This window comes from Ruditapes philippinarum, unplaced genomic scaffold, assembly GCF_026571515.1.
Source record: "Ruditapes philippinarum isolate M1 unplaced genomic scaffold, ASM2657151v2 ctg1573_1_1_1_1, whole genome shotgun sequence".
Classification (NCBI taxonomy): Eukaryota; Metazoa; Mollusca; class Bivalvia; order Venerida; family Veneridae; genus Ruditapes; species Ruditapes philippinarum.
Genome location: NW_026862214.1, coordinates 132,820 through 258,615, shown reverse-complemented (window position 1 = coordinate 258,615; position 125,796 = coordinate 132,820). Strand labels below are relative to the sequence as shown.

Genomic DNA, 125,796 nt, shown 5'->3' with positions numbered 1-125,796 from the left:
AGGGGCATGGTAATACTTAAAGAATGAAAGTCTGTTAGTATTTCAAGTAAGAAAGCCTGTTAGTACTTCAAGTAAGAAAGCCTGTTAATACTTAAGTTTGAAAGCCTGTTAGTACTTAAAGTAAGAAAGCCTGTTAGTACTTAAAGTAAGAAAGCCTGTTAGTACTACTCAAAGAAAAAGCCTGTTAGTTCTTAAAGAAAGCCTGTTAGTACCTAAAGGAAGCCTGTTTGTTCTTAAGTAAAAAGGCCTGTTAATACTTAAAGTAAGAAGTTTGTCAGTACATAAAGTGAGGAGCCTGTTAGTACATAAAGTAAGAAAGCTTGTTAGTACTTAAAGTAAAAAAAGCCTGTTAGTACTCGGGCAGGTGAGTCCATGACAAAATGTCCAGTTTATCTGACTAATTCATTAAAAGATGATTATTTCATAAGCAATCTCTAATATTTTCTTTTTTTATTTCATTGAACACATCCACAATTTTTTTTTAAAGAATTTTACAAGGAAAGAGCCTGTTAGTACTAAAAGTCAGGAATTTACTAGTACGTAAAGTAAGAAAGGAGTCTGTAAGTACATAAGTAAGGAGTATTTTAGTACATAAAGTAAGGAGCCTGTTAGTACTTAAAGTAAAGAAGTTTGTTAGTACTTAAAGTAAGAAGCCTGTTAGTACTTAAAGTAAGAAGCTTGTTAGTACTTAAAGAAAGAAAGCCTGTTAGTACTTAAAGAAAGAAAGCCTGTTAGTACTTAAAGAAAGAAAGCCTATTAGCACTTAAAGAAAGAAAGCCTGTTAGTACTTAAAGAAAGGAGCCTGTTAGTACTTAAAGTAAGGGGCAAGTTAATACTTTAAGTAAGAAGTTTGTCAGTACATAAAGTATGGAGTCAGTTAGTCCTTAAAGTAAGAAAGCCTGTTAGTACTTAAAGAAAGAAGTCTGTTAGTACTTAAAGTAAGGAAACATGTTAGTACTTAAAGTAAGGAAGCATGTTAGTACTTAAAGTAAGAAAGTATGTTAATACTTAAAGTAAGGGGCCTGTTAATACTTAAAGTAAGGAAGCATGTTAGTACTTAAAAGTAAGAAAGCCTGTTAGTATTTTAAAGTAAGAAAGTCTGTTAATACTTAAAGTTAGGAAGCATATTAGTAATTAAAGTAAGGAAGCATGTTAGTACTTTAAATAAAGAAGCCTGTTAGTACTTAAAGTAAGGAGCCTGTTATTACTTACTTACATATTAAAAGTAAAAAGCATGTTAGTACTTAAAATAAGCAGCCTATTAATACCTAAAGTAAGGAGCCTGTTTTGTAAGTACTTAAAGTAAGGAGACTGTAAGTACTTACAATTATGGAGTCTGTATTCAGTACTAAGAGTAAATAGCAAGTTTTATACTTAAGTAAGAAGCCTGTTTATTAGTACTTAAAAAAGAAGCCAATTTTTTAGCCTGCTTAGACCTGTTGAGCATGTTAATACTTAAAGTTATGGGTCTCTTGGAACTTCAAGTAAGAAGCCTGAAAATACTTAAAGAAAAGGAGCCTGTTAGAACTTAAAGCAAGGAGCCTGTTTAGAACTTAAAGCAAGGAGCCTGTTTGTACTTAAAGTAAGAAGCCTGTTCATACTAAAAGTAAGAAGTTTGATAATACTTAGAACTTCGTCTTTACAAGGTGTCTGTTAGTGCTAGGCAATGTCTTGCTATCGCAACTAGCGCAAGTTTCAAGTTTTATTTAATATATGCATTATAAAAAACCCATGAATATTGCACTGTGACAAACACAAATGTAAATATAGAAACAGTTACAAACAACTGCGACTTTCAAGCTTTACTGGTGGAGGAAGATCTCAAGAGCCACTTCATACATTATTTCAGGCTTGAACGGAAACTAGTAGAACCACCAAAGTTTCGTAAGCTAGCTCTGTTCAAAGCTTCCTCAGTTAAAGAAAGAATTCAAACTCCATATTCCCAGGATGGATTCTAACTTACAGCGAAGACGGGCAAATGGTTTGAAGTCAACAACCTTAACCACTTGGCCACAGAAGCCCCAATTTATGTGGAAAATTTTGTAAGTCATATATATATACGTGTATGTGTACATTTATTAAAAAAATCACTATCAAATAGTCTTGTACATCTGTGAGTAAGCTTCTTCCTCTGCAATTGGTGATTTTTCTGCTCGCAACATTCTCAGCGGCTTTTCAGGAATGGTTGAACAGTGCGATTGACGTTGAAAAGGAAGTAACAATCACGTGCACAAAGTCAAATTATCAAGTATGAAAGTAAGAGGTCTCACCCTTGTTTTGAAAAATAAATTTCTGTCTTGCTAAACCAATGGAAAAAAGTAAATGTGTTTCCAGTGTGCTTCACACCTTTCATCCATATTTTTGTATGTAAAACATATAATCTTGACTCCTTTCAAGTATTTTAAAAGGAAGTCTATCAGAAGGGCCACATAATTATGACGGAAAGAGCCCAGATGTTGGTCTTATCATCAAAGGGAAGTAACTATCACATAGTCAGATTTTAGATTATGAATGTTAGATTTGTCTCCCTCTTTTTGAAATGAATTTCTGTATATTGCTAGGCCAATGAAAAAAGTCAATGTGTTTCCTGTGTGCCCTTCAGCTTCAATCCATATTTTTGTATCTTGAACATAGTCTTTACCCTTTCTTAGTATTTTAAAAAGAATATTAAGTTACATCAAGTATTATTTTCACACTTTAGTGTATCTACAAGAAATTTCTGAGGGCAGTACATTTGGACCTGGTTTTATTTTAAAAATGAAGCTTTAATAAAATAACTTCAGAACGATATTTTATTATCGGCGTTTTTAATACTTTTATTCTTGAAACAAAATAATTACAAAAATTCATTTAGTAATCCTTATTCAAGAGCTAAATGATTTTTTTGTTTTAAAATGATGCAGATACATTGAGTTTTTTCAAATCCAAAAACAAATTTGCATTGAATTATTAATAAGCCATTTATATACAATCTCCCTTAAGACCCATGGTAAACTGCTGTTTTTTATATCATTTAAAGTCTGTTTTTAAATTAAGTGAAGGGTTTAGCTGGCAGGAGATACATGAGTCTTCTACCAATGATCAAGATGTGCTTACTTAATATTTAGCTATTACATTACCCATCCAGAAAAAGCATGGACGGTATACTTTTATGTATTCCAACTGTTTAAATTGAAATTTAGAGGAAGGGGGTGTTCAGCTCGCAGTGTTGAGCATTAAGCAAAGATTTACACCATTGACCAATGCATTACTTATGATTTTATTTTTAAAATGCATATGCTACTCATGTATGGGGGCCAATCTGTTTTGATATAATACTTTTCTTCCATATTTTTGTACGTAAGTTTTGACTTCCTTTCAAATGTTTTACAAGGAAGTCTACCAGAAGGGCCACACAAATAATTACGATGGAAGGGGCCAAGCAGTTGGTCTTATGATCAAAGGGAAGTAACTATCTCAAAGTCAATTTTTTATTATGAATGTGAGATTTGTCTCCCTCTTTTTGAAATGAATTTCTGTATATTGCAAGGCCAATGAAAAAAGTCGATGTGTTTCCCGTGTGCCCTTCAGCTTCAATCCTTATTTTTGTATCTAGAACATAGTCTTTACCCCTTACAAATATTTTAAAAGAAATATTAAGTTATATCAAGTATTATTTTCACATTTTAGCGAATCTACTTGAAATTTCTGAAGGCAGCATGACAAAGATTGTTTTTTCAATGAAAGTGTGTATATTGGAAGATTTTATTCATTGTTTCAAAAATATTTTGAACTAAAATGATACCAACTTCAAAAATATATGCTTTAAAATTGGTAATTCAACATTTTAAGAGCACACATACATTCGTTTGTTAATACAGAGACAGGAACCACATTGATTTTTCTAACATAGCCTTTGGAAAACAAAATTTCATTTGAATTCAAGGGAAACTAATCTTACCAGAAAATCTACATTGTCAGTAATCTCCCTTAGGTTCCTCATGAGTAAAATGACTTGTTTTTTTGTTTTTTTATTTTTAAAAAGTCTGTTGTAAATTAAGTGAGAATTTCATTTGAAATCAAGGGAAACTAATCTCACTTGAAAATCTACAAAGTAAATTATCTCCTTCAGTTAGGTTCCCCATGAGTAAAATGACTTTATCTTTAGATTTTAAAAAAGTTTGTGTTTCTCATTTACAAGATCATTGTCCTCCATGTGTTTTGCTGAAATGTTTCTTTTATAATAACTAAGTAAAAAAAGATGTTTTCATTCTATATATCTGAAAGCTGTAGCAAATATCCTACATCCCATTGAGAGATATGTTCAAGATCCATAAGTTTGTTTTTGTTTGTCACTAACCTTTTAATCTTGATCATGCACCTTGATGAGGACCATTTATAAGTCATGGTCACCAAATAGCCAATATTAACAGTGGCAGGGTCTTTCAAATAGAATTTGAAAGACCCTGATGGTGGTCATATAATAAAAGTGCTACCATCCAAAGCATTTGAAATTCAGGTGGGTATGTACAATTATTGTATCCTTATAAGCTTTGCCCGCCAGACAGGTCAAGGTCATTGTGACCTTCAAATATTAACAATGACCCCACGAAACAGAAATCCTTCCATCCACAGCCTTCAAATTTCACAGATGTATTCAACTTGATGCCCTTTACCCACAAGACCAACTGGCAGGTCCCAGGGTTAAAGGTCATGGTCACGTTACAAACAGCAAATATTTACTTTGGTCTTCTTCTACCCAAAGCAATGGATTTAACTTTAAACCATATGCATCTTCATTGGCTTTGCACGCTACACAGGGTCAAAGGTCAAGCTGGGTTTCTATTTCTTGTTTTGCATATTGACTAGGGCCATTAAAATAGGGACTGTGTAATAAAGGACACCGTTTCTTGACTAGGACAGTAAAATAAAAGATTTCATAACACGGACAGTTTAACAATGTGGACTGTATAATAAATGGGACTGTACAAAATGTACAATAACAACTGGGACTGTATTGCCACATGTTTTGTATATTTATAACATGGACTGTATAATAATAACTGGGACATATAATCATAACTAAGACCAACTGGGGCTGTATAATAACAATGACTGTGTGATAATAACATGGACTGTATAATAACAATGACTGTGTGATAATAACATGGACTGTATAATAACAATGACTTTGTGATAATAACATGGACTGTATAATAACAATGACTGTGTGATAATAACATGGACTGTATAATAACAATGACTGTGTGATAATAACATGGACTGTATATTAATAACTGGGACATATAATCATAACTAAGACCAACTGGGGCTGTATAATAACAATGACTGTGTGATAATAACATGGACTGTATAATAACAATGACTGTGTGATAATAACATGGACTGTATAATAACAATGACTGTGTGATAATAACATGGACTGTATAATAACAATGACTTTGTGATAATAACATGGACTGTATAATAACAATGACTGTGTGATAATAACATGGACTGTATAATAACAATGACTTTGTGATAATAACATGGACTGTATAATAACAATGACTGTGTGATAATAACATGGACTGTATAATAACAATGACTGTGTGATAATAACATGGACTGTATAATAACAATGACTGTGTGATAATAACATGGACTGTATACTAATAACTGGGACATATAATCATAACACAGACCAACTGGGACTGTATAATAACATGACTGTGTGATAATAAGATGGACTATATAATAACAAGTTTTGTATATTACTAACATGAGACTGTATAATAATAACTAGACCTATCACTGAAGGTGATTAATACCCCCACCAGCAACTCTGACTTTTTGAAAAAAAAGTAGTCTAAAGAAAAATTTGAAGACAAACTATCAACTGTGTACAAAGAAATATTTCAATTAATTGTAATCGCAACTGGGGTTGCTATACACCAAGTTTGATTACAATATCTCATTCCTAACTCTAGTTATTGTCCGGAAACAATTTTTCTATTTTTAGTAACACTTTAACGGTGACCTTGACCCCAGGGGGTCCAAATGCAATACCAACCCAGGTCTTCATGTAAGCTTCCTATACACCAAATTAGATAACAATATCTCATTCCTAACTCCAGTTATTGTCCAAAAACCATTTTTCTGTTTTTTGTAATGGTGACCTTGACCTTGACCCCAGGGGGCCCAAATGCAATACCAACCAAGGTCTTCATATAAGCTTGTTATACGCCAAGTTTCATAACAATATCTTATTCCTAACTCTAGTTATTGTCCGGAAACCATATTTCTATTTTTAGTAACACTGTAACGGTGACCTTGACCCTAGGAGGTCCAAATGCAAAACCAACCTAGGTCTTCATATAAGCTTCCTTTACACCAAATTAGATTACAGTATCTCATTCCTAACTCTAGTTATAGTCAGAAAACCATTTTTCTATTTTTCCTAACGGTGACCTTGACCTTGACCCCAGTAGGCCCAAATGCAATACCAACCCAGGTCTTCATAAAAGCTTGCTATACGCCAAGTTTGATAACAATATCTCATTCCTAAGTAAAGTTATTGTTTGGAAACCATTTTTCTATTTTTCGTAACGGTGACCTTGACCTTCACCCCAGGGGGTCCAAATGCAATACCAACCCAGGTCTTCATATAAGCTTGCTATACACCAAGTTTGATAACAGTATCTCATTCCTAAGTCAAGTTATTGTCTGGAAACCATTTTTCTATTTTTTAGTAACGGTGACCTTAACCTTGACCCCAGGGGGTCCAAATGCAATACCAACCCAGGTCTTCATATAAGCTTGCTATTCACCAAGTTTGATTACAGTATCTCATTCCTAAGTCAAGTTATTGTCCGGAAACCATTTTTCTATTTTTAGTAATGGTGACCTTGACCTTGGCCCCCGGGGGCCCAAATGCAATACCAACCCAGGTCTTCATATAAGCTTGCTATAGGCCAAGTTTGATAACAATATCTCATTCCTAACTCTAGTTATTGTCCGGAAACCATTTTTCTATTTTTAGTAATGATGACCTTGACCTTGACCCCAGGGGGTCCAAATGCAATACCAACCCAGGTCTTCATATAAGCTTGCTATACACCAAGTTTGATAACAGTATCTCATTCCTAAGTCAAGTTATTGTCTGGAAACCATTTTTCTATTTTTAGTAACGGTGACCTTAATCTTGACCCCAGGGGGTCCAAATGCAATACCAACCCAGGTCTTCATATAAGCTTGCTATTCACCAAGTTTGATTACAGTATCTCATTCCTAAGTCAAGTTATTGTCCGGAAACCATTTTTCTATTTTTAGTAACGGTGACCTTGACCTTGGCCCCAGGGGGCCCAAATGCAATACCAACCCAGGTCTTCATATAAGCTTGCTATAGGCCAAGTTTGATAACAATATCTCATTCCTAACTCTAGTTATTGTCCGGAAACCATTTTTCTATTTTTAGTAACGGTGACCTTGACCTTGACCCCAGGGGGTCCAAATGCAATACCAACCGGAGTTTCCACATAAGGTTGCTATATACCAAGTTTGATTACAATACCTCATTCCAAACTCTAGTTATCGTCCGGAAACCATGATGTGGACCGACCGACGGACCGACCGACCGACCGACCAACCGACAAGCTGACTCCTATATACCCCCCCTTAACTTCGTTTGTGGGGGTATAATAATTCTGGAAAGCAATATAATTACTGGAACTGTGGAGTGTATAATAATAACAAAGAACAAATATTACTGGTTAGGAGATAAAAAACTTTTAATATGTACATATTCCAACACAAGTATAATATAATTGTCTCTGATTTAAGGATAAGAAAGGCTAGGGATTTAACAATCCCAAAACGATATTAAGTGAAGACTCACAACAGTAATGTACAAGCAAATTGTCTGAACACATGCATGCTCTTGGAAAAACCGTCATCAAATCACAATGAAAAAATTGTCGGAACATGAATCATTAGTGTAAGAAATCGTTAGAAACAAAATGTTGCAACAGTGTTTACAAATGTGTTTGATAATATACTTTGAATAACTGACTTCTTTTTTGTTTTTTGTAAGAAAACAATTATTTTAATACTAGGTAACCTGGGTGACCTAAAAATAATTTTTTCTTCAAGCCAGACATTTTTTTTTTAATTCTACATTATTTTCATTGTTTCCCAAAATCATGCATAATTCAGCAGCTGAAAATTGTCTCATCCAATCAAACAATTGTATACATATATATGTGTGACATTTTTATTAGCCAATCAGAAAGAGTCTTATATAGTATGAGAAATATTTTAGCCAATCAAACAGAGACTAACAATTAAAATAACCAATCAAATATGATCTTACAAACTAAAGCACACAAAAGATTTGAAAAAATCTATAAACTATATATATCTCAAATTTGAAGCTGACTTTTAGGGTTAAAATAGTAATACAAAATCTGTAACCGATTTTAAATTCTGCAATTTGACAACAATTGTAATAATCATAAATTATATTTATCAAAACGATTGTGCTCTTTTGTGAAACAAGTTTATCTTACAGTGAAAATAGATGGGAAAAAAAAGTGAGAAGCCGCAACATTAAATTAACATATTGACTGTCACTTTACGCTTTAGTGCAGTAATGTGATAACTCCTTATATATTCATATAGGAGTTAATCCATTACTGCGCTAAGGTGACAACATTTAATTGACATTTCTGACCAGAGCAGTCATCGTAATGTAAAAAGTGCTGCAAGGAAAGTGCGTCACGTGTTTGAAACTCTTGTTACAGAAACATTGCGTCTGGATTATCTATCGACCTCTCAGTCAACCCTTAATCCTACTGAGACCAAAAGTGGATTTGCTTTCAATACCAGTGTACAGCCAGATCATCCTGCAAATCTGTGCAGGTCTTACCAGGCTCTATACTGTTGTTTGTAGCTCAGTTTGCTTTTTTTTGTATTTTAATATAAAAATCTATAAAAATTCAAATAGACTGCTAAAAATTCAAGCAGGGCAAATCCATTACGCTAAGAAATAACTTTTTTCATAAATTACAGAACAAACAAATCTTTAAAACAACAATTCGTTAAGTCTTTTCTTCACTTTTTTCCCCCCTAAAATTGCTTTGATAACATAATATTATAGTACCTCATCTTTTAATAATGTTTTACTATTAATCTCCAGATAGGAATTCTATTTCATACATGTAGGTTATCTGGTAACAGAACAGAATTTAGTACACTTTACAAAAATTTTAACATGTCTTAAAAATGTTCACATTTTTAAAAGAATGCACACAAAAATATTGTTTACTTTTCAGTTAATACAAATAAATTAGAAACCTAACAACATATTTATTTGAATCATACTTATAATTCATAAAATAATAGTACTGCATTTCTATTTCATTTTTTTTCCAAGTAATTTCTTCATTTACATTTTAACAATTTATATAACCACAATAATTTTGTTTAATATAAACTAAGTACAGCAAGTAAAAACTTTCAAAAAATCTACAACTTGACTACAATACACGGTTTAAATATAAATTAATAACTTATAAATACTGACAGAGTGAAGGGGGGTAGGGTAAAACAAATGGCAAAAACCTTGGCCAGCAAGGATCACCAAGAATAATAGGGGTGTACATATATAAATTCAGGACAAGATGACTCTTACAAAAAAAAAGGATAAAAAAAAGAATTATGTCCTTAAGTCTACTCACAGGCAGATAAATCCAGCTTCTCATTTCAAAAGATATTCTTACATGTTATGAAACAGAATCTGTTATACATGTATATCAATTTGTGTTTAAAGACCACCTCTGAATAAAGACCACCCTGTCAATAAAGGCCACTCTTCCCCAACCCTTCATTGATTAAATAGAAGAAAGTAACCTCTAAATGAGCCGTGTCATGACAAAACCAACATAGTGCGTTTGCGACCAGCATGGATCCAGACCAGCCTGCGCATCCGCGCAGTCTGATCAGGATCCATGCTGTTTGCTATCAGTTTCTCTACTTGTAATAGGGTTTGTAAGCGAACAGCATGGATCCTGATCAGACTGCGCGGATGCTCAGGCTGGTCTGGATCCATGCTGGTCGCAAACCCATTATGTAGGTTTTGTCATGACGCGGCTCAAATAAAGACCACTTGTCTATAAAGGTCATATGCAGTATGTCCTTTGGTCACAGGTTTGACTGTATATATGGTATGGTGATAACGATTTCTTTCTTTCTTTTTTCAACTTAAATATATGATAATATAGTAAGTGGTCTGTCAAGAACTACATACTGTCACTAGAGCGGCTGTCAAGATCTTGTAGCTATGACCTGCTGTCAAAAACTGATTGCAAAAGCCTGACAATCCCTATATGTACATAATACATGTACCTTAGCCTTTACGATGAAGAATTTCGTGAACAAATTTGTTCAACTTCCATTTATAAACAGTCTAAATAAGGAATGCTGGCTAGCAATCATTTAAATATTGTCAATTTAATACAAATAGAAAACTGGAATCCCTAAAAACCGCTCAAAACGACAAAATTGAAAATGTTGCTGGCTCGGTTTGATTGAGCCTGTTTATGGACAGTACTGGAAAGTGCAAGTTTCCTACGCAGTTGTGTTCAACACATAACTGGTAATATGAATTTGTAGTTTTATAATAAACACACTTCAATCACATTTCACTAGTACTTAATGCGTTCTTTTCATAATTAGAATAATGACTAAATTTATCTGCCCATGATAAGTGTAAGGAATACGAAGATTGGCAAAATAATTTGTCGAACTTATTACATTAATAAAGAAACAGAACCGGAAACAGTTTTAGCAACTGTTTAGTAACATCTGAAATATTACTTTGACAAAAGTGAATTCACAACTCCAATGGTAGAGGCCCAGAGAGGGTGTGAACATACCAAATATCCCAGACATCAGTCTATAAATAAACGTCCTTGGCTATGAAAAAAAACAACAGGAAATCTGTGATTTTGAAATACATAAGGATAAACAAGCAACTATGTTTTTCACAGAAATATTTTTTTAGGTTAATGGGTGATTGTAGCTTCAAGTTGATTCTTTTTATATAAACTAATATCAACAGTTTTTGATTATAGGAAAGAGAACAAATAGACTGGCATGCGAAAAATTAGAAATCACAAAAAACTTGGTAACAAAAACTAACAACAAGAAAAATAACAACCAAAAAGTCAATATCTAATGGTAATTTTTAAAACTTAATGATTATGTTTTGAATAATTTAATAATTTCATTCTAACAAAAATTTGTACACTAATATTATTGTGGGATTGTAATAAAAGTTTTCAATTTCAAGGTCAGAAAAACTAAATCACTTTCACAAGATTACAATGTACATGTATATTCATCCAAATTCTTCATTAAAATTAAAACAATTCCTGTTGTATGCAAAAAATTATGTTAATATTTGTTATTTCATAACAATGTACTCATTTATTATTTCAAAACAATGTAACTGGTTGTTATTTCACAACAATGTACTCGATTGTTATTTCACAACAATGTACTCGATTGTTATTTCACAACAATGTAACTAGTTGTTATTTCACAACAATGTAACTGGTTGTTATTTCACAACAATGTACTCGGTTGTTATTTCACAACAATGTACTTGATTGTTATTTCACAACAATGTACTCAGTTGTTATTTCACAACAATGTACTAGATTGTTATTTCTTAACAATGTACTTGGTTGTTATTTCAAAACAAATCTTAAAAATGTTTTATACACTAAAATATTGCAACAACGTGAAAAGGAACATTTTCCATTAGTAATAAAAGTTTTTACCGTCTATATTTATTTTGTTTTGATAAAACTTTAAGCGACAGCAGTAATTTATAGTTGACTTCGTGAACACAATTTAACTATTTTACGTGATCTTACACTTAAGTATTAAAGTACTTGCAGCATTAGAAAATATTAAGTAAAAGAAGGTACACACTTTATAAAAGTATAACATAACAGGCTAGCAGAACTGTGGTCAAAAAATATTGCACGTTTTAATACATTCTTGTTAATATTGTTAATATCGAAATATGTCAAATAAACTTGAAAAATAAATGCATTTATGAAATATGCATTTGCTAAATTCAAGCATAAAAAATTTGAAAGACAGAATATTTTTCTTCAAGTTTCACAACTCGTTTTCTAAGTACTGTTTAAACCACTGTGTGTAACAGGTAATGACAACTAGCTGATGAAATGGGTGTCTCATTTATGTACATTTTTCTTCCTGCATATCTTTACATTTTTTTGAAGACCAAACTAGATAACCATGTTTTTTTACCTTGAAATATGTATAATAAGGTCTTAGTTATCCCCCATAAGTGTCATATCTTACATCAATTGTTTACCTCATAATAATAATAATAATCATAATAATCATAAATTTACAATTTTTTTCTCATATGTTTACAATAGTAAGAAACATTTTTATCAACAAATTTCAATACATTTTGAAATAAGATTTTTGAATAACTTGTATTGAGGTATTTTCCAGACATTAATCGGAGTATGTGATTATGTCCCTCATATAAAATAAAATGTTTTATGTTGGTTTTTTTTTTCCATGAAATTTTATCTTTGTGATCATTAAACTAGAGAAAATAAATTTTATGTTTTTCATCATTGAAAGAGCACCGTCTGTTCAAAAGTAAATAATAACCATCTTTATAACTATCTGCAAGTTGTTATGACCAGTTAGACTCAGTGAGTACACAAACAACACAATTTCTAATACACAAAAAAACAATAGCATACTCAATTTTTAAGTCATATAAAAATCTTGTGGTCGTGTCATATTAACCCTTAACCTGCTGGGAACCAAAAGTGTTAAGCCACTGCCACCAGTATAGAGCCGAGCCAGCCTGCGTTACCACGCTGTCTGACCGGGACTCGATACCATTTGTAGCTAAATTTTTGTATTTTGATACTTAAAACTTAATTTACTTAATTTTCAAATGGACTGATCCAAATTCAAAAATTCAAAGCCGGGGGAATCCATTATACAAATTTGCCAGGTCAAAGGTTAATACAAAGAGGTCAGAAAGGTGAATCAGTATATCAAATATAACACATACACACTTTAACAAGAATAAATATAGAGATAAAAGGTGTCAAAGAAATAGACGCAAAGTTTTTTTGAGCAAATACGGTGTAATTGCTAGTGTGTAACAATAAGTCATAAAAACTTAAGGTATTTGGATACCAGTTTGTACAAAAAAATCTCATGATAATTGGTTTTTTTTCATTAATGCAAAAATTACTTTCATCTTTACTTATCTATTGTATTGGCATCTTTATCATTTTGCCTTGCCTGGTCTACAAATATTGAACTTTGAAATCTAATGGTCTATAACTCCATTGAATTTGACTGAAATTTTTCTTAAAGGGGTATCCAAACTCCTTAAAAAGTGTAATTTTTTTTTAATTAAAAAAATGTGGAAACTGCTAAACACAGTGTCTTACTGTTCATGTACACTATAGTATCACAAATATTGCTATATACATACGTTACTATATGTAAACAAGAAATACCTAGTGCCTGAAATCATCTTTTCACACATCATAATATATCTACATCAAAAAAATATTTCAATTTCACAACTTAAGTTTTCAAATACATGTACACCAATCTTATACAATTGTAACAATTTTAATGGTCTCGGATGATTTAAATATTAACATTTAATTGCACATGTATACAACTGTTCTTCAATGTTGATTTTGTAAAAAAAAAAAAATTATGAAAAAAATTCAAACATACTGGAGTGAAGCTCAGGGACCATAAAAAGTTATTAACACATTTCCAGTATCCATATAACTAATCTTTCATCTCATATATCATCACCTTAAAAATGCAGAGACTGTTTACTCGTACTGGTTCAAAATAGGAGTTATCCAGTTACTGCACTATCAGTTCAAAATAGGAGTTAACCAGTTACCGCAATGAGGTGACGATATATGCTTACATAAACAATATCAAACACGTTTCTAGGGTCCACTAAACTAGACTTTCTGTTCATGATTTTTTTTCTTATCACTTATGAATTTTTTTTAAAGCTTTATTTATGTTTGAATCGACAAGGTACGTGTTTCAAATAAGGTAATCTCTGTTTGAATTGGTATGAAATGCTGACTGTATGTGTAATTATTACACACGTCTACTAGCAGTTTACCAAATATAACGATTACATATGTCACACTCTCTTAATATATATATATAACATAATCATGTAACAAAAACTTTCGCACATACTAACAATTTTACCAAACATACAGAAAAACCTGGATTTACAAATATTTAAAAATCCAGATTAACAAATATCTTCGAACATGCATTCAAAAAAAAATTATTCCGAGAATATTTGCTTTTTTTGATTTTGTTTGCATTTGTACCATGTGACAATGTAGTGTTTTATTTTGCGTTGGACATGTGTTTAATATAAGTTATTCAATTATTAATTTGAGCTTAATTCTGATGAGAGCCTGGGTCTCATCTTTTAACAATTCCCAAGTCTGAATCCTGAAACTAACCAGCACTGATGCCATACGAGGATAAATGGTTCTTCCCAAGCATATAGAACCTTTAAAAAATATATTTTTTCTTGGTTTGGTTTTATGTCACACCAACACAGTATATATCATATGGTGACTTTCCAGCTTTACTCGTGGAAGGAAAACCTCAGGTGCCCCTTCCATGCATTATTTCAGGCACAAACAACCATCAGAGTAGAACCACTGACGTATTGTATATTAGCTGGATAGCTTCACATGAATAAATCCCAGTCAGGATTTGAACCAAGAGCTATGACGGGCAAGTTGTTGAAGTCAACGACCTTAACCACTTTGCAATGGACGCCCCTAGAACCTATGATATCTTTGATGCAATAATACCTGGGGGTTGCCATGATACCTGGGGGTTGCCATGATACCTAGAATTTTCAGTAGACATCTCAAAATACTTAATAAACTATCGTGTACAAAACACAGTATGTTGAAAATCTTGTATATATTTTACACAAAACATGTTTTGTATAACCTACATTACACATATGAGTAACATATATTACACATGGGTATAACATATGCAACATATGTAAATTTTATTATGTGTATAACTTGCACATGCAAACAAAATCAATTTTCATAAGCCATGTTTGTTATAGACTTTTCAGACAAGAAAAAAAGTTCTTTTTATTTTTTCAGCTATTAAATATGTAAAAAAAAACTTTTACATGAAATATAACGACTACAGTAAACTCCACTTATAACAAAATACTGCTTATAAAGATACAGCACTTATAAAGATATACCACTTAAAACAATATTGACTATAACGTTATACCACTTATATATATTGATAAACTGCTTATAAAGATATACCACTTATAAAGATATTCCACTTATAATGATATTCTGCTTATAATGATATACCACTTATATCGATATCACTTATAACAATATCACTTATATCAATATACCGCTTACAATGATATACCGCTTTTAACAATGCTGTTGCTACAGTCCTGACTCTAGTTCTCAAATTGGTTGTCTGTCTGATAAAACAATATCCGAACATAACAATATAAATTTGCGGTCACCTGGATATCGCTATAAGCCGAGTTTACTGTATGTGTATTTATATTCTCTACATCTTTCAAAACGAAAAAAAAAAAAACTTCAAAAAACATACATACATGCAAACAGTTTCAAAAAGATAATCTTGATCGAGTCGGCGTGCATACATATATACAACTCGTAGACAATATATACAAAAACAGTAAAAAGGTGCTCTATTAGATTGAAAAAACCAAAAAAAACCAATGTGATCTGTGGCCATATCAAACCCTTAATTTCCTTCACAAAATATTCAATTAAATACGTCTTTGAAATCTGACGGGAAAAAAAAATTTATCTACAAAGTTAAATTTGTGATTTTTTAAGTGAAATAAATTATGTATCCTTGTAAAAAATTTTAAACTTCCTCTTTTCCCTTTTTTTTTAAAATCTTAATATTTTCCAAAGGTCAGGTATTGGTCATTTAGAATTATTTCACTTGAAACGAGCTACTGTCTTGAACATTTCAAGTCATCATCTGAGAATAAAATAACCTATATTCTGAATTCTTGCTTCACGTTCTATCATAGGTTTTAATTTTATCTTTATTATCATTTCTTTTTATAAACAGTTTTTCTTTTAGCTGTTTTTCACTTATCTATACATAAAGAAAGAAACCAACATCAAAAACAAACTTTTGTCATACATAAATCCTACAACAATGGTTTTTATAACATAACAGAAGAACTTGGATTAGAAAAGGTCTTTTTTGTTTGTAGTCTTTCCATGAAAAAGGGCAATACTGCCTCTAGATCATACATATCCTTGAACCACTTCGTTCCTGGCTGTTTTCACGACCATTCGTAACACTTTTTCTTAAATCAAAGTCTTTTTTTGCCACACGTAAAGCACAGAGAAAACTGGGGAAAAATCTTTGTATTTTATCTACAGTGCTTTCTTCACAACAAAGTTGTCCTCCATACACAACCCTCATTCCAACTCCAAAATAAATGACCTTGAACTTGAGTGACCTTTCACTTTTAATCATTTGACCTTTAATTTCATTCAAAAGGTCATGGCCATAATCAAATAAGGTCAAAATTAAAATTTTGCGAAACTTAGTGCATCCTTTTTTTATCTCTCCAACCTCGACTCCAATGACCCCTCCTGGTCAGAATACAGTCACAAAATGAAAGATAAAATTGGCATTTACTTAGTAAAAAACTTTATTAACTGATGTTTTCGAACATCTTTCACTTTTGTTCACTAAATATCTATAGTTCCTTCTCTCGAGACGTGTCGTCCACCACGTGGAGAATTGCCAAACTGTCGGTCATGTGACCCACCTGGGCCACTGTAATTTCTATGCGAGTCCCTATCTCGAACATTATCAAATTCTATATTAGATTCAAATTCATGTTGCTTTTGATCTGTACGCGAACGATCCGGGACACTCGTGTGTGGCCCGTGAGTAGTATGTGGTCTATCGTGAGTATCCCCGATACCGTGGTGACGATCACGATGAAATTCACTATGTCCCCTTCTCGGAACATTTGGGGATTCTGGTCTAGTGTCTGAAGAATGAGAACGGGGATTTAAATGGGGATTAGTCACATGTGGTGCTCGAGTAGAAAGGTGGGTAGGTGAGTGAATGTCTCTACGTGGGGATTGAGGTACTCCCGTTGCAGGGTGCGTCGCACGCCAATAAGCCTCTAGAAATTCCGCTAAATGCTCGCAAGCATCTTCCAATTGATTTTCATCGAGTATAACGTCAAACATATCCTGAAAGATACAAACAATTTTCATCGAATGTTCAATTTTTCCATATATGCTAAAGTAAATACAATAAAATTTCAGTCATGGATACTTTCAGAAATAAAGTTAATTAATGATCATCAAGTTCTTTATCAAGATCAAATATGGACATTTTTATACTTCTGTTGTACCCTTTCATGTAATAATGTAAATAAAATAGAAACAATTCAATACTACTGACACTTTTTTTCCTAAAATGAAATTAAATCCCAGTTTCAATCAAAGACTTTTCTACCAGTTCTGTTCTTTTTATAAGGTGGCTTTGAATAAAATTGAAACTCTTTAGCACCAAAATGTTTTTTAACATTTGTGGTATTTGAAAAAATTGATGTAATTTAACTATGGACTTTCAAATCTAAATTTTTTGCGGGAAAAGCAGTTTATTGTTTATGTAGCAAAACTAATCTAGCTGTCAAGGACATTAATTTTAGGGGGCCCCCTTTAGGGAAAAATTAGAATAAAAAATTTTGTAGCCCCCAATCAAAAAAGTCTTTTATTTAAATTTAAATTCAATTATTTAAAATTTAAATTATGATTCTCACTTTTTAAATAAAAAAGGGGAAAGTATGTTAAAAGAAATAATACAAAATCCATGACAATACCTGGGTGACATCGTCCTAGAATTTCAAACAAATGTAACTAACACATGTAACAGCACTATGCAATAATTATTTAAACTAAAATATATTCAATTTTTCAATTTTCAAACCCATGAACCCTGGGTCAAGAGGAAGAAATACCCATATTTAACATTAAACACCCAGAATTCAAAGCCAGACATGTTCATTACATAAATTTAGTAAAATAAGATTTAAATAAGCAAATACAAGTAAACTGAGTTTTTAATTCTTAATGTTGGACTCATTCACTAGCTTACTTCATTGTTTGTTTGTTTGTTATTCATGTCACATTTATGGTCATATATCAGCAGTCGGTCCATCTGGTAAACTACTAAGTTATTGCCAATTTCTGCGCAAGTGACGCACATCCCACATACAGGAAAAAAGCCTCATCGCTCATTTCCCAAAAAAAGAATCATTTACATGATCCTTTATTTTTCTTCACTACTAAAACCCTCTTTGCTAATTCAAATCTTTATCAAAGTACAAGGACTATATTTTTTTTAACCAAAGTACATACCGGACTACATTGTGCTAATTTATCAGCAGCAACTAACTGTACATTCATATTCCTACTCTGTGACTTTCCACGAGATTTGATTAAACGCTGTAAAACCTGGAAAAAACAACAAAACAAATCAAATATGTAAAGTATGTAAAGAATTATATTGTGAATTACGGAAAAAAAGTTTACTTATTTGAAGAATTTGAGAAGCACGACTCTGTACAGTTTAATCTAAATAAACTAGCTAGCTTTAAAGAATGTTTGTACATCTGGTGGAAATCCTGAATGTTCACAAGTTACGATTAAGAAACAACATCCTAAAGTAGCCAGGCATTTCGTTTGTAAACAAGACAAAGAAATGTGAGGTACAAAGTGAAAACAGACCAACAAAAGTAAATAAGAAAGTTTAAAGACTGTAAATTACTGGTGTAAAAATAACATTGAACACTATTTTGTATATATTTCAACCAAATAAATATTCAAAAACTTGTAGTACGTTGTCTGACAAAAGTTTAATATGAACTTGATATCTTTGTGAGTTGGTATTTTCATCATTTTTTTTTTTATGTTGTTGTTTTTTTGTTGTTTTTTTTTGGTTTAGTTTCAGGTCACACCAACAGAGTATAGGTGATATGTAGACTTTCCAGCTTAACTGGTGGAGGAAGACCTCTGGTGCCCTTCAGTGCATTACTTCAGGCACAAATGGGCACCTGAGAAGAAGAAACACTGACATTCTGTTAGCTAACTGGATAGCTTCCTCACATGAAAGAATCCAAAGTCCCTGTCCCACAGTGTTGAAGGGCAGGTGTTTCGAAGTCAATGACCTCAACCACTTGGCCACAGACGCCCCTTTAATTCTTTGTGCCATTTCACAGGTTTTAATTTAATTTTAATGCAATTGTAAAATCATGTTTTTTAAAGTATCACAAGTTGGTAAACTTTTTGCTATTTCAAACAAATTTTGAACAAGGACAGTAACTTTTTGAGGATAAGAATTATAAGACAGGAGATTGTCAGTCATATTACCCAAAAATTGAACAGGGGCAGTAACTCTTTGGTCAAGAGTATCACAAGTCAGGACATTGTCAGTTATATCATATAATCAATTCAGGGGCAGTTACTCTTTTATGAGTAACAGATCAATAAAAACCATTAAGTAAAATATAAAAGTTTAGTCAGTCCTGGTTTGAGATAGCAAATGATTCCTCAAATGTCAAACAAGTTTAGTTTTCTCCTCAGTTTTATAAATCACGAACCGTTAGTAAGTACGACAATTTAATCTAATCGTGCAAGGAAGAGTTGCGTACCTTTGGTGATGCAATCTTCAGGTAGACTATAATTGGTGCCAGAGAAGTTTTAGCGAGTTGTGACGGGTGATTAATGGTATCGCAATCTAACACTACAACCTGCATCGAACGCGCCAACTCAAATATACGCTCTATCTCTTTCTGCACCTCACCTGAAAATACATCACAAACACTTCTGTTATTTTTCTGTTTTAAACATTTCAAATATTTTACAAACATGGCCTGCCCCTTATGGGGTTTGAACCCACACAAGAAGCAATCCTTAGACTACTAGTCTGTTGAGGTCATACAGCACTTTTGAGAATTTACTTGTGAAATTCGCTGTCTATTATTTCAATTGTAAAGGTATGGAGCCTATAAACATTTACTCTATTTTTGTCACATGTACTTTGTATCAAATAAATATTCATTCAAACCAACAAAACATTAGCTAATATGCTTAAACAAAATCTTATTTCAAAACTTAGTGTGTATGTCACTTTTGAGATTCTGTAAAATTGTGGAATTAATTTTTTTACCTAAACCTGAGCCTCGACTATTAGCCCGCTCCATCAGTCCTCGTTTGTTAGGATTGTTAAGTAACGACCTCTTGGCCAACGAGATATCTGCTGTTACATGAGTTATGATTATTCTGAAATAAAAACGAGCAAAATCTTTATACCATATTCCTCAGTCTTCATGATTTTGTGTAATTTACAGGTACAACCTATTAAGTGACAGAGCAATGGCACAAAACAAGGTTTTGCAAGTAAGCAAAAAGAAAACAAAACAACATTCGAATCTTTGTCATTAGCACACCAAAATGACCACCTACATTAGAGCACCACAAAACACTTTTTGTTGTATGAGATAAAACGAAAAAGTGAAGTAATTTTGTCTTTTACCTGTATAATGGACATTTACACTTAGATGGGTGAAATGTGGCTGTATTCAATATCTTTCAATATGTTATTATTTAAAACAAATGCTTAGCTATCAACATAAATCGTACACAATTTAAATCCAGAATGTACCCTCAACCTGCCGAAAATTGCCAGAAGCATAAAGCCAGGTCATTTTGCATGCTCACCAGTCTCTATACTGTTTGTAGCCCATTTTTTAGTGTATTTTCATATTGAAATATCTCACACTTCTACGGACTGTTCCAAATTCAAAGCTGGCCAAGTCCATTACATAACTTCAGCAGGTTAAAAGGTAAAGCACTAATTTACATTATCTTTTCTGTACTAACCTGCCATCAAATCTGTGCTTGAGGTAATCAAACAGTGCTTTCTGCATCATGTCTGTTACTTCATACCCCTTTAATGACGGGCCAATCAACACCAGGGGGCGCATCGAAGGCACTACCTCGTACGGAGAAATATTGTCCGACTATAAAGATATAACATATATATCCATATAAATATATACTAGTATATTAAACATGCTTTAATTGAACTTCATTTTTTTCACCCAAAAAAGTTTTAGTATACAAATATGATCATATAACACTTTATCAGGATTAAAGTAATGTTTTCCACAAGTTATTACTCATTTAAGGATATCCGGCACTGATTAGCATGTATGCAAACCACCATATTTCTTTTTTTTCAAATAATGACATTGCAGTAAAAAATTACCCTAATATGCAAAACAAATCTGCTAGAAATAGGTCACACGATAAAGGTGGCAAGAGCAGCTTTGATGTTTTTACAATATGACCTTATATTAATTTTATATTTATCAATTCATTTGGGTTATCCAATGAAAATTGATGTTACAAACAGATAATATTATAAATGAAATAATGGAAATCAGCTCTATAATCTTATTGGTTAATAAATGGGTTCTGTATTTTTAAATATACTTATGTATAAGAATAACAGGTTAACAACATTCTCTATATATGCCACTATTTAATTTTAATATTCTTCATTTAAGCCATTACGTTATAATTTATACACGCCTTTTAGCGCCCTTATCCCCCCCCCCTCTTTTGTTGTCTCAAATGGTAAAAAAAATGCCTTATTTAGGCCCCCAACACTTGTTTTATGTTTGAGAAATGTTGTTAAAAAAAGTGACCTCTTTTTCGGCGCGGCCCCCCAACCAAAAGATACATCAGGGGGTTGCCAGAAGGGGGATGTGCCCCTTTCTGTTTGGGGGGTTTGAAGGGGGGCGGAGTCCCCCTCATCGCCAAGAAAATTTTGGACTTGTGAGAGGCTATAAATGACCCCAGATTGATCATAAGGTAACGTGTAGGCAACGCTGAAAAGCATTTGACTCTATCTCAATCCATTGAGAAGTTGCAGCACTTTGAAATCAATTTTGATGGAAAAGATCAACGCAGTGATTTTTGGCAATTTTGAGATGTCCCCTCGTTGCCATGGTAACAGAAAATTTAAGCCTGAACATGTTGTTGCAAGGGCAATGGTCCAGTCAACATTTGTGCCAAGTTTGATTAGTGTTCAAGCAGTTTTTATAGTATTATAGCAATTTGAACTTGTAACGGGAGACTTTTCAATGAAAACAGCCATTTTTTACAAAATGCTCATGTAATGGGTTAAAGCGCCCTTTAGCTTTTCTAAAGGTTAAATATCTTGATTTTAGAAATGAACGTCACTGACGCGTTATAAATAGCTATCAGGACGCTGTTTTAAAGAAGGCTTAACAGTAATATGATGCACTTTTCAAAGATAAAATTACTGAAATACTTAGTTTGAAACAACAGAGAATTGGTTTTCCAACAGAAAATATAAGCTAAAGGCCCCTTTAAGCTCTAGGAAAAAGAAAAACTTGTAGCTCTTATATGGACAAGTTTCGATACCTTTTTGAAGAACGGTCTTTTCTTGTCTTTTTGGCCAGCAGAACTTGGCGCAGCACTGGTAGGTGTAAGATTACTCTTCTTTGAGCCAGAATTCCCCAGACTATCACTATCATCTACACTGTCAGCTCCATTCTCCTGATCTACACCTACAATATTGTCAACATATATCTCATTACATATATTTTTCACAATTAAAATTTGTGGACATGACATGAAAGAACAAAGAATATTTTCGGTGGTTCTTAAATTCCCGTGCTGTTTATTTTTCCAAAAGGTTAAATGTAAGTAATGTGAAGCAAAATAATCTTACAGGACAAAAAATGAAATTTTGTTGGATCTTAAATTCATGGATTGATTTACATGTATCAACTAAAAGCATGAAAATAAGTGCTCCCACAAATAATGATTTTGCAGTACCTGCATGGCTTTCCGACTCCATAAAATGGTACTGCATAGCCGTGTATATATTTTGACAAGGCATCATATGAGTTACACAAAAATAGCGTAAAGATGTGCTTAATGTTAGCTAACTACATTGCAGGCACGTCAATCAATAAATAATTTTATTACATGTATTACAGACCACCTCTGAATAAAGATCACCCTGTGAATAAAGACCATTTTTCAACAACCATACCTCATTGAATAGAACAGAGTAACCCTTAAATAAAGACCACTTGTCTACAAAGGCCATATTTGATCTTTCCTTTAGCTGGCCTTGGCTCGCAGGTTTGACTGTTTATGCGTATATCTAGAGCTGTTGTTGCAAGATCGGCAAAACTGGATCCCTCGTGAAAATTGCCGATTTTGCAGTCTTAAGCAAAAACCTCTAAAATTGGAAAAATATTTCCAGTTCCACCTTCACTCAGGTGTTTTAACATTTGTACTAGATGATTAAAATAAGTTGATCAAATGACAAAATGCCACTTTCGTGTTTTTTGTTATTATTTCTCTGTTTAACCACCTGCAGATTTCCAATAGTTTCACAATAAATATTTCAGTTTTGTTAAAATATTGGCAAACGTTTTCAGGAATGCATTGATGGGTGGGTGGCATACTATTAGGTTGTATGGAAATTCTATTTTTAGAAACAAATTCAAGGTCTCATTATTCTTTTATGCAATACGTGAGTCTGGCTTGCTTTTTGAGCAGACACACCAGGTTTTTTTTTGGTTCAAAACTGAAACAATTGAATTAAAATCCCAGAATAACATTTGATTATAAGGTTTAAGTTAACTAACTTATCAGCAGGAACGAAAAGTGATCAATTGCTTTCACCACTAGTATAGAACTAGGCCAGTCTGCCCAATTGTGCAGTCTGACCAAGCTCTATACTGTTGCCTGAATTACTAAATTTTTATCCTGATATCTCTAGAACTGATAATGGAATGTTCCATGATAATGTAAGCTGGACAAGTCCATTTAAGAAATTTGGCAGGTTAAGGACTCAAGAAAACTTACCTGGAGTGGGTGGGGTAGTAGATTCCCTTGAGTTAGTTCTCAGCAAAGATTCTACAGGTATATTTTGTGATGATGCAGATCCCTTCCTGAAAATATATATAAATAAAAATTTAAAGTTTTTGAACACAGTTTTTTCTTTTATGTATATAAAACTTTGTTGGTTTGTTGGGTTTAAGCTCACACACAAACACTGTAAAGTTTATATTCTGACGTCCCAGCTCTTCTGGATGAGGAAGATCTCTGGTCCTTTGATGTATTAAATGTTTCAGGAACAAGTCGGCACCTTGCATAAAGCCACAGATCTGCTATAACCTAGCTTGATTTCATATATGTAGCTTCTTCACATGAAAGAACCTAAAGTCCCTGATGACACAGACTTTGTAGGAGTTTCCTCAACATATAAATAATCAAGTCCTGTAGATTTCATATGATGAAGACAAAAACAAACTGCAAAATTAAAAGCTTTGATAAATGCAGGAGGTCACAAAAAGTTAAGTAAACCTTCATGAAAATGACACACCTGTGCTAAATGAAAATCATGTTTCAAATCATACATGTTTGATAGAAATACAGGATAGCTATACACTTGTACCAAAGGACCACCTGTAAACCAGTCAATAAGTAAATCATGTTTTCAAAATGTGGTCTTACCAGACAGGTTTTAGTGTAAAATACAATACGATGCAATTATAATTATCTGTTTCATTCTGATGCTATAAAATTTCACATCGTTTAAATTTTATGCGCCATGCAATGTAATTTCAAGTCATTTGAATTTATCGGAGGATTTTATTGTAATTTGCTACGTTCAAATAATGTAAATGAAATAATACAATTTTTTTTTCAAAATCTTTTTTTCTATTTTATCGAAGTTTTCAAAATTTAAGTAGAATAATTAAGAACAGCAATATTTGTACAAGTCATGGGATGTCATTAAATGCAATATTTGAACGGCCAATTACCAATTGATTAAAAAGACCCACAGGTGTATTCTGTTTTATGAACCCTACTTCTTCATCAATAACTGGAACGCATAAGAGCATCTTTTAAAAATTTTGAAGCATAAATATGTGACTGTTTATCATGTGACACATGTCACATAACATTTACGTTGTCTTATAACAGCACATTAATACATCTGGTATAGACTGCATCCGAAACTAGACTTTTTCTGAATAAGATAAATACTCCCACCAAAGTGCTTCACTGAGACTGAAGTCATCATTGACATGTGAAATAGAGTAACTTTTGATGCATAAAAAGACAACAAATGAATGTGTTTCTCACCTAAAGAAAAATAGGTTACAAAACTATTAAAAAAGCATGAAAATGGAAGAATACTGCTTTTAGCAATAAAGCTATAATCTTTATAAAATCTACAACAATGAATACAGACTTTATATAGGACACTTTGTCCATATTTATTCAATTTTATTAATTGTGATTAAATCACAAGTTTCTAGCATGTAAACCATTGCATTATCCAAAATTTCCGTTTCGATACAACATATTTTGACCGTTTTTTCTCAGGGTAAGTTCAAGGTTACAATATTAGGTCATGTGACTTTTGCACACGTAAACTTTTTATCCCCTTCTACAGCCAGACATTGTAAAGAGTAGTTTCGCGCTAGGTGACCTAATTGCGCAATAGCAATCTCCGAGAGATTGAGATCTTGTGAAATCAATACCATATCCATTGCAGCGAAACCACCTACAACTCTTGAAGAAAAAGTGATCAATATTGTTATTATTTTCAGACTGTAATTACATCGGCTAGAAAAGCTAGAATTCTGGCTACAATCTTGCCTACAGGACAATCACACAGAACATTGTCAATTTTCACTACAGACTCCTCATTGCTTCACAAAATAACTCCCAGTAGTTTTACCTCTCAGACAGCTTGCAGCCATGTTAACATCCTAGCAATTTACTGTGCATTCATTTAATTTTGCAGGCATGAAATTTCGTGGTTTTGTCAAAAAGGATTATTTTCATGGGCTTCTCAAATCCACCGATTGTCTTTATTTTGTGTTTTTTATTTTTAAAGTAAAATGCAGAAACTGTTTCACAAAAATAATTCTACAGACCATGCAATGAAATTTTGTTGGATCTAATTCATGGATTGACCTGTCCACTAAAATCATGAAAGTTTGTGCCCCACAATTATAATGATTTTGCTGTATTAAATTTGTACACTATCTGATACTGGAAATAATGTTGTCAACATGCCATTCATTGTTCCTCCAGTTATTATGATTCCATAAACTATACATAGGTGCCTGCATGGCTAAGTTAAGCAAGCTGATTTCAATCTCATGCCACTCCCAGCCTTGCCAGGTACATTTTCTTTCACATGTGAAGAAGCCATCTTATGAGATTATGTAACTTTTTCCAGTATATATTTCTAGGCTAGGATTGCACAAGCCAAAAAGACACAAATGTGATGAAGCTTTTGCTCCAGTAGATATTTCTAGGCTAGGATTGCACAAGCCAAAAAGACACAAATGTGATGAAGCTTTTACTCCAGTAGATTTTCTAAGCCAGGATTAAAGCCAAAAGACATAGATTGTGACCAGATGTAACTTTTGCTTGAACTTTTTGCACCAGGTACAAAGTCGATATAAATAATAGGTTATTTATACACAATCCGTTCAGAACAGCCTATTATTCTATTATTGAAAATTGATCTCTTGTACCAGGGCATTGTTTATGACAGAAGTTCAAGGTCTTTGTCTATTACTGGAATAATATGTTACGTAAATATTGATGTTATCTTGTAATGCTCGTAACTTTGTAAAGTGGTCTCAGATGGGAGAAATGGATTCTCTATATAAAGTAAGAAGTACTTTCAGAGTTGAAGAAATTCCAAGAATGGAAAAATATCCTTTGCTTTTAACTTGACTTTGATTTTTATGCTGTCAAATAAGTGTATGAAATTTCAACCTATTCCTGTCCATAGTTTTAAAGATAGCAAGAAGCAAAAACTAAACCAAAGTGTAATGGCAATGGAGACACCAACCCCAGTATAAAAGTTCTCCCTATTCTTTAGACAAGTTGAAAATTCATCTACTCGTATGCCTTGCTTAAGGAGGCCATAAAAACACACAGACAAACATACATAAACTGTCAGCATAATAAACCCGGCACCATAAAAGATAATTAAATGGATGATAATCCAACAAATATGGTAATTTGTTTTTCTGTGTCTGCTGTAGACCATGGAATGTTATTCGTCAACGATGAACAGCACGGCTGCAAATAGGACGGAATGGGACCGATGACAATGTATCTGTCTACTTATAGAATCAGACAAGAATCAAGCAAATGATGGCATAAAAAACAGCAAACAATGGTGAAAAAACAACAACAGACAGGTGCCTGTTTTAGATACAGTTGATGCATGGATACATTCAATTTATATTACACAATTTATCTGTCTTTCAAATCAGGCAGGCTATTTCAGGCCAATCTAATTATTCTTTTCTCTTGTAACCATGGCAACTAGTACCTTTATTACTGGTACGTAATGTTAATGTCAACCTAATAATTTAAATGCAAATGCTAAATTTCAGATATTTTGAAAGTTTCTTTCAAAATTGTAGAAAATAATTCAGATATAGGCAAGCCCTAAAAACATCTTTGTTCCCCTTCCAGTAACCATGCCAAACTAGGTAAGTAAGTAAGTAAGTAAGTAAGTAGATACACAATGCAAAATTAATTTTTTTATTGATTTTTTTTTATTTGAACAATTATTGATTTTTTTTCATTTGAACAAAGACCTGAATTGTATGGATTTCAAATTAAGAAATTGTAAATGCTTAGCATTTGTTCAAAGTTTTATTCACTATCCACGTTTGAACAATGCATAAACAGAAGACAATAATATAAATAAGTGACTCTCATTTTATGACTGCTTTCATGTTTAATTTGGCATTAAAATTGTTTGGGTAGCCGTGTTTTTTTATGGGTATGTAGCGAAGGAAGTAAACCAAACAATATTTTATTTTTGGCCCGAAACAATGCTGTACAAGTTAATTGTAATGCAGTATAATCCTTCCAGAAAAGCCAGCTCCTTGTATCAGCAGTCAATTATCCCTAATTTACATAAATTAACCAGAATTTCAGAAAGTCTGCTTTTTTCGTGTGTTTTGTCAAATAATTCCTCTCTACGTTTAACAATGTAAAGAACAGCAAAAGTTCAGTGTCTTCAAAATGTATGCAAAGAATGTTGCAACTAGCAGTGCAGCTAACAGTGCATCATATGCAGAGTGCAGTTTTCTAATCTTAAAGATTTCTTTTTTTCTTTCGTAAACCTGGAATTTTGTTAGTTCGGAAAGGGGAAAAAATTCAGTGAATAAAAGTTAAGAGTTATTCCTCATAGCCAAAGACCTTCCATACTAATGAATTAGACATCATATCTAGACTTTGGTTTCTGTAATCTACTGGGCAACTGGTGTCACAAGTTAAAAATTGCAATATTTTTACAAACTCAAGGGCTATAACTCTACAAATACTGAATATACAAGCAAAGCCTCAGGTGCATAAGAACACATGCTGACCAACATTCCTGTAAAGTTTCATGGCTTAGTGATATAATATATTATCTTTTGAGCTATGCGCGACACAAATTGAAAATTTAAGTTTTTTATTATGCATGACACAAATTGAAAATTTCTACTACTAAGTCAAGGGCAATAACTGACAAAACTGAATTAATCCACTGAATTAAGTTCACAACATCTCATGCTCATCAACATTCCTGTAAAGTCCAAGCACTTTAAGAGGTAATGTGACACAATATGAGAACGCACTCACAGACGGATGGACAAAGGCAAATCTAAATCCCTCAACACACTTAAAGTAGAGACCATAAAAATGGACAACTCCATTAAAGATATTTAGATTGATACAGGTTAAAGAATGGCAAAAAGGAAGGAGCTTTATCAACTGTTTGCTGAAACTGTTCTAGGCATACATGTATATGAAGATGTTTTAATATGCATGATAATATATTATATTGTGACTTTCTGATGAAACAATTACTCAAATTTCATTAACATTTCCTATTACCTAAAAACAAAAAACTCGTCTCAAATTTCTTGGTAATTTAGCCATCCTCACTGAAAGACTTAATAGAACTATGGTATGTAGAGGGATACAAGGAAAATATGCAAGAGTTTAATCAATACTGCAGTGGATGTCTGCCAGTGGCGAAACACAACAGAACTCCGAGCATATCAAATATACACTTCTCATTCTCTAGAGACATTTATACCATAATCAGAACTCTCAAATATCACTATTACTACAGTTAATGACTGAAACTTCATTACAACCCCACACCCCTCCCTATTAAACATCTTTCAATGCACTTGTCCATATTTCATTCTGGGACCACACTATTCATTAACTTTAGGGAAAATTAAAAAAAATACGTATTGACTGAGCAGCAATTTAGCCATGCAATAATAGAAGAACTGTGTTATTGACTGAATAGCAAGCCGGTCAAGAATAGAAGAACTATGTCAGTTTAGTTGTTGGGTGTAATTTATACACAAGGTTTTGAATTTCATGACTGTTCAGGTCATATGTTAACTTTTGAGCTGTATACAAATGGTGCAAGACCGCAAATTTAACTGTCCTGTGCATAGAGGGGGATACCTAAGAAGGAGCATTCTGAACTTCAGCCATCCTTAAAATCCTAAGTGTAATACTGACCCAAATACATTTTCAGTCCAGCCATTCTGAACACTATACACAGTTTTTGTACCATTATCTTTAATTTCATTCCCACACAGCCTAAATTAAAGCAATAGCTGCCTATCTAAAATGGTAACATTGGCTTTTAATGTCTTAAAAGTCAATGCTGATGAATGTGTATATCACATGTGAAGCAACTATCTTCTTGGTGGTCTTAGCAAATACACCTATACCTGTACATGTATATACTTGTACATTGTATATAAAATCAGAAAGTAAACAACATCTTAACATTTTAAACAAGAGGGCCATGATGGCCCTGAGGTCGCTCACCTGTATATAGCCCCCCCCCCCCACACACCCATAAGAAGATGTTTCATGCTAAACATCTAAGCTCTAGCTCATTGGGCTTTTTAAAAGAAGATTTTTTTAAGTTTTTACTATACACATATAGTTAAAAACAATGACACCCCTGGGGCGGGGCCAGTTTTGACCCCAGGGCTTTTATTTGAACAAACTTTGTAGACACTTACTAGAACATGTTTCATGCTTAATATCTAAACTCTAGCTATTTGGGTTTTTTCAAAGAAGATTTTAAGTTTTTGCTATACACATATAAGGAAAATCAATGACCCCCGGGGCGGGGCCAATTTTGACCCCAGGGCTTTTATTTGAACAAACTTTGTAGACATTCACTAGAAGATGTTTCATGCTAAATATCTAAGCTCTAGCTCTTTGAGTTCTTTAAAAGAAGATTTTTTAAGTTTTTACTATATGCATATAGGGTCAAAATCAATGACCCCCTGGGGCGGGACCAATTTTGACCCCAGGGCTTTTATTTGAACAAACTTGGTAGACACTCATTAGTAGATGTTTCATGCCAAATATCTTAGCTCTAGCTCTTTGGGTTCTTTAAAAGAAGATTTTCAAAGTTTTTACTATATGCATATAGGGAAAATCAATGACCCCCTGGGGCGGGGCAAATTTTGACCCCAGGGCTTTTATTTGAACAAACTTGGTAGACACTCACTAGAAGATGTTTCATGCCAAATATCTAAGCTCTAGCTCTTAGGGTTTTTTAAAAGAAGATATTTAAAGTTTTTTCTTTCGGTTGCCATGGCAACCAGAGTTCTGCATGGAATTAAATTCTTTGAACAATTTTTTTAAAGGTGACCACCAAAGGAACATTCCTGTGAAGTTTGGATGAAATTGGCTTAGTGGTTTATGAGGAGATGTCATTTAAAGTAAAAGTTTACGGACGGACGCCGGACGGACGGACGGACGCCGGACGAAAAGCGATCACAAAAGCTCACCCTGTCACTTTGTGACAGGTGAGCTAAAAATAATTGACTGTAAAGTCTGTGCATATTTTTATGACTTTTGACCTCTAACCATGACCTTGACCTTTGAGCTTATATGAAGTGGTTATAATTCTATTTAAGCACAGTGTCACAGAAACACAAATCATATGTGCTATTAAAGTGATTTATAAAGTTTAAGTCCTGGCATTAAGTAAATTATAGCAGCAAATTAGTTAAGACAATTGACACCTTAATATAACCTTGACCTTTGAACAATCAATATGGTTCTTGCATATAAGACATTTATATCTTAATTAATAAGGCAAGCATTTACTTATCAAGTGCAAATAAACTTATTTAGAATCTCTCTTTCCATGGATGGAATGGACAGACAGACAGACCAAGACATCCACTAAGTTATCAACACTGGGCTACCTTCATTGTAAAAGTCGTTACCATCAAATGTGAAGTGGAAATTCTTACAGAATTATATTTTCCCCCAAAAAACACATCTGACAATGACATATATTTCTTTTCAAGTTTCCGCCTTGGTGTTACTTTTTTGCTAATGAAATAACTTAATTTGTAAAGAAGCAATACTCTCATAAACATAAAATCTCCTACGTAAAGTTGGGACGCCTGTATTGAATGGGTAATGAATTGTTGTTTGATACTAAACTACAATAGCAACTACAAATAACTTCTAGTCCTCATGCAGTGTACTAAATGATCAGATTAGAAACGGAAGGGAGGAAAAAACCAGGAATTAATCCTAAGACACAGCGCAAATATTTAATCACTGATAAAAGAAAAGGTTACACAGTAGAAACCAATTAAGACTTCGATATTGAGAGAGAGATATTTCACTTCCGCCTCAATGCAGTTGCAATGTAGCTGATAATAAAGCTCTAATTCTGCATCTCACTCCACTTAATTGGAATATTTGAAATGTCCTGCTTTGGAATCTGGTTCATTCAATTGTTGTTGTTGTTTTTTTAACCTTTACCCTGCATGGAACCAAAAATTATAAGCCTTTGCCACCAGTATAGAGCCATGTTAACCTTCAAGGTCCTGCAGTCTGACAATGCTCTATACGTGTTGGCTGAATATCTTTTTTTCGTTTTTATATCTCCAAATTTGATAATGAACAGTTCCAAAATGGAAGCTGAACAAGAAGATTTAAGAAATTAAAGCAGGTTAAAGGTTATATGAGTTTGATATCAAAACACTTTGGACGAGAAGCACCAAGTCTAGTTCAGCTGACCTGGCTCTATTCCTGTGGCACAGGTGTCTTTTTGTCCCCGTCAGATGTCACAGGGTTAGACTTTGCTGTTGTTTGAAGAAAATCGTGAGCTCATGATGCGTGTAAGACATTGTATATGGGCATAAAACATCTGTAAGCCTGTTCTTCAAACTGGATTTTCTAGTGTTTTCACTTGTAAGAAATATGCTTTGGCCCGGGTCGTGACAACAAAGGTGGCCGAGCCTTGACAACAAATGAATTAAGTTTCAAATGGTCATGCCAGGACATCCAATGAAAAACATGTTGCTTTTGGAACGTACACTACAATAACTGATGAAATATTTTTACTGTTTTTTCCCCCTTCAAACTTATCAATGTTTGGTGACAAACCAGATGATTTAAATAATGCAGCAGACCAAAATCATATCAAGAGTTCATATTTTGCTAAAAACAAGTCTCCAACATGAAAGATTGGCAAAAGAAAAACAAAACAAAGTTTTCCCACGTAAAGTTTGGCAACCCCCAACCCAAAAACCCTATTTTGCAGCAATTTACAAGTTAGTGGAAATCAATTCCAAAGTGTCTTCAGTGTAAGTTTTGCACTCTTTAAAAGATATAGCAATTTACCACAAGTCAGAAAAATTCTCACCAAGTTAAGTTCAATGACTGTGAAAAAAGTACATTCAGACGAGAAAGCAATCAGTCAAAACGTAGATGCTGGAATATTAACGTGAACAATAGCCTCGAACTGATTCCATCTTAAAATGGAATATTCTTGAATATTAAATCAGGATTTGCACCAGTGTTTGCAACAGTGCCAGAAAATGTTATCGTACACCCTCTAGCCGACATCACTTTGCTGTTGTTTGAAGAGAGTCATGAGCTCATGATGTGCGTAAGACAATATATATGTGCAAATAACATCTCTAAGGATATTCTTGAATATCAAACTGAAATTTCACAAAGTTGTACTGGGGAAAATTGTGCTTTGGCCCGGGCCATGACAACAATAATGGCTCAGCCTTGACAACAAATGAATTAAGTCTCAGGTGGCAAGGACAACCAATGAAAAACATGTTGCTTTTAAAAACCTGCTCAAGGATCATAGGGCTTTTTAAATGATGAATCATCCAATGCAAAAATTTGTTGCGTCCTATTATAAATGAGGGTGACACTCTAAAAGAAAATAGTGCTGCATAGCAATATAACTTATAAATAACTCAGAACTTTCTCTCAAGCTGGACATTCCTATCTGTAACAGTAACCAGTGTAAGATTGTAAAAATAGTCTCGAATTTCAAAGTTTATTAAAACAGTACATTTACTCACGTTGGGTTATTTTTGGACCTGCTGGAACCACTCAAGTGCTGTTTAATACTCTCTAGTTTGGCAGGACTGGGTATAAACCCCACATCACAACCTTCTTTTACCAGCCGACCTATCCACCAATCATTATTGAATTTCTGAAATGAAACAAATTTATTAGTCAATAAGTGATATCTTCATAATCACATTATGACACTTGTAAACTTACTTTTTTTATATGAAGGAAAATATTATTAAAGCACCAATACCTTAAAGATTTTTATAATCTTAGATGCTAAAATTGAGAGAAATTTTTATCTTATCTAAAGCATATAATGTATTGGAAAATGAAAGCCGTCCGGATAGATCAATAGGTAGAGCGTTGGACTGTAAATTGGGCGACCCAGGTTTGATTCCCAGATGGCCAAAGTCACTTTCGTTGTGACTGATCATGAAATAATTTCTACGGTCATTCGCACTGTACCTCTGCTCTGGTATGTACAGAAGTTTCAGTTCCTTGTGGAAGTAAAGGCAACTAGTACTGGTAAACTGCTTGACAGCCTACCCAGGAATGATGCGGTGGCTGCACTGTGCTCTGGTAAATTCAATGTAGCTTACTGCCATGATCCGGAGTGTAAACTACCAATACCACCACACTCATAATGATGGCCAGGGGAGGTAAAACATACCATGTGAAAAGCATCATTGGCTAAACAAAAATGATTTATTAATACATAGCAGTGAAAAATCTTACCTCTTTTATATGTAAGAAATCTTTTACTTGGAAAGACACCGTTTGACCCGGAGCACGAGAATTTTCATCCCCACCCGTGCCATCATATGATACATTTGTTCTAACAGCAAACGCTACTGGCTTTAACTGAAACAAGATAAAACGTGTAAATTATGAAACATTATTTCAAGAAATATAAGTATCAATAGATGCTCATACAATATGTTTTATCCCACAAAAATTAAAGCCATTTTTTTCATATTTGGTCAGCACATAATTATAATAGTGCTATTTTCAGTCACATGATAGCTCCTATGAAATTTAATTGGTGGAGGAAAACTACTCAAATATTTCCATGAGTATTTTAAGGTAGAGGTTTTTCAGTGACTTAAAAAACCTTTTCAATCATTAAGAACTCTGACATGTACAATTTTTTTTTGCACTTGTAAAATTTCGTAGAACAAGAAATTTCAAAGTGCTAAAAGTACACTGAACTTGAATTCCCTAATCTGTATCATAGTATTTTTCATTCTTTAAACTAAAATTATGCCAATTTTCTACAAACTAAATTTTACCAATTTGCTTCTACTAATTTTGCTGATTTGCTATAAAGTGTTTAAATGTGAGCCCTGTGGAGTTTAGCTATAGAAATTTGAGTCCTGAAGAAGTTTCACTATAGAAATTTGAGCCCTGAAAAGTTTCGCTATAGAAATGTGAGCCCTGAAAAGTTTCACTATAGAAAAAACAAAACTTACCCGTGCTTTATCGAGCTGGGCCAGGGCCTGTTTAGCGGTTTCACTGCGTATTGCTTCTACCTCCTCATCCAGGGAGACATCTGAGGACTGCTGGCTAAAGTTCGAATCTTGTGACCCCTGTAATATACAAATATACAACTTAACAATCATAAAATAAATCATTATCAGGCTAAATCAATATCTTAAATCAACTTTATTTCCTCGTTCAATCTGAACAAAACCATCCATTATTTGTTTGACTGGGTTTTGCCTAACACCGACATAGGTCATTTGAAGATGTTCCAGCTTTACTGGTGGAGGAAGACCTCAGGTGCCCTTCCGTGCATTATTTCAGGTACGAACGAAAAACCATCCATTATATTATTAAAGAAATAATTCAAAAAGTGCTGGATAATCTTGGTCTAAACTGGTTGCAATTGGGTAGATGTACAGTTGAAATGAGTAGACTAAAAGCTATCAATACTTGACAGACGGAAATGGGTCCTGTAATAGTTCAATGTACCCTACAGCAGATCAGTGACCTAGTTAAGTTTATGGACTCCACCTCTCAACCCAGGGACTGCTGAAATCAGAGATCTTAACCACTCAAGCAATGGAAGTCCAATCATGAACACATTTATAAATATTTCATAATTACTTTTAATATACCCCAGATGAAACTGCATTTTAGAAAAATTTTAGTATATATCAACATGTGTAATTCACAATAATCTGTGTTTTTTTCCTACTAAAATTCCACTTTTCTTATATACCTGTAGAGTCACACCAACATTACTGTTGGGGTCAAAGTAACAACAACAACAATGTAAGAAGTATTACGGTAAATGTTTTCCCGTAGACCTATTATTTTCTGCATTTTAAAATATTGCAAATTTTTTTTTTTTTTTTTAAATCTTACCAATGAATACTGATGAGCCAAGAATGGCGTTGTCTCCCCTTGACTGTCGTAATTATGATGAGCTGTTACCATAGTGACAGAATCTTTGTATATTTACTTCCAATTTCCAGAATGTCAACAAAATATTTTGTATCATTTAATATTATTCACTTTTCACATACAACAATTTTTTTGAAACCATTTTTTTTATAATTTCAAGTTTTTTTGGTTTTTATTTTAATCCATTTTTGGTGCCTTTAGTACAAGAAATGCATTCACAGTATGTTTATTTCATAGCAATATCAACTTTAATGTTGTTATCTATAATCATATAACACTTAAATTTCACTGTATTTGTCTAACAATCCAGGAAATCAATCACTTGCTTATTGTCATCGTATTTATTTAATGCTTTAAATCACAATCACAAACTTCAATAGCCAAGTATCAATCAAAATAACCTTTAAAAGTAAAAAAACAAAATCATAAAAATATGAAATCTTGTTATAAAACGAGATCAATTTCTACAAAACTGGAATTCGTAACAACTTGTCATATTAATCAATAGGTAAACAAAATCCTTGCATTTCCACCACAATCGTAATATCAAAATTCTGCAGAGATGGAAAATTCATACATAGCAACATGGAATAAATTGCCTCGGATAAAAATACCGAATTAATCGCCAATGCTGGAATACGTCCTAAATTATTCCTTAAGGAGAAGGCTAATAACATGCAAATACAGCAGTCGATCAGTCTAGAGCAATCCTCGTACATAACATCAGTTTCAGATTTAGACTTGACCTTTTATATGTTGTCCAATGCACTATAGATTCAACCTAACCAAAATAGTAACATTTCAACATTTCGTAATCTCGTCATAGGAATGGCAGCAAAACATTTACGCAAAATAGCTCGATGAATACAAAGATCTCTGGAAACCTTTCAAAAAAATGATAAAGGTCATTCAGAAAGAAACAAAAATGCAGTCTGTCTCTTACAATAGAGAAAACAGATAAAAGCCGACTTGTTGGTCACATTATATCCATTTAAATGCTAACAGAACTTTGTCAAAAAGCTTAAGGTAGATCAAATGGTATCTGACACTATATCAATGCAACAAAAATAATCACTCACAAAAACTTCATGACTTTTACTGTCTAAGACATCATTATTCCCTTACTATTCCTGACAACAACATAATCTGTTGAATAATATTCTTTGATCATGTTTAAAACAGACAAAAAATGTCATTGAATTGAACAACATCTAACAACAGGTGCCCTTGAAATTATCAAAATCTGAAAAGTGTCCTTGAAATTATCAAAATATAACTGACAACAACTATCCTTGAAATTGAAATGATCAAAATCTGACAAAAGCTATCATGGAAATTATCAAAATCAGACAAGTGTCTTGTGAGATTTTTATTATCTGACATGTACCCTTAAAATAAACATAACAAGACTAATTAGTGCCCTTGAAATTAATCAAATGTCAAAATATCAAAATCTGAAAATTGCTCATAATAATATCAAAATTTGACAAGTGCCAATTCATATGAACAAGAGTCCTTTAAACTATCAAAACCTGACAACAGTTGCCATGGATTAACTACAAAGTGTCCTTGAGATTAGAACTTCCTGACAAAAACTAATTTCCATGAAATTAGAATTACCTGACAAGTGACCATGACATTATTACTTCATGACAACAAGTGTCCTTGACATTAGAACTACCTTACAACAAACGACCTTGACACTAGTTACTGGTATTTTATCACTATCTGCCAACAAACAACATCCTATCTCTGACAATATACAACCAGCAAGCTCCAAAATTAGCTTTCCCTGACAACATTTCCTATAAACAGTTTATGCTTGTAACAACAACAAAACACCTTGTGAAGTCTTTGTTGCATGAGATCCCTTGGAATAAGGTTGCTAATTAAAATAATCCCAAGTACAACACTTTTTGACAATTGAAACACACATCTCAATTATTAAGAATCTGACAAATTTACTGACAACACTCAAATCTGATCCACTTCTAACTGATAATTATATACATCAAAATACAGGCGACTATTAAACTTACGAAAAATATTCAACCGTGACATACATTATACTTTTCAAATTCGTCTCAACACACAAATTTTAAACATTTCTTTTCGTTAAATAATTCATAAAATATATTTGAAAAATTTATTCAACATAATCCAAATGGCGTATATATTTATTCACTATAATAAGAAAGAATACACTTGACAATCGTCGCTGAGTATATATCTCTGTACAATTAAAGAATTTTCTAGTTTTATATTCAGTTGTCATAGTAATGATTTAAGATTTACTACTTTTGCTACAGCGATGTAAACTGATGTCACATTAAGTGATATATTTGTTTTGTATTTCAGACAAGTTACTATAGTTAGTATATACAACAAAAAATAGGCATATCTGTTGTCAATGTAGTAATATTGGTATTATTTTCCTTTTTCTGTTTGTGTTTTTTTGTTTTTGTTTGGTTTTATAGTGCACTGACACAGTTCCGGTCATATGGTGCCAAAACAGAAAAGATGATTTTAGCTAACCTTAAGTGTTACAAAGCAACATCAGGAGTCAAAATTATCTCCTCTGCTGAAGCTAAGAGATGCATAGACTCTAGAAATAAGAACCCATTTAGTCGCCTCTTATGATCACACAGGGTTAAACGGTGGCTACAATTCTGATACTTTAACCCATAAAGGCATCCCCTTAGCCACAAGGGGCTGTTTGTTTTTCAGCAACATACTGACCCTATTAAAAGGAAAAAAGCTAAATTTTGCTGTCTCTGAAATTTGTTTATTCTTGAGAAAAACCACAACGAAGAGGTTAAGAACCTAAATTAAAGGAAGACCTTAGGTGCCCCTCCTTGCATTATTATTTTAACCTCCAAGCCACAGACACCCTAAAACTCTCTCCCTCATTTTCTATGACCATTTGAACATGAAAACAATGTGACTGTATAGTTTTTGAAACCCTTTATGATCATTTAACAAACTTTCCACTTTAACCAGTGGTGGATAAATTAAGGCACAAAGTACAAGCTTGCACCTGGTAAAAATAGCTGACCATCTTTCAAATACCTGAATCGCTTAAGTAATTCCATAAAAAGTTTTGTAATCCCTGACAAGATTTGGACCTAAGTAGCAATCATGAGCGGCAAGCGATAGTAAATGTCAGCTATCTCAACGACTAAACCATACAGCGCCCTTGAACCCGTGTAAGCATTTTATTGAAATAATCCAGTTTTGCCAGAACTTTTTAAAATTGTATCAATAAATATTACAGAAATATAATAATAAAACAAACGTGTGGCAACAATTCACATCGCAGGTAATGATTGATATATCCGGCATTCAAAACCGTAAAATTTAATACAGACAATATAACTCATTTCCTAACAAGTCTAACATTAACTTATTGATTATTCTGGAAAATTGCTATGAAGTCTTCAAAAAAATTACATTTGTGTATGTTCCAATGGGAAATAACACTATTAAATGTTTAAGCGTTGCCATCAGTAACACCAGGTTACATCAATAAATAGTTTACTTAAACTCAGTCAGACAATTACATGCCAATCTACATATTCTATTGCTCAATATCCTAGGCTTCTACACACTGTTACTTTTTACCCTTACAGCCTCCTTATTTGTGTCAAAGATTTGTCAGACTTTGAAACTTGGAAATACTGACCAATCTGTAAACAAAGGTCATCCAAAAGAGAGACTAAACATAGTCTTTCCAGACAAGTGATCTTTATTTTGAGGCAATTTAGATGTATTTAATCAAAGAAGATTTGTTGAAGAGTTTGTCTTTATTCACAGGGTGGTCTTATTTGGAGGTGGTCTTTCACACAGGTTTGACTGTACTTGTTGTCAGTGTCAAGCTTGCAAGATGTAAAGAAAAAAACTTGAGAATCTTTTAGGTCCAACAGCATGACTGTTGTTTTATAACAACAGATTGGCTCAAATATGATGGTGACATCAAACCTTACTGTATCTTTATTATATAGATTCCATCCTCGTCATACCATCATCATCATCACCATCACCATCATCACATACATATTTATCATTATTATCACCATTGTCATCTTCATCATAATCACCACCACCACCATCATCATCACTACCATCATAATCATCATCATCATTGTCTTCTTCATCATCATCATCATCATCATCAACAACAACAACATCATCATCAACAACGTCATCATCATCACCACCATTGTCTTCATTATCTTCACCTCCATCATCATAACTACAATCATCTTGCAACAAAAAGTTCAATCTCCTTTTACAATAAATCTGTCAGAACATTTTTTCTTCTGAGTGCATGCAGCCCTAATTACTTAGGACTTTGCCAATTAGATCAAGCAAAACCAGTGTGTGACATCTGTGCAATTACACGATATCCTTCTCTATCTTGAAATCCCCAATAATTACAATCAACAGTAAATATTTAAAGTAGTACAAATCCTATAAAGCACAAAATTATTAATTTATGGTAAAAGGTTTGTTAAAGTTGCATTTTTAAAGGCCCATTATGCCTCAGAAATGCTTTTATTTTTATTTCTGGCAAGCTTTTCGTATTTTGATGTCCTGTAAATATTATTTTCTATAAACTTCCTCATTGGCCAGACACCTGAATCTGTTACAATTGGCAATTAGTGCAGTTATAGGATTTTGTTTGGAAATCAAAATACTACTCTGTTTATATTTTGCTACTTTTATGACAAATAATTTCATTTTCAGCACGTAGTGACTTTGCTGTGGCGAAAAACATTTAACATTATCTAAACCCAATCCATATTTTAGATGTTATAAAACTCATTTTTGCCCTTTTTGATATATTCGTTTCTGAGGCAAAATATGCCTTTAAAAAAAAATAAAGACTTGCATAGTAATTATGTTTTACAATCAGCAATATTATTATATTTTGTAGATTAAGTGTCTGGAGATAATCCACTGGCAGACAGAATTATATCACTAAATTAGATATATCAAATAAATGAAGACAATAATATAGTCAGAAACTCTATATAATGTCCTACACAGAACAATCAAATTTAATCAATACTATGAATCAAACAGTTCCAGAACATGTTCTTCACTAAATTAAAAGAAATCAAGTGCCCTTGTATATGACTCATCAGATTTCTGCATTTAACAACTACGACATTGTACAGTAAATTAGAAATGACTATTACAAATCTAGTTGTTATTTTTTATTTTACAGAAAAAAGTGATCCCAGTTAGTAAGGTATCTATCAAATTTACTTAAAAGGTTTAAATCTCATATTTATACATTAAACATAATTAAGTGTTGTCACAAATAGCTATTGGATCATTTAAACAGCAAAAACAATTATTCTGTAACCTGAATCCAACATTTTTTATTTGAGAAAAAAACACACAAAATCCTTTTTGCTGAAAGAATCCAGTTTTTTAAAATTCATTTAAAAAATTTCTATTTCCGACTTAAACATTATAATTATGGTACCAGTCAAGAACATTTCATACTATGTTATATTAGCAATATGGCTCCTACAGGAAACAACAGAGAACCATTCTCAGACAAACAACAAAAGGCAACTGTCTAAAACATTGCCAAATACACCAATTACGAAATATGCTAAATTTGCAAATAAACCAAACAAATTCAAATAATGTATGTAAATACTACAAATATCAGACAATACTATTGAATCTTGTTTCTGCTTCTTCATCACAAAGTCTCTACTTCGGCAAAATATTTCGAGTTCTACATTTTAATGCTGATTAAAAAACCCAAACACATGTACTTGTAATTTTGTTCGCTTGTTCATCATTGAAATGCTTGTTCAAAATACAAACAAAAAGCTCCAATTACTTGTGCAAGACCCAATACTTGTTCAAATTAAAAGGCCTATAACGCCCCAGAAATGCTTTTATTTTTAAGTTTAAAAATCTTTTTATTTTTGGTTTCCTGTTACAGTTTCCAAAAGGTTTGTCATTGGCCAATTACCTGAACCATGTTTTGCTTCTGTTGCTTTTTGGCAATTGGTATATTTATAGTTATTTCATATTGTGTATGGAATTGAAATTACTACTTTGTTTATATTTTACTATTTTTATTACAAATAAATTCACATTCAGCACTACTTTCTATGTAACATGATCTTTCTAAAGGTGAAACAATTGGTAGGCATAGTGTACTTTTAAACATAAAGATAAAAGTAGTTTGTGCAAGTACAAACTATCAAAAAAAAAAATCTAAATACTGGTAAAAGATAATAAAAACTCAAATTTAAAAATTTCAAACTTGTTCAAACTCCATACAACGGGATCCTAGATCTAAATACTCATTCACAATCAAAATATTCATTCAAAATCCAAATACTCATTCAAAATCCAAATATTCATTCAAAATCCAAATACTCATTCAAAATCCAAATACTCATTCAAAATCCAAATATTCATTCAAAATCCAAATACTCATTCAAGATCCAAATACTCATTTAAAATCCAAATATTCATTCAAAATCCAAATACTCGTTCAAAATCCATCTAAAATCTTTGAAACATTCAAGTCCAACATCAATAACATTAGTTGAATCTCTACGAAAGTAAATAAACTATGAACCATCCTTTCCAAAAGTATACAAACTATAAACTATCCTTTCTAAAAGTAAACAAACTATTAGCCATCCTTTCCGAAAGTAAACATATTATTAACTATCCTTTCCTTATCAAATTTTCAAACCATTTGTACATGTTTTTCTTCACCTACACATTTATTTAAAATGCATCCACAATCAAGACACTCATGGATTTTCAATGACTCACTCTCAATTTGTCTCCGAAATATAACCAACATGAGCTGAAGTCTATATGTAAAAATAAATCTTGATATATGATACAAATTCCAATAAATCCTGGAAATGGTGCATATTTCAATATTCTACCAACTGCCGACAACAATAATTGTACTCAATCACTGATGTTATGTTAGTATTGGGTAAATAAACAATTGGAGGTGACTCGATTGTAAAGTGAAAATCAATAGTGTTGTATGACCTGTGACATTCACCTATATATATGCATTATGTATTATAGCATACAACATCCATTATATACCAAGAACAATTACTGTTTGTATAAGTATATATACTTAATGGCTTTAACCTTCTTTGGAAGTTGTTGTTAAGTGCTAAGATCATTTATTAAATGGAGGAAAAAGTCTCTAAATTGTCCCTCTATGAATTAGGTCTTTTGGTGCCCTACTTCCCCTCCTAAAGATGCCCCAATCTGCCTTACTTTCCCTCCTGGAGGTACCATCATCTGCCCTACTTTCCCTCCTTAATGTGCCTCCATATGCCCTATTTTCCCTCCCAAATGTGCCCTCATCTGCCCTACTTTCCCTCCTGAAGGTGCCCTTGTCTGTCTTACTTTCCCTCCTGAATGTGCCCTCATCTGCCCTACTTAGGTACTCTCATCTGCCCTACTTTCCCTCCTGAAGGTGCCCTTGTCTGCCATACTTTCCCTCCTGAAGGTGCCCTCATCTGCCCTACTTTCCCTCCTGAAGGTGCCCTTGTTTGACTTACTTCCCCTCCCTGAAGGTGCCCTCATCTGCCCTACTTTTCCCTCCCTGAAGGTGCCCTCATCTACCCTACTTTCCCCCCTGAAGGTGCCCTCATCTGCCCTACTTTCCCCTCCCCCTGAAGGTTACCTCTCATCTACCCTACTTTCCCTACTTAATGTGCCCTCATCTGCCTTACTTTCCCTCTTAATGTGCCCCCCATCTGCCCTACTTCCTTCCCTGAAGGTGCCCTGAAAATTAACCAAGTTAATGATATTTAAGACTAAAATAATTTCCTGTAATCAATTCCATTCACTAGTTTCATTTAAATACATCATCCTCATTTTCCAGCAAGACAAAACCTGTCTGGACGCACTCTATACTGTTCTAACATTTCCATATCTGAAAATTTCTCAATGGACATATGCAAATCCAAAACAACAGTTCAATATTCAAAGTGGCAAAGGATATTTCTAAATGAACATTTCCAAATCCAAAAGAACACTTCAAAATTTAAAGTGACAAAGGACGTTTCTAAATCCAAAGTGACAAAGGACATTTCAAAATCCAAAGTATCAATGGTCATTTCCAAATCCAAAAGAACAGTTCAATATTCTAAGAGACAAAGTGACATTTCCAAATCCAAAGTAGCAAAGAACAATTCAAAATCCAAAGTTATGACATGTCTATTAAAGCCACGTTTTCCAGTAGCAAAAGGGGTTTAAGCTCTTTATTTCCAGACAAACTGATAAAACTGACAAAATTCAAACATTTTTTTAGATAATCCATCTTTCCAAATAGATATTCATATATTATTCCTTTAAAAATATTAACAAAAACTATAAATGTGCTTGAATAATGAAAAGAAAAATTAGAATTAATATCAATTTTGTTTAAAAGTTATTATGGAAGCTATAAAATTTTAAAGTATACTCTGTTAACCGTAAGATAAACACATTTCCAACTGATGTATTGTCTATTAATACCATAAAATTGTTCTAAAAAATCACAAAGTTGTATATATGTAGGTGTATAACAAACTAATACCCGACAAAACAAATGCCAATTAACAAACACAATGCTTATTAATCACCACAAAAATGCATTTTCCATAACTATCTATTAGGCAGAAATTCTACGACTAAAGCCTCCACATTTTCCAATTTATATTCTGGAACGTTCATGAATACTTAATGCATGTGTGACACAAGTCTATAGGGTTATTTGCCTGGAAAACATGTACTTTACCTGTTGAATTATTCAATAAGGCCAACTCATGATTCAATCAAACAATGAATATGCTCCAATCCCACAAACAATGAAATTAAAAGAACACTAATGATAAATAGAAGTCCACAAAATGACAAAAAAATGTCATGAAAACTATATAATCTAAACCTGTTTTCCTGGCTTTTGTGGAAAGTATAAAGTACTTCATCTGAACAAATTGACAATACTTATTGCAACATTTAAACAAGTTATTGTAACACAGCTTTCATATAAATAAATTGACAAAACTTATTGCAACACAGCTTTCATGTAAACAAATCAACACAAAACTTATTGCAACACAGCTTTCATATAAACAAATTGACACAAAACGTATTGCAACACTGCTTTCATATAAACAAATTTCAACAAAACTTATTGCAATACTGCTTTCATATAAACAAATTGACACAAAACTTATTGCAACACTGCTTTCATATAAACAAATTGACACAAAACTTATTGCAACACAGCTTTCATATAAACAAATTGACAAAACTTATTGCAACACAGCTTTCATATAAACAAATTGACACAAAACTTATTGCAACACAGCTTTCATATAAACAAATTGACACAAAACTTATTGCAACACTGCTTTCATATAAACAAATTTCAACAAAACTTATTGCAATACTGCTTTCATATAAACAAATCGACACACAACTTATTGCAACACTGCTTTCATATAAACAAATATACAAAACTTATAGCAACACAGCTTTCATATAAACAAATTGACACAAAACTTATTGCAACACTGCTTTCATATAAACAAATTTCAACAAAACTTATTGAAATACTGCTTTCATATAAACAAATCGACACACAACTTATTGCAACACTGCTTTCATATAAACAAATTTCAACAAAACTTATAGCAACACAGCTTTCATATAAACAAATTTCAACAAAACTTATTGCAACACAGCTTTCATATAAACAAATTTCAACAAAACTTATAGCAAACTGCTTCTTTTACAAACAAATTGATATAACCTTCAGTTACAAATTTATTTATTTATTTTTGGTTGGGTTTAACATCGTCAGCACCACCAAAGTATAGGTCATATGGCGACTCTTTCCAGCTTTACGTGTAGAAAGACCTCAGGTGCCCCTTTGTACATTATCATTCACAACCAAATTTTCATATACAAAGTAACAGAAATGGAAAAAATATGCCTTGTGTACAACACTTTGTAATATTAAGAACAATTGCCTATTTAAAATGTGACGAAAATTACAAAACACTACTCTCACTCAAATAAATCAGTAACATACGTTGTGCATATTACATGGGTTATTATCGTTATACAAGTTGTATACTTATTTGTGCCAACAGATAAATGAAGAAAATTAATACATCAAAAATAATATGAATGGAATGGTATATTTTTTTGCTATGGGAAGTAGACTTGTATTGGAACGGTTCCACAGATCTAAGAGATGATGTTGATAACAGAGGTATAGTCTAAATCTGGCACCGAACAGTAAATATTGACGTCACCTCCATCAATCTCTCATGCGAGAATTGTATTTACTTCAACAATACAAACAACAAAACAATCTACATGCTGTTTAATCAATGACATGAGTCTTATCATCTTTATAAATCATTCATTCAATTTTCTTGCCATTTTATTACCAAAAGAAAACTAAATACACAACTTTTACAAACTGGCATATTTCTTCTTTTCTTACGTCTCTTGTTTACTTATATCTCTTGGATATTTCTTTTAACTTACATCTTTTGTTTACACACTGGGATACCTTCTGGCTTCTTCTAATCTATAAACTTACATCTTACAACTTGGACATCTCTGCTAAACTATAAACTTACATCACAATTTAACTATAAACTTACATCTCTTGTTTACAGCCTGGATCGCTTCTTCAAAACTTACATCTCTTCTTCAAAACTTACATCCCTTGTTTACAGACTGGGATACTTCTTCAAAACTTACATCCCTTGTTTACAGACTGGAATACTTCTTCTTAACTCTAAACTTACGTCTCTTGTTTACAGCCTGGATACTTCTTCCAAACTTACATCCCTTGTTTACAGACTGGAATACTTCTTCTAAACTCTAAACTTACATCTCTTGTTTACAGACTGGGATACTTCTTCTAAACTTACATCTCTTGTTTACAGACAGGAATACTTCTTCTAAACTCTAAACTTACATCTCTAAAAGACTGGGATACTTTTTCTAAACTTACATCTCTTGTTTTCAGACTGGGATACTTCTTCTAAACTTACATCTCTTGTTTACAGACAGGGATATTTCCTCTAAACTTACATCTCTTGTTAACAGAGTAAGATACTTCTTCTGAACTTACATCTCTTGTTTACAGAGTAAAGGCCTCAACAGACGGTAGGATTTAGCTGTACAGCACTAATTAGAGATAAGATGTACAATTTTCAAAGCTATACAACACTTGCATTCAAACGGTAATTCTACACTGTAAGAATCATCTGAGGTTTCCCCTAAAAAGGATCCCTTTACATTGATCCTTTACATACTTTACTCACTAAGTACTTTTTTCGCCATGAGTAATGATTGAAAAACCTCCATTTAAAAAAAAAAAAAATATATATATATATATATAATATATATATATATATATATATATATATTTAATGTGAAGCCTGACCGAGACTCAAACCTGGGACCTCGGAATACCGTACTGCGGCTCTGCTGACTAAGCTATCTGGTCGCCTACAAACTACCTCCCCTCCCCTAATTAGAGAACAATTCAATACCGTGACATAATCATTTTCGGAATAATTTGGGATTCGAACATAACACAACTTTGGGTCTCCTGAAGAGTTTTTCAACATCATTTTTACCCCATCTTACTACTATGTTTACCTTTTAGCCCTAATTGTTCTGGAATTTCATTCATTACACCCATTATCAGGAGATAATTTGGTTATCTGTTACTTGTCATTGTGGGAGGTCTATAAAAATCGGTACGACAAGATTTTCAAAATAGAACATGTCCTATCCCTTACATCTAGACATAAGGTTTCCGAAATCAAGAAATAGTAGCCTTCACACATTAAGATTTGTCTGTACATCTTAGTTTTAATTGGTGTTGTACTTCAAAATCCTACCGTCTGTTGAGGCCTTAAGATACTTCTTCTAAACTTACATCTCTTGTTTACAGAGTGAGATACTTCCTCTAAACTTACATCTCTTGTTTACAGAGTGAGATACTTCTTCTTAACTTACATCTCTTGTTTATAGACTGAGATACTTCTTCTAAACTTACAGTTCTTTTTTACAGACTGGGATACTTCCTCTAATGCATAAACTACTGGGACATATTTCCCCTTAACTTACATCTGTGCTTAACTATAAACTTACATCTCTGTTTTCAGACTCGGATATTTCTTCTAAACTATACAGTCTTCCAATGCAGTTCATGATAAAGAGACTATATAATAGTTTGTTCTACATCCAGCATTGACCATTTACATATTTATCTTTCCTTTGTTCATCTATATGCATGACTTTATCAAGTTTTCTAGGAAAAGGGATATTTGACAGCTATATCACAGTAAGTAATTATTGTCAAACTAGAGAGCATGACTGAAAACTGGTCATTCAAAAAGGTTAAGATTACAACAGTTAATTGTTAAACATTCTTAACAAGAACAATCAGTGATCAAATGTGTCACCTCCTGAAAGCCACTCAGCAAAAAATCATTCAACCTAAAGACCTGTGTAATATGCACAAGAATTTGTGCCGTTTGCCATGTGTAAATTACTTTCTTTGTTCACTTGACAATATTTTATTTTTTTGATACATTTCCAAACTTTTCATGAAAATTAGCATGAATCTGGAGACGTGCTGCTTTTAAGTGATGAAAACAAACATCTACCACAAATTAATTTTCCGTAACAGATAAACAAATCATGGTACTTCCTATTTTGAAATAATATTCATGAAAATAGTTTTTCTCTTGTTCAAATTTAAAAGACAACATATCTGGTAACCAAAACCTTAGCATGATTCACTATGGATTTTTAATGTTTAATGAAACATTATACTTTGGGAAAGTACAGAAACTTCTCCTAAGTCGGACCTCAAAGATTCTTGAGATGACCAAATGTCAGTAAACATATTTCTAATAAAGCAGAAACTGATTAACAAAAGAATTACTTATGTCAATACTATGATATCATGCTTTCATGGCCTTCATATTTAAAAGTAACTTAGGGTGTTAGCTGAAATACGGGTGTCTGTGATAAAAACAATAGTGAGGTCTAACTAATTAAGTAATATCCTTATGATAACATTGTTTTCAGATGGTTGTATTCAAGGTTATCTCCTATTCTTTATCCGAAATTCTCCGGTTGATTTGGTGGTGATGTTGTGAAACAATATTACAACAATAGCGTTTCTATACTTTCACTATTTAATTTACATTTAAAATCATAATGAATTGCTACAGTGTTCGAATATTAATAAAGAATCTAAAATTCACTCATTTTTGACATAAGTCAATTAACACGCTAAATAGATTAACTTTTATAAAGACAGCTAAACTTGTTACAAACATAATCATCATTATGACACGCGCTATTGAGCAATTATCGTCTAGTTTGTGTTTTCACACGTCTGAAGGGAATAGATGAAAGAAAACTATTAGTCGAGATAAACAAAGGATAATAGTGTGAAAATAACTGTTGGGGCTGAAATTTTACATCGAGATACTGAAAATATCGAAATAAGAATATCGAGATAAACAAATATTTCCAATATAGATAAAGAAGGAAGAAAATCGGGACTTTCAAAATTTCACCGAGATAACGAAATATCGAGAAAAGCGTCGTGTCGAGATAACGATAGTTGACTGTACATGTAAGTTGTGTATATGTATGTATACTATGTCTGAGTTCATTTTCTTCTTTTTTTCAATTTTTCTTTTAAGGGTGGTTGTGGTGAAAGTTTGAAGCTTTTTTAGAACAAGTCTCAAGGAAGCTCTTCCAGGAACTAATTAGCCAGTACTGGTGCCTTATGATAAACAAGGTCAAATAGTACCTGTCATGCCATACCTCTTAACTCAAGGTCTAATGCTACCATTATTCTTTACTCCTGAACTCAAGGTCAAATGCTACCATTATGCTATACTCCTGAACTCAAGGTCAAATGGAACCATTATGTCAGATTCCTTGACTCAAGGTCAAATGGTACCAAAATGTCAGATTCCTTGACTCAAGGTCAAATGGTACCATAATGTCAGATTCCTTGACTCAAGGTCAAATGGTACCAAAATGTCAGATTCCTTGACTCAAGGTCAAATGGTACCATAATGTCAGATTCCTGAACTCAAGGTCAAATGGAACCATTATGCCAAACCGTGTAAATAAAGGTCAAATGGTACCATAATGTCAGATTCCTTGACTCAAGGTCAAATGGTACCATAATGTCAGTTTCGTTGACTCAAGGTCAAATGGTACAATCATGTTATACTCCTAAACTCAAGGTCAAATTTTATCATCATGTTATACTCCTTCATGTAAACTTTAAAGCGATAATTATCATGCAATATATAATTGAACGCAGTCAAATGGTACAGTAAATTAATGTCAAGCTCAAATAATACTGTCATGTCATTCTCCGTAACGCTAGGGCAGTAGGGCCAGACAATACTTCTATTATACTCCATTTGAGCCATAACTTCCATAATCTTTATAATGAATTTTTCTTACATAAACTAGCATGAATAAAGAATGAGCTTGGAAACAAATCTATTCTACCATATAACTGTATGATACAACAATGAATAATGTATCCCAATATGCATTTTATTCAGAGAACCTTTGATCATTGACTTTTCCTTGCTGCTATGTATGAGAATTGGCCTAAAGTCATTATCTCTAAGCGAGATCATGCAGTGTAACTTGCATGTAGTACGTAATTATATGCGAAGCATTATCATACAAAAACCATCCATGACTATTTATCTAGTTGAGGCATGCTGAAATTGCATTGGGTCATATAACTGATGTATATCGAACTTATACTCAAGTCATGATGACACTGGATGGGATGAATATTAAATACTTCCCTAAAATGCATCCATTATTGTCTATTAATAGTTCATTATTACTAATTTTGAAATGAATTCCCCTTTTACCATGTTATAAAACCCTAATGTGCTATTTCTTATACTTAGTATTCTGAGACACGACATTGGCACAGTGACCCCAAGCGCCGTAACCAGCTTGGGATAGTTGACTCAAAATTGAAATGAATATAGATGCCTAAATATTTGAACCTTACGAGCGGTGAGTACAAATGATTTAAAACCAGTTAACGAACTACTCAAAAAATTATTAATTCAATATCATAACAGTAACATTAATGTTCAGTTAAATTGAATTTACTTCTTATATTATACTGGCCTTTCAGTAATAGCTCCCGTTGTTTCTTTAAAAATTTTGAAAAATTCTTTAAGGTCTTTTAAAATTAAAAATCCTTTCGGGAAACCCCATTTAGTGTTTAATCAACGCCTGAATAAAAAAGTATATAAAAGTTTCTCTAAGAAATTTCTACGGAAGCTCCTTTGGAAAAAAATTAGATACTTATCTGCCTTTGAACATGACTGTCTACTGGACTAATCAGAAGAGAAGGAAAAAAACATTGAAATGGACATAATTTCAAGGATAGGTTAAAACTCATTTTATTTTCTCAGTGTTTATTTGTCTTTGGGGATTGAGCTTAGATATCACAAACCAATTATAGCATGAATGAGATGAGAAATATGTAAATAAGCATGCATATTCCAGCACTGTCTGTAACAAGAAAGTCCCTTTGGGTACACTATTACTCAGACTAAGACAAATGCGTCATTTCCAAAAACTGATGCACATTGTATATATTATTTCTCTTAGCACTTATTTAGGTGCGAGTGTTTCAACTTCTTATACACGGATGAAAAAAAAATTGTTATATAAACATCTTCAGAAAAAAAAAAACATTCTTATCAACTACCTTTTTTAGCACAGTTACATAAACCAATGAATTCAAGACACTTTTCACCCTCACCTAGCTTGTACTGAAAGTGTAAAAGTGATCGGCCTTTGCAAGCAGTATAGAGGTAGGCCTGCCCGCAGTCATCTGTGCAATCTGACCAAGCTCTCTATACTGTTGGTTTATCAAAAATCTGGAGAAAGATAAAATCCCTCTGAAGCATTAGTTACAATGAAAAATTGCAGACACGGTTTAATTGAGTCTGTACATGAGGGAGAATGAAAAATTGCAACATCCCCCATGACTCCCTAGCAATGGCTTGAACCATACTCAATTTCCCAACACCTAAAAGTGCTGGAATCAAAAAACTTTGATATCCTCAAAATTGATAATAGACAGTTCAAGAAATGGAAGCTGAACAAGTCCATTTAAGAAATTCAATGTTTTCATCAACATTCAGACTATCCAATGAAAATTGACAATAACATATTAACATACAGTAATATAACATAATTATCTCTGACTACTGTGTTTAAGTATTTTTAGAGATCGAAAATACAAATTTCAAACTTGGCAAGGCCATTAAACAAATTAAGTAGGATTTTAGTTAAAGACATTCAAAACTTAAAAGTAAAACCTCTTTTCCTGAACTGCATAAAAACTGCAGTGAGCGTGATGTAATAAAGATAAAATAAATAGAAGATGGAATACTTTAATACCTGCCAGTTTTGCTAGACCATAAAATTGTGTTGTCTCGCTTTATTTAATGTTTGTTGCTAAATAAATTTAATCGGATTTTAAGTAGTGATTTTAATTTCTAGCAACTAAGACAACAAAATTTAATGATGATATTCATATTCTCAGAAACAACAAAAGCAGATATTCCTAGAAACAACAAGTGATGATATTCCAATATACAACAAATGTCAGATAGCAATCTCAGAAACAACATGTGAAGATGAAGATATTCCACAAACAACATGTGGAGATGAAGTTATTACCACAAACAATGAGTGAAGATGAAGATATTCACAGAAACAACAAATGAAGACATTAATCCCAGAGACAACAAAATTTATGAAGACATTCCCAGAAACAAAAAATTAAGATATTCCCAGCAACAACAAATGACGATATTCCCAGTAACAACAAATGACGATATTCCCAGAAACAACAAATGAAGATATTCCCAGAAACAGCAAATGAAGATATTCACAGAAACAACAAATGAAGATATTCCCAGAAACAGCAAATGAAGCAACAATGTATGAAGATATTCCAAGAACAACAATTGAGGATATTCCCAGAAACAACAAAATTAATGAAGATATTACCAGAAAAGAAATCAAGATAAAGTCTTAAAATTCCATTAAATATATAGTTAAAAAGCATGTTGTAGACAAATGGTTCGACATATGCAGTTAAATGACTATAAATTACAACACGGCCATCTGCTGAAAGTCAGGTCAGTCTGTGCATAGGTACAGAGTGACATGATCCTCTGATATTGAAATAAGATAAAACAACCATTAAAAGTTCAAAATTAACATCAAACTTCAGTACAAACCCATTTTACACATTTATAGTACAGTAAGTTCACAAATGTCATGTATGCACATAAATTAATGTCTTAATTATCAAGGATGATTCTTTTTAACTACAGTAGAACTTCTATGAGTCGAACTTCGATTAGTCGATTTTCTCGATGTGTCGAAGAAAAATTAAAGTCCCGACTTTTCCCCCTATATATTCCTTATAGAAACCTATTGATGAGTCGAGATTTTATGTGTCGAATTTTTCGATGTGTCGAAGTTTTTTCGTTGTCCGTGTTAAGTAAATCTAGTGCAATTTACCACAAATAAGTCGAAGTTGTTCGATTATTTTGACACCGTCGATCTCGAGACATTTTTCACACCTTATCTGGCTGCGAAAAGACAATTTCCAATCAACTTGTGTGACAGGTGTTAATTACACAGCCGTGTGTTCAAACAGCCTTTGTTTGCGCTAAAATGTGTGATTAAATGCTTTAATTGTTACTATTTTTATTGCCGTAGTGGTATTTGAAAGTAAACAGTAAGAACTACTTTCATTTGATTACATCCTTGACCCGGTGTCGCGTGAGAAAAACACGCGAAATATATACTATAAGTTGGTTAAGTTATCGCCCTTTCGTATTGTTACGCCTTTTGTAACTCTATTGTATACGTCAACAGTTAGTCCAAATAATAAGCCGTGAAAAACGTTATTTAACATGCTATATTCATCATTGTAAATTGTGAATATCAGATTAATGATGGAAAAAACATGAAATAGGTTTCGTTATAGACTAGTCACGGGTCGAAATTTTTTCATGGAATTGAGAGCGATTCATGAGTCGAAGTCCCGATGTGTCGAAGATTTTACGCAAGTCCCTTCAACTTCGACTTACCGAAGTTCTACTGTATATTGTAAAAGAGTTGCATTTCATAGGAAAATCTTCCTACCTTCTAGGAAATGAAACCACTTTAGGACTAACTTAGGACTGTTTCAATCAACGTTTTTACCTTAAGTAAAAGACTGTAGACTATAATTAATATCAATTTCCTGAGAAAGGTTAAGAAATACAATGATTTAGACCCTGCTTTTCACAAGGTGTTTTAGCTCACATTTATTTGCTTTTCAGAAATTAAAAGTCATGAAATTGGAGTAATAAGTAAAGACCTTTTCTTTGAAATGCAAAATTGTATCAATTTTGGTCTTAAAACTGATTTCAACCTTATGACTTTCTAAGAATCGCAGCCCAGACTCTCAAAAGGGTTCAACAGTTATCTATAACTGTTATTTGACAATTTTACTTAAAGATGTATAAGCATCCATCCTGAAACAGTGTCGGAGAAAAAGTCCCCGATTTGTATTAAACCCTTTCACATCTAATCGTAATCGTTCACTTGCATATAAAACTAAACTCCCGTCCTTCTTTATTCTTTAAATAACGTCAATAGAAAACCTATCAGTTATATATTTCTCACCAAAATGATATGCGGAAACGATCCCCGATATATCCTGTCCTGTCAAAAACGTATATCCTTTATTCATAGTTTCTACATATAGGCAATTAGAGAACGGACTAAAACAGAATAAAATAGAGCTCAACAACAAATTACATTTCGAGAAGTTTCATATCTGAAACGTATTTCTTTCAGCCGAGAGTGCAAAAGCTTAGCAAATCTGACTCAGAACACGAAACTATATGTCTGTCTGTCTGTTTGTCTGGCTAGATTGTCTTAATTAGTAACACCTTAAAAAATTTGATTTACAAATTAATTGCTGCTAGAAAAGATGTGATCCTAAACTCGGCAAAATGTCGGTTTTTCCAATCTAACACCGGGGTACAAACAACGGGTTATACTGTTACAATCTTTACGGTGCACTAATGTGCACAATTAAGCCTGATCACCAGGGTTAAAGCACATTATGGATATAATTTAACCAAGTTGTAACTACCCTAGGATTAGAATGGGAAAACCCACATTTGTCAAGTTACCAAGTTTCTCAGTTCCGTACATCAAATTTAAAGTGGTTCCTGAAATGTACCTGAAGTATAATTTTCTTTGGTGTATTCCTACACTAATAGTCTAATATTACCCAAGGTAAAAACATGATGTGATAGAACAAATTTGGTTACCTTACCCAGAAGGTAAATATCTAATTATTTAAAGGACTACACAAGAGCTCCAGCTCAAATCTGTAGATGTGGCAATAGCTAAATAAATTAGTACAACACTTGATTTTCTGATATCTGTTGTCAAGACAGCCATCATTAAACCTGAAACGCTGACCACGAAGTTCTTCAACATGAAAATGTTTCTTATATCTAACATGTTGAATATCTTAAATGGACAAAACATGGTCAATCCAGACAAAATTATTTTTTTCATTTTCTAGGAAGATTTCAAAATAAAGGCCTGATTGAATAGCAAAATCAAGATCAATTGTCACAGAGAAATGACGCTTCACCAGAGGATCGAACAAGGTGGCAACCACTACCAATCCTAGGCTTTCCTTAGTACCAAGTAAAGCTGGCAAACTGAGTCATCAATATATACAAGTTAAATACTGCAAGGATCAAAGAAAAAATCACTATATTCATATAAACAATCTATGGCAAACCGAAATTAAGCATTTATAACCTATTTAATTCCTGAAAAATGAACTCTTGGTACCTGAAAAATTGTACAAATATGGCACAACCAAACTTTTTATTTTCACCAAAACAGACTTACAAATTCTTAAACAACATACTAATATAAATCTTTCAACACATTGTTGTGACATACTGAAGAGAAAATAATCATAAAATAATTAAAATTAAGAAAATAAATTACATAAAGGTCAAGGACACTTACCACAGAGTCAAGGTCACTGAGACCAGAGAGTATTTTACGGAGACGACCCATTTTTGTTGGCTGTGCATCATACATGTTTTCTACCTCAGCAATATCCTGTGGTCGCAGTATTCTACCCATTGAACTTTTGGACTAAAGGTCAAGGTCATGTCAATCTGACCTTTGAATGACCTTGAATTAAACATTCAAATTTCACTGTGGAAGCTTTATATTTTAATGTATATTTCTGTTCATGTCCATTTAATTGTAAGAATGGTATTTCAAAATACTTCTTGAGTAAATAATTCCCTTCCTTAATTTCAAGGTCAAGGTCACATCCAAAGAGCCTTTCCTACTGAGTACATCAACCAGGCACTAATAAATGATCCAAACTGTGTATATATAGTCAGTTAGCAACAAGATTTGTTCAAAAACTAGTAATGTGACCTAGTCAATGGTGATAAAATTTCCAGAACTGACTTCTGTCGATATGCATTACCTATGCGTAAAATACTTTTAAGATATTCTATCCCAGCATCAAATGATTGTGTTACGAAATCATTATTACAGTGCAATACATTGGTATTCATATATTATGTCACGAACAGATGACTGGATGTTAAATATTACATATATTTCCTTCCATACAAAGTCTTAAATCAATCCTAAATTCCTGGCTTTCGTTACAACGAATCAATACTTATCCCTATGTATCTTCCACGCTTAAAATTCCAAAAAAATCACATTTTCCAAAGATCAATGAATGAATATTCTGCACAAAATGCATTAAAAATGCATACAGGGATCCAAATAAGCTCAAAATCAAGGGAAAAAACTGAAAACCAATATGGCTGACACAGAGAAAATATTGATAAACACAGGACAATTCTGGATCAATAGCTTCAGCTAGTTCAATATAGTATAGGAGAAATTCTAGTTTGTGGTAGTCACATAGTGGTGGTGGTGTTTTTCAATAGCTTTATTTTGTCCCCTGAACTTCTCCAGTAGCGAGAGTGAATTCTTTCTTTAATCAATACGTGGCCTGTGTTTCTAATGGAATGTGTAAATAATCCAAAATTCTCACTAGAACTAAGTTAAAAAGTAGGTGACTTACAGAGTTATCTACTCTTTGCTATGACCCAGTCTAGACTTTATAACATCTATATAGTGACAAATTCGGAACAAAAACGTTTCATATTTTTTTCTTCAGTTCTGTGCTTGACAAGTCCATTTAGAGATGCTTCTAGCTTGTAAATCGAGATCCTAGAAAAACCTAGATCCTCATTCAGTAATTTTTGTGAGACATGACTTGATATGATTGAGTTTTTTCAACATCAAATCAAATCAGGTCCAAGGTATCCAGCTACCTTACTCTAAAGGTTAGTGGTTTTTCTCGGGTGCCCACATGTGCCTGAAATAATAGATGCTTTAAGGCGCCAGGTATCTTCCTTTGCCAGTAAAACTGGACAGTTGCTACTTGACTTTAGCCTTAAAACTCACCCTATCAAATCTACTTCTTTAGCAAACCAGAATTATGCTTATTTGAGGGAACATAATCACCACCCTTACTATACAAAGATATAACCAACTTTTCTTTGAACTTCTAAAAAGTTTTTACTTAATACATATAAACATCATTATTTTGCTATATTGTAGAAACAAAATGGTGGCTGAACAAAAGTAACATATATTTTAAGAAGTGTGCTTAAAGACGAGGGATCTACAGTTTAACAGCATGGATCCTGATCAGACTGTGCAGAGGCGCAGGCTGGTCTGGATCCATGCTGGTCGCAAACCCACTATGTTGGTTTTGTCATGATGCGGCTGTCGGCAAATATTGTTTACATTGGCAGCTTACAAGCTTAAAGGCACTGATGGGGGATCTAGGTAACGGTTGGCAATTAAAAGTCTTTAACTAATGATATGTTTACTTGTATGTGAAGTGACACTTGGATGATAAAGAGCAAAATTGACTTTTAATATTTTACAAATGATATGTTAAAGTTTATTGGAACTTTTGTAATCATGTTACCTAGATTTTCACCCGTGCGATTTTGCGACTCCGTAAGATTGTTATGCACGGCCGCATATATTTGACGTGACGTCTTTGCGTTATCATAAAATTAGTGTAAAGACGGCAAATGCTAGCCTTTAATAAAGGCGCGTACATTGAAAAGTGATCTATTCACTTTAAACGGTCTATTTGGGTATGTGAAAAAAAATAGATTTGAATTCTTATTCTTACTGAATTATTCCCTGATAAAAATAAATTTATGTCGCAAGGCTCGCATAATAAATTTTCAACTCGCTGCAATAGTAATTTGAACTTACACTCATTCAATATCCTCTATGTATCAGATATTCCAATGGTTTAGTATCTTGTGAGGAAGTCTGAATGCTTCTTTGTTTTCATTTTGATACTTTAATGACAAATAATTTCACATTCAGTGCTCCTTTATTCAGATGATATTTTTTTGCATCTTATACATACACTTAAACCATTATTCAAATTTTATAAACCTTATGTTTGTCTATTCTAAAGAAGGAAGCCTTTATATTTTTTCTAAGGCATAACATGCCTTTACAGAAGGAAACATTTATTTGTTTCTAAAGCATAATGTGCCTTTAAAGATATTAAAGAAGGAAACATTTATTCATTTCTAAGGCATAATAACGGATGTAGCTTTAAAGAAATTAAAGAAGGAAACACTTATTAGTTTCTAAAGCATAATGTACCTTTAAAGAAATTAAAGAAGGAAACATTTATTCATTTCTAAGGCATAATGTGCCTTTAAAGAAATTAAAGAAGGAAACATTTATTAGTTTCTAAGGCATAATGTGCCTTTAAAGAAATTAAAGAAGGAAACATTTATTTCATTTCTAAGGCATAATGTACCTTTAAAGAAATTAAAGAAGGAAACATTTAGTATTTATTCTAAAGAAGCTCGTACAACCAGGTTTCACTGTACTGCGTGGTTTATCGTAACAGCTTATAATAAAATAATCATTTACCAGTAAAATCATCTGGGGACGACAAACAAATTGCTGCCCATCTAGACTCGCTAATGTTTGTTTTGTTTACAAAGTATGAGGTAAAAATCTGCACAGCGAACCTGATAGTATTGAACGGCGGTGAGCGGGGGAGTACATTACCAGTATTTTGTCCATATATAGATGTCTCTAATGTCATCAGGGGCACCTGAGTTACGCTATTTCAATATCAGACGTTTCTATATACAGTACAGATTTGATGTTAGAATAATAATATTAAGACTTTTTCCTCGGTACTTAACAGAATTACAAAAACAAAACAGTGTTGAAAGCTTAACGTCATTTTCTTTATTTGTATCATAACACTCATTTCTTTATTTGTATAAATAACAGTGTTAAAAGTATACATTGTACTATGCTCATCTTTGGCTAAAATATTTTTATTGCAGAAATTTATTGAAATCTAGTAAATTCTTCCTGAAATTATGTCTAATTTGAATAAGTGTATGTATACTCTATATCTGGGAATTTGCATTCCCTATTACTTGTCAATACAAACTTCGACATTTGCTAACAATTACTCTGTGAAGGTTTGATTGAAAATATACTATACAAATGTATAATATTAGTTATTAATTTGTGTTTTATAAACAGATTATATAACCCTGTACATACTGTTATAAGGTCATATAACACAAAGATGGTTATATTACAAACAACCATTCATACAGAACTTGATGATATAACATGTTTAAAATCTTTATAACAAATCTATAATACAGCAAAATTCAAATATTTAAGGAAATGTAAAAAATTACTTCATAAATTGACAGCAGCCATGTTATATCAGTAATATAAACATCATGAGCATCCAATAAAAAGCCATGTTACATTTATCATACAATTATATAGTGCACAATGCAATATGCTATATATCTGACTGCAAAACTTAATTAGACACTGAGTAAAGATAAATATCTCGACTGATGGCAAAGCTTCATCAACAAATATGATAGCTATGTTTCAAAACAAAACACATCAGAAATGCAAAGTGCTACAACACCGACAACCAGAATGCCTTCAAAAAGCCATCTCACTGTTTCTAAATATGTAGTAATAAAATGTTACGCTGGCAGAAAACCAAGTATGTAATAACTGTGTTTGCCGATTCCCCGACAATTATCAAACTTCTTCATAATTAGCAACATCATCAAATGAATTAGCCCAAGGATGTTGAAATCTTTATTTTGAATGCCATACTGTATGTATAGTGAGGAAAATAAGTATTTCTGACTGACTTGTTTTCTTCAAAATTATGCAAGTTAGAAAAATATAAGGAAAATGTGAAGCTTTTAATAATGGACTGGTGTAAATGATTTATGTCCATCTATACTTAAATGTTCTCTAAAGCTAGAGCAGTAAATGTCACAATTCAACAGTCAATATCAAAATACCAAGAATGGGCAGTCAATATCAAAATATAATGAAATTGGACAGTCATAGCCTTCATATAAAAGTAAGCAATGAAATAGTCGATATAAAAAAAATATGATTTGAACAGTCAATATCAAAATACCAAGAATGGGCAGTCAATATCAAAATGTACTTAAATTGGACAGTCAAGGTCTATATACCAAATTCAACATTCACTGATTGAGCAGTCAATATCAAAATAAAATATACTTAGATTGGACAGACAATGTTAACATCAAAATGCCAAGAATGAAAAGTCAATATCAAAATACTGAGATTGGACACTCAATACTAAATTACCAAATTTGATAAATGAATATCACAAAACTCAAATTTAGCAGTCAATGTCAAAATATTAAGGCTGAGAAGTCAATATCAAAATGCTAAGATTGGACAATCTTAAAATGCTACAAGTCTCAAAGTCAATGTCAAAATATCAAAAGTTTTAAACTTAATGTCAAATACTAACATTGAACAGTCAATATCAAAACTAAAGAGTGAACATTCAATATCCCAACACAAAGACTGAGCACTCAACATCAAAATAATGAGATTAAATAGTCAATATCACAATATTAAGACTTACTAGTCAAGGTCCAAAAACAAAGACTAAACAATCAATATCACAATATTAAGAATGACGCTCGTCAATGTCAAATTACCAAGACTATAGGCAATCAATATCACAATATTAAGAATGACTCATCAATGTCAAAATACTAAGACTAAGCAATCAATATCACAATATTAAGAATGACTAGTAAATGTCAAATTAACAAGACTAAGCAATCAATATCACAATATTAAGAATGACTCATCAATGTCAAAATACTAAGACTAAGCAATCAATATCACAATATTAAGAATGACTCATCAATGTCAAAATACTAAGACTAAGCAATCAATATCACAATATTAAGAACAAGATATGTTTGTAAAACATGTATGCCCCCTATCAGCAGCCAATAAGTCATGTGATAAGGTTATTATGCATGACTTCTGACCCAGTGATCAAACAATTAAAAAGGATTATCAAGTATCTACTGGTCATGACCTTAACCTTTGACCCCTTGACCCAAAACTCAATAGGGGTCATCTACTGGTCACGACCAATCATCATTTACAAAGTTTGAAGTTCCTAGGCCTAAGCGTTTTTAGTTAATTGATCAAAAACCGTTTTTACCTTCAAGGTCAATGTGACCTTGACGTTTGCCCACTTGACCCCAAAATCAATAGGTCATCTGCTGGTCATGACCAATCACCATACCAAGTTTGAAGTTCCTAGGCCTAAGGGTTCTTTAGTTATGATCGGAAACCGTTTTAACATACAAGGTCAATGTGACCTTGACCTTTGACCCCAAAATCAACGAGGGGTCATCAGCTGCTCATGACCAATCACCTGCCAAGTTTGAAGTTCCTAGGCCGAAGCGTTCTTTAGTTATTGATCAGAAACCGTTTTACTTACAATGTCAATGTTGACCTTGACCTTTGACCCCTTGATCCCAAAATCATTAGGGGTAATCTGCTGGTCATGACAAATCACCATGCCAAGTTTGAAGTTCCTAGGCCTAAGCGTTCTTAAGTTATTGATCAGAAACCGTTTTTTTACTTACAAGGTCATGTGACCTTGACCTTTGACCCCTTGACCCCAAAAACTCAATAGGGGTCATCTGCTGGTCACGACTAATCATCATACAAAGTTTGAAGTTCCTAGGCCTAAGTTTTTAGTTAATGATCGGAAACCGTTTTTTACCTAACAAGGTCAATGTGACCTTGACCTTTGACCCCTTGACCCCAAAATCAAAAGGTCATCTGCTGGTCTATGACCAATCACCATACCAAGTTTGAAGTTCCTAGACCTAAGGGTTCTTAAGTTATTGATTGGAAAGCATTTTTTACCTACAAGGTCAATGTGACCTTGCCCTTTGACCCCTTAACCCCAATATCAATAGGGTCATTTGCTGGTCATGACCAATCACCATACCAAGTTTGAAGTTCCTAGGCCTAAGGGTTTTTAGTTATTGATCGGAAACCGTTTTTTACCTAATGAGGTCAATGTGACCTTGACCTTTGACCCTTGAACGTAAAAATCAATTAGGGGTCATCTACTGATCATGACCAATCATCATTATCAAGTTTGAAGTCCCTAGGCCTAAGGGTTCTTTTGTTATTGATCGGAAACCGTTTTTACCCAAAGAGGTCAATGTGACCTTGACCTTTGACCCCTTAACCCCAAAATCAATAGGGGTCATCTGCTGGTCATAACCAATCACCATACCAAGTTTGAAGTTCCTAGGCCTAAAAGTTCTTTAGTTATTGATCGGAAACCGTTTTTTGCTTACAAGGTCAATGTGACCCTTGACCTTTGACCCCTTGACCCCAAATTGCAATAGGGGTCATCTACTGGATCATGACCAATCACCATACCAAGTTTGAAGTTCCTAGGCCTTAAAGTTCTTTAGTTATTGATCGGAAACCATTTTTCCTTACAAGGTCAATGTGACCTTGACCTTTGACCCCTTGACCCCAAAAATCAATAGGGGTCATCTACTGATCATAACCAATCACCATACCAAGTTTGAAGTTCCTAGGCCTTAAGGTTCTTTAGTTATTGATCGGAAACTGTTTTTCCTTACAAGGTCAATGTGACCTTGACCTTTGACCCCTTGACCCCAAAATCAATAGGGGTCATCTACTGATCATGAACAATCACCATACCAAGTTTGAAGTTCCTAGGCCTTAAGGTTCTTTAGTTATTGATCGGAAACCGTTTTTGCCTACAAGGTCAATGTGACCTTGACCTTTGACCCCTTGACCCCAAAATCAATAGGGGTCATCTACTGGACATGACCAATCACCATACCAAGTTTGAAGTTCCTAGGCCTAAGGGTTCTTTAGTTATCACTCGGAAACCATTTGGTCTACGGACCGACGGACCGACGGACCGACAGACCGACGGACCGACGGACCGACAAGTGCAAAGCAATATACCCCCTTTTCTTCGAAATGGGGGCATAATAACTCGTAAATGTCAAATTAACAAGACTAAGCAATCAATATCACAATATTAAGAATGACTCATCAATGACAAAATACTAAGACTTATTAAGGCAATCAATATCAAAATATTTATATGGAAAACTAACATATGAAGAGTCTCAGTAAACATTTGTTCTTATGAACCGCAGTGCACTATAAAGCTATAATGGTGAAAGTTTGTATATACCCCTGAATTAGATGGGAGAACCAAGTTCCGGATAACATTTGTTATCATGAATCGTAGTGCACTGTAAAGCTGTAACATTTAATGTCTGTTTCTACCCCTTGATTATAAGGAAAACTAACATAAATTTGCCGAGTTCCGATTAACATTTGTTATCGTGAACGGTAATGCACTGTAGAACTATAATGGTGAAAGTTTGTGTGTACCGGTACCCCAAAATTAGATGTGGAAAATCAAGTTCCGATTAACATTCATGGATCATTCAATGTAACAAGGGGTATGTTTTATCTTAATATAGAACAATAACTAATCTGTTATCTTAAGGTTCCACTGCCAACTTTTCCATAAAGAATCTTATTAATACAGTTACATGATGAATGATAGGAGCCATTATTTCTTCAATCAAATCTTTGCCAAGAATTTACAGTTTGCCTGTAGCTATATAAAGTCTCCTTATTGTACACGAACTCTGTAGTCTATTATAGTGAAGAGGTCTACTTATAACAAGAAAACCAGAATGGGAAAATAGGCATGAACGACAATTAGAAACATGAAAAATTGTTGCGTATAGTATGCTTATTTGTAAAAGCAGCGGTCCACAGGTAAGACATAAGTTTTGATTCTAAGAGGTTGGAATCCTATATGAGGTCATATATGGGTTCCAGAAAGACCAAAAACAAGCGGTAAAGAAGCATTAAGTTGTTGAATTGCAGATGAAATGATTTGCTGTTTTGTTTGAGGTCAAAAGGCGCTGAAGCAGGAAAAATGATTTTGGCTAACATGGGTTGTTGCAAACACCAGGATTCAAAACCACCTCTCCTGCTGGAGCTAAGTGATCAATAGACCCATTTAGTCGCCTCTTAATATAACCCAGGGATAAATGGTGGCTTCAACTATTGGCAACCTCTCAGTCACAAGTCACTTTTTCGGCGCCGTCCCCCATACATCAGGGGGTTGCCAGAAGGGGGATATGCCCCCTTCTGTTTGGGGGGTTTGAAGGGGGGCGGATTCCCCCTCATCGCCAAGAAAATTTTGGACTTGTGAGAAGCTTAAAATGACCCCAGGTCGATCATAAGGTAACATGTAACCAACCCTGAAAAGCCTTTGACTCTATCTCAATCCCTTGAGAAGTTGCAGCACTTTGAAATAATTTTTGATGGAAAAAATCGAGGCAAAATAGTGATTTTTGGCAATTTTGAGATGTCCCCTCATTGCCATGGTAACAGGAAATTTAAGACTGAGCATGTCGTTACAAAGGCAATGGTCCAGTCAACATTTGTGCCAAGTTTGATTAGTATTGAAGCATTTTTCATAGTTTCATAGCAGTTTGAACTTGTAAGAGGAGGCTTTTCAGTGAAAATGGCCATTTTTCACAATATGCTCATGGGGGAAAGGGTTAAGTTGGCAAAATTGCAGATGTAATGAAACTTCAGCATAAAGTTGGCAAAATTGCAGATATAATGAAACTTCAGCATAAAGTTGGCAAAATTGCAGATATAATGAAACTTCAGCATAAAGTTGGCAAAATTGCAGATATAATGAAACTTCAGCATTAACTTGATTAAGTTGGCAAATTGCAGATGTAATGAAACTGTAGCATAAAGTTGGCAAATTGCATATGAAATGAAAATCACGGTAGCATAAAGTTGGCAAATTGCATATGAAATGAAAATGTAGCATAAAGTTGGTAAATTGCAGATGAAATGAAATTGCAGCATTAAGTTGGCAAAATGCATTTAAAATGAAATTGCAGCATAATGTTGGCAAATTGCATATGAAATGAAAATGTAGCATAAAGTAAACTGCAGATGAAATGAAACTGTAAATTATAAAGATAAATTATATAAATCATAAAGTACAAAGGGAGGTAATAATATAAAGGGAGGTAATAATATAAAGGGAGGTTATAACGTAGATATTTTATACACAAAACCCCTAGATATTCCTTCTACCCTACTTAAAATATATTTCATACTTACACTAAAACTGTCTTCTTCGTCAGCCTCTACGCCCCATTTTAGATTATATTGAGGCATTTTACCACGGTTTCCTATTTTCCGGTTCCGTGTCACATTTTGATGGGGCCGGTTCCTAGCCATTATCAATTCTTATCCAGGTTTTTTTTTCTTTTTCGAAAAATGACAAAATCAAATTTCAGATTCTTTAACACTCTCCTTTTATATTCTTTTATAACAAAGAAATTTATATAGAAACTTTAACACTTTTTTCACCTATTATTTCACTTATTTGATTTGCAAGTCCTGCCTAATCAATGGTACGAATTTAACAAATTTTATTCCCAATATCACATTTGTAAGTAAAGCATCATTTTCTTTCACTTGAAATCTGTAAGAATTTCTGGTCTGGGATATAGTGTGCATCACCTAAAATGTTCAAAGGTCACAAAACACGATAAAAACAAAATGTAGAGGCATTATAATAATTATAATAATACATGTATAATGTTATATTGTTATTCTTTTTTTTTTTTTAGATTTCTATATTATATTTGATGATATGTTATAGTACAAGTGTTTGTTTGTTTGTATATTTTTGTCTGTCTGTCTGTGTATTTGAGAGCATCTGAAAGTTTCTTTTACTACTAAACTTTGTTTATTTATGACTATGCCTGTATGTAGTTCTTTGCAGTTATTTTGTTTGTTTGTGTTTATTTAATTTGACTCCATGTTTTGTTTACTGGTATTTATTTATTTTTGTCTGTTATGAGTGGTTTTATTGAATTTAAACAATATTTTCAAACAGTTTAAATGTTATAACATAACTTTAAGCAACATTATTCCAAGATATACTCTTTTATTACAATACTTATAAATGAAATACTGAGGAGTATTGATGAAATAAAATGAAATATTTTCATTTTCATTATTTTCCCTGTAAAATTTATTTTTCACTGCAGTGAAACATATTTTCCATATTTTCACTGATGTCTTGCCAGACTACTTTCGTCTAAATTCAGCCAATATACAAAATTTAAGGGGAAATCTTTCAAATTATAATGTCAAAAAAGAGAGAAAAAAAAATCCAGAAAATTAAAGTACCGGATTAAATTTCATCTTGTATGAAAATTATCATATTTCACTTCATAAAATATTTATTTTTATACCTTTAAGACCTGAATATCCTCTATATTTTTGATGAATTTTCTTTATGACTGTAGTTGTCATATTGTTAGGGGTCATGTTTAAATTTGTTTATGTGATACATAACAACAAAACAACGAAAGATTTGTTCATAGAAGTTGTTGGAAAGTGTGTGATACATGATCCAATATTTCATATATATATATATTTATATAGTAGATTATAAACTGTTCTAGAACAAAATAATAGTATTACTTATTCATATGAATGTTCATACTTCATCATTTAGAACTCTTATCATTCAAAATTTTCATTTTTTTTAAATATTTTGTAACAATAACCAATATTCAACTGATACATTTCTACTGTTTTTATCAATATTTGAAATACAGTTGGCTCAACATAAAATCATATACTGCTTATAATTATGCCAATGCTGCTTCCAAACTCTAGTTTTCAAATTGGTTGCCTCACGAATATAATGATAGCTGAACATAATGATATAATTTGGTGGTCCCCTGAATATCGTTTTAACCAGAGTTTACTGTACTTATGAAAATGTGCCCATTGGGTTTTGGTTAAAAAAAAAAATCAAATTTAAAAATGCACTTAAATTAAAATGTAACTATTTTATTATTATGAATTATTTACGTATTATGATTTACAATACAAATGTACATACAAATCTACACACCTGCCCAATATAATCCTAGATTTGTATCCAAATGTTATCTTTTTATATCCAAGAAACAAACTTGTATCAATTGTAAATGAAATTGTAATCAAGAGAGTATTGTATATATATAATATTACCCCACCCATGCACTAAGACTGTACTAACGAGAAATGATGGTTTCCACATGAACCTACCTAGTATACCTGTAAAAACCTATATTACCTATATCTTATCCACTCACGATTTCCTCAACAAGTCTGAGTACATTTCTACAAGCATGCCAAAAATTATTTCACCCATAAATAAATATGAATTGAGGAAAACATTTAGTGGTTTTTCCCTTCCCACATTTTTTTCTAGCTACTATCCACCCCCCCCCCACCACCAAACCTCCGGTGTGAAATTAAATTCCAATGTACACACACAAATTACACACATAGGTAGGTGATGGGCTGTTTCATAATTTGGAATTAATTCAAATTCAGGTAAAAAAGCCACAAATTTCACATCTCACAAACACTTTAGATTTTTCAGGCACCTGTTTTTTCCCCCATATTTTCTTCATAAGAGTCAGCATCTGATAAGATAAAGTTTCTGGATGATTTGTGATCATAATCTAGCCAAGTTGATATAATAATACTCAGTGTATATTTTAAGATTGATTGAAACAATTTGATTCATCATTTATAAGGTGCAGACTGCATAATTATATTTTGTTTACATCATTCTGCACAGGGCCTCGTTTTAATCAACTATTAATATAAAGTGTAACTTATAATAATGTTTAAAGAAGCTCCATTGAGGTTCCAATTTGGAGGTTCAAGTCTTAAAATTCTAGCAAACATCATTTGGGACACTAACAATGGAAAACAAAATGTACAGAGATAATACATTAATATATATACTCAGAATTAAATTGAAAATCCTTTTTTATTTTGTATGCGATTCTTAGCTGGATTTGAGTTTTTGACAAAAGAAGTGATTATTATGTAAAACCGAAGTTAGCAAACGATCTGAAATTAATTGGTGCACTTCCAGTCACAATAGTCTTCCATGTAATGTGATTATTTAAAAAAAATAGTTACCATTAATATAATAGTCACACCATTAAGTTGTAAGTTAAAAAGTTTTTTTGTACCTCCCTGCTCTCCAATCAGCCGCCTTCCCCCAAGATTGGCTGGGTTATTTCTTTTCCAGAGTAGAAAATTTAGAATAGCAGTTACCTTCAGAAGTTTAAAGTAATTTTAAATACCATTTCTGGTAACCATATAAGCTTTTTTAACAAAAAAAAACAACTTGATTAACGATTAGTCCCAAGGGAGGTAATCATTTAAGTCTCATCATAAGTGCATCAAGGGAAACCAAGGGAGGTAATCATGAACTCAAACTGTTAATATGTTAAATCCCACAGAAAGTGTTATCTACAGGTTAGACCTAATCATAACTTGTGTTGAACACAGGTTAATTACCTATTGTTCACTAATTGGTTACATCTTGAACAATTATCACAATAAAATATGATCAAACAACTACTGGAATCAGATGCTGAAACTTTTGCCACAGGCTGGTGTATTTTTTGTTTTCCTTCTAATACTATTCTTTTTTTTTGTCATGTCTAATTTATTGCTATTGTTGTTTTCATGTGCTTTAGGAATAAAAGATCAGGAAGCCATATTGTTTTTTGTCTGTCTGTTTGTTTGTTTGTTTGTTTGTCAAACACTAAACTTCATAGGTACAAAGCACACAGTCATGCCTTAATTAAAGTTAATTGAGCTTGGAAGGGAAAAATCTTGATATAAATTGGCGAACATTTAATAATAAATTGGGAATTTTCAACATTTTTGTCACTGGAAAAAAAACCTGGATGCTCAATTTATATTTAACCCCAAAACTCATCAACTTAATGTATCAAAACTTTGAATTTGCTGCCTTATAAAGGATTGGACCACCTAAAATTCTACAGGAAGCACTAATTTGCTTCCATATGACCAGGAGTAACACAAATTCTTACAATACATGAAAAAACACAAGTAGAATGCTTTTTTATATACATGTAAATTTTTTATGAGATACAAAAAAAATTGCCACACCATCTGTTATAATTGGCTGTTTTATATTTCATGAACATCTGTCATTATTTCACTATATTTCAATATGATAAATCAGCTACCTACCATTATATCTTTATACATTACAACAAGAAGACCATGATGGCCCTTAATTGCTCACCTGAGGATAATTGTTTTTGTGGACAAGATTTTGTTAATTAGCTTATACCCAGTTAATTTCATCGAAATATGCCCTGGAACTGAGGCAGTGTTATTTAAAGTCCTATTGCTATGAGTAATTGGCACTTCAAACCCCCCACCCACTCTCCACCCCCCACTCCCTCAGCAGATGTCATTTAGGGTATTTTTCAATTATTGTTATAGTGTTTCTTCTAATCTGTGTCATTCAAACACATGAATAATTAACACCATGTGATATATATAAATAATAAAACAATCAGATCACAAACAAATATTGACAACGCTACCCTAAAACTTTAAAATTCTCTTTTTCTTGTACTCGTAAAGATATGTTTTATTTCATATTTTTTTAACTTTTAAATAAACCCGAGTTGAAATCTAAATTTTCATGTTTTTTTGTTGTTGTTGTTTTTCTTACAAGTTAAACTGTCAAGTATGTATACTGTTAAACACAATTCTTTAAGTTAAATACCCACTTTCAAACTAGATATTTTTCAAGTTTATTTTATGTTACAATAAATAGTCTTGTTCCTCAGGCTATATAGAATTTACTGATTAAACAAACTTAACAATGAAGAATGGTTAAAAAAAACTTTTCATAAACGATGTCCTATATTTTGACATTAGATTTTTTTATCGATAAAATTTTATTCGTAGTTTTTGTGTTGATTATACAGCTTTCTCCTTGACTGTTTTTAATGTTAGCATAAAATATTAAAAAAATTATCTATTAAATCAATTAAAGCAGTTTAGTGAAAAAATATCTAATTAAGTAATTTATCAATTAATTAATTGTAGTTGTTAAAATTATGTAATCAATCAATTAACTAAAGCATTTTAAACTTACATATATTAAGATTTATCAATTAATTAATTGTAGCTTAAAATCATCTAATTAATCAATTAATTAAAGCATTTTAAACTTATATATTAAGAAAGAAAACATAAAATACATACATTTTAGATAGAAATAGATTTTTAATGTAATAAAATTTTTTGGGAAAAAAATGTATAACCATTATTTCTTCTTTATACACTCTTGATATTTCTCTTTCCGACATGTGCAACTATAACTGCATAATTAAAAGTCTAAATATATATGATGTATTTTGAAGGTGAAAAATAGGTAAATGAAAATGTTTTACTTACAGTTATTATAAATCCAAGTCATTTTAAATACATAAACTATAACAGCACTTTCTCAATTAAATGAAAATACACTGTTAAGTAAAAATTGTTTAATAAACTTCCATTTTTTTAATACCTGCAAAGTTTTCACACAAAAAAAATTTTGTTTGTCGTCCAAACGCACTTATACACTATGAATACGAAAAACGAGAAGTCTGGTAAAATATTATTATAGAACATTAATATTTTGCTTGCCAATCAACAGGTATTTTTTGAATAGCTTGTAAATTGAAAGCCTTAGAGGTATAATAATGTTTATATATATATAGTTATTTACCCTAGTTGAATTATCCGCTATTCTAATCGGGGACAATTATTGAATTCCCGCATGTATGAAGCTTGTTTTATATTCATAACGATAACTTCTTTACAGTATTTACTATTCTTACTTTTAATATAGAATGTCATTAAAAAATGGTTAAAGGTTTAACGCCCTACAACAATGACAATTTAAATATGATCTTGTTCTGCTTACCGGTATCTGTTGATATTTTTTTATCAAAACAGTTAAAAGTTTATAATTTAAGCTATATTTATAAACTAGAATATTTTATTATCACTGCTTAAAACCTTTATAAAGTCAAATTGATTAAATTCATAATGATTTCTCTGTATACTTTATTACTTTTACCCTTAAAAGATTTAGATAAAAAATTTCATTGAGAAAATTTGTTATTTTAAAGTATTATGTGTTGAAGTCAGAGAGAAGTTGCAAATGCTTATATGAGAGTTGTTATATGCTCATATGTTGATCAAATATCTTTATATATGTGATCATATGTATTATGTGATCCTATATGGTATACTATCATTTACTGTGTGGATGCTTTAAATTAAGTATATTGTACACTATCAACTCTTTAATCATAGATTATATTGATCATATATGGTATGTGTTCATATAGTGTATGTAATCATATATTGTATGTGATCATATATTGTATGTATTCATATATTGTATGCCATCATATATTGTATGTGATCAAATATTGTATGTGATCATATATTACATGTGATCAAATATTGTATGTGATGATATATTGTATGTGATCATATATTGCATGTGATCAAATATTGTATGTGATGATATATTGTATGTGATCATATATTGCATGTGATCAAATATTATACGTGATCAAATATTGTACGTGATCATATATTGTATGTGATTATATATTGCATGTGTTCATATATTGTATGCTATCATTCACTGTATGTGTTCATATATTGTATGCTATCATTCACTGTGTATGTGTTCATATATTGTATGCTATCATTCACTGTATGTGTTCATATATTGTATGCTATCATTTACTGTGTATGTGTTCATATATTGTATGTGATCATATATTGTATCTGTTCATATATTGTATGCTATCATTCACTGTATGTGTTCATATATTGTATGCTATCATTCACTGTATGTGTCCATATATTGTATGCTATCATTTACTGTGTGTCTTTATATACTGTATGCTTTAAGTATATTGTACACTATCAACTCTTTAATGTGATCATAGATTGTATGTGATCATATATGTTATGAAATCATTATACTGTATGCTGTCATAAACTGTATGGGATAATAAATCATTTATTCTATGTGATCATGTATTGCATGTTACCATATATTATATGTGACCATATAATGTGTGCAGTTATATATTGTATATGATCCTATATTGTATGTTATCATATATGGTATGTGATCAAATATTGTATGTGATCAGGTATTGTATGTGATTAAATATTATTTGTGACCATATATTGTATGTGATCATATATTGTATGTGATCCATGTATTGCATGCATGCAGTCATACATACATACATATTATAAATGATCATAATTATGTTGTATGTAATCATTTATATATTGTATTGATCATGTTCATATATTATATGTGTTATATATGGTAATATTGTGAAAAACATATATTTATAATGTAGAGTCACAGTCATTACAAGCCTTATTTGTGTTCCAAACTATACTGGAGATTTTAAATGTTTAGTATGAATGACTTGAATGAATTTGGCAGAGATATGTGCACCCTGCTTTAGGAAATGTACAAAATCTATTAAAGAACTGATATTCATTTGTTATAATTACATTTCAAAAATTGTTTTTAACATCAACATTAGGCAACAAGTGTATAACAAACAGATCTATTTATTTTATCAGTTTTTTATATATTTATATAAATATGCATAGAATGAGTCAGCCTGCACTAATAAACTGCATACAGCATTGTTGTTTTCCTCCTATATTTTATCTATAGATATGGGTTGGCGTTGTGTTGTGTTTTTTTTTGTTACATGAAAACTGATATAGGGAGAAGTTTTTTGTCAGCTTCCATCTGGTGCATACATATTGTTAGCACATCATTTCTGAATAAGAGATCTATCAACATATGCTGGCTTAATGACTCATACAACCAGGCTTGGCTTGTAAATAAACACTTCAATAATTTATTCTATGTTTTTATTTTTCAGTAACTTATGCTGTGTCCTAACCAAAAACCAAAAACTGGGTATTGGTTGTTCATGAGGTGCCGCAATATCAATTGTCGGTATTGCCTATAGCCTTCATGGATAAATAATTCTTTTTTCAAGAATTTACTTTATAAATATAAAACAGCACTGCCCTCATTACGGATAGTGATTTTTTTCTCAAGAATTTACTTTATAAATACCATAGGGAAAAGTAAAGAAATGCTTCAGATAAAACTGGACATGTAAGACACACAAAAAAATCAGAATTTGCCAGGCCTGTTCACAGCTTATTGTCTGCCTTGAATAATATACAGACCAGATTTTGCTATCCCCGTTCACAATTCTTAATATTTACCTAATAATGTACAGATAGGTAAGTCAAAATCTTCTTTTTTCACTTCTGTTTACCTGAGAATGTACATATCTTCATCCTAATCTGTCAATAATTTAATCATCAGTCAGGAATGAACTATAATTTAATAAAGCTTCATTTGCTATTATTTCCCATCATCATTTTTGACTTCCCAGCTTTTTCAGACTTAGCATTTATATAATTATATAGTTAAGCACACTCATTTTTCAGCTATAAAAATAACCATCCCAGTGCACTTTTATATATAAACTTATTATTTAATACACATGTAATTTATAAAGATTTTTTTTTTAAATATGACTTTTAAATGCTTTTAATATCTGGAAAAAAACACTATTATTTGAGTCATAAAAGCTTTTCATTTTAACAAGCTGTATAAGCCTTTGATCATCAAGTTAATAATGTAATAGAATGCAATTTTAATTATATATTTAAGCTGATTTTCATATTGAATTACCTCCCTTTAATTCGTCAAATTTTCATTTGTTTGGTTGTTTTTTTTGTTGTTGTTTTTTAATAGGTGTATTTTGAAACAAGATCTCTCTCATAAACCAAACATAAAAGTAATATTAAAACAATTTTTCATATCTGTAGATCCTTTCCTAGATATTTCTTATGGTAGGTCAAGGTCATTTAAACACCAGTCTTCCAACATTCTAAATCTAATAGTAACAAACTTGCATATCTTAAAAAGCTACTTAACTTTCATAGAGAGGTGCAAATCTCAATATAGCCCTAGGAAATTGTAAACAATCTCTATTGTGATCAAATACAAAAATCTTCTTCTATTCAACCCAGGCTTTTATCAATGTCTGAATCAATGCTGATATACAAAACCTGGTAAAACCTGTTACACAGGAATTTATTGTAACCATTTTCAGTCAACCATGAAACTAAACAAAATGTTGTCTATGGTGTTGTATGTATGTATGTATGTATAAATATATTTTAGTGTTGGAAATGTTGTTGTTGTTTTTTGTTGTTTTTTTTTTGTACAATAGAAGTGCAGAGTTTCAAATGAAACGTAACAATTACTTAAGTAAAATGGTTTAAATTTTTTTTAATCAGTCTAGTAAACTAACTGACTGTTTATAAAAAAATATATTTTAAACACTTAACTGCATTGCTCTTGACCAATTTTTTTACGTCAATTCTTACTTATGAACACTTTCCCAATAAAATAAAAGAATTAATTTCAAAGTTAAAAACCAAACCATTTTTCTATACATATTTATAGTTTATAGTTTATTTATAGTAACTGAATTTCTTTTTCAAGCACAAAATTAATTTTCATCAAATTATGCAAATTTTTATCCAAATTATGCAAATATATCTAAAATTATGCAAACATCATCTTAAATTATGCAAATTTTATCTTTAATTATATCATTTCTACACTCAAAACAGCTGTAAATCAGGCTGTAACACAACACTATATCCCATACCAAATTCTTTCCTAGCAACAATTATGAAAGAAACATCGAATATTTTTCCAACCTTTCCAACCAAAGTTCGATCATCAACACTATTATTCCAATCTCATTCCAGTTTCACAATGAAAATTCCAGAGATAAATAAAACTCCAAAATCCAATTACAATATTAAGCGGAAAACAATTTATAAATTCTTACAGGAGAAAAAAAAGGTGAAGTTTTCTCAATTGTAAATCCAGGTAAGTAATATAATAATTTGCCGGCAACCAATACTTGCTGTACACCTGGAAAATGGCCAAAATTCCTGCTGGTTTTCCTACATACATTATTTACTGGAGAGATTATGAGATGCTTTGAAAAAAACACATGTATATACAGATGATGGTATATATTCACATATATATATGTACCGTATATATCTCACACACATTTACAACAGCTGACAACATGTGTACAACACTGGGAAGATGATATCATTTATATCACACCAGATGGCCTGGCTTACATGGAACTTAAATAATACTATTGGAATTAAATATGTTTCTATTTATTAAATTATTATATTACAATTTTTTTTATTTTGGCTATTATAATTATTAAAACAAAAATTTTACACACTTGGACTACTAAATAAGTAACATAAATTAAAATAAAATCTAATAAATTTTTTGTTGATTCTTTTATAATTTTTTATTGCTTTTATCAAAACAAAACTTTGACACTTTGACACTCGACCATTGCTTTGAGTGCTGACTGGTTCCAGGATCAGATTCAAGAATGTTTTAATCCAACAGAATCAAACTAGAATAAATTAGTATAAGCTAAACTTTAAACTACACCAACCGAATTGGTAACTTAAATTAAAATCGAAAAAAATCTATTTTTGCTATTTTTTGTTGATTCTTTTAATAAAGAAGCACAGAGCACCTCCTGGTACTACATAGATATGAATATGTTTTTCTATAGCTGCCATCAGAACCTAATATGGACAACTGTTCGTATGAGGAGGTCAAATGTCTGGCCCGCTAAGCTTTGGCTTGCCTTGTATTTTTAAAAGGAACATACGGTAATTCAAAGCGTATTGCACCATTTTGAATGCAACTCAGTGATGATTGGCGAGGTATTTCAATAACTTTTTGGCTACAGAATATTCATTGAGGTGTTCCAAAATGTAAATGGTGCATGGAAATACTGCATGACTGATACATTTAACTACACTGCTGCAATTAATACCAAATTGAAAGTACAAAATAAGGACATGTAGAAACCATGCATCTCTCTTGTATATTACAGCACCTGTTCAACTTTTCAATATTATATCATAAGCACCTTATAATGTTATTAATTCACAATTTTATTACACAATAAGGCACAAGTATGTTATTACTTCACCAACTTTACCATATGACAAGACACCGTATGTTTATTACTTCACCAACTTGACTATATCACAAGACACCTATCTAATTACTTCACCAGCTTTACTATATGTCAAGGCACCTATGTTATTAATTCACCAACTTTACCATATGACAAGGCACCTATGTTATTACTTCACCAACTTTATTATATGACAAGGCACCTATGTTATTACATCATCAACTTGACTATATCACAAGACACCTATATTATTACTTCACCAACTTAGCTGTATGAAAAGACACCTATGTTATTACTTTACCAACTTTACTTGATGACAAGGCATCTATGTTATTACTTTACCAACTTTACTATATGACAAGGCACCTATGTTATTACTTCACCAACTTAGCTATATCACAAGACAACTATGTTATTACTTCACCAACTTGACTATATCACAAGACACCTATATTATTACTTCATCAACTAAGCTGTATGAAAAGACACCTATGTTTTTACTTCACCAACTTGACTTTACATCACAGGACATCTATGTTATTACTTCACCAACTTTACTATATGACAAGGCACCTATGTTATTACTTCACCAACTTTACTATATGACAAGGCACCTATGTTATTACTTCACCAACTTTACTATATGACAAGACACCTATGTTATTACTTCACCAACTTTACTATATGACAAGGCACCTATGTTATTACTTCACCAACTTTACTATATGACAAGGCACCTATGTTATTACATCATCAACTTGACTATATCACAAGACACCTATATTATTACTTCACCAACTTAGCTGTATGAAAAGGCACCTATGTTATTACTTTACCAACTTTACTTGATGACAAGGCATCTATGTTATTACTTTACCAACTTTACTATATGACAAGGCACCTATGTTATTTCTTCACTACACTAAATATATGACAAGGCACCTATGTTATTACTTCACCAACTTAGCTATATGACAAGGCACCTACCGTATGTTTTTGCTTCACCAAACTAAATATATGTCAAGGCACCTTTGTTATTACTTCACTAACTTTACTATATGAAGAGGTATGTTTTTAATTCACTTACTTTATATATTAGGGAACCTACATGTTTGTTATTATTTCACCAACTTTACTTCTATTATATAACAGGGAACCCTTGTTATTGATTCCCCAACTTAACTTTATCATAGAACTTATGTTATCAATTCATAAACTTTACCATATCTTAGGGAACCTACATGTTTGTCATTTATTCATCATCTTCATTATATACTAGGGCTCTATGTTATCTATTCCAAAATTCAACTTTATGATAAGGCATTTATTCAATTTTTTCACCAACTGTACTAATGATTTCGAATCTGTATGTTATTGAGTCACCAACTTTACTATATAATAAGAAACTTATGTACTGACTTTTCTATATGACATTGAACTTATGTTATTTTTCTTTTTTTACATACATGCATAGGGACTGTCTATCTTATATTTTTCTGGCTTTTTTCCCATCATACTGTTACTTTCCTGTAGATATAATTTTACATGACCTTTCTCAAACACATTTAATTTGACAACCAATTACTACTATATCATATTTACATACTTTTGCCTATCTTTACTGTTCAAATTAAGTAACCAAGGGAAACAATCAATTAATTGTAATTCACGTCACATACAACACAGTTGCCTCCCTTTATTTAAAGCATTTTCACCTTCACTTACTGCACACATCTTTGTAGATATACCTACACTGACTTACACATTGGAAACAAAAATGTAGAGTAATTATCATATACTAGTAGACATACCATATACCAGTTGTTAATACTCAAAACTACCAACATGTCAAAAGAACAACCATTGACCTCGGTGTATATCGTCACCATGATAGTGATATGGCGTATATTTTTTAAAGTTTGGTGGCAGGAAATAAGACAATTTGAATTCAATATATCAAAATTTTGAAAATAAGAAGCAATGAAAACAAAATTATTTATAAAAATTAAAGTCTGTTCATGAGATATAATATAAAAGGAACTAACTGGGATATGTTGGACAAGAAAAGTTAAGGATTCTTAGCAGGTTCATCCAAAATCTCGACTACATCCAACAAAAATGTTCAGAAAAGTTCAAGATTCCTAGTGGTTTTATCCAAAATCTCAAAGTCTATGTCCCTGTGATGGTTAGATATTATTGAGATATAGATATATAGATCTCTGAATACCCCTTTTAATCCGAAATACATAAATAAACTGTGCCATTAGGAAAATGAAAACAGTAAAAAACATGGTTAATAAGTTGTCACTTGCTTCACTTCAGTGTTGTTATGTTTTTTCTGGTCCTCTGTAATCATTGATTCCAGCACTTTTAAGTGTTGAAAATTGAGTACAGCTTAAGTCGGTGCTAGGGGGCATGAGGGATGTTGCACTTTTCATTATTGCTCATGTACAGACTTAATCAAGCGAGTTTGCAGTTTTCATGTAATTTTGTTGTGATAAGTGCTTACATTTACTTTGAAATTTAAAAAATACACTGCTTTGGATTTACTGTTACTGTTGAAAATTAATTTTAAAATATTCAGTTTTTAAACTTCCTTTCATATGTTTAATGTATTAAATGTGGTTCATAATCCGCAAAGACCTATTTTAAACAAACCTTACAATTAATTTGTTTGTAATAAACATCTTTCAATGTCTATGCAATGCAGTAACTTCGATACTTGAAATTAAAGTTAGTGCAAAAACTATGGTAAGTGCCCTTACATCACTTTTTGCATTTAAAAATCACAGTGCAAAAAGTCATGTACGTGAAGAAGAATGTCTAATTACTTTTTATCCATAAATGAATAATTGTAATGTTTAAAACCAATTTAATAATACTTATTAATGATATTTCAACATTATTGTCTGGAATTAAAAGGGTTTACTCAAAATGAACAAATCGGTTTTTTGTGTCTCCTGTAAAATTTCAAAAATGTCAGTTACAGTACTTTTTGCGCCAAGGTGACGATATATCTTTTCTACATTTCCTGCTCAATTACAAATTCCTACTACTAAAATATACAGTGTAACCTATGCAAAGCCACTTTCTGTAGAGAAATAACTTCTTTGCAACATCAGTACAATTCTTCCAAAAACAAGACATAATAAAAATAGATTTAAACCTTTATTAAGGTAACCTCTTTAAGAACAGAATACCCTTGTAACAAAATTGCAGCCTTATTATAATCAAAACTAGTAGTCACAGAGAACAATTTACTATATATTTTACCTTATTAGTTGTTGGTCACAGAAAACCTTACCTTACTAGTTGCTAATACTCAAAACTACTATATCTAATGCTTATCACACTAAATATCTTAAATTGACTTGTCAATCTTTTAATCAGGGCAAAACCATTCAAAATTTCAAAATATACTGACTGAAAGGAAAACTGCATCCCACAAACAGATGGCACCGATGTGCTTATCTCGGTCTGCACTGATTGGCAGTGCTTTTTTTTTATTTTTAGGGTAATTGCAGAATGGCCTATAGAGAGGGGAAATGTGTCCTTGAGGAGAAGTAAAAGGACATTTTGAAACAGATAAAACAGTCCATTGTTTGTTAAATATAATTCATATGTATACAGATAGATTTGTAAACTGTGAAGCAATTTCATTTAATATCCTTCTCTGATACACTGTTTTAAATAAGTGTCCAATCTCAATAAATATTTTAATTAAGTTGGTGTAGATTTCTTTTCAGGAATAGGGAAATAAACAAACATTTTAAGGTAAAATTTTACCCCAATTTGGTCCTAAAAAGTACTCTATCACGCGGGTAGAATCTGTTGAAGAGTTTAACCCATTACCGCATTAGCATTTTGTGAAAAATGGCTATTTTCATTGAAAAGTCTCCTGTTACAAGTTCAAGTTGTATAAAACTATAAAAAATGCTTTAATACTAATCAAACTAATGACGCAAATGTTGACTGGACCATTGCCTTTGTAACAACATGTTAAGTCTTAAATTTCCTGTTACCATGGCAACTAGGGGACATCTCAAAATTGCCAAAAATCACTATTTTGCGTTGATTTTTTCCATCAAAATTGATTTGAAAGTGCTGCCACTTCTCAATGGATTGAGAAAGAGTCAAAGGCTTTTCAGCGTTGGTTACACTTTACTTTATGATCGACCTGGGGTCATTTTTAGCCTCTCACAAGTCCAAAATTTTCTTGGCGCATCCCCCTTCTGGCATCCCCTGTTGTATCTTTTGGATAGGGGACGGCGCCAAAAAGGTGTCACTTTTTTAAACATTTCTCAAACAAAAACAAGACTTAGTGTTGGGGGCCTAAATAAGGCATTTTTTCTTCATTTGAGAAAGCAAAAAAAAGGGGGGGGGGGATGAAAAAGGCGTAAAAGCGTATATATCTGGTAATGGGCTAAGAAAAACAGTAGACCTCATTTAACAGTAGTCCTTATTTCTACACTTATAAATATACCGTATTATTCAGAGAAACTCCTTTGGGGAGTCAAAGACTCCGGTTGTTGCTGGCAGGTGTTTGCATAGAAAGGTTAACTCTATTCTGAAGTCTTACTTTTGGAAGAATTTGTTGCAAACTGTTGTTGTTAAGAGGTTATTGTCATACAGAGGGGCCACTTTACGCAGGTTGTACTGTAATTATACATAAAACAGTTCTCTTCATTAAGAGACAAATTTAAATTCAGGTCATTAAATCATCTGCATTTAAAAGTGTTAATTCTCATAAAACTACAAACTTTCACAACACATGACAACATAAACTGACAAAAAAACAAGACACATTATGTCACAACAGAGAAAACATAAAAACTATAATTTTATTCTTTACCAGCTAAATATGTGAAACAGATTAAACTTTACTCTACTTTGAATTTGAAAGAGTCAATCTAAATTTTAAGGAATTTCATTAATAAAATTTAAAGACAACAACACCGTTCATAGAATATTTTCAAACTCCCTTGATCCCTGCATCAGGTTAGAAACTCAAACATATACCTGTATTAGCCAGTAGCAACTCTTTAAACACAAATTGTTGCTATTTAAAATTCCAAAAACGTACATACAATTGAAAAAAAGCAATTCCAAAATTCAAAATTTCTAATTAACTTACCTCAAAATAGCTCTCGATATTCTGTAGCGTCATAATTTTTCCAGTCACTCTAAATAACCTTAAAAATACTTTTAAGTGGTCTGTACAATAATAATTTGCTCCTATCCTATAAAATTTCACTAGAAACCTTGTCGTACTATCCTTAGCTATTAACACAATTCACACATTTTTAATTAACAACGGCACAGCTTCCTTTCTTCCTTCAAAGAGGTCCATTTTGTCACAGACAAGCATAATAACTGCTCCCTCTATTTACTTATTAGCAAGTCAAATAAACAAAACCATGTGCCCCTACCAAAAGCTTGATTCAGTTCACAGACAAGTTATTATTTTATATCTATTAGAGATTATCATTAACGCAAAAACGTATCTTTAGTCTTCATTCACAAATTAAAGAAGCAAAAAATAAATCCACAATGTAAAAGTAATTGAAAAGTTTGTCAACAGGACGGTATTAATGTAATTTTTTAATATAGAAACATTTTGTCATTACATGTAATTAAATCCGGTCTATAAACGTTTATATACCAACTTAGCACATACACACACTACTATCCGGTCTGTAAATATTTATATACCACCCTAGCATATACATACACTACTATCTGGTCTTTAAACATTTTATATACCAACTTAGCACATCACACCACTTGTATAATGACTGGTAAAGCACTCACATTTCAAACAAAAATAAATTGTATCATTGCATAGATTATAAAACCTGTTATTTGTGTTCTATATCCCAAAATATAACACCATGCACAGATAAAAACCTGTCACCATTTTTTTTTCTATTTTCAGAATAAACAACAAATTGTTACAATGAAAATCACACTAAAAAATGCAAATAATTAATTCATTAATATTCAATAATTGCAAGCAATAAATAATTCAGGTACTGTTGTAAGTCCATAAGTCTTTTCCCTCAAGTCACACAAAATAATACATAATGCATGAAGTATAGAAAATGTACACATATATTATATAATATATATAATTACATATATATATATATTGGCTACAAGTATTGGATAATTTAGATAATGCACTGTTAAGATGATCACACGTCACGTGTTTGTAGAAAATAAACAATAATGGTAGAAACAGTGGTTCTGATCACTTTGTAATAAGTAACGGCACCAACAACAGACTCTGATCAGCACTCATCAACATGTTCGTAACTTTTTTACCCCCGTCTTGTCATTCCGCCTGCAGTTTTTTACCTGCTCAAGAATGACGGTAATGCACAATTCTGTTAAGTCCATTAGTATATGATAATTAATTTTCTATGGGTATTTTGGCAAACTGCAGACATTTTCATATAATAAAGTATCGTCAATGCAATGACAATCATGAATGTTGCTCAGTTACCCATGATGCACTTGTATCTTAAATCGTTACTCTAAACGACTCCAACAATAAGGGGAGTGGTGGTCTGATGGTTAATATCTACCTCTCAAACCCAGGGATCATGGGTTCGAGTCCTACTCTGGTCACAATCATGTTTCTTCGTATGACACCAGTACTGGTTGTTTCCAGGAAGCGGACTCAAAAGAGACTAATGTACGTTGCAAGAACTTGTTTTTCAGTTGATCTTAAATAAATATGTTTAAACCAACTAAATGAATTTTCGTAATTACTCTCTGTAGAGGGACCATGGTGCGGCTGCTTTACCATAGGACAGTCCCTGTTAGGGCGGGCTCTTAACAAGGGATTTAATAATCTAAAAAATCTTGTAAGTCCCCACTATTCCCAGAGTGTGGGGGACGGTAAGTTGTATAGAACATTAACAATCAAATCTCTGAGGACTAACAATCCTTCAATATATACAGGTATTAATATAAAAAAAATTCCGGAGAAAAACAAACATATGGTATTTTGTATGTACACACATATCTGTTTGACAAGTTAAACAACTCCAGATTGTGACTGTCTAAGGAATGCGTCACACAACTTTATGTACAATGATCAAAGTTTCTTTTGTGTTTTCTGTGTTATTACAGTACAACCTGTGCAAAGCAACACCCTTTGGGACACACAGGTTTTAGGTTGTTATTGAAAGGTGTTGCCACAGACATGTTAAATCTATTACAAGGGCTTACTTTGGAAAGAACTGACACTATTGTTATATAGGGGTTATTGCTATAAAGAGGGTTCTATTCAGAGGTTATGAAAAGAAATGTTAATGTTGTTATATAAAGGTTATTGTTATACAGAGGGTCGCTATAAAGAGGTTACACTGTAACAATATACCTGTCATATAATTATTTACCTTCATGTTTGATACATTGTTTTTATACCATCTTTTACATCATTTTTTATACCATCATTATTCAGAAATTACTATGAAGCTAATCCCTCTGAGCCTTTTCTTACAACTTACAAAAACAGTGTGCAAAATATATTTATATATTTCTGATGTAGCTGGGTACCATACTCTGTACAACAAAATACCTAAATTCATGTGAAATATTTGAAGTTACAGGGTACCAAATTTTTATAAAAAGATCTTAAAATACAACTGGACATTTGTAATGAAACAAAATATTAAAAAGCTCATAAAAATTCTTCAAAACTGCTAAGAAGAAGGTATGCAAAAGTAACAAGGAGCCAAATTTAATTTTCAGGTCCTTCAGGACTTTTTTCTCACAAGTAGGCCCTTCCCATAAATTTCGGGAGAAATAACATGTTTTTGTGGTTTGCAAGAGGTAAAAAAAAAACTTTATTTAAATTGTGAATTTTAGAGGGAAATTGCATGATTTTAAATAATTATATAACAAGATACTAACACCCATGTTACTGAATATCTTATGTAACAGGACACCTATCTAACACCCATGTCACTGAATATATTATGTAACAGGACACCTATCTAACACCCATGTCACTGAATATTTTATATAACAGGACACCTATCTAACACCCATGTCACTGAATATCTTATATAACAAGACACCTATCTAACACCCATGTCACTGAATATCTTATATAACAGGACACCTATCTAACACCCATGTCACTGAATATCTTATATAACAGGACACCTACCTAACAAACATGTCACTGAATATCTTATGTAACAGGACACCTATCTAACACCCATGTCACTGAATATCTTATATAACAGGACACCTATCTAACACCCATGTTACTGAATATTTCATATAACAGGACACCTATCTAACACCCATGTCACTGAATATCTTATGTAACAGGACACCTATCTAACTCCCATGTCACTGAATATCTTATGTAACAGGACAACTATCTAACACCCATGTCACTGAATATTTTATATAACAGGACACCTATCTAACAGCCATGTCACTGAATATCTTATATAACAGGGACACCTATCTAACACCCATGTCACTGAATATCTTATGTAACAGGACACCTATCTAACTCCCATGTCACTGAATATCTTATATAACAGGACACCTATCTAACAGCCATGTCACTGAATATTTCATATAACAGGAAACCTATCTAACACCCATGTCACTGAATATCTTATGTAACAGGACACCTATCTAACACCCATGTCACTGAATATCTTATGTAACAGGACACCTATCTAACACCATGTAACTGAATATCTTATATAACAGGACACCTATCTAACACCCATGTCACTGAATATCTTATGTAACAGGACACCTATCTAACACCCATGTCACTGAATATCTTATATAACAGGACACCTACCTAACAAACATGTCACTGAATATCTTATGTAACAGGGACACCTATCTAACAGCCATGTCACTGAATATCTTATATAACAGGACACCTATCTAACACCCATGTCACTGAATATTTTATATAACAGGACACCTATCTAACACCCATGTCACTGAATATCTTATGTAACAGGACAACTATCTAACACCTATGCCACTGAATATTTTATATAACAGGACTGTGATCTATCTAACACCCATGTCACTGAATATCTTATGTAACAGGACACCTATCTAACACCCATTTCACTGAATATCTTATATAACAGGACACCTATCTAACACCCATGTCACTGAATATCTTATGTAACAGGACAACTATCTAACACCTATGCCACTGAATATTTTATATAACAGGACATCTATCTAACACCCATGTCACTGAATATCTTATGTAACAGGACACCTATCTAACACCCATTTCACTGAATATCTTATATAACAGGACACCTATCTAACACCCATGTCACTGAATATCTTATGTAACAGGACAACTATCTAACACCTATGCCACTGAATATTTTATATAACAGGACATCTATCTAACACCCATGTCACTGAATATTTTATGTAACAGGACACCTATCTAACACCCATGTCTCTGGATAGTAGTTGTGACATTCTATGTTATAGGGATACCTATATAACTCACATGTCACTGAATATTTCATGTAAAACACCCATGTCGCTTCTTGATTTGTCATTTTTTATCACAAGATACCTATTTAACAACAGTCTAACACAAATGTTCTTAAATTATATTGCTACTAAGAAACAATCTAACATCAAAGTCCTTAAATTAAAGATGAGGCACAATGTCCTTGCATTCTAGTTACAACATAGTCTGTTACTAGAGCATTATCTAACACAAAAGACCTAGAATTTCTGGTGTGACATCTTTATAATATAAATTTTACTGTAAATAATTATAAACATACATGTAATTAATTTTCTCTGCAAGTCAAATGATGGTTTTATAATTTGTTGACAACTTCAAATTCTGCTGACTCATCTAAAACCTTAAATAAATTTTAAAGCATGCATTTATTACGCATTAATATATTAAATAAATATTTAAATATGGCTTTAAAGAGAAAAAAGTTACTAAAATACCATGTTATATTATTAGATCAAGGTAAAAAAGAAGTCCGTATCTGAAGCAAAAAAGTAAATCCTTCAAAATAATTCTTACACTAGGTGTGAATCTTTCTACAGAATTTCCACTGTACATGGTAGTTCATACTAACTAATTAAATATCTACAGTTGAAAAATATTACATAACAAGAGAGCTACATCAGTCCAGGGCTGCTAACCTTGGTAAAATAAATATACAAGAGTTTCAAGTCATGATCTTATGGGAAAGATATTAAATTATGTGAAGAAATCAAAGGCAATTATCAATTATTCTTTATTCATGTTAGGTAATTAAGGAATTTCTATATCAAAGTGTAAATGTTTTGAGCTGGTCTGTGGTCCAGTTGTAATGCCCAGCCCCGGGCATTGATTTTAATATGCATATTACACAATGGGTGAAGTGGGATGTAGCAAATCTGTTCATAAATTATTTGAATTACATAAGTAAATGATTTATTTATATACTTCTTTGGTCAATATAAATTGCTAATATGAATTAAGACATACATTTAAAGTTATTCCATGTGTCCAACAGGTCCCCACACACCTATCAAATCCACACCTACCTACATTATTAACCTCAACAAGTTTTATTTACATTCATATAACACTTAAATTCTTAAAGAAATGATTAAGTTATATCAAACATAGTGAAATTTGTATAGTAGAGCTAGAAATCATACAAATGTCATTCAGCTAGTAATGACATGGATATATAGCTTGAATGTTCCAGACAATTATCAGATATGCTCAACATTGTCTCATTTTCCCCTAAATAAAACGGCTCATAACGCAGCCTATGTCTAAAGAACTCCAAACAAATTAGACAAACTGGTTAATAACCCAACAGAGATCTAACATTCAGCAACAGCTTTAATAATTCATGTTGTTATTTTATGGCCTTACACAAAATACCAAATGCTAGAAATTATAAATCTTTGATGTGCATAATACAGTATATAGAAAAATTGCAAATTTAAGAGACAGTCGGACCCTGCAAGATGGGAGTAGAGATACATATGAAATCATGTTTGCGAATACTTTATCATCAAAAAGCAATACATGATACTCTTTTTTATTTTTCTCTCTGTTTATTTTACAGTTGCATTTCTGTAGACCAAATTTGTATCATCACGAAAAAGTAAGTTGTTATTTTCAGAATAGTACTTGCATTTAACCCACGGTTACCCAATTTAACAGGTGACCCTGTCTCATTTACAATGCCTGTACAGAGAACTGATATATGGGACCTCTGGTTTTTAAAGTTTTCTTTTAACCCTTTCCCCCATGAGCATATCGTGAAAAATGGCCATTTTAACTGAAAAGCCTCCTCTTACAAGTTCAAACTGCTATGAAACTATGAAAAATGCTTCAATACTAATCAAACTTGGCACAAATGTTGACTGGACCATTGCCTTTGTAACGACATGCTCAGTCTTAAATTTTCCTGTTACCATGGCAACGAGGGGACATCTCAAAATTGCCAAAAAATCACTATTTTGCCTCGATTTTTTCCATCAAAATTTATTTCAAAGTGCTGCAACTTCTCAATGGATTGAGATAGAGTCAAAGGCTTTTCAGCGTTGGTTACACGTTACTTTATGATCAACCTGGGGTCATTTTAAGCCTCTCACAAGTCCAAAATTTTCTTGGCGATGAGGGGGACTCCGCCCCCCTTCAAACCCCCCCCAAACAGAAGGGGGCACATCCCCCTTCTGGCAACCCCCTGATGTATTATTTGGATGGGGGACGGCGCCGAAAAAATGGTCACTTTTTTTAACAACATTTCTCAAAAGAAAAACAGTGTTTGGGGTCTAAATAGGACATTTTTTCACTGTTTGAGGCCTCAAAAGGGGGGGGGGCAAAAAGCCGTCGAAACACGCTTATATAAGGGAAAAGGTTAACCCTTAACAAGTGAAATAGTAACTCTGCCTATACAAAACTGTGTATTATGTTAATCATTACCTTATAATGCTATTGATAATGCTTGAAAACATAGTAGAGCTTTCACCTATAGAAAAGAAATTGATGTATCATCGAAATTTTTCTGTCAATTAGAAATCGATAATCCATAATTTTGTCAAATTAATAAAATGTAGAGAAATTATGAAAATTCACCCAAAACATAAACAGAAACAGGTGCCCATGTCTAACACTAAGCTGTTATTAAATAATGAAAATATTTCAAAGCAGTGATGACTTAAAAATGGTCAGAAAACAATCATGCAAAGGACATTTATAAACAAGACACAATGACATCATTATTGTATGAAACAGGTATAAAAGTGAATTATAGACAAGTAATTATTAGTAATTATTGATATATATAATATATATTGGTGTGTAGTCGATACTTGTCATCAGATATTGCTATGTTGTCGATATGCTTTACACTGAATAAATTTTACATTTATGAAATTTAGCGGACAAAATACATAATATATATGTATAGAAGTATAATTGCCACCACTAATGTCATATTAACTTTTACAATTACAGCATTAGGCCAGTTAAAAGTAGCTTCACTTTATCTTGAATATATTATGTCTGAACATTTCCACATTTCCGGAATATTCCTTATGGTTTTATAATGATGAAGAAGAAAATGGTTCCCATAGGAACAAAGAAATGAATACATGATAAACAAAATTAGGTATCTCGTCAAATTTTCGACCGTTAACACCAAGTCAAGTCAATAATGTAAGTAAGTATTCACTTAAATATCATATTCTCAAAATGGACATTACCTCACAGATGCACTTCTGTGGGAAAAACAATTCACCAAACAAGGGAAACCTCTTATCTAAGTTTTACATATATGGCACGTCTGTTTTCCTACACTGTCCCTTAAGTACTTCAAACTTATTATACTAAGTGAGGTTTATTACCATGCAATATACACAAAAATAACCAGAAATTGGCAAAGCATTTACACCAAAAATGTTAAAACATCAACCAACTAAGAACATAATTTTAGTTAAATATTGAGCCCTAACCTTGGAACCAGAATCAATTTCTAGACTTCAGAAATCAAACCAACACCACTCAACTTCTGAACTTTGGAACACTCAATTTCTGAACCTTGGAAATCAAACCAATATCAATTAATTCCAAGACATTAGTAATCAATCATGCATCACCTTTGAAAACAAACTATTGCTCAATTTCTGAACCATAAAAATCAAACCGGCATCAACTCAATTTCAGATCTTTGGAAATCAAACCGGTATCACTCAATTTCTGAACCTTAGAAATCAAACCAGCATTGCTCAATTTCTAAACTTAGGAAATCAAAGCATCAACCAATTTCTGAACCTTGAAAATCAAACCAACATCACTCAATTTCTGAAACCCACATCATCTAATCTGAACCTTGAAAATCAAACCAGCATCACCTTGGATATCAAACCAGCATCACTCAATGTCTGAACCTTGGAAATCTTGTTTTGTTAGATGTCAATATTCATCTGAAAATGTGTTTTCAATGAATAAAAGAATTGAATTGAATTGGAAATCAAGCCAGCATCACTCAATTTCTGAACCTTGGAAATCAAACCAACATCACTTTGGAAATCAAACCAGCATCACTTTTGAAATCAAACCAACATCACTCAATTTCTAACCTTGCAAATCAAAACAGCATCACTCAATTTCTGAACCTTGGAAATCAAAACAGCATCACTCAATTTCTGAACTTTGGATATCAAACCAGCATCACTCAATTTCTGAAACCTTGGTTTTCAAGCCAGCATCACCTTGAGAATTAAACCAGCATCATTCAATTAATAAGGAAGTTGAAAAAGAGAATATTTAATAAAATATAAATTTTAATTTATACAATGAAATTTAAAGGGTACTAAAATTGGGTTAAAGTAACAGATAAAAGTCATAGTGCAGTCAAATGAAACAATACAATTACATGTACCTCAACACATCATGAAAAAGCAATTTAAGAAAAATACAGTTCAACCTGTGCAGAGCAACCCTCTGTAAGACAATAACCTCTTTATAACAACAGTATCAACTGTTCTCAAATTAAGTCTTTACAAACAATTTAGCCTTTCCAAGGCAACATCCAAAATCTTTATCTCTCAAAGGGCATCAGCTCTGAAGAGTTTGTACTGTATAGAAATATATGAAAGTGTGTATAAAAATATGTAAAGCTGTGCATGAACAAACCTGACGAACAAAACTATTAGAGCTGTCTGAAAAACTTCCATCTGAACGTTTCAGAAACTTTCCCTTCATTCCTTTCCGCCCTTTACCCTGAAATATACATGAAATAATTGAAACGTGGACGGAAAAAGTTGTAATATATACATGTAGAAACATATAAATGCTATAAAAGTTGGGTGTTTTTTACATTTTTTCGTGATATCACAGGGATCTGTTCGCTTTATCAGTCTTCCAAAATAAATGACCAGTAAATACCAGTTTCTTAACAAATGACTGACTTCGTCATCTCACATGATTTCTGAATCAGCAGTGACAATCAAATGATCTTAAACCATATACAAAATCAATTATCACAGAGAACATCTGTGACCCAAAGGATCAAACCAGCGACCTCTTGTTCACAAATCCAATATCCTTTCATATTGATGAATTAATTAAAACATCGATGAAAATAGGTATAACATGTGGAAATCAATGAAATATACATACATGTCAAAGGAATTAAACATATAGATTTAAATAATTACACAAATGTGACAATGTATTTTTTATGTGGAAACAAATGAAACATACATAAAATATTAAGAATATAGGTGAATATTAAGCATATAGGTGGAAATAGTTATAATATAATGTGGGAAAAAATGAAATATTTACACATAAAATAATTAGATTACAAAGAACATGTACATGTAAATAGTTATAATATGTTAGAGAATTTGTACCCAACATCAGTATCAAGAATCAAACATAAGATCATGGCAAAAAAAATGCATTTTTATGATTAAAACTGATTAAGATACCATACTCAATACCATAAAATACCTAGATTGAAATATTAATAATATTAAAGTGTTAAAATAAATGGAATATGCATGAAATAATTAGAACATGGATTGAAATAGTAGTAATATAATATATGTGGAAATAAGTCCCTGGCAGGAATTTAACCACCTACAGTAGTGATAGCCAGGTGGTTTGAACTCATTTTTAAAATTTCTTCGTTTTAATGACATGACACAGTCATGTCTGTTCAATGTTTAAACAGAAATAAACAAAGCAAATCTGAGTATAAAACATGAACATGAATTTCTCCTACGTAAGCCTATGACTTTGAGAAGTTGCAAACTGACAATAAAACTATTTCATGTATCAATTAATAAGCAATGACACATGCAATTTGTAACAAGTAAACTGAAAGCGCCAATTACAAATTAATTTGCCTTTTTTATAATTATTTAATTGATATCGTCTGCATTTAACACCACCCTCCTACCCACATTAATAATTTTACTGATTGTAACTACAGGTAGTTCGCCTACTCTGTAACTGAATATAAGTTTGATAATCACTGCATGTTACGAATTTCTAGTCTATGAAAATTATATACACCTTGTCTGTCTAAAGACTTTTATTCATATGTTTGCTTGTCAAATATTGGTTTATTTGTATTAATCTAATACTTAAAAAATCATACATGGATTTTTGGGGTTTTTTATGCATAATTACAGCCTACAGGATGATAAGAATAGCTTTCTTTCAAATGAGATATATATTTTCATGATTCTATCATATCATTTAATTAGGAACATACATATGCATATATAAGTAAACTGAACATTAATAACAAACATACTATCTTATACACTTTTGATTATAAACTCAGGGCAAAAATAGTAGATTTCTGAATTCTACAGCTTGCTACAAAGAGCAAACAGTAATTCATCTAAATTTACACGTATGGCTTTCAGGCCCATATCTAGGATCTTTTTACCAGAGGAAGTAGCAAAATTCAACATGTGGTAATGTATACATTGATTCCAAAGAAGGGTAGAGACATTCTTTTTAAGTTTTCAAGAGGGGACCTTCTGTCCTGATAAAATATTGCTGAATTTCACAAGTCTAAAAGACACAACTAGATATTCAAATCTCAAATGGGTTCCACTTACTAGCCAAATTCCAGTGTGGATTATGATCCCCTACCTCCATCTGGATCCACATAAATACGGTTTATGCACGAACAATTACTACAGACATTTATTAGAAGAAAAAAAATAATAGCATAGATCTTTCTAATCAATAAAGATGTTTTTTATCAACAAAGAAATGTTTAGAATAATGGTATACTAACAAGTCCATCTAATTGTAATACAATTTGAGAAAATGAGATATGTCCCCTTAGTGAAGTAGGTTTTGATTCAAAACAAAAATGTCTTAGAACCTTGCTTCAGACGTCAAAATATTTTGACTACATGATTAATTATGTCCCTAACTTAACCCTTTATGCCATAGATACTCATTTTAAAGGTGTATGGATGGTAATTTATTAGCACAGGGAATGAAAGAGAATGCACAACAAGTGATGCTGAAGCATAAACATATCACTCTAAATGCTATGTACAGTCTCATCTACCAGCATCTGGCTGACTGAAGGAAACATTGTATACCTGAGTGGGAGTTACCTGTACACCACTGCTGTAAACTGGAAGATATCTGAGCATGTATAATTACCAGAATAATCTAAGTAAGAATGGTATAGGCACCTGAGATACCGGGGGCATCTCTCCGCTGCATTTCCCCAATTAAAAACATCAAATTCTTCGCTTTGGGTCGCTAAACAGCATGTTTTCGCCTTGTTAGTTAATTCTTTGAAGGAGCTACTTAAATCTGCACGTGTGTCTTATAAGATCGAAAATTTTACGTCATTTTATTCAGCTAATGAATGAAATTTTGAGAATTATTTTTTCTCTCCCAGCCTCTGAATCTTTTTTCTTCACCAATCAAACATCGGGGTCGAGAGGATGTCGGAAATAACAAAATATATAGCAGGTGTCAAATTTTTTCTACGATTCCTTACCGTTTATTTTGATAGTCAATTATTAGATAATTAGTCATTTATAATAGATCATCTACATAGCACAACAAAATCAATAAAAATGATTTTTTTAGAGAATTAAAAATACATTGTCCATACATTTATCGGAAATTACACTTTCCTTCCGAGCTATCAATTAAGAACAGCTGTCAGATTTTGTGTCGCCCGATACGATTGGACGAGCGTTTATTGGGTTGTAAGGGAAACAACTAGTTGAAAATCCAATAAATGTACGTCACATTATTATCCGAGTAGTTTCCCTTACATCACGATTCTGCTGTTGCTGCTGCTGATGATGATATTCTTTTTATGAACTTACTTTAAAAGTAATCGCCTTTTTTCTATTTAACAATTAATGAAATTGAACGCAATCTTTTTTGTATTACTAATCTTTCCTTAAATTATAGATAGATCTACTGCAGTTTTGTTGGAACAACAACACAGTAAAGGTCAAATCACGACCACGCAATATGTAATTAAAGTTCGTGATCAATCTGAGTCTGCGATATTCATCCTTTTTTTCCGGGTGATTTCCACTTTCAAGTGTAACCTTTCTTACCAATCAAATTTAACAATGTTTTTGTTGTTTTGTTTTACGGGTAGGTCATATGGCGACTGGAGGCACGGGCATCCGAGTAGAACCAGCGACGGTTAGTAAGCTTCCACACATAAAAGAATGCAACGTGAATTGTCACTGTAGGGATTCGAACCCACAACGGCGAGGGACAAGTGGCTTGAAGTCAACGACCTTAACCATTCAGCAACGTACAAGGTTCGGTGGGATAAAATGTATATAATTGTGAACATGTGAATAATAATAACAAACACGATTCCAAGAGTTTAGCAACTTTAATGAACATTTTAGGGTCTTTTAAAGATTAAGTAAAGTATTAAGCGAACAAGAAGAAATTATTATATTTTAGACGTATTTGTTTATTTGCAATAGACGAAATAACCAACACATAAAAAATGTATAAATAGGATAACCTCTGCAGAGCGACCCTCTTATAGAACGATAATTTTACAACAACAGAATCCATTGTGAATTTAACCTCTCTATAGCGACCTCCCTCAACAACTAAAATCTGTACCTCTTAAAAGGTGTTGCTCTGCAAAGGTTGAACTGTAACTTAAAAATCGCATCATACATGATTGTGTATATAGACATAGGCAGAAATAGACTACACTTATCAAAAAGCTTCGTAATAAAAGCCTTTACCTGTATCATTAGTTTAAACATTTGTATATATGCGTGTATGTAAATGTTATTTCAATTTCCAAAAATTGAAACCATACTTGTAAATGTTATTTCACAGAAATGTAATTTTGACAAATAGTATTGTATATAATCACATAGACAAAATGACAAATAAACTACATTGTATATTATAACACTTTGCCTTATTTCACCCACGTGACCAGGACATCCGGGTAGTTTGATCTGTTCGCTATTCATTCAGTACATATTTTGAAACTGGTCTTGTCCAGATTGAAATATTTTCTTTAAGTCTATAATTAAAATATATTCAGCGAAAATAAACGTATGTATCGCGTCCTGAAACAACCTTAGTTACTTGGAAAAAATATTTGATGGCCCGGGTAAAGAAATAAAACAAGAGAGTCATTGTGGAACTTAATCGCTCAACTGAAGATGGGTTTTAAATGAACAAGATTTCGTTATTAGCTTATTCCTATTGAGTTTCATCATAAAGGATAATTCCTACATAATTTAATAAAAATTTGCCCACCTTGCGATCAGGTGAGCTAAATGTTGCAGTGGATTCATACAAACTGTGCTGTAGTCATGAGAAAAAGGAAACAATTAACACGTGTTCACTGTTAAGCAATATCGTAGTTGCAGAATCTTTAGCAACGGAAATTTATGACAAATTTACATTACAGCACTGAGATATCAATTCATTACAATCAAAAGCCGATCTGCTTTAAAGCTGCACGCCTCCAGATGAGCCAAAATATTTCAATAAATTCAATCTTTAGAAGAATGTATTAAGATCTTAAGTAAAGTAAAAAGATTAAATATTTAATTAATTATTTACATGTCATGAGCGATTAATGACTGATTTTGCAGTATCAATCACTATAATTCTAATGTTACTAAAACCAGTAAATGGTATTTATGTATATTTTGACCTCTTTTTTGGCAATGTGTAAATTACTTTCTTTGTTCACTTCAAAGTATTTTACTTTTAAATAAATTTTAAAATTTTCATGAAATGAGCATGAATCTGGAGGCATGCTGCTTTAATATGTAACATATTATTTTGGAGGGAAAACGGACATCCGTTCACCTCATCGAGCGTCTGATGTAACCTTAACCTGCAGAATTTGTGTAATGCGTTTGTCATGCGTTTGTCATGCTTTAATTGAATCTAGAGCAGTCCAATCAAAATTTTAGGTAATTGTAAAATAAAGTAAAATTTCCTAGACATTTTAAATTTCGAACATTATTTAAATGATCTTTATATGGCTTACATCTTGTATGACAACAAATATGCATTACTTTTTATCCGGAAACATAAGTTGGTAAAATTTTAATAAAACGGAACTATAATATCATTATATACATTGTATATAAAGCCTTTTGTAATTACATGTTTCGGATTGCGTACCTACGTTGCATTATTTCGGACTTCCGGTTAAAATGCATCATGAAAATCAAATAAAATATGTTCCTATGACCAGTTTCCGGCATGATTTTCATAAATAAAACAGTTAACCAAGTCAGTATTAACTGTAATTTTGCTATTTTTAGAATAAAATGGCATAGATTTTGGGGTTTTTCCGAACAAAATAAGATAGATATAATAGTGAATCTAAGCACAAACACAAACACGTTTTACTGTGACAAAACTCTAATATAATTACCTCTAATAAGAAATGTAAGGTCTGTGTCTTGCAGTAACATTTTACATGCAAAAGTATCATAATATATTTAATAGAATATAACCAAATACGCAAATAATTCACACTGAAATATTTTAAGCGTGATGTCTGAAAAACAAAAGAGTTAGGTTATGCTATAATTTCAGCATGGTTCGTCGTTTTACAAATGTGTAATTTTCTCATCTTTAATTCGTTTTGAACTCTTTTTGAGTTTTAGAATTTCCTCCTTCGTTGCTTTCAACAGGCTCTGAAAAAAGAAATGTTTGATATCAAGGTATGAAATATTTGTAACCGTTTTATTCACAGGTTCGACCTCTACAGATATATTTATTACAAAATGCACTTTTAGTTCGGTAATTTCCACCTTCATTTGACAAAGATCAATGATTTAGACCTTGTATTTTATCACCAAAATCGACCTGTTTGATATCGAACTTGCAATTTTATATTTAACATGCAAAAGTATCATATATTATAAATAGTTATAATAGTTATTTTATATACTAGTAGTTAAAACTATTATAAACTTTAAATATGGTAATTAATAAGCCATGGATACCATCACATTCCACTGTTACTAGTATTTAAAGTGTACGGACGGACAGGTTGAAAGCAGGATAGACACAGGAAAAGCTCATTTCCATCCCAAGTGGAAAAATATAGTTTATAAATGAAATTTTGAAAATGTAACGCCATGTTTGAAAGTTTAAGTTTTTGATAAGAAAATGTCTGGGTATTTTGTAGGGGTTTAAGCCCCACTGACACTGTAAAGCTCATATGGCGACCTTCTAGCTTTACTGGTGTTTGGAGATCTCAGGTGCCTCCTTGGTGCATCATTTCAGGCACGAACGGGCGTCTGAGTAAGCAAATTTGACAGCTTCCTCACATGAAAGAATCATGATTTTCTGACTGGATTTGAACTCATAGCGGTGAGCTGCAAGTAATTTGAAGTGAGCAACCTTAAAGGATTGCCACGGAGGCCCATTTAAGGGAATGTAGATTTTATATATACGTACACATGTGGGGGTATACCCGTACCTTTTTATTTACTTTCCCTATGACGTCTGTCAATGGGATAAACATGCCGTAGTCCTTTCTGCAGTAAAAGTAACGTTTTCCAACATGGCTTCCATCGGATGTTCCAGCTACTCGCAAGATAAAAAAAGAACAAAAATTAAAATTACAAAATGACATACCGTTATGACGAATTTTTTTTTACAGAAATATCATGAAATCCTTCATTATAATTATGATCAAAGACAAGAGCACCGTATGCGCTGTTAACGCTCGTCTTGTTAAGGGTGTCTATAACCAAGTTTGACAACGCAACAAAAATCTAACTTAAAAGGGGAAATAACTCCAAAATTATTGAATTCAGAATAATGCCCCTTGTCTCACCACGGCACCTTGTCATGACAACTTATTTCTTGAACTTTATTACAATGTTTGAATATTGGGCTGCATTAAAATTTTTGCACGACGACGCAGGGATTGTTTTAGCGGGACTATTTCTTCAAAATAGGAAAGCTAAAAACATTTTAATTAGGCTCATGAAAACGTCTTTGATATTAAACTCATTTCATAAGATGACACTTTTCGAAAGATGATTTTGTTTTTACTTTGGTTTTATTCAGTGCACAAATGGACTAAGGATTGATGTATAGTTGTGGAAAATACCTTAAAATCTTAAATGTTCAGTAGGATGACAGACATGTATGTACATGTAGTTATAACGTCTATTTGGCCAATTAAGTCCAATAAATGCTTATTTCTTTATCTCATTAGCTTTTTATTTCTAGTTTCTAGCTAAAATTTCTAAAAAGTTACTCGTTGGCCAATTACCTGTATTATCTTTGCTTCTGTTGCATTTTGGCATTTAGTTTAACATATAAATTAGATAATAATAATCCACTTAAAACAGCATTTACCTGCAGTATCCAACTCTATACCGACAAACAAGGCATGTGATTGGTCAATTTTATCCACGTGACCAATATAACGGATATGACCAGAGTATCCTCCTTTGGTAGTCACGTGATCATCTAACTGAACTTGAAGTTTACTACTGTAATAAAAATGTAAGAAACAGATAAATTTAATATATATTTATGATTCGGTTTATGCAAATAAAATATTGGTACCAAAATTGTGATATTTTATATATTGAAAAATTTGTTAAGACTGCCTACAACGTGGCATGTGACGTCATCTTAAGGCCATTTGGTCTCTTCCTGACACGTACCAGAAATTGTCATTTTAAAGGTAAAGAAAGGTGTCGTTCGAGCAAGTTAAGTTGTTTTTCTCTGAGAAACAAGTATTTGGAATCAGACAGAAAAAAAAAAAACGTTGCAGACCAATGTCCTTTTGTCATTCATGGTCATATACCAAATGCTTTTGATGTTTTGCGAGTTCAATGAATAATAATTTGAATAGCAATAGAGTCATCTGTAACTATGTAAAATTAATTTATTGAATTTCATAATAATTGTGTATATATATAGTAAAACAATTTACTAATTGTGTGCAATTCAGCGAAAATGGCAATGATAGCGAGAATGGTTTATATTTGGTCAAGCTACCAATCATTGTAAAATCAAACCTTTGAACAAAGACCACCCAAGGGAGAGACAACGCAAGGTCTCTATAGACAAGTGGTCTTTATTTGGAGGTTAATTTATTCCGTTTTACATGTAGCAATGAAGGGTTATTTAAAAAGTAGCCTTTATATACAGGGTTATTCTGAAGCGACCTTTAGCACAGATTTGACTGCATAAACAGAGGAAAGGACTATACGACAATCACATATACTGTGCGAGTTATTTAAGGAATTAATATAATATTTAATACCAGGTAATATAATTATAATTAATAATGTCATAATAATTATAATATAATATCAAAAGAATAAGAACGTTTGCCATACTTGACAGCATATCTATGTGGTTCATCAAGATAGACGTCCGAGTAATGGGTCAGATCATCTTCACTTCCGAGGGCATCAATGCACGTGGAACATTTACAGTTAGGTAACGTACCAACGTAAGACACTGACGTAATTGCTTGACGTTTGGCTGGCGGCTTCTTGAAGAGGCTGTAAGTAAAATTCAAGATATATCCATTGTGGTTTGTAGAAATAATACTTTGTTTACTTTTTGCTACTTTTATGACAATTAATTTCAGGTTCAGCATCTAACATGCCCTTAATTCATAAAAACTAATATAAAACTCATGTTTGCTCTTTTTTAAAGAAGGGAAAATACATTTATTTCTGAATCATAATGTGCCTTTAATCACAGAGTTCTACTTGTCTACAGAAGCTGATAGGAAATAAGATTACGTTTTAAACAAGCTGTTGTTGTTATTGTAGTTAAAGGGATCGACATAAATGGTGTCTCAGACAAACCTGATACGCTCGTGTTCAGAGCCGGTTCTAGATGTCCTGTTACTGCCCGTGTAATACCCGTTGTCTTCTATGACTTTCTCAGCCTCGTTCTGATCGTACGTCTTCGGTATTGCGCCAGACGACTGTATGACAAAGATAGGAATAGCAAAACAATTATACATTCACGTTGTTTTCGTTTTTTATGGTCATATTTGGAAAAAGAGCTTTAAATAGAAATTGTAATATATAATACTGCACGTTTGTGACGTCGTTTATCATAAAAAGATGTATCTTTAATTTATTTACAAGCCTGCTTTAAATTTATGAAGGAATGTTTACTGTTTCCCCGAAATAAATGAGAGTGAGCGCATGCGTCGGACTAGTAACTTAAGGATTGCTGACCGCGTGGTTTCAAACCTCGTGAGGGAAAAGCGTTGTTCCTGCAAGCAAGAAACTTTACACTCATTCTTAGTACTGGTTGGTTCCAGGAACGAATTCCAGATTGAAATTAATGAATTTGAATGAATAACGAATTAAATGAATTCGTACAAACTTACCAGTTTTCAATAATTTTATTTTGTTTTATAGTTTTCAAGAAAATAATACGAGTTACTGTTAATGGCCAGTATTACAAGTCATGCACAACTTTGTAATGTTTTGACAATTAGAAATCAAAGCGCTGTGAGCACTGTTGTTTAGTACTTAATTAAAGTTATACATATTCAATCGATAATGGTTTCAGTTAGCGTGCATTTAATGTAAGACTATGAAGTGTTTATGCCATTTAAAGTGTACAAAGTTATATCTAATGAATTTTTTTTTATAAAATTTATCAATATTAAAATTATGTTGTTTTCATTTTTTAACACACATGACTATTGTACGTAAATAGAATAAAAGAGTTCACCGGAACAAAATATCATACAGCTATTATCAGTAGATTTTAACCGTTTATCAAGTATTTTAGGCATGTGTCATTTGCTTCTAAAGAAGTACACAAACATATTTTAAAGTATTCTTGTTCAAAATCCAAACAATAATTTTGTAAACTGCAGGCAAGAGACATTTAGCCATTTACACTTTAAAAGTAAAACTGACCTATTTTTCAGTTGGAAATTTACGACGGCTTTGCAGTATCCATGAAAATAGTTCTACCAAGCAACAAAATAAAGTATATTGTTCTTTACCTCCATGCGTTTAAGTCGCTTTTTCAGTTGGTCTATTTCTTTTCTAGCTTCAGTTAGATCCTCTTCCAGTTTTGCATTCAATTTTACAGCTTAAAATTTAAAAAAAAATGTTGAGTCAGTCTTCTGTCATATCATTATGTTTGGGACTATCAGACTTTAAACATTACAATAGGTATGAAATTATGAAGTGTATATGTAGTGTACGTAAGTTGAGTTATAATGGACTATTTTTTGTAGCTTTAGAGGTCAATGCTACGCTGTTGGTAATGCACGTGCAGACACCTTAATTCAGTTTAATTTAACAATATGGAAGCCAATGTCTATTTGAGATAAGCAATAATTACATTTGTACGTAACATGAAAAGGTTACAATAGTCAATTTCAAAAATGTTTGCGGCAGTCAATATATTGGTAAATTCAACAAAAAATCCTCTTTTTTTTTTTGTTTTAAAATAAGGGGTAAAATTTGGGCGTTTGGGTTTAAAGGGTAAAATAAAATTTTTTTAAATTTTTTTTTTTCATAATTCTCTTCCAGGGAGGCCCTTAAAATTTTGGGGTTTTTGAAACAACTTTTGTTTTCTCCTTTGACAGTTTCGGTCTGAATAAAGAAAAAAATTTAAAAAAGGTTTAAAAACAAAGTAAATTTGAAATAGGGTTTTAAATTTAACAAAAGGCTTGTTTTTTGATCTAACATTTTTCCTGACGGGTTTGAAAAAAAATGTACAATTGAAAAACAAATTACACATTTGTTTTTTTAAACATAAAAAATTTTAAAATTTTAATTCTTATCCTAAAATATTGCTTTTATCAATAACCGGTTTTAATCTTTTTTGGGTTTTCGAAAGTTCCATAACAAAACGGTAATGAAACTTCTTAAAAATCACACCATAAATATTATACAACATACACACACTATATGATATATATCACAGTAAAACTGAAATATAATTAATTTGCATATACATGTATGTGTATTTCAATTATGTAATTATTGTTATATAATGTAAACCAGGCCTCGGAGTTGTAGAACTTTTTTTCTGATATCCATTCTCGAAATTCAGGGTTTTTCATTGGTCAGAGTGTACATTCTGAACCGGTTTCAAATTTATTAAAGATCTAAAATATGATTTTAACTTGAATGTTTAAGAAAAATATATAACCTCAGCACCTGAACTTTTATTTAACTTAGGGATAGAACTTACTTTATCCTCATAGCTTTCAAGTTTGGTATGGTAGTAATTTCAGATCCTAAACTTTTTTTTAAACGGGGGGGTTTAAAAAAACTTTATTTTATTTTTAAAAAGTTTAAAATTTTGGTAGGAAAGTTTTTTTGGGGTTTAAAAAAAAACCCTACTCGTAAAGGGGGGAATTTTCTTTTGGATTATCTTCCTGATAAATTTGGTTTTAAATTTAAAAATTTAAAAATTTGGGTCTCAAAAATCCGCATCTAAAATTTTAATTTAATTCCCATCCGCACCGTGCGGTTTGCCCTAAAAAATTGCGGGAACCGGGTCAAATTTGTCACGTACCGGAGTCTTCCGATTTTTTATCAACAAAACAGCTTTTTCGTTGTCTTTTATATTTTTTGCTTAGGTTAAATTTTTAAATATTGCTAAATATTTTCAAAAATGAAAAGTCCCGAAAAAAACATGTTGCTAAGTCAATATAAACAAACGCCCTTCCGTTGGTTTTTAAAAATTCCGGTTTCCCCTTTAAAGAATGGCTCCATTCCCCGGCTGGTTTGTGGTCATTCGATTGTGGAATTATCACTGTTTCAAGTAGAAGCTGGGAAGCGCGGCATGTGGAACGTTGAGAATTCTAAAAATGCGGAAATGTTCGAATGGAATAGATCTGAAAGATAGAAAAGAGGTAAAATCATTACGTGACATTAAATCTGTATTGACAGTCTCAAAGAATCGATATCGGAGACTATACATAAGCTTTTTTTTTTCAGTGTAAATTATATAGAGGAAAAATTTTGTTTTTTGTGCGTAAAGATAAAAATTTTATTCCCCATCGAGTGAGCTTTAAAAAACAAGTATTTCTCGCGAGTGGTGTAGCCACGAGTGAGAAACACTGTTTTTAAAGTTCACGAGATGAAATAAAAATTACATCTTACACAAACAATCAAATTTTCTTTTTATTTTTATGCTTAAGAACAAGTTAAAACGAAATTTCCTAGATATTAACTTTAATATTAAAATCTGTTTTCCCCACTGGTAGCTTTTATTATGTACATGTATTAGTCGAATTTCTCATAAAATACAAGAAGTCTTGGGCTGAAAAAAAGTTCGATAATCAACGTTAAATGGCGGTGATATTATTCATTTTATTAAAAAAAATATGAATGATCGCTTGTTTTAATAATAAAAACAAACAATTCTAGTTGGAGAAAAAGTCCAACCATCCATCCATATTTTTGCTACTTACTGCGAATTTATATTAGACCTGGCACTGTTAAATGTAATCGGCCGCCCTTTTTAAAAGTTGTGTATTTCATGGGAGGAAAATAATTGAGTTTGATTCAGAGGGATATCATTTGGATTTGTTAGTCATACACCTTTTCAAAAGAAAGAAAACTTATTTGAGGATTGTAACAGACAATATATAAGTGTTGACAGATGTGTAAACATTAAAAATCGGCTAGGAAATTGGAAACTTTGATTTGTTGAAAGGCTGCCTTACGAGCACTGAGTTGTTTACTTATTGTTCGGGCTCATGGCTGTCATTGCTTTTCAAGTTTTCATAAAGCATACGGCAGTTATTGCTCGTAGGATAATTAAATATGCCCAAATGTCTTCAAGAATAGTTTTGCTTGTGGAAGGAATGTATTTTAGACTGTAAAAATGAAACAAAAAAATTAAGAGACAATATTTGGTGATTGGTAATTTGGATGAATAGAAGTAAGTTTTCTTCTTTTTATTACTTTTGACATTTTAGTTCATTTTCAGTTTTGCTTTTCTCTAAACAGCCTGACATTGTCAAAATTGTCAGCAAAAATAAAATTGAGGTACCACATGGGGAAAATCTTAAAAAAGTTATTTTTCCGCCCTTTGAAAAAGTTGGGGGGAATAATTTTTGAATTATTTTTCCGCTGAGGAAAATTTAAAACAAATTTTAATTTAAAAAACCGGATAAATAGTAAACCCACGAAAAGGCCATAAAATAATCTTTTGAAAAAAAATAAAAAAATGTTTTTTGGGAAGATTTTAGGGAAAATCAAAATGGGAAACAAAACATAACAACTCTTAAATTTTATTTAATTTTTTTGGAAATTAAAACTTTTGGGTCGAATTTTTTAAAATTAGGGGAAAGGGTATTGGGCCAAACTGGTTCTTGTAACTAATTTTAAAAAAGACGATTTTGGGGTAAGGGAAATATGCTAAACCAAAACTTTTTAAAGGGGTTTAGTGGTTTTGGGTTAAAAAAAAACTTGGCCGGAAAAGCTTTAAGAAAAAGGGGTTAAAAGGAAATCAGTAAAAAACCTAAGTTCAAAGCCTGTTGATATACATGGATATGATTAGCAATGTAAAAAAAAACAACAGAACTAAGTCCTACAAATCAGAAACAAACCTTGGTGAGCCATGTTGTTTACTGTCGGTACTACTCGCCGGAGAATATTGCACCCCAATAGGACGGAGAGATCCGCCACAGGGTTTGTCTAATTTTGGCGAGTAATTGTACAGTCCAACTTTATTCTTGTCCAGTTTCGGCGAGTAACTGTAGCTACTAGAACTGTTGCTACACCGTGAACTGGACCTAAAATGCTCCTGAAACGGTAGTTGAAAAATATATACATAAAGTCAAACCAATCGTATCTTCTCGGCCTTTTCCGTCAATCGGTTATTATGAATAAAAATTGAGGTGTTCCGATTGACGTCAAAGTGCACCATTATTATCCCTTGGCACCCTAAATATATTTAATGGACTTGTCCTTTTTTTCCCAGAGGGGAAATTAAAACTTTCCCAATCTTTTTTAAAAAAAATTTAAAAATTTAAGTAAAAATGAATAGGGCCCGTAATTTAGGTATTGGTTTATTTTTTGGCTCCCCGAAAAAGGCCCTTGCTCAGATCGTAAGAAACAATTTAAAAATATGATTTTTTTTATAAAAGGGGTTAAAAATTTATTTTAAACGGGGCATTAAAGGGTCCCCATGCAAAAATGCAAAAATGTAAAAGCTTAAATGGGGATTTTTTTTGGGTTTTATCGGAAAACAAAGAAAAACAATGTTTAAAAATTGCTCCCATAAACTTTTCGTGAAACATCAAACGGGGTTTAAAATTTTGGAATAAAAAAAAATAGGGGCTTTGGGCTCGGGGTTTGGGTTAAATTTTTTTCCAAAAAAATGAAACTATCGTTGTAAAGAAGTAAATTTACTCTGCAGAGGGTCGTTCTGTCGAGGTTGCACTGTAATCTTAAATTTTATATTTCAGTACCTGTATTGCAAGACTCTGCTCCTGTAAAGATTTGATACACTGCTCCGTGTAGGAACTCAGCGATGGAGGGGTCGGGCTCATGGAGTGGCTTGGCACCGAGCCCCCGTTACAAGATGACCGGAAAGCATCATTTTGTCTCCGAAGAATTCTCAATTTTCTTTCAAGACTGAAAAAAATTTTGCAACATAAGTTTTCTACTACTGATCTCTAAATATATATAAGTTTTTCTCAGATAGAAAAAACAACAACAAAAAAACAAAAACAACAACAACAAACAAACAAACAACAACACAACAACATGGCTTTTAAGCATGGTAAACATTCACGTATATCAAACGTATCCCAGCAAAAAAAAATGTAAGTGCAAAAAAGTCAGATAGCAAGCACAGAAATTAATGCCTTTCCTTCGTAACCGAATTACCGAGGTAACCGAGTTGTTTTTTTTTATCTCTATGGTATATAAAGCAAGGCTACACAAAAACCGCAGTAGAATTACTCAATTCACAAGATATGATTCGCTTTAAACCACTATTTACAGTCATGCTGTATAGCTGATAAGCCCAAGCGCTGGTAGATAGTACATAAGAAAAGTGCGTATGAATTCCGAGGAATGTGCAAACGTGGAATTACATTTAGTATTTTTTTCCGCCCCCGGGGAGTAATGCTATGAACGCGTATATAACGCGTAACCCTTAACCTACTGAATTTGTGTAATGGATTAGTCCTGCTTTGAATTTGGAACAATCCATTCCAAAATTTAGGGATTTTTAAATCGTAAAATCAAAAATTGAGTTACTAGCAGTATACATGTAAGCAGGGTTCTATTTGAAAGACCCTGATGTAAGGCTGCACGGATGCACAGGCTGTCATGACTATATATTTGTGACATAAACACCAAATTTTCTATAAGTTTTTTATTATATAACAACATGAACTACTAGTATATAATAGGGGATATGAATAAAGATCCAACATGAAAGTGAAGAAAAAAGTATAAATAAAACAACAACAAAAAATAAAACAACTACAAAGCATGCAGTAGAAACTATTTTCGTTATTTGTAAAAGTAGATAAAACATTGTCATAGCTGGAAATAAACGTCTTACTTTGACAGTAACAAGACATAAAAGGACAGCAAAAACTGTTTGTGCCTGAATGTTTGAAATCTGTAGCTAGAAATGAAAAGATTTCGTAAATTTCAGCCATGTTTTATCTATTTGTACGTCTGTAATAATACAAGTGTTTCATTGTTAAAAAAGCCAAACATCAAGATCACGTGCAGAGTTATAATCAATGAGAGGTTGAACAAAACACATATATTGGTAAACTTCACAGACAGTTACAGAATGACGTCAGTTTTTTCTTCTTCTGATATATGGGGTAGGTTATTTAATAAACGAGTAGAATTGGTCATGCAGCAATTAAATATATGTTCCCGTTCAACAGAAACTGAGATTGCATATGTTATAACCCCATAAACTCCAGCTGATTGCATATGTTATAACCCTATGAACTCTAGCAGATTACATATGTTATAACCCCATAAACTCCAGCAGATTGCATATGTTATAACCCTATGAACTCCAGAAGATTGCATGTGTTATAACCCTATGAACTCTAGCAGATTGCATATGTTATAACCCCATAAACTCCAGCAGATTGCATATGTTATAACCCTATGAACTCCAGAAGATTGCATATGTTATAACCCTATGAACTCTAGCAGATTACATATGTTATAACCCCATAAACTCTAGCAGATTGTGTATGTTATAAACCATATGAACTCTAGCAGATTACATATGTTACAAATCCCATAAACTCTAGCAGATTGTGTATGTTATAACCCTATGAACTCTAGCAGATTGCATATGTTATAACCCATAAACTCCAGCAGATTGCATATGTTATAACCCTATGAACTCCAGAAGATTGCATATGTTATAACCCTATGAACTCTAGCAGATTACATATGTTATAACCCCATAAACTCTAGCAGATTGTGTATGTTATAACCATATGAACTCTAGCAGATTACATATGTTACAATCCCATAAACTCTAGCAGATTGTGTATGTTATAACCCTATGAACTCTAGCAGATTACATATGTTATAAACCCAATAAACTCCAGCAGATTGCATATGTTATAACCCAATAAACTCCAGCAGATTGCATATGTTATAACCCCATAAACTCAAGCAGATTGCATATGTTATAACCCCATAAACTCCAGCAGATTGCATATGTTATAACCCTATGAACTCTAGCAGATTACATATGTTATAACCCCATAAACTCCAGCAGATTGCATATGTTATAACCCTATGAACTCCAGAAGATTGCATATGTTATAACCATATGAACTCTAGCAGATTACATATGTTACAATCCCATAAACTCCAGCAGATTGTGTATGTTATAACCCTATGAACTCTAGCAGATTGCATATGTTATAACCATATGAACTCTAGCAGATTACATATGTTACAATCCCATAAACTCCAGCAGATTGTGTATGTTATAACCCTATGAACTCTAGCAGATTACATATGTTACAATCCCATAAACTCTAGCAGATTGTGTATGTTATAACCCTATGAACTCTAGCAGATTACATATGTTATAAGTTATAACCCCATGAACTTTAGCAGACTGCCTATGTTAGAACCCCATGAACTCTAGCAGATTGCCTATGTTATAACCCTATGATTTCTAGCATTATTGAAATCTGTAGCTAGAAATGAAAAGATTTCGTAAATTTCAGCCATGTTTTATCTATTTGTACGTCTGTAATAATACAAGTGTTTCATTGTTAAAAAAGCCAAACATCAAGATCACGTGCAGAGTTATAATCAATGAGAGGTTGAACAAAACACATATATTGGTAAACTTCACAGACAGTTACAGAATGACGTCAGTTTTTTCTTCTTCTGATATATGGGGTAGGTTATTTAATAAACGAGTAGAATTGGTCATGCAGCAATTAAATATATGTTCCCGTTCAACAGAAACTGAGATTGCATATGTTATAACCCCATAAACTCCAGCTTGATTGCATATGTTATAACCCTATGAACTCTAGCAGATTACATATGTTATAACCCCATAAACTCCAGCAGATTGCATATGTTATAACCCTATGAACTCCAGAAGATTGCATGTGTTATAACCCTATGAACTCTAGCAGATTGCATATGTTATAACCCCATAAAACTCCAGCAGATTGCATATGTTATAACCCTATGAACTCCAGAAGATGCATATGTTATAACCCTATGAACTCTAGCAGATTACATATGTTATAACCCATAAACTCTAGCAGATTGTGTATGTTATAACCATATGAACTCTAGCAGATTACATATGTTACAATCCCATAAACTCTAGCAGATTGTGTATGTTATAACCCTATGAACTCTAGCAGATTGCATATGTTATAACCCCATAAACTCCAGCAGATTGCATATGTTATAACCCTATGAACTCCAGAAGATTGCATATGTTATAACCCTATGAACTCTAGCAGATTACATATGTTATAACCCCATAAACTCTAGCAGATTGTGTATGTTATAACCATATGAACTCTAGCAGATTACATATGTTACAATCCCATAAACTCTAGCAGATTGTGTATGTTATAACCCTATGAACTCTAGCAGATTACATATGTTATAACCCAATAAACTCCAGCAGATTGCATATGTTATAACCCAATAAACTCCAGCAGATTGCATATGTTATAACCCCATAAACTCCAGCAGATTGCATATGTTATAACCCCATAAACTCCAGCAGATTGCATATGTTATAACCCTATGAACTCTAGCAGATTACATATGTTATAACCCCATAAACTCCAGCAGATTGTGTATGTTATAACCCTATGAACTCCAGCAGATTGCATATGTTATAACCATATGAACTCTAGCAGATTACATATGTTACAATCCCATAAACTCCAGCAGATTGTGTATGTTATAACCCTATGAACTCTAGCAGATTACATATGTTACAATCCCATAAACTCTAGCAGATTGTGTATGTTATAACCCTATGAACTCTAGCAGATTACATATGTTATAAGTTATAACCCCATGAACTTTAGCAGACTGCCTATGTTAGAACCCCATGAACTCTAGCAGATTGCCTATGTTATAACCCTATGATTTCTAGCAGCAAGAAGCTTTATAAATCCCTGGATGCTAGCACCGAGAATATCCAAAATATCATATAACCAACTGAATAATAGCACAGAAGAAATTATATAACCCATGAACGCTAGTAACTATTATACCATATAACACATTCAACTCTAGCAACGAGTATATCATACAACTCCTTGAATGCCAACACCAAGATTGTCGAAAATATCATATAACTCTGAACGCTTGGAATGATTATATCATATAACCACATGAACAATAGCACTGAGAATATCATATAGTCCACAAACCCTAGAAATTATTACATGTATATCATATAAAACCACTGACTCAAGCAGCGAGTATGTTATATAACCCCCTGAACGCTGGGACCTGGAATATCGAATATATCATATAACCCCCTGAACTCTAGTGCCGAGAATATCGAATGGCACCAAGCATTATCCAAACAACAATTTTATGTATTTTACAGCCATAGCTTTTTCTCATATCAAAAAACGAAACAAAAAAAAAAACAAACAAAAATGATTACCATTGTTTTGTGCGCATCAAATTTGCAACATCAGCACAGAGGGGTACAATTCCTTTTCTAGTACTGTTGACCACAAACGCCACAGCACGTGCCGCCACCTCTTTGTCTTCCATAAGGCCACATAACTCATTATTACTGTCTGAAACAAAAGAAAAACAATCGTGTTACTGTCCGAAACCAAGAAATATATATGCGTTACTATCTAAAAACAAAGATATGTTTGTGTGACAGGAAATATTTATGTGTTACTGTCTGAAAACAAGAAATATTTAAATGTTACTGTCTGAAAACGGAAATATTTATGTGTTACGGGAATATTTCTGTGTTACTGTCTGAAAAGGGAAATATTTAAGCGTTACTGTCGGAAAACAGGATATATGTGTTACTGTCTTGAAACAGGAAATATTTATGTGTTACTGTCTGAATCTAAGAGTTATTTATTTGTTGCTGTATGAAAACAGGAAATACCAATGGAGATTGCACAAACAATGTTTGGAAAGCTGCATTCCGTATGACTGGTCAAGTTAAGTTGGTCCTTTCCTGAAAAAAACTGCCAATTTTAATGACATTTTATATTCATACTGTGTTAACTTAGTTTATCTAAAGTATAACATAACATATTTTCTCTGTGTGTACTCAAAATATTTTTATTTTACGTTTATAAAGAGACTGGGTAGCAATGATTGGCATTTTCAAATATCAAATTTGAATATGAGCACGATATATCTTAAAGAAATGGTGGGAAAGTGAGGAATGCACAATTATTGACTGTCAAAAAAGACTCTAATAAAAATGTATTTATTTACGGAGCATACACCGTGTCTTTCCATGTATGGCAATTCCTCGTGTTTTAAATGGTAATAGTTTTGGCGGTAATTATGCACGATTTTACGTGTAAGTTGATCAAATATAGGCATTCGAGGCATTACGTTCACGTCCCCCATTTGTGAAATTTCTTAAAATATAATTTTCATATATTACAAATTATCATGAATAAATTTATGGATTTAACAGATTTTCGATATCTTGTTTTGTCTATTTCAGATTATTCGCCTTCGTTTTAACATGGATGTAAAAATTTAAAAAAAATGATGGGGAGGGAAGGTCAATAATGTCATGTTTTGATTCAATCTGAACTTAATGCATTTTATGTAATTAATGTTTTTTTATTAGGCTCAAAATTGGGGATATATCAGATAGGCGATTGAAGCAGCCGCTGATCTAGAGCTTTGGAGCTTCCTACCTCCCCCTTCCCACGACGGAGTAGGGTTGGGTAGCCCGCTCGCAGCATTTCTGACTTTAGCTTTTCCAATTATATTATATAAGTTAATTCTACCTGCGATTGATTAAAGATAGTATTTCTTAGAAATCGAATTTCATTAGGTTTGTTTGGTTGGGTCGGAGAGAAGAGCACGAACATTTTAGAAGAACACTTGCAGTTTGTCTAATGGAGTTGTTTCTTTTGTTTCTTGTAAATCTTTTGACAAATAAACGGGACGGCCTAACGGCATGCCCTCTAACCTTGTTTTATGTTATGTTTTTCTTTAAAGGTGCTTGAATGCATGTGTATGTTGGAGCATAATAAATCATTTATGCTCGTTTGAGAGCATCGAATAAGAGCATAAAGGTTAAAATGACCAGGTGATCCAGTATTGAAAACTATTCAGTTAAATTTGAAACTGTTTCGAACTCATTTTATCATTTTGTTATCGGCCAAAAACAAGCGCGTCGCAAAATGTTGGGACTAAAATAAAGACTGTTCAAACATGTTTCTAACAATAACATAGATTAGAATTGTTTCCACTTTTTAAAAGAAGGACATAAAAAATCAAGAGAAGAATTAAGAAATTTACGATTCGTAAAATCTTTGAAGATGCGTTCATAAATGTATGGAACTTCTCGAATTTTAGAAATTTTTTTCCCGTCCAAACCTTGAACGTAATTTTAACACGAAAAAAGTCGGTCACATGTTCTTTTAAGTGTACCATTTCTCGGCCATCAGCAACTTGTGGGCGATGTGTTAAATATAATTTATATAAATTCTAATGTAACTTGATACAGTGTTTATGATATTCTTCATTATAAAGCGTTTATGTTATATATATATAAAAAATAACGAATTCAGTTGTATAATAATGATATAAAGTCAAGATAGTTTGGCAAAGTTTTCCGCATCAAGATAAATTATTCATGTTTCTAGAATAATATCATGTTTTGAATGAATTCCGTAAATATCTCCGTCCGATCAATCTTGCATCTGTAAACGTATATTCGTTTCCAAAAAGGCTGCACCAATTTACTACTGATTTTCCTACACATGTACGAGTTACCTTCCCCACTTTCCGTCAGTCTTCGTTATTATAGATAATAGCCGAGGATGTTCCGATTGCGAGTAACCTTCCCAAATCGCAAAGTTCTGTCGGCCGTTTCCGCAAAACCTATGGGTATTTTGTCTTTGCCTCAGAACACAGAAAAGTCCGTTTCGTAAACACAACATAACAGAATTATTTGTCGTGTGAAGCATTTGAAAGACCAAATAAACATTGTGCTATTCCACTAATTTGAGGTATACTTTGTGCGCGCAGACCATCAATATTTGTAGTTTTTGGCCAATCTGTACTTGAAGAAGTCCGAACTTACTGCAAGGGATTTTTTTTAACGAGACTTGATTTTCTTAACATCCAAAGACGATTCGAAAAATTGAATACAATGTACATGTGCATTTTATCAAAACTATCATTTAGGATAAGACTGCAAAATATAATACGTGTAAAAGTTGTTGTATATTTTTCCGTTTTCATTAGAAGTACAATATGTATTATATACAATCATGTAACTGAAAACTGTATATAAAATCGTGCTAACTTTTAAACTAATAATGACAAGTAGATTCCAAAAGTTTCGCTACGATCACATCACATTTCGGAACACATCATCTCATCTAGTTGTCCTTACACCAAGTTTGACGGGAATGGCCGAAAATGAATACGATTGGTACATCGCGTGTTTTGAAAATATAAAATATATATATAAAAAATGAAAATAAAAAAATAAATAAAAAAGCAAGAGTGAATAAGTCCACTAAATAATACGTGTTTTCCTGCGCAAGAAAGTGTAAGATATTGCAAAACATCCAAAGAACTACTTTTTATTGCGCTGTAATATGAAGTGAATGCTGTCAGTTCGTTAACTTTCGGGTGAACGATTTCTGCGTTTTGGTTAACCACGTCAGGGTCACGCGAATACGAAAATACACATTTTTACACAGAAAGCTGCCATATTCAATCTTTGCTTCGTATTTTCTTGCGATTACCTAAAGTACAGCCCCGCAAAATGTACTTTCTTAACGCCTATCTTTGTCATGTTTAACTAATAGTTATAAAAATATATTTGAATACCTGTAAATGAGCTAACTTCGTCAGTTATCTGGTTCCAGGACCATGATCTATTATTATCACTATATGGCGGACTATGTTCTGCGCTGCTGGGTTCAAGCTCCATTCTTCGCGCAAGTATTCATACGCATGAATTTGTAGTTCTTGTTAATTTTGGTCCCTTATGTTCCCCAACGTATTCCGCCTGTTATCTGAAAAAAATCCAAAAAAAGAACAAATAAATAAAACATGTATGTGTTTAACACATTGCAATCAATTACAAAAAAAGGTCAGACAAGACAAAATTGAAAATGATGCGAACCCTGTATTATTGACGAATATCATTTAGTCGTTGTGTCGTGTTCTTAATACTTTGCACGCTTTGCAGCATTTAAGTTATAAGTCAATAAACTATCAAAGACATGCACATGTAGTGACGCATTCCTATGTCTATGTTTTTCTGTTTTGTTTATGGAATGAGACATAAGTTGACGTTTAATGGTCAAGACTATTTCCAGTCGCACCTTATCGGCCCTCCGTCAAACTTCAAATTAGAATGTTATTATTGATAAAGCTTGGACTATGTCATGCTAAAACATGAATTAAAAAGAGGCCTACACAAAAAACATTAGTTTGACGTTAGGAAAAAACCGTTTATACAAAAATAAGAGGATGTAGTATCGTATTGTCGAGGCAAATGTTAGAGTTTATATAATATAGTCGTAACTGTCTTAAGCAGCCAGTCAACGGATGCAGTCCTTTGTCTGCTTTAAGACAGTTGCCTGCTGAATGGAGTATCAAGTTATTATTCCAATGTATTCTTTATTTATTTATGTAAAAGCTATACATTGTATTATAAACTTATGTGCTTGCATTTGTGTACCAAATTCTTTTTTAATTATTAATAAAGTATACTGATTCATCAGCATCATCATCATCACAAAATGTACTTATTTCCGACACAATGTTGTATCATTTTGGACTTGCGGTCTAGCAGTGACTTTCGGCCGTTCAGTGACTTTTTGCAGTGGCACTTGTTTTTTTTAGGTAATAAAATCTTTCGTAACAACACGGATGCAATATACTTGTGTAGTGTGTTTGTTTAAAATTCTCTGCATATCTTTATGGTGATTAGGTCATTGGAAAGCATCAGACTTTCCTTTAAGACTGACTCATTTAGCTCGCAAAGCAGATAAAATGACGCTGATTCAGACCAGACAACACCGTTTCCATTGTAAAATTTATTTTGCATCTAGATACATTAGAGCCCAAAGAGAACTACCCTCGACTCCGACTCCCGATACTGTGAATATCGTAGAGTTTTAGTCAATATAAGTTAAAACTCTAGATAAAGTTTACATTATAGTTTATAAAGATATTAACAGGTTATATAATTACATGTTAATATAAAGACGTTTGACATGTTATGTGTTTTAACGGTTACATGTAAGTTTATATGACCCACTCTGATACATTAGGGTTATATTGCAAACAGCCGTTTTGACATGTTATGTGTGTTTGAACGGTTATATGTAAGTTTATATAACCCGAACTGATACGCAATGGTTATATTGCCTACACGGTCATATAACATGGCAGATATCTTTAAAACGAATTTAAAATACAGCAGAATACTAAATTTATTTCGGGAAAACGAAAATCACTTTTTAATTTCTATAAGACGAAGAATCATTATTATAAACGAAAGGATTATCAAATGAAAAGCGACCAGAAAAAAATAAAACCCAGTTTGATTTCTAATAAGAATCTTTAACCTATTACTGCATGGGCATTTTGTGAAAAATGGCTGTTTTCATTGAAAAGTCTCCCGTTACAAGTTCAAATTGCTATAAAACTATGAAAACTGCTCCAATACTAATCAAACTTGGCACAAGTGTTGACTGGACCATTGCCTTTGCAACAACATGCTCAGTCTTAAATTTCCTGTTACCATGGCAACGAGGGGACATCTCAAAATTGCCAAAAATCACTATTTTGCGTTGATTTTTTTCCATCAAAATTGATTTCAAAGTGCTGCAACTTCTCAATGGATTGAGATAGAGTCCAAGGATTTTCAGCGTTGGTTACACATTACCTTATGATCGATATGGGGTCATTTTTAGCCTCTCACAAGTCCAAAATTTTCTTTGCGATGAGGGGGACTACCGCCCCCCTTCAACGTCCCCCCCCCCCACCGAACAGAAGGGGGCACACCCCCCTTCTGGCAACCCCCTGATGTATCTTTTGGATGGGGGGCGCCGAAAAAGTGGTCACTTTTTTAAACATTTCTCAAACAAAAAAAGTATTGGGGGCCTAAATAAGGCATTTTTTTAAACATTTGAGACAACAGAAAGGGGGGGGGGGGTTAAAAAGGCGTGTATATCGTGTAATGGGTTAACCGGGTTGACAGGTGAGACAACCGTTAAATTACGGATGTATAACCCGCAAAGTCTCCACTGAGGTTTAAAAGCCTAAAACATATCATTTGAATTTCTTACATAAATGAGCTGGGACATTTAAACAGAACTATATATGCAAAGATAGTTAAAGGGATACTCAGGCAAATTAATGACAAAAATATTTAAATGATCTTATATGTACTCAAATCACGATATAGTGGCATTTTTTAAAGTCCAAGAATGAATGTTCTGTATAAATTCTATATATTTTGGATTTGAAGTGTAAATGTATCTCTATATGTTGAACGAAATGTAGACGCCAACATAATCACCGAGTAGTTTTAAAAACAGTCATGTGACTTGAACAAACCATGGAAGTTATAATAACATATGTTTTGGATATTGTATGATTGAAACAAGTCTAAGCCATTCATTTTACATGTTCTTTAACATTTCCAGAGTTTACTTTGACAACTATTGTGAAATCTGAACGCTCTAACCTGACCCACGTGGGTCATGTTAGAAAAACACCATTTTATTCTTTATTCGGAGAAAAGTTTTGTTCATGTGACTGCCTAGTGTATTCTTTTTGAGGACATTAACAGAGTAATGAATGAAAAATTTAAAACGAAGAGATGAAAATTTTGCCTGTGTCTCCCTTTAAGGAATATACTTTGAAATAAATTGAAAATCGTATTTTTATGCTTTCCTTAGCCTGATTTGAGTGAAAAGCGTTTAAACGCTTTTCATTTTGGGTCATTCTTTTAGAACTAATTATTCTAGAAAACGAAGTGCACGAATAATCTGAAATTTTGCACAAAGATTGGTGGCCTAAACCTACATTAAATGGTACAATTATCTGGAAAAAAATATGTTCAGTCCCATCATGTCAAAAAAACTCAGTGGAGTCCCTTTAATAAACAAAATTGAAATTTGACGTTGCACATTGTTTTCATTGATTATAATGAAAAATATTTCGTGAAGTTGTAGCAGTCGTGTACATAGATATAGAGATATAAACGTCACGATTGTCCAATAAAAAATTGACGTTACAAACGTGCAGTTTGAGAAGCCTCAAGAATACAATATCACTTTTATCGAATGTCTTGACCCCAGTAAGTTATTTTAAATTAAAGGTGTGTAATAATGTAGATTTAATGCATCACTTTGAATTTTCTTAAAAAGTTATAGGATCTCACAATTTGAAATAAAAAACAGCTTCTTTTAAGCAATCACTAGAATTTAGCGAACAGATTTTATAGTACTGCTAGACCTGTGAAAATAAAAGCGTCATTTAAAATTATAGAAGCCAGAACTACTTATAGAATTATGTGTGGCCATTAATTACACATCCACCCCCAAGGAAATGAAAATATCCCACCAGCAAAGACTGACCCCTAACAACTAACACATGCCGAATGATATCAAAACCTATCTGAAACAGTTAAATCAGTTGCCAGCGTTTCTCTGGTAATGCATATATGAGCCGCGTCACGACAAAACCAACATAATGGGTTTGCGACCAGCATGGATCCAGACCAGCCTGCGCATCCGCGCAGTCTGATCAGGATCCATGCTGTTCGCTTACAAACCATATTACAAGTAGAGAAACTGATAGCGAACAGTATGGATCCTGATCAGACTGCGCGGATGCGCAGGCTGGTCTGGATCCATGCTGGTCGCAAACCCATTATGTTGGTTTTGTCGTGACACGGCTCATATACTCCGAACTTGAACTACAATAATTATAGAAACTTTTGATAGTAAGATATTTTTGTCCGTCGGCGATAATTTTCTCACGAACAAACGCTTCTGCGTAACGAGTAGGTTTCTTAGAATTTAGATATATGAATAAATATATAAAACGTAAAATGTCGAAAAGTATACATAAAAAAACACCCTAATTAGTAAACAAATATAGGTCATGGTTTCGATCACCATTAATCATCTTTATCTAATCTTATAGATCAACCTCGGTTCGATTGACCTCAAACAAAGAACGCTGACCTTTCCATACAAATTGATTTATGATCAACAAAGGGGCGTATGCTCAAAATACAGACATTTTTGAAAGTTTCAAGGTTTTTTGTTGTTGTTGTTTATCAATATGGCCAATTCGTAGACAGAACCACCCACAGTAAGGTCGTTCAGGGGAAACAAAATAGTTTCTACGCTTTGTATACTAGTAGACAATAACACACATATCTCTCTAAATTAATGCGATGTAAAAATGTTCATTTTGGCAACAAAAAGATTTTCAAACTGTAAATGTTACCAAGAAAATAAAAAACTAAATGTACAAAATAAACAAACCTGGTTTATTCTTAAAGTTCACACATCCATCTTTTTATGAAACAATTATGTAAATATCCGCGTAACATTTCTCAATTAAAGAACACTTTCACAACCTGGCGCCTATGTAACATCCCAGATTATAAAATGGCGTTTGAAAATAAATCATTTACATGAAGAGTACATGTTTTTTTCACATATCGATCGTTATTAAGCGAATTCCATTAGTCGGCCATTTTGGAAAATATTTTGTAGACTGGCTACGTCAGCCTAACAGGCTTATCAGCAGTACTGCAGTCGAAGCTTTGTAAACATGCATGTTGTAAAGTACGGGCTGGCAGCTGCATGAAATAAAACGCAGTCTGGCCGTTTTACAGAATACTTCTTGGCCATTAGGAAAGACGCAATATGTGCGTAGTTACATGTATATCCAGACCATTTTTCCCCCTGCTGTTTTTGCATATTAGAAATTTTCTAATTAGGTGTTTTTAAGGGAAGACCCTTTGCTTATGTTGAGAGAACTTGAGGGTCAACCCTTTTGCCAAAATATGTTATACCATTGTATTTTAACAGTCTTTACATATATGTTCGTTTCTTTTTTTAGAAATAAAATATGTTTTAAATCATAATCATATAAATTGCCCAATAACGTAACTCTGTAAGATTTAATTTGCTCCTTAAAAGTAACGTATGATTCTACCCGTTTAAAGGCATGATTTGCCATTTAACTTTATGGTACGATTTGCTTGATTTGCCCTATATAATTTCGCCCCGTAAGATATGATATGCCTTTTATGGTATGATTTGCCCTGTAAAATATTATTTGCCCTTCACTTAGAATACGTCATTATCAAGACTGGCACCAATATTTCTGAAAATCTACAAAAAGCATCAGCAACAGACGCAGACCATTGCTCAAACTGAAATACCTTAAAGGAACTCCACCGTGGTCCACAAGCCAAAAAACATAAAATTTGATTTTCTTTCATAGATCAGCTTGGTCACTTAAAACAGCAAGATATGTAAAAGGTTGATAAGAAATATGCGTAGAAATAACTTGAAAATCGTACTTTTAGGCTATTCTTAGTCCGATTTGGTTGCAACACTTTTCAATTTTGAATCATTTTCACAGTTTGAATAATACAATTACTGTATTCTGGAAAAGCGGAGTGAGCGAGTGATCTGAAATTTTGCACACAAGTTATTAGTCTAGACCTTCATCAAATGGAACATTTATCTCGAAACATTATTTCCGTCCCGTAATGTCAAAAACTTCAGTGGAGTCCCTTTAAACTTTGAATGAACTGTTCTCAATTCAAAGCAAGACAAATCCACTATATAAATTAAGCAGGTAGAGGAAAATTGGTGTAGGAAACAAGAGATTTAGACAACATGCTCCACTAAACAGGTAGAAACACCTAGGTTATTATATGGAAGGGTATTAACGCAAAAATTACATCTTGCTTTCTTACGTTACATCGTGCTTTCTAACTTGTACATCTTGCATTCTGACTGGGCCATACTATAACGTATCATGTACATCTTGCTTTCTGACTTTTACATCTTGCTTTCTTACATGCACATTATGCTTTCTGCTGTGTGCGTCTTGCTTAATTGTATGTTGATATCGTTATTTAACTATCAATAATTATAGTTATATATAACTTTAAATTACTTCTGTGACGTCATTCCTTTGTTCTGACCGTACTGTATTTTTAATACAGTACAGGTAGGTGTCCAATATTAACGTGTAAGTCCAATATTAATTGTGTAACACATTAATATGAAAGAAGCTTCAATGACCACAGGATTTTGTGGAAAATCATCAAAATTAAAGAAAGAATAAAAGATTAAATAAAATGTAAGTTAATACGAGTAATGCAACGTTTTTCCTTTGCCCATTACGTATTTTACAGAATTTTACTAAAAGAACAATAATTGTTATCTGTCGATGATTTCTTTGCTCATTTCACGAATTCTATTTTCAAGCCTACTGGTTTTCGATCTCCAAGCTCTTAAAATTATATTACCGTTTACGCTTCCGTAGTGAAAGTCAGTTAAGATATGATTTTAATGGGATTGTTAATTCTTGCCTATTGTCCGTTTTTTCTTTTAACATGTATTTTAATTGACAATTTTACTTGATATGATTGTATGTACGTACTGTTTCAGTAAGGTCAACTTTTCAAATAAGTGATCAGCTTTTCAGATAGATGAAATTATAGAGAAAATAAATTCATCTTTTCAAAACAAAAGCTGTTATATTTGATTACATAATTGTTTGACTTATATAAACGATTCCAGACCCCTGTGGTATGACAAATATCAATTCAAAAATAAGAAAATCTCATTTCGTTGCGTAAATATCCAAAATTAACCCTAATGGTCATTTTAACACAACATTTTACATCTGTGATAGCTGTAGTCATATGAAAAATAAAAATATCATTTTTAACACTTAATGGTCAGTAAAAATCCTTCCTAAAAGTAATAAAATAGAGAAAATAAGAATCCATAAAGTCATCTCAGTCAAGCATTCAAAATATCCAAGATTTAACACAAATTTGAAAACTTTTATTTTTACTATTTCTTGTAAAAATCTCCAATGTACAAATTTATGTAACTGTATGTGTGTAAATCCAACATTTTGTGTAACTGGTTTATTTTGTGTATTGGTCTTATTTCAAAACACGAAATTTTCATACTTCGGACATTTTGTTATTTTAGAGGCTCTCTATAGGGTTTTGCAGGTAAGAAAAAATAACTACTAAAGCATAAAATTGTCCATTTCTAGCACAAGAAACATAATGTCTAATTTTTCGATGGATAACATGATATTTGATAGTAAAAGTAGTAATTTAAGTAAGATATAAGCCTCAAACTGACCAATAAGTAAAATATTGAATTCCCCTCGGCGCTACGCGCCTAATGAAATTCAATATTTGACATATTGGACAGTTTTCGGCTTATATCTACTACATATATTAGTTACTTTCGTCTTGTCGCTAGTGAAGCACGCCAAACGGCGCGTTGTCGTGCGGCGTGTTGTCGCGATGTCGCTCAAATCAAAGGATTGGCTTATAAGCCGAGCGACAAGACGACAGTGCGACAACGCGCCGTTTGGTGCGTTCCGCTAGCGACAAGACGAAAAGACGATAACGATAAAGGTTGTGTTGTCGCTATCGACAACGCAACACGCAAAGTGTACAAACTCAGCCACCATACATAATAAGCTATATCATTCTCGTATATGAAATACATGGAAAAATATATAAAATAATGATTATTAATAATTCAAAAAAAAATATAAAAAAATCAATAAAATAAAAAGTAAAACAAAAATAGAATAATTTAATTCAAAGGGCTAATAAAAGTTTCACCCATGGTGGGATTTGAGCTTACGACCTTCCGCATGCGAAACAAGGACCTTAACCACTACTCTAACAGGCCATATGTTATTCCTGTTCGTGCGTTTTCGTATATGGCTTTATCCTGCCACCCCTATGTACTTATAAATTAAGATTTCCCATTCTCGATCATAATTATTTGAATGCCGGATTCCGATGATTGCCGATAAAAGGTCATTGAATATTCAAATGTCTCAGGCCAATATTGGCCAACAATATTTCAATACTGAAAAGGTCAGAGTTGAGAAGCACGGCGGAAAATGCCGAATTTTCCCGCTTCACAGATTACAGACCACGTGATCATTTGAGCTAACAGTTCATTTTTGGTGGGAAACTCGCGCCGAGAAGACGTTCTTTGTTAATAGAGTAAGTGTGATAATATTTTACAACTTTTGTATTTGATCGTTTATATTGTTCTTTATGTATGCTATTTTTTCATGTACTCGCGATTTATAAAATATCTTTAAATATGTATGTTATTCCTGTAGTTAGTTATGAGTTGAGTTGAAGTGATTGTTGATGGTTGTTATAAAATGTGATTTGGCCAGACTACGTGATGTGCCCACGGTTTTTTGATATACTCGCGATTTATAAAAAATCTTTATGTAAGTTATTCCTGTACCCCCTGTAGTTGGTTATGTGTCGAGTTGAAGTTATTGTTGATGGTTGTTATAAAATGTGATTCTGGCCAGGCTACGTGATATGACTGCGTTTTTTTTGATATACTCGCGATTTATAAAAAATCTTTATGTAAGTTAATCCTGTACCCCCTGTAGTTGGTTATGTGTTGAGTTGAAGTTATTGTTGATGGTTTGTTATAAAATTTGATTTGGCCAGACTACGTGATGCGCCCGCGGTTTTCTTTTTATATACTCGCGATTTTTTTTTAAAAAAATCTTTATATAATTATGTTATCCCTGTAGTTAGTAATGTGTTGAGTAGAAGTTATTGTTGATGATTATTATAAAATGGGATTTTGGCCAGACTACGTGATGCGCCCGGTTTTTTGATAATTTTATACTCGCGATTTATAAAAAAGTCTTTATATATGTTATTCCTGTAGTTAGTATTGTGTTGAGTTGAAGATAGTGTTGATGGTTGTTGTTATAAAATGTGATTTTAGCCAAACTATGTGATGCGCCCGCGTTTTGTTTGATATACTCACGATTTATAAAAAAATCTTTATATATGTTCTTATGAGTTGAGTTGAAGTCATTGTTGATGGTTGTTATAAAATGTGATTTTGGCCAGACTACGCGATTTATAAAAAAAGTCTTTATATATGTTATTCCTGTAGTTAGTATTGTGTTGAGTTGAAGATAGTGTTGATGGTTGTTGTTATAAAATGTGATTTTAGCCAAACTATGTGATGCGCCCGCGTTTTGTTTGATATACTCACGATTTATAAAAAAATCTTTATATATGTTCTTATGAGTTGAGTTGAAGTCATTGTTGATGGTTGTTATAAAATGTGATTTTGGCCAGACTACGTGATGCGCGCGCGTTTTTTTGATATACTTACGATTTACAAAAAAATCTTTATATACGTTATCCCTGAACCCCTGTAGTTATGTTTTGAGTTGAAGTTATTGTTGATGGTTGTTGTAATAAAATGTGATTCTGGCCAGGCTACGTGATCCGCCCATGGTTTTTTGATATACTCGCGATTTATAAAAAATCTTTATGTAAGTTATCCCTGTACCCCCTGTAGTTAGTAATGTGTTGAGTTGAAGTGATTGTTGAGGGTTGTTGTTATAAAATGTGATTCTGGCCAGGCAACGTGATCCGCCCGCGGTTTTTTTTTTGATATACTCGCGATTTATAAAAAAAATCTTTATGTAAGTTATCCCTGTAGTAAGTAATGTGTTGAGTTTAAGTGATTGTTGATGGTTGTTGTTATAAAATGTGATTCTGGCCAGACTACGTGATGCGCCCGCAGTTTTTTGATATACTCGCGATTTATAAAAAAAAAATATGTAAGTTATCCCTGTACCCCCTGTAGTTAGTAATGTGTTGAGTTGAAGTGATTGTTGATGGTTGTTGTTATAAAATGTGATTCTGGGCAGACTACGTGATGTGCCCACGGTTTTTTGATATACTCGCGATTTATAAAAAATCTTTATATAAGTTATCCCTGTACCCCCTGTAGTTAGTTATGTGTTGAGTTGAAGTTATTGTTGATGGTTGTTATAAAATGTGATTTTGGCCAGATTACGTGATGCGCCCGCGGTTTTTTGATATACTCACGATTTATAAAAAATCTTTATATACGTTATCCCTGAACCCCTGTAGTTATGTGTTGAGTTTAAGTGATTGTTGATGGTTGTTGTTATAAAATGTGATTCTGGCCAGACTACGTGATGCGCCCGCGATTTTTTTTGATATACTCGCGTTTTTTTTTTGGTTTTTTTTAAATATGTAAGTTATCCCTGTACCCCCTGTAGTTAGTAATGTGTTGAGTTGAAGTGATTGTTGATGGTTGTTGTTATAAAATGTGATTTTGGCCAGACTACGTGATGCGCGCGCGTTTTTTTTTTGATATACTTACGATTTACAAAAAAAATCTTAATATACGTTATCCCTGAACCCCTGTAGAGTTATGTTTTGAGTTGAAGTTATTGTTGATGGTTGTTGTAATAAAATGTGATTCTGGCCAGGCTACGTGATCCGCCAGCGGTTTTTTGATATATACTCGCGATTTATAAAAAATCTTTATGTAAGTTATCCCTGTATTTAGTAATGTGTTGAGTTGAAGTTATTGTTGAACTTCATATGGATTACGGTCAGATAAGAATTGCGGTCAGTATGCCTTACACTTGAACCAGAGTTTAATTGACAATTGTCATAGTCTTCGTGTTTGGTTTATAAACTTCAGCTGAATGGTCCCATCTTCTTTAAATATGTATAAAAAGGTTACGTGATGCGCCCGCAGTTTTTTATATACTTTTACTCGCGTATTAAATTGTAACTGACTTGTGTTTTTAGAATTTGTGTACTATGATTATGTTTGATATGTTTAATTATGTATTTGTTTGCTCTAATACCTATATTTTTGTATTGCAGATCTATTTGCCAGGTTCTTTAAATGTTTTTTTTTTGCCTATATTTTAATGTTTTGTGTTTTTTGTCTTTTTGAAAACCACCTGGAAAGAAGATGTTGGTGTTCTAGTTCTACATTGTGGCGAAGACGTGAGGATGTGGATGGATGTGTATCATTGGTTGGAAACTGGCATGATGGAGAAATTATATAGGTATTTTCAAAATTATACTTTAAGGATTTTTTGTAACCGTTTATTTGTGCCTGCAAAGTATCAATTATTTACAAGATAAAAAAAGTTCAGCTAGTTCAACAAACAGTTGATAGGAATTGTCTATTGGAGATAGTCTTTTAGCTAGCTAGACTGGAAGGTAAGTGGTTCTACTAGGCATGAACTTGCCCCACCCTGAAACTCTTTTGACGGCCTTTATCTGCCATATAATAAAGTATGGGTCATCATATTATATAAAACCAATGAAATATTGATAATTACCTGCTTATTTGAAAAGTAATTTGTAAAGACATGATAAATATTAACATTATAAGATTAGAATGTTATTTTGTAAACACATGGGTGACTAGGAAAATAATAGGTATTGGTACATTTTCTTTGATTCTTTTTATTCTGTTTTACTTGTGTCTCTTCCTTTAAGCCTTGTGAATTAGAATGTTATTTTGTAAACCCTGGTGATTTTTCAGACCATGGAGGAGTGAAGAAGTGGAAGTGGACAAGACTATCAGTTCTTCGAGAGTTCCAGTGCCTATATACTCGCAAGAAGGATATGG

The 125,796-nt window shown here is 32.5% G+C and overlaps 2 protein-coding genes across 11 annotated transcripts; both read right to left on the bottom strand.

Annotated features, from left to right (window-relative positions):
* Positions 1 to 13,997: 13,997 nt before the first annotated feature.
* LOC132718308 (voltage-dependent L-type calcium channel subunit beta-1-like) lies at positions 13,998 to 93,807 on the bottom strand. 10 transcript variants are annotated; one of them, XM_060702010.1, is made up of 12 exons: positions 93,560 to 93,807; positions 91,020 to 91,106; positions 35,141 to 35,257; positions 34,407 to 34,532; positions 33,677 to 33,810; positions 24,105 to 24,190; positions 22,644 to 22,789; positions 21,072 to 21,211; positions 20,359 to 20,471; positions 19,841 to 19,992; positions 18,549 to 18,644; positions 13,999 to 17,375 (listed from the first exon to the last, which is right to left on the bottom strand). In XM_060702010.1, exons 1-12 carry the CDS (start codon positions 93,575 to 93,577, stop codon positions 16,860 to 16,862), a joined length of 1,731 nt encoding a protein of 576 aa, XP_060557993.1. In that variant the 5' UTR covers positions 93,578 to 93,807; the 3' UTR covers positions 13,999 to 16,859. The 10 variants fall into 10 exon arrangements, with proteins under 10 accessions (XP_060557992.1, XP_060557993.1, XP_060557995.1 ...); XM_060702012.1 differs by lacking the exon at positions 93,560 to 93,807 and adding an exon at positions 93,528 to 93,547; XM_060702008.1 differs by lacking the exon at positions 93,560 to 93,807 and adding an exon at positions 65,916 to 66,320 and having other exon boundaries at positions 14,000 to 17,375; positions 91,020 to 91,102.
* A 918-nt stretch (positions 93,808 to 94,725) lies between these two features.
* Positions 94,726 to 118,870, bottom strand: LOC132718302 (uncharacterized). The gene is made up of 12 exons (XM_060701993.1): positions 118,588 to 118,870; positions 113,900 to 114,087; positions 110,502 to 110,640; positions 105,802 to 105,967; positions 104,923 to 105,134; positions 102,272 to 102,276; positions 101,365 to 101,453; positions 100,199 to 100,320; positions 99,719 to 99,886; positions 98,724 to 98,860; positions 97,834 to 97,940; positions 94,726 to 97,042 (listed from the first exon to the last, which is right to left on the bottom strand). Exons 2-12 carry the CDS (start codon positions 114,000 to 114,002, stop codon positions 96,956 to 96,958), a joined length of 1,335 nt encoding a protein of 444 aa, XP_060557976.1. The 5' UTR covers positions 114,003 to 114,087; positions 118,588 to 118,870; the 3' UTR covers positions 94,726 to 96,955.
* Positions 118,871 to 125,796: the final 6,926 nt, after the last annotated feature.

What these genes read in the sequence shown, in the direction of transcription:
- LOC132718308 (XM_060702008.1), bottom strand. Translation starts at nt 66,035, where the DNA reads ATGGCTAGGAACCGGCCCCATCAAAATGTGACACGGAACCGGAAAATA. An exon ending in ACGAAGAAGACAGTTTTAGT is followed by an intron (nt 35,258 to 65,915) that starts GTAAGTATGAAA and finishes TGTATATTACAG; the next exon opens with GGGTCACAAGATTCGAACTT. An exon ending in AAAGACCGTTCTTCAAAAAG is followed by an intron (nt 21,212 to 22,643) that starts GTATCGAAACTT and finishes ATATCTTTATAG; the next exon opens with TCGGACAATATTTCTCCGTA.
- LOC132718302 (XM_060701993.1), bottom strand. Translation starts at nt 114,002, where the DNA reads ATGGAGCTTGAACCCAGCAGCGCAGAACATAGTCCGCCATATAGTGAT. An exon ending in AGCAGAGTCTTGCAATACAG is followed by an intron (nt 105,135 to 105,801) that starts GTACTGAAATAT and finishes CTACCGTTTCAG; the next exon opens with GAGCATTTTAGGTCCAGTTC. An exon ending in TCTGAACACGAGCGTATCAG is followed by an intron (nt 99,887 to 100,198) that starts GTTTGTCTGAGA and finishes TTTTACTTACAG; the next exon opens with CCTCTTCAAGAAGCCGCCAG.